Source organism: Nesoenas mayeri (assembly GCF_963082525.1).
Source record: "Nesoenas mayeri genome assembly, chromosome: 13".
NCBI lineage: Eukaryota > Metazoa > Chordata > Aves > Columbiformes > Columbidae > Nesoenas > Nesoenas mayeri.
Genome location: NC_137550.1, coordinates 18,343,502 through 18,459,734, shown reverse-complemented (window position 1 = coordinate 18,459,734; position 116,233 = coordinate 18,343,502). Strand labels below are relative to the sequence as shown.

At 52.5% G+C, this 116,233-nt stretch overlaps 8 protein-coding genes across 10 annotated transcripts; 3 read left to right on the top strand and 5 right to left on the bottom strand.

The window, feature by feature from the left end:
* Nucleotides 1-9,685: 9,685 nt before the first annotated feature.
* On the top strand, nt 9,686-31,429 carry ACSL4 (acyl-CoA synthetase long chain family member 4; the record flags this gene model as incomplete). Of its 2 annotated transcripts, XM_080352853.1 has the most annotated exons (16): nt 9,686-9,744; nt 16,348-16,393; nt 19,306-19,545; nt 19,857-20,034; nt 21,550-21,659; nt 21,749-21,887; nt 23,077-23,227; nt 24,335-24,458; nt 25,247-25,318; nt 26,823-26,962; nt 27,407-27,579; nt 27,781-27,855; nt 28,082-28,273; nt 28,820-28,934; nt 29,501-29,658; nt 31,272-31,429. In XM_080352853.1, the coding sequence occupies 14 exons, from the start codon at nt 19,318-19,320 to the stop codon at nt 31,427-31,429; spliced, it is 2,013 nt and encodes a 670-aa protein (XP_080208979.1). The 2 variants fall into 2 exon arrangements, with proteins under 2 accessions (XP_080208979.1, XP_080208978.1); XM_080352852.1 differs by lacking the exons at nt 9,686-9,744; nt 16,348-16,393 and having other exon boundaries at nt 19,195-19,545.
* Nucleotides 31,430-40,383: 8,954 nt separating this feature from the next.
* TIMM8A (translocase of inner mitochondrial membrane 8A) lies at nt 40,384-41,828 on the bottom strand. The gene is made up of 2 exons (XM_080352887.1): nt 41,626-41,828; nt 40,384-41,269 (listed from the first exon to the last, which is right to left on the bottom strand). The coding sequence occupies exons 1-2, from the start codon at nt 41,746-41,748 to the stop codon at nt 41,108-41,110; spliced, it is 285 nt and encodes a 94-aa protein (XP_080209013.1). The 5' UTR covers nt 41,749-41,828; the 3' UTR covers nt 40,384-41,107.
* Nucleotides 41,829-42,042: 214 nt separating this feature from the next.
* Nucleotides 42,043-50,408, bottom strand: BTK (Bruton tyrosine kinase). Its single transcript, XM_080352831.1, has 18 exons — nt 50,231-50,408; nt 49,970-50,068; nt 49,643-49,708; nt 49,002-49,083; nt 47,311-47,439; nt 47,137-47,204; nt 46,433-46,614; nt 46,052-46,114; nt 45,747-45,801; nt 45,383-45,465; nt 45,147-45,274; nt 44,935-45,009; nt 44,422-44,593; nt 43,931-44,147; nt 43,211-43,275; nt 42,650-42,768; nt 42,360-42,517; nt 42,043-42,227 (listed from the first exon to the last, which is right to left on the bottom strand). The coding sequence occupies exons 1-18, from the start codon at nt 50,369-50,371 to the stop codon at nt 42,156-42,158; spliced, it is 1,974 nt and encodes a 657-aa protein (XP_080208957.1). The 5' UTR covers nt 50,372-50,408; the 3' UTR covers nt 42,043-42,155.
* A 3,506-nt stretch (nt 50,409-53,914) lies between these two features.
* On the top strand, nt 53,915-56,582 carry RPL36A (ribosomal protein L36a). The gene is made up of 5 exons (XM_080352723.1): nt 53,915-53,968; nt 54,271-54,376; nt 54,615-54,682; nt 56,316-56,438; nt 56,516-56,582. The coding sequence occupies exons 1-5, from the start codon at nt 53,966-53,968 to the stop codon at nt 56,534-56,536; spliced, it is 321 nt and encodes a 106-aa protein (XP_080208849.1). The 5' UTR covers nt 53,915-53,965; the 3' UTR covers nt 56,537-56,582.
* A 1,194-nt stretch (nt 56,583-57,776) lies between these two features.
* Nucleotides 57,777-63,473, bottom strand: GLA (galactosidase alpha). The gene is made up of 7 exons (XM_080352645.1): nt 63,294-63,473; nt 62,853-63,027; nt 62,457-62,634; nt 60,902-60,993; nt 59,806-59,967; nt 59,010-59,207; nt 57,777-58,821 (listed from the first exon to the last, which is right to left on the bottom strand). The coding sequence occupies exons 1-7, from the start codon at nt 63,461-63,463 to the stop codon at nt 58,558-58,560; spliced, it is 1,239 nt and encodes a 412-aa protein (XP_080208771.1). The 5' UTR covers nt 63,464-63,473; the 3' UTR covers nt 57,777-58,557.
* Nucleotides 63,474-69,270: 5,797 nt separating this feature from the next.
* On the bottom strand, nt 69,271-78,600 carry LOC308045347 (glycine receptor subunit alpha-4; the record flags this gene model as incomplete). 2 transcript variants are annotated; one of them, XM_080352586.1, is made up of 8 exons in its annotated part: nt 69,271-69,558; nt 72,566-72,715; nt 73,289-73,503; nt 73,587-73,727; nt 73,909-73,991; nt 74,117-74,340; nt 75,541-75,674; nt 78,384-78,600. In XM_080352586.1, 8 exons carry the CDS (start codon nt 78,598-78,600, stop codon nt 69,271-69,273), a joined length of 1,452 nt encoding a protein of 483 aa, XP_080208712.1. The 2 variants fall into 2 exon arrangements, with proteins under 2 accessions (XP_080208712.1, XP_080208713.1); XM_080352587.1 differs by lacking the exon at nt 78,384-78,600 and adding an exon at nt 75,104-75,171 and having other exon boundaries at nt 75,541-75,664.
* A 12,442-nt stretch (nt 78,601-91,042) lies between these two features.
* Nucleotides 91,043-96,216, top strand: PLP1 (proteolipid protein 1; the record flags this gene model as incomplete). The annotated part of the gene is made up of 7 exons (XM_080352750.1): nt 91,043-91,046; nt 93,327-93,513; nt 93,971-94,127; nt 95,093-95,261; nt 95,458-95,531; nt 95,643-95,708; nt 96,145-96,216. 7 exons carry the CDS (start codon nt 91,043-91,045, stop codon nt 96,214-96,216), a joined length of 729 nt encoding a protein of 242 aa, XP_080208876.1.
* A 9,228-nt stretch (nt 96,217-105,444) lies between these two features.
* On the bottom strand, nt 105,445-106,053 carry RAB9B (RAB9B, member RAS oncogene family; the record flags this gene model as incomplete). Its single annotated transcript, XM_080352791.1, has 1 exon — nt 105,445-106,053. The coding sequence occupies exon 1, from the start codon at nt 106,048-106,050 to the stop codon at nt 105,445-105,447; it is 606 nt and encodes a 201-aa protein (XP_080208917.1). The 5' UTR covers nt 106,051-106,053.
* Between the last annotated feature and the right edge of the window lie 10,180 nt (nt 106,054-116,233).

The window sequence follows — 116,233 nt, the reverse complement described above, 5'->3', positions numbered from 1 at the left end:
GCCCGGCGGATGCGCCGGAGCCCGGCACCCCGGCAGGCCTGGGCAGGAGCCGGTGGCGGGCACTGGAAGGGCCGCCTGGAGATGCGGAGCGTGGGGCCGGGCTGGCTGCCGGGAATAAACCTGCGCGGGAGCGGCCGTTATCTGCGCGGAGGCTGCTCCCCGCGCCGGGCGCTCCCTGCCCGCCGGAGCATCTCCGGCAGCTCCCGTGAGCCGGTACCGCGGCCCGGCCGCCTCCTCCCGCTCGTCCCCAGCCTCTTGTCCGCCCCTGGCCGGCAGCAGGATGCTCTGCCCGGCCGGCCGGCCCCGCAGGAGATGCTCGCTCCTTGCCCTGCGTTAGCAGCGGCCCCGGCTGTGCTGTGCTGCGCTGTGCTGCGCTGTGCTGTGCTCCCCGGCCCGCCCAGCGCATCCCCAGCGCATCCCCAGCGCTCTGTCCTCCACGGAGCCCCCCGCCCCCTCCGAGATGCAGAGAAGGAGGTTGGGCTCAGGATATGGTCTGATGCTGATGTAGCACACGCAGGAAAACGTGATTCATTGCTCAACGCTACGCGCAAGGCACATTTTTCTATTTGACGTCATGAGAGCACCAGCTAAAGTAAAGCGAGAAGCTGATAGAATGTTTTTGTTGGCCTAAGACGAGTGTCACTTGGTGGTATTCTAAAATATCTTTGTAGGCTTTGTGGATTTTTTGAGGCTTATTGGAAAAGCAAATGTGTGTGCAGTGCACACCTCCCCGGTGTCAGCTCCTCTAGTGCTGCTCTTGTACCTGATGCTTAAATGAAATACTTGGAGCAACTCTTGAACTATTTTGTAATATAACCCCATTCTAACTTAATTGTTCCATATTTCCTTTTATTTATTTCAATGGAGATGCTCAATAAATATAGATGGAGGCTGCAGAGAAATTTGGTGTTAATTAAGGATTGCTTCATCTAAAGTGAATGGGCAGCTGTAGTCCCTGGTGGTTGTAAAAGATGATTGTCAGGTTAAAGATAATATCTGCCCATATTTCATTGCTCTTTTGATCTTGAACTGCTGTAGCATAAAAATAGAACACATTTTGTAATTTATTGTTATCGACAAACTTGCATTTATAGCCTCCTCAGTTTGAAGTGCAAAAATTAGCAAATAAAGCTACAAATAGGAATTGGAAACATATGACTTCTTTTAATGAAGTTCTGCTTTTTGAATCTTCGGGATTTGTCATCTCAGACCAACCGCAATGATTAAAGACACTTTTTTGTTGTTTTGTTTCTAGGATGTGAAAATCTTAATGTCACAAAAAAATAAATCCTCAAACCAATCTTTTATCCCAAACAAGAGGCACAATTAACAATATTCTACAGGTTCAGAAAGATTTATTTTGTTTTCTTCTGCTCTTCAGGCATGGATACAAAATTTGCATTTTAATGCAGTTCTACAGAAGCCTTAAGTATTTCCACATAAAAGTTATTTTAGAAAATATTGTATTTTTAACTTGCCTCTCATTTCCATTTGCCAGTTCCCCTTCATTGTTGTTTTAAACTACAGAACTGTATGAACTTGCAATAGACAACTTCCTCCCCCTGTGGTAATGGTTTCATGGGGTGTTAATTATTTGGCTGTTTGCATCTCATGCAAACTTTACTCATGTGTTACCTTTAACACTATGTGTAACATATAGTGTGCACGTGCCAGCGTTGGCCACTGTCTGCTGATTGAATAATCTAATGCTTATCAGCAGCTGTTCATTTGCAGCATAATAAATGACCAATGTTCCATGGATGGCGCCTCCTTCTAACATGAGGATTATGCTTCAGTGCTTTTATAAAACTAGAGAAACCATTCTCAAACACATCACTAAGACAAGGCATTAGATACAAATATATTCAAAGTGATGTGAAGATATGTATCTACTAACACAGATGCAGCCTATTAGACTGTTTTAAATGAAGTTAATACCCAAATGAAACATTAAACAGTAGCCTAAGCCTAGTAAACATGGAAAACCTGTTGAAGTTAATGATTAATAATCACAGTTAGGTAGTTAACATGACAAATGCATGAATGCTTGTTTATAAGAAACTGTTCTTAATAAGGAATTACTTAAGCTAAAACGGAGTTGGACCTCAATATTAAAGGAAATCTGCATTGTATACGCAACAAAGCGTGTGGTCATTGTGCTTCAGGACATTGATTTTTCTCAGGAGAGGAGGAGGTGTCATGGAAGAAGAGAAGCCATTTCCCGAGAAACAAATGGTACAGTTTTGTTCCATTTGTTCATGTATTGGATCATTATTTGGATGGTGCAATGTCATGCACCCTTTTTGTGGAAGGCACATCTCTAAAGATGGCCACGCTCTTTAATTTTCCGTCATTCTACAGCGGCCAGGCAGTGAGTGCTTTGGTGTCCCTCTTCCTCTCAGAGTCACCCCTCCCTGGAGCTGGGACCTTTGTCTGTCACCCTTCCATGGGGAAGGTGCTTGGTGGGACAGGCCAGCTGTATGGAGGGGCCCAAGGAGAGCTTAAGAGATTATTTCTCCTGTGCTGGTAGAGCTGTGCTTTGCAGTGGGTAGGCGTTGTTAACACTTTGGTATTGCTTTCACTTTCTTTCCTGCTTTTTTTCAGTTGGAGGTGGGGAAGGGAAGTTAGATTGTCCATAATCTGTTGACACGCATAGTAGCTGCATGTTTCTTCAAACTCTTGAGCTCGGTAGATAGGCACATCCTAGCGCTGTGTTCCGCTTTCATCTTTCTTTATTCCATAGCCACTCGCTCACACTCAAAGCCCAGTCTGGAAGGGGTGTGGGAGGTTTCTGTAAAGGTCTCTGCAGATGCAGCCACCCCGGCCCAAGGCCCCTTCTCACAGGCTGCTCTCTGTGGTGTGTGTTGTGAACAGGGAGGGCCTTCCCTTAATCCCGGATGTGCTGGAACAGCGACAAGTCGTTGCTTGTTCTATACGAACGTGAACTAAAGGATGCTGTATGGAATAAGCCTTGTGCTTGCAGGGAGGAAAGCTTCTGGCCAGTTGCCAGAATAGCTTGGGAGATGTGGTTTCAGTTTTCTTTTCTGCAGCAGGCACCTAGTGCGATCCACATTGAGCTGCTTGGCCGAGGTCAACAAAAAGAGTTGGATAGAACGTAAGTAAACTACAGTAGATCTGCTTGCCCTGCCCCCCTTCTTCTTAGTGCTATCAATTCCTATCTGATACTTCATACAAAGTGTACTTGTAATCAAGATACGGCTTTAATAATGTGCCAGGTGTGCATAACATTTTTTTACCTGACCAAGTGCATGATACAGAGGTTAGGAATGAGAGGCGGGGGTGGAAATTCCGTCTGCTACTGTTGCTGTTCCTAAATAGGAGCCTTGCTACTATTCAGGCTGCCGGGCTGCTTTGGACTCGTAATAACTTCTGAGTCAGGACTAAACTTGGTGCTGGCTTGTAGCTGATCTTTCGTGGAGGTTAGATATGAAGATTTTGAGTGAGCACAGCATGTTTGTACAATAGTCTGGAGAGTTATTTTACATTTTAAGATGATCCCAAATATAGGAGAAAGCTCAGAAGGCACATTGAACCATTTTCAGTAAGGAAATAAATAACAGAAGCAGTCTTGGGAAATGGAGGAGCAGAACGAGTAAGGAGAGGTGTTTGTGGGCATGGGCAGGGAGGGGTGTGAAATGTTTTCCTTTAGCCAACATGTTGCCAGAATGTCAGTTTGTATAATAGATTGTTTTTAAAGTTTGTTGCTGAAGATGGAGGTTGGAGCTAATGCCACAGCATTGGAAAGTCACCATGCATGGTGTTTGCTTTGCTTTTGAATTAATAACTCTGTAACGCAAATAACATGAGGAATTGTTTGTCCCTTTCTTTGCTTCGGATAGAGCCAGGCACCTGGACTTCCCATTGAAATCAGAGTACTGGTCACCTCAGTAAAGTACTTTGCAAGGAATCCTAGGTACTGAGAAAATATTATTCTCCCTATTTAAATTTAGCACATTTTTTGTAGTACAGTTGATGCCAAATCGATGGATATTTTGTGGCTGGGAGTTCACTGGGCTTCAAGGTGAGATATCTTTATCTCCAAGGTAGAGATAAAGTGATCCACCAATTATCACAGGTTTAAGAGTCTCGGATTTAAAGTGATCCAAGGTGGATCCTTGGTAATAGCTTTAAATCCGAGACTTGTAAATCTGCTGTACTTGAGTACCACTGTTCTTCAGTGAAGACAAAACTACTGAACTAGGATTTTCTTCATGTATATTGATGTGACTGTTGATTCCCTAGAGAATGTTACTGCTTCATCAGTTGACTATGTTTTTCTAAAAGCATACTTGTAACTTGCCTTTTAGACGATAGATTTATAGATCTTTTAAAATTCTTATTATAAATTCATTGGTTTTACTTGAAACTGTGTGATGCTGCAGCTCATCTCATGGATTTTGCTTATTACTTTTGTTAGTGTGCAGTGGAAATGCCCATATTCCCATACACTGATAGTTGTGAATGTTTTATAGCATAGGTGTATAACAGCAGTTAGAACGTTAATGTCTATATCGATTTAAAAAATATATAGGTATGCTTGAAAGCCTGTGAAATTAGAAATAAGTTGACATGACAAGGACAGGCTTAAAATAGCACATTACATTCAAGTACCTGTAGTCTTAAAATTTGTGCTAATTAGTCTTTTCAATTATTGTTTTAATCATTCTGAAATGGTGTTCAGTTTTATCTCTCCTTACTATAGAAAATAAGATGGTGAGTAATACCAATACAGTTACAGACGTGCTTGTGTTCTGAGGATTTATTTTTAAAATTGTTTAGATTTATAATAAATGTATAATTAATTTTTAAAATATCTGTTAATGCCATGTTTAGCCTACCTCATTGTGCTTTTGGTCCAGTATAAGCATGGCCATCATGAAGAATGTTTTCTGAACCTCTAGCTGATGGTTGTATTTTGCAAAATGACTTGTTAGATCTGTACAGCAGACCCGTTTGGGGATTTTCTAGCTATTTTTAGATAATGTGCAACCCATTTTAAAATGAAACTAGTATTAGTCCCGTGTGCTCTGATCCTTGTTCTACTTAGGTAGGTGCTTTACCTAACTGTATAACATTTAAAATTTAAATAACGCTTCATAAAGGTGACATATTCTGGGAGACATGACAGTACCTTCAGGTAACATGAAAGAATGGTTACTGAGTTTGGTTTTTTTGTTTGTTTTTTCCTAAACCACTGCTCTGTGCATTGTAAGATACAGGACATGCATTCTGCACCGCATCTTCGCTGAGGTTTTCCTCTCTACGTGCAATTACTCATTTTCAACTCTATAGCTCCTGCAGCGAGGTGTCAGGTTTATAAAACAGCTTATTTGTGTGCTTGCTGTGTAACTTTATGAAAGTAACTTGAGTGATAATAGTCCTTTTAGGTGAGATTCTTACTGAATCTCGTCCTTCCGTGGCAGAGCAGGAGCTGGCGGTGTGCAAGGCCGGGCTCTGCGCAGTGATGCCCATTGGCACACATGCAGTTTTACATCTCCGGGCTGCAACATCGGGGTTATTGGGGACTGAGCCCTGCAGAATTCCTTTGTTTTCATGCAGAAAATGTTGACCCTTAATGCAACTCCAAACAAATATCAAAGCGTGCAAGAGCTGCTGCTTCCTTCCTATTTCCTTCCATTCCCAGATATTCGTATTTTTAGCCATCCCTCTGTACACCAGAGCCCTCACACTTCTGGAACTGTTACATTCCTTACGCACCTTCTGCTCCGCTTCACTGTCAGAAATGGAGAGTAGCCCATAAAATAGCAGAATAACTGTCCTTGGTAGCTGAGCCTTAAGCCTTTTTAAGGGTCTTGTTTGCACAAATCCTGCTCATTGGAACAGAAAAATATTAGCATAGAGGGAACTGAATAAATTATTAAGAATGTCATACCACAAAGAAATTCTGTTCTGTGTTGGTACTTGTTATGTGTTTGCTTTGTATTTCTCAATTCAGTTTCTTGGAAGAGAAATATAAATCAACTTAATGGTTTCTGCAGAGCGCACATGTGCCCTAAGGCACTTCTTTCATAGCTGCCAGAAAATCTTTGTTACGTATCACAGTAAGAACAGACTTAACACCTCTGTTTGGTTTTCTTAAAGTCTGCTACTGAAAGTGACTTTTGCTTAATATCCATCAGTTGCATAAATGCTTTTAGGCACAGAAATGCTGCAGTTCTGAGATATCCCATAGCTTTTCCAGGGATTATTTCCCACGTTTCTTGCTGTGGAACCCCAAGCTGTCGACAGCTGTATGGCCACGGGGCCAAGCTCATGCTTGTTGCATGGGGAGAGCCAGCTCTTCATTCCATTGTGTCTCTGCTCCCACAGCATCAACTGGACACAACTGTTGGTGCCCGTCCTGAAATTGTTCGTATTGTCCACTCTGCTGTAACATATGAACCATGTTCCTTGGCTCAGAGTACCATGTACTTGATGAGCCTGAAACTAAAGTCAACCGCTTGCTGGTCTTTTCAAGAGAAAGCTCAAAGTGTGCTGTGCTTCTGGAAACTGAGCAACCGAGCTGTTCATTCTACATCCAGCTTACTCGGCTCAATAGCAAGCTTTGTATACAATGGCATGTGCAAGAATAAGAAGCTTCCAAAAGAAAAGAATATATTTTTGTGTTTATGTAATGATTACCTATCTGGCTACAAGTCTGGTTTGATATTGTAAATAAATTACTATTTTGTAAATTTTATTATGTGCATTTCTGTACACTAAAAGCCACCAGTACAGCTTGAACCAGAAACGTCTACTAGGAAAGTTGTGTTTGGAGAAACAGACAGCAAACAATGAGGGTTCATCCAATGCTCTGCGCTGTGGGTTTCTCACACTCTGTGAAATATGAAGAGCGCTCATTCTGTGTCAAGTCAGGCTACGGATGAGCAGGTACTGCAAAGCATTCCATCTAACTTCACACAGTGCTGCACATATTTATGGCAGGTGGCACACATACAACTGGATGAGTCTTTTCAGCGTCCGGTGGAGTGAAGCTGGTGGTGAGACCACACAGAGCTTGTGCTGCGGTATCTGCTGATAGGAGGGTGCAAGTATCTTGCTTCAAAGAACAACAAACTGGTGTAGCTGGTCAGATTTACTGAAACACTGCACATTGCATAAGCAATCCATCAGGTACTTTGTTGTTTCCTCTCTAGTAGTTATACATGCAATGATTTTTGAAAATGTCTTACAATGTTCAGTGTATCTAAAGTACATGATAAGTAGAATACACACTGAGTCATTCTCTGCAAATGTTTTGTCTTGGAAGCCAGAGGAGTTGAGCAGCCTGGGAGCTGTCACTGCTCCAAATGTGCTGGTGAAGTCTGAGGAGCTGGAAGCTGCGTATCGCTGCACAGCGCATGTTGGCTCATAGAAACAAAATGATGAATGAGGGCATTCGTTTCATAGCTTAAACTGTTAGCTTGGTAGCCAGCGTCTGTCCCCTGCACCCCACAGGAAGATTACTAACGCCTGACCTTCAATAAATATCAAACTGTGCATAGTAAAGTATTTTGGAATATATAAAATGAATCTGTAATAAAATTTTAATAAGACATTTCAGTGTTTGGGAATGGGGTTGTGGCTTTCAATAAAGATTAGGTTAGTTATGCTGCAGCTACTGGTTGTTTTTTTTCTAATACTGCAGTTCCATGAACACAAAGAGTTCACAAGGGCTGGAGCCAGCCCTGCTCCCTCCGGCTCTGGCACAAGGGAGGGGACGCACTGGGACAGCCACAAATGGGTGGAGGTGACTTCTTTCAGCAGCAGCTCTGTTTTGTGCCTCTTTAAAGTTCTTGCAAAGCTCCAGTGCGGAGGTGCAAGTAATCCCATGTCAGCTGAACTCAGCCGAGGTGACAGCTTCGTCCCCCGTGCTGGCACTTCTGTGACCGAGGGGGGAGCCACGTCAGACAACTGCGACTTAAAGGTTATGGGGAGAGAACAGTCCAGTTGGGGTCACCGCAGTCCGGGTTTGCGTTGAGCTGGCAAACCAGCAGGCTTGTTGCACTGGTTTCACTTCTTTGTTGGCATCTCCATTAAACTGAGTTCACATTTATGTCAATTCAGTAATTTGCTGGATTTGTGTTACACCTTAAAATTTGCTTTAAGTACTAACCCGTCTAACCTCTTTTCTGTTCTTAGTATGACACTCTTTGGTTTTGTGCACAATGAAAATGTACATACTTAAAAAAGAATCACAATACTATATAGGTAAGGTGTAGTTTTACAATATCCTCCATAGCTTTCATTGTTACATAGAGGAGTTGAGGCAGTAAATCTGCAGCTAGTGCTAATGTCAAGTAACAGCAAAGTGATATAGCAATAGAATGGAAAAATCAAGAGAAGCAGGAGATCCTGGTTTGTGATGTCTGTGGTTTTTTGCACTAAAAACAGAGGTGAGGATGGAGTAGTTTCTGTCCGTCCATAGTAGCCCATTAGTTTATCATTGTGTACTTTACTTTCCATGAAGACAGATGTGTGTACAGCTGATTCATACTGTGTATTTACACAGTATAATTTAATACTGAATTTAAGATAGCCTTGGTTTTGTGCCTTTGTGAGGCAGATGTGTTTAATTTTCATAATGAAAATGGATTCTCTGTTTATTTCATCAGCATGCAAATAGTTTTCCATTTTTATGAGCTCCTCTGTTGAAACAGCTTGGTCAAAAGTTCACCATAGTGAAGAGGAAAAACTGGAAGGTGAAACTAAGCTCGTTCTTCAGTAAAAGGCAGGATGAGAAGGGGGGAGATGGAACAGGGGCTGGAGCGAGGTGCTGCCTTGGAAAACCATTAAAGAGCATCCCACTTGTGTGCTACTTTTTGACATTCCAGGATTGCCAGTATTCAGTCTGGCTTGTTCATGGATTAGGCATCATCCTTGCTGTTCGCGTTCATATGAGGAGCTGTATAGGCTTTCAGTATTTCACTGAAGCTTGGTCTTTCAAGCGTATATTCCTTGCATGCCCTTAAATAACAGTATCTATGCAGCGTAGATTACAGTTCTATAAAACCTGGTGGAAAAAGCCTGGCAAATTCAGTCTAAAATAACTGAAGATGAAAACTTGTTCTAGTGGTGAGCCGAGTTCAGGTTATTTGAATGCTCGAAGATGGTTTGATGAACCATAATCACATGCACAGAATGACAGAAATAAGTGCCTGACTCTCCAGATGACATTTCCTAATGGAAGAGATCAGAGGGTGACCACTTCCTCTCCCATTCTCCAGTGTAAAAATATTGCAGTTGATGACCTACACCCACTTAACAAGTTATTGGTGTTTGGAAAGTAATCCTCATTAAACTCTGCACCAAAAAAAGTAGGTTTTAGAACTTTTTTGTCAGGTCTAGTGTTTGGCAGCGTGTTGCATTATTCAAGCACCTGAAGGCACTCAGAACACAGAAATCAGGGGAAAACTGAGAATGATAATGTAATGAGTTTCTAGTGGTATCTCGTGACCTAAAGTCAGGTACATGATCAGCCTGTTCCGTGTTTTCAAGTAGCAGGTAGTATTTTGTAATTGTACAAATGGTGTTGACAACAAACAGCTGACGAAGCTCATGTTACCAATCCAGGAAAATGTTGGATTGAATGGTCTGTTTATATATGTTTATAACCTAAGAGGTGCCTGGAATTTTCACTATTTAATGTTCTTCCTTTTTAGATTTTTCATGAATTTATTGACCTGCTTTCCTGGAAGCATTTGAATTGCAGTTGCGTTAAAGGTGAGTAGTGACTTGGTTTGTTGTGTGCTAGTGGGCACTAAGGTTGGCAATAACTAGGGAGAGGGCATTTAAATAACCTGTACTTAAACCTTCCAGCAGGTGACTTTGTCCTACTGTCACTACAACGATCAGTCCAAATACTGATAGACTCAGAGTGGGGACTGTGTATTTTTAAGGTGAAGATGGAAACGTGTTCGAACGATGTTAGCTTTTTGAGCATCACTGCGTTTGTTAACAAATTAAATGATATAATTTTTCATTACTAACCAGAACTGGTTGTCGTGATGTGCAGTGTCATACTAAGGATTTTTCTGTCGCTTTTTTCAGAGGAAAAAGCTTCCTAAAAATAAGTTGAAATAATGGTCAACAGCGTCAGTTTCCTCTTCATACTTCCTTCCAAATTTAAGTCTAAGACCACTTTAGCGTCTGTTTAGTCTGGTGCTGTACAAACAGTTTCTTTCTCCTGCAGTTGCTACTGTGACTCTTGCTTATTCACATTAAAGGTGATGTAGTTACCTAAGTGTCAAGTCATGCCGTCAAGCCACTTGAGTTTGAGCTGTCTGGTTTGCTGCAAATAGTCACGCATATCGTTTATTTCATGTTTTCTGAGCTAGCAGGGCTTGAACAAATTCCTTTTGGGAAGCAGAGCTGCCATGTGCTAGTAGGTTTTGCTGAGGGGTAGGACATAGAGCACAGGCACAATCGTGTGGTCATTGTAGTTACTCACCTCCTCGGCCAGGGCTGGCTCGCTGGGCCCTGTCCCTGCTCCCAGCTCAGCCTCTGAGCGCCTGGTTGTGCCCCAGTCCTGTAAGTGTATCCTCGGCTGCTTTGCAAAAGCAACTGGGTTATTTTGGACCAAGAACATCAAAAGCTGCCTGCCTCTGAAATCGTACACCTAGCACAGGCATGTCGGTGGCTGTAAAACAAGAAGCGTGATAAATGCGTGTGCGAGTGCGTCGGGAGGCGCTAAAGTTCAAAACCTTGCTGTTCAAAACTGTCTCAGAGGTCTCTTTCCCTCCACCTTTTTAAGAATTTTGCTAATTTCTACCTTGTTCTCCTGTCTTAATATGAATATTTATGTTTGAGCTACTTTGGCACTGTTTCCGTGGTGTTACACTGCTCAGAACATTGAACAAAACAGCGTTTAGAGCTGTTAAATCTCAAAATGTGAATGTGCACTTTGCCTTATCGGGAGCAAATGAACTGAAATTTCTTTGGCCATTCTCACTGCTTCTGCAAAGTGCAGATGAAAATCAAAGAGCTGTTATGATACTGTAAGTCTGTAAATTGCCTTTGCTGGTGGAAAATGCCATCGCCAGCGGTATCTCCCTTGCCGATGGCTAAAATCCCCAATTCTCTGACTAAATTGGTATGCACTGAACTGTTTTATTATTTATGTACAACTCATCCTCACTCTATACCTCCAAGTCTTCCTTATGAAACTTAAAGCTTGATTTGCCAAGTAATGTTATTAAAAGCAATGTACCATAAAGATACCTCCGTCCCTCTTAAAGCACATGAAGGCAGCAGGAAACAAGTTCACTCACAAAAAGGTTGAAGTGAGCAACAAGTTGCAATATAAGTCCTGTCTTAGGTAAATCTTTATCTGGGAATTCCAGATGTGGCTCTAGAAGTGATGGAGATCTAGAAGTGATGGAGATCTAGAAGTGATGGAGATCTAGAGATGAATCTAGGTATGTTTGGCAAGAAAGGTTCACCATGAACCAAGCAATAGGCTGTGCTACAATTTTGCATTAAGACTGCAATCAAACTGAGTTCCTTAAACATACAAAAGGCATAATCACTTTTTCTACTGGAAAATACTGCAATTGTGCAAAAAATTAAAATATTCTTGCTCCCGATGCTCCTGATTTTTGACTCTCAAACCATCTTCCTGCGCAGCTTGAACAGTTACACAATGAAAATGAGAAATAAAGATGACTCATGCTTGAAGTCTCAGGGGCTGCCATCTCAAATGACCGTGGGTGGGAACAGTTTGCTTAAACTTGTATTTTTTTAAGTGTACACCCAGTCGTCTGTATATAAACATCTGCAAGGAGATGATTTCTTCAACTTGCAAATAAGAAAGCCTCATTCTTTTTGCTTCCTTACAAAAAGGGGAGGTATTTTCTCCTAAGAGAAGAGGGAAAGTGTATTTCCCTCAGTACGCGTTTTGGTAGGCGAAAGTCTGCTAATGCAGTATGTGAGGAGGACCGTTTACTTCTCTTGCCCTCCCTCCTCTTTTATTTTTTACCTAAGTTATGACCAGTGTCTGAGAAGAAAGCAACCTAATGCCACTGATGGGAGATAACGGATCTTTTGTAAAGCAATAAAGGTAAATATAAAATTGGTGACAGAATTTCTTAACAGAATGAAATCTGAAGAGACAGTCAGGTTTTCTGAAACCATAGAGAATTACATTTAGAACTTTAGTCTATTAAATTACACAACAGCCGCGGTTGGTGAGACATACAGAAAGAAGTATATAATCTGTCAGGGTAACCACAGCAAAAGGGAGAAGCTGTTGTAGTCGGTGATTTTGTCTGGATTTCAGCAGAACGCAGGAGGTTGATATTAGTGGATTTTCTCAAGGGAGCATTACGGGGGATTACGATGATCTCTGTCATTACATTGCGTGTTGGCTGCCAGGCTGGACTTGCGTTCATGCACTTTGACATTTTACTCTTTGCGTTGCTCCTTTCACAAGAAGGTTATTAGAGAGCAATGCTGCGAGACTTCAGGAAATGTATAAATAAAGGAAGTGGCTTTTAATGACTCGCTCTGCTGTGTTCATGTCACTGAGCGTTGGCCAGATGGATCTGTTAGCTGAATCCTATTTAAAAAAGAACGATTTGGTGTTTACTTTCTCCTGACTTCCGTTGTTATGTAGTAATAGATTCATATTACTATTTTATGATGTATTGGGAAACTACATTTTACTTTTAAGTATTTCTAATGCGTCATCACATGGATACATACAGTTCCTCCTGGGTCACGCTGTACAGATGTTTGGTAACAAACCAGATCTGGGGCCAGGAAATAAGTGTTAATATTTAATCTGTGCACCTAGAGTAATGTCATTCATGAATGTTTTGCCTCGATGAGTAAAAGCTCATTAACATTTGTCCAACCCTAATACAGTGACTTGATCAGAGTGTGAACTCGGATGCGTCCACTCCAGGAATCAGTGACGCAGTTGTATCCAGGAGGCATACACATAAATACATGATCTCTGAGAAAATGTTAGAAAACTTTACCTGTGGAGATGATTTCCTGTACTCCTTCATCTTCACTTGCAAAACAAAAAGCACCTGATATCCTAATTTCTTTACATTGTGAAAGGATGTTGTAGAAATTATTATCCCAAGTATAGGATGATAAGAGGCAAGATGTGTACCTTCATTCTTAAAACAACCTGCTGTCCATGCATGTGCTCCTAATACTGACTATAAATTGAAAATAGATAAAAATATATGTTCAGTAGACCCAGGGAGGCACCTCGCAATTAGAAGGGAAATATTAGTTAGGCAAGTTCCATTCGTACTTTCTGTCTGCAGTACCTTCATCACACATTCATCAATATTACAGAAACAGGAATATCACATCTGACTTTGAAGACTGTAAAAGACCGTACATGAGTTATTTACATTTAATTTGTCCTGAAAATGCAGGAAAAGCAGAGTTCTTAACTTTTCTGTTATGAAAACACCTCCTGTTAAGCAGCCCCGCTCTGGGTAAGTTCCTGCTCTATGTTCTATGTGCTCCAGGTAGGACACAGAACATCCACAGGGTAGATGTTGGAGGAGCTTGGAGGTAATAGGAGTATTTTTCAGTTGCAGATCTTCTCCTTTTCCATCCTCTTTTGAAATACTGTCTGTCCGAGCAGCTGGTCCTAAAATTGACTAAAATGCCCATGAAAGAAAATAACGTCTCTTGCTTATTTTACCACAAAAAAAGTGTTGAACCGGCAGACGTGGGGCCAGAGGAAACGCTTTCCCAATTCAGCATATTCTCAATGGACAGTTTGCTGTTGTGGAATCCTGCCTCTGCCTTTGGGGCACACAAACAGCTCTTACCCTTTCACCAAATATTTGCTTGCCCTTGTGTTCAAAGATTAGGAGAGAGAGTTTCACACCAATCTGTTCGATAATTGAGAAATACCGGGTTAAGTGCGGCTGGTGTGGCTTCCATGACAGTAGTTGTTGCAGCAATAGACGGATGACACCTGACACTCACAAATGGAATATTTTCTTTAATCAGATTGCCATTAAGTGCATTACATGCGCTGAGGTAGTAAACCACAAGTAGTGAATCTAAAGGACAACAATAATACTTTTCTTCAAAGCAAAAATAAAGCTGATCTTTGTTTAGCGGCTAAGCAAAACATTGCATGGTCACAACAACCCCCTGCAGCTCCAGGCTGGGCGCAGAGTGGCTGGAGAGCAGCCAGGCAGAAAGGGACCTGAGGGGACTAATGGACAGGAAGCTCAACATGAGCCATCAGTGTGCCCAGGTGGCCAAGAAGGCCAATGGGATCCTGTCCTGTATCAAAAATAGCGTGGTCAGCAGGCCAAGGGCAGTGATCCTTCCCCTGTGCTCTGCATTGGGGAGGCCACACCTGGAGTATTGTGGTCAGTTCTGGGCCCCTCAGTTCAGGAAAGAGATTGAAGTGCTGGAGCGGGTCCAGAGAAGAGCAACAAGACTGGGGAAGGGACTTGAACACAAGACCTATGGGGAGAGGCTGAGGGAGCTGGGCTTGTTTAGTCTGGAGAACAGGAGGCTCAGAGGTGAGCTCAGCACTCTCTAGAACTACCTGAAGGGCAGTTCTAGCCAGGTGGGGATTGGGCTCTTCTCCCAGGCATCAGCAATAGGACAAGGGGCCATGGGCTTCAACTCTGCCAGGGGAAATTTAGGCTGGAGATTAGAAAGCAATTCTTTACCGAGAGAGTGGTCAGGCATTGGAATGGCTGCCCAGGGAGGTGCTGGACTTGCCGTCCCTGGAGGTTTTTAAACTGAGATTGGACATGGCACTTAGTGCCATGATCTAGTAAACAGACTAGAGTTGGACCAAGGGTTGAACTGGATGATCTCTGAGGTCTTTTCCATCCCAGTCGATTCTGTGATTCTGTGATTGTATTCAGTGCTTTTTAAGCAGCAGTAAGAGAAACAAGATTTCCTAATGCTTCCTGTGTTTTTTGCTATTTCAAGTAGAATGTCCATATTTAAGCAGCGACCCTCAACTTGCATCAGGCTCCAGCAGGATCTGCTGTGTCTGCCTTCCCGTCTCCGCTCAGTTGGGACAGAGGGGCTCTTCGAGAGTCCTCTTGGAAGTTGTAAGGCTCAGAGCTCCTGCTGCACTGCCAGAGCACAGAAACGCTTCCGAAACCTGCGGGCTCAGCAGTTTTCGTTGCCCTTTGACTTCCAGAATTTTGTAAGAGGAAAATATGCAGAAATGTGCGTGTGAGAAAGGAACAAAAATAGCACCTCATGTACTTCTTTCTTCTTTCTTTCTACCATGAGTAACTTGCCATTGATACTGGCAGAGTTTGTTTTCATAAGTACACTGGCATGGTGTAAAAATGGAATAATTTGGCTTAGTTTTGCTTCTTTCAATCTTTCTAATTCCCCAAAAGTTGTAATTAGCCACAATTATGGTATTCCTATTTGATCAGAGTCTTCTCATCTGTAGAAATGTTCTCTTGTTGTTGTGTGTGTCAGGTACAAATCTGGAAAATCAAATTTGTGGAGAGCCCGGTAGCCCACACTGGTTGGTTGTTGATTGCTGATTACATGACCGCTTGCTGTGTCTTCCCAGCAATGTGATATTGCTCAGTCTTTCTGTAATTTATTTTTGAAATCCTAGGCTATTTCAGTTCTAGTACTGGAACAAATTCAGGACTACCGGGTATTGATTAAATTGTCTTCCAAAAAGTGACTGTAACTAATAACCCTCATATTTATTCAAGCCAACTTATGTTTCTTTCAGCGTGTAGAACCACCTTTCCTCTTCCAAGTTATGAACACTTACTGTGGTTTCCAAAGTGTTTAGATAAGCCTGAATGCTAGAGAAATTCCGGAAACGGTTGTTACTTATTCCCGCTGGATTGTTTTGGAGGATTTCGGAGCTTCCTGGAAGGACCTGGCCCTGCGTGCGGCCGCTGGAGCCACAACCGCGTGTCCACGAGCAGTCGGCAGGAGCTCGTTGCAGGGGAACCAGGACTTCCTGGGATGTTGGTTTTAAACTAAACAGCTTCTTGCTTTGCACATTCCAGGTTTTCTTCACAAATTGCCCTTTTCCTGTCTAACCTCGTCTCGCACACTACAAGACTTCTCTAACGCAATGAAAAATGGTTTTGAAAATTGCAAATAATGTTTGAAGTAGATTGAAAAATAAGGTGGTTTGTTTTTTTCTCCTAATCATGCTGTTACATAGTGAACTGGATCCCTGGCAAGATTTTTAACACATGAGAACAACAGTAAACACTGTTATTCATATATAAAGGTTTTTCTTTAGGAGCATTAGGGTAGAAATTCTAAATTCTGCAAAACAAATATATGCCCAACCTCTAATACTTTTGTGGTTTTTTTCCTGTTTTAATATAGAACTGATTGACACTGAAAAAACTCGCTCATCGCCATCAGATACCTTGTAAGTACACGTGTGTGTGGATGTGTCAGGTTTTATTTGAACGTGTTCAAAGGAAAAAGCCGAGTTTGTCTTTTCGGGACTTACTATATTTTTCCAGCTGATGTCTATTTAGAATTACAACTGATTTTTGTTAAGATTAGAAACCTTTTAACTTACTAGAGATGTGTACGAACTAGCTTAGCTAAGTTATCTGTGTTTATAAACACTTCTCAAAGTATTTCAAATGAATGTGAAGTTTCAGACTGAAAGGAACGCAACCTTTAACTTTTGCTAATGTGACCATGAGCGTAACTGCTGGAAAATGAGGTCCGTACATGCACTTAAAATTCAGCTGTTAAAAGTGATTTCAATAGGCTGCCAGGTTTAGGAGAAAACAAACATTCTTCCCCACTAAGACCTTTTTATCATTAATTTATTTCAGACGGTATTTTGAACATTCTGATGAGGTTTTTTAACGTTTTAGAAAGTTGTTCCAATAAAAGGTAAAAGTGCTTAAGTCAGTGTTCAACACTGAACTGAGTTTTATTCCTTAGCTTGAAGATCATCTCACATATAAAGCCACACATTTGGTAGATTATCAGGTGACACCAATAGGATGTATCTTCTTTTTCCGAACACAGTCCTGTCTTCACACATAGTCTTACAATCCATTCTGAACTGAACCTCATTCAGTTTTAAAGATTTAGTGTTGATAATCAGTAATAAAATGTAAAATGGATATTGTAAAATACGCTTTTAAATCACGACGGTACTGTTATAATTCAATATGATATTTGCACCTCCTCAGTGCTCAGGTGGCAGGAGGAGCGGTTCTCCGTATTAGATATGGTAAAAAAGGGACAGCTCGTGTTATTTATCAAATTAATGCAGAGTAGAGTAAATTGAATGGAAAAGTTAAAGTTAATGTCTTTTTGTAGTATCAGTCAGTCCAGACCATCAGCTAAAGAATTTAAGTAAATATGAGCCCCTTCTTCTCCTCCTTTTCTAAATTAGTCAGTTCTTGATGATTAGCAAGTAGTCTTTTACCAGTAGCACTACTTCTGAAAAAGCCTGAATAAACCCATAGCACTGTCTCTTTGCGTTAAATAGTTTCCATTAGTCCAGCAAGTCTGATTTTTATCCAAGTCATTGTTCCTGGTCTCGTGCTTTTAGTTGGAAGGTGGAGAGCAGTGGGACTTCAGGGGGTCCATTTGACCTTGTGGCACGTCCTGAAGTTGTCTTACTGTATTCTTAGCACTGTGACTGGCTTTTCTTTTAAATTCAAACTCAACGGCTGCTTTTGAAGCACTGAATTAACTGGAATGATTTGTAATCTAAACCAGTAAGCCTTTATTTTAGAGAACTGGAGCTTATGGAAGTAAAATGATATCTCTCTTCTGCTGAGGTTTAACTGTTTGCTGAGAAGTTGTTGGTGATGAGCTTGGCTAGAGCAGAATAAGCATATACCTTTTGAAAATAATGTAGCATTCGCTTGTATAAAAATAAATATGCAGAATACTCTTTTTTTCTGAGCAAGTCTGAGCTTAGCTTAATACATTGTGCTGTCATTCAACAGTAATTTTCTTCTATAGATTTAATTAAACAATTAATGGCACAAGCATGTTATTTTAAGTATCTACATTAAATGCTGTTGATACTGGCTACAACACAACTGCAGATGTTGGAGTTCTCATTAAAAGGGACGGGTTTGCGTGTCGCATTTGCCGTCCAGATGGCGATAAGAACCTCTGTCTTTTCCATGCCAGTGCAGAACAGTTCCAGAGCAGTTCCAGAGCAGTTCCCAGCCACAGCTGTGCTTTGCTGTCATGCCTTTGTTTTCCTCCCACTCACCTTTGGTCTTTATTCAGGCCCAGTTCTGCTTAATGAGGAAAGATTTCTGACATGGAGACAAAAATCTTGCCAAATTGTGCTTTATTTGAAATTGGATTAAATCGGTCACATTGGATTCCATTTTCCATACGTGGAGTTCTGAAATGTATATGTTGAAGTAGTTTTTTTGGGGGGGAAAGCAAATCTGTGTAATCCCTTTCCAAGGGTCTGACATTCATAGCTGAAAAGTAGTATATGAAAAATTCAGTTGCTAGGATGAAGTTAATAGAACTATTTTGGAATATGACAGAGTTATAGATTACAATGTGTAGACTTTTGAGGACTGTATCAAGAAACATTTTAATCTGAATAGAAGCTGATATAATATTCTGAAAAGCAGTAAAGAAATGTACTGTATCTTTTCTCTGTAGTACAAATATTTAAGGAGAAAACAACTGTTGACCTTTCCCATGATTATGCAATTGTAGCATTACTCAAGTAGCTTAAAGACAACATTATGATGTGAAGGACAGTCTTCATCTCAACAGCCCTGAACTATTCAAACAGAGGCAGTGGGGAAAAGTCTTTGAAAAGTAAATATTTGTAGGTGCAACAAACAAGTATGGAGAAGATTCATCCTTGGTGTGCAGAGCAGCACATGCTATATTACAGTGTACATGCCTCTTAAACCAGTTACTTCAGTCTCCTTTGTCTTGATGCATTGAAGTGAACTCTTGGAAGGACTAAAACTAATGGACTGACTGTAATATTACTAATTTTAATTCTCTTTTCTTTTTTTTCCCTGCTCTCTGCTTGGCGCTGGTCTTCACCCACAGGTGTCCACTGTTGCCTCTCAAAGGTTACTAAAATTGCTAAGACAGAACTACCGAAGCTTCACTTACTGCTGCTTGTGCCTCCGCCGTCCTGTGCTGCTGCTTTGCTCTTGCCTGCTGCAGAACATTATAAGGGATTTTCTTTTTTAAATACCTGCAATGAAACTTAGGCTAGAAGTATGGACCATTCTCTTGCTGCCTGTGTACTTGTTAATATCTGTGTACAGTATGCTTGTATTTATTCCATGGTATTTTCTTACCAATGCTAAGAAGAAAAAGGCCATGGCAAAACGTTTAAAAGCTAAACCCACCTCGGACAAAGCTGGAAGCCCCTATCGTGCTGTCACTCATCTTGACTCGCTAGCAAACATAAACATTCCTGGAGCAGACACCCTGGACAAGCTGTTTGACCACGCTTTAGCCAAGTTTGGCAAGAAGGACTGTCTGGGGACCAGGGAAATATTGAGCGAAGAAAATGAAATGCAACCCAATGGAAAAGTGTTCAAAAAGGTAAAACTTAGTTTTGTACTTAATTCTGATTTGGTTTTGAGCTGCTTTGCGTCTTACCTGAGCAATGGAGATCTCCTTAGAGGCCTTCCTTAATCATCATCTTATGATGCAAAACACCCATTTTATAGTAAAGAATAACAGAACACAGGATGCACTGCTTATTCTACTGCAAGAAAAATGAAAGCAGGTTCTTTTTCTTCTAATGAATGCCAGTGTCTGTGTTTGTGGTGTTATGCACCAACTCACGTAAGCTTGTAGACCTGTACTGACAGCTGCTTATCATCATAACGTTTTTCTCTCCTCCTCACCAGTTAATTTTAGGAACGTACAGATGGTTATCCTATGAAGAAGTAAACGAGAAAGTGAATCGCCTGGGGAGCGGACTGACCGCCCTGGGGCTGACCCCAAGGAGTACTGTTGTCATATTCTGCGAGACCCGAGCAGAATGGATGATTGCGGCTCTAGCCTGCTTCAAGTACAACTTCCCTCGTGAGTGCTGGACTTACTTACTTCTAGTGTATTTTTAGAACCATTGCTCAGCTCTGGTTTGGCTGTTAAGTATTTTCAATCTGCCAATCCTACCATTGATGGTGTAAGAATTTCATAAGCTTATTGTGCCTATGGTCTCATTCTTAGAAGTTCCCGGTCTATTCTGTGCTTTGTGGAGATCCCTAAAATTAACTCGCTCATACTTATGAGACTGTTTTTTCTGATTTTATTGTGGTAATGTTCTATATGTTAGAATGACAGAATGGCTACTATTCATGTTTTTTTAAATACTCTGAACGTGTCAGTAGTTTTATTTCTCCCTCCAAAATGCAGAACTTATGCATCCAAAATGTGAAATGATTATGAGAAGAGAGAAGAATGGTGGAGTCATCAAAATCACATGCTAGTCCGAGGGGGTTCTGGTGACATTTTTAAGCTGTTCAAGTTCACTATGGTTATGTATATGGGTGGCTGCACAAGCAGAGGTCGGACGGTATCACAGGCAGAGGGGCTGTTAAAGGGCAACAATGGAAGAGCTGACGTTGCTATTAAAGAGGATGGTTAATTTGGTCTTGATCCTCGAGAGGCTGGAAGCGTCAGCTACATAACAGTACTGGTTTTGTCCCTTGGACATGAACCCTTTTCACAGAAATATTGAATTCCTTTAGCAGTCTTTGGAGGTTACAGTTTGAGAGAGCAGACAATACTAAGGGAAGGTATTTCTTTCAATGGAGAGGTGATGGGAAGAGGTGAACTCCTCAGTGCCTGTGAGGCACCAGTAGCATTGCTGTAGCCAGTCAGGGTTAAAAATAACCTAGCAACACGAAAAGCAGCCTGGTTCCTTAGTCTGATCCTCTGCCTTGCCCCCATCCGTAATTTCACGGGAACAAGCAGAGCAGCCGATGCTGCGGGAGGAGCCGCTTGTAGCAGTGAAGAGCTTTGAGCCGTGACCGCTCGCGGTGTTGTCACCTCTCCCCGAGCTCTGGTTCCAAAGAGCTCAAGGGCAGAACACAGTTGCTTAACTGTGTGATTGCTCAGTGTGTTATTGTTGGGGTTTGGTGGATCTCTTTGTTTCCTTATTTCTCTTCTTCTATAGAACAGACTATTTCAGTTGGAAGGGGCCTGTGGGGATCATCCAGTCCGGCTGCCTGAGCAGTTCAGGGCTGACCCACAGCATGTTACCAAGGGCATTGTCCACATGCCTCTTAAACACTGACACACATGGGGCATCAACCACCTCTCTGGGAAGCCCGTTGCAGTGTTTGACCACCCTTGGTAAAGAAATGCTTCCTCTACAACTGTCCTCCTCATTTCAGAGGTCTCTGGTGGCATAAAACTTCACTGTGGAAAAATTAAAAACTGTTTTGTTTTCAAATTAGAAAATTCCTCATTGAGCTAATTCGATGCCCCTGTCCCCTCCTCCCACAATGCTTTTCAGTGAGCTAAAGCAAAAGCTTTTGTATTTAGCGTTTCTTGACCATTTCTTGCATGTTCTCCCTCTCCTTACTGGAACAGTTGTGACACTGTATGCCACCCTGGGTGAAGAGGCCGTAACCTATGGACTCAATGAGTGTGGAGCGTCGTATCTGGTCACTAGTGTAGAACTTCTTGAGAGCAAACTTAAGGTAATGTGGTACCAGCTTCACCTGCTTACAAGCAACTCTATAACTTTACCATGCAGTCAGTGCCAAAAACCTCATTTCTCCTTACACAGACTGCGTTGCCGCAAATCTCCTGCCTCAAACATATCATTTATGTGGACAAGAAGACTATCAATAAATCGGAATACCCTGAAAACGTGGAGATTCATAGTATGCAGACAGTAGAAGAGCTGGGAGCCAAACCAGAAAACGGTAAGTGAATAATTTCATAGAGAACTAATCAAGCAAAATTAACAGTCAGACCCAAGTTAAGAGGGACATGTAGCTGCAAAACCCACCCATGCAGGTCTCTAACACAAAGGCAGTGGCAGGTAGCCGGTTCATCCTCTGGCTTCCTTTAAATAAATGGAAAATTTGATCTCTCCTCATAGCCCTGCACCTTTGTTCAACGTCAAGTATTTGGGGATAAAATTTTATTTTTAACTTTTAAACCATAACCAGAATAATTTTGATTTTTAGACTCCATGTTTGTCTTAGGAAATGAAATAGAATCTAGTGCAGTGTTCCATTTTCTGCTACTCTTACCTTTTATTCCTCTTATTTTCACTATTTTTCCCAAAAAAAGAGAGGAGAAAACACTTGAGGCTTTTTTTTTTTTGCTTCTTACCTTGGAAATGTCTTTTTTTCTCAACCAATCTGTAGCTAAAAAGCACCTTGGGCTGGAGGAATAACCGTGACATCCTTTGCTATACGGGGCAGCCAGGAATAACCATCAACATCTGCTTTAAGGAAAACCTAACTTCTCTTGATCATCTCTTTTCCTTAAATCAGTGGTCTGTGCTTCACCCGATCTCCTCTCTCTCAAAGAAAAGAGGAGATAAACTGGCAAAGCAGCTTTTTGCAGGAAAGCACATGCTCATTACGACTTATCTTAGATCAGCTTGAGGCACAGACACAAACAGTTGCTTTGGGGGGTGTTGTTTCAGGGTTTTTTGTAGTCCTGGCTCCTACAACCTTGGCTTTGAAAGAGTAGCTGACAGAAAAGCTGCCTTGCAGCTTTTTGTGGATTTTTGTTTATTTCTCAGCCTGTTGGTTCTCCCCAGTGCTGTGTTTCTCCCCTTCACTGCCCTTGGCAGGTTTACTTGATTTTCAGAAGGCTTTTTCTATGGAACTTTCAGTCAGGTATAAGACATAATGGCAAAAGTATCACCCAGATTGTGTAGATGCCCAAATACTTGTCTTTCCTTTCAAAATCTGCGCTCCCTCACTCCCTTTTAAAAACAGAGCAGTACTTTTCATCCGCATCCCCACTGACCACGCTGTGCTGAGGTACCTGGTTCACACTGGTTGATTACAGACATATTTGCATTGATTAGTTACAGAAATAACAATTTAGAAAGGAGGTAAGAATCAATAACAATTTTCATCCTGTATTTTGTAGCAAGCATTCTGCCAAGCAGACCTGTTCCTACCGACTTGGCTTTGGTAATGTACACCAGTGGCTCTACTGGGAGACCTAAAGGGGTGATGATGATCCATAAAAACTTAATAGCTGGAATGACGGGACAGTGTGAGAGAATACCTGGACTGGGGTAAGAAATAGATAAAACACAACCTCTAAATGCACAGAAGTCTACAGAGAACCTGTTGCTGGCATCAGCAATTTCTTCACTGTATTTTCAGCCCACTGATCTTTAATTTATAAGAAATGTGTTTGTGAACTTGCCCTGTTGTTTGAAAAGGACACCCTTCTAGCTCTTGTCTCACGTGCTGTTTCTACTCTTGTTTTATTATTACCCTTAGCTTCAGGTCAGCGATAGGTGTTTGTACTTAGTGTGCATCAGAACGTGCCACCAGATAGGGAGATTCCTCCTCTAGTCAAAGTTGGGTATTTTTTTAGGTGTTTTCAGGCAGCTAGAATCACTGTAGGAACCAGAGCCCACCACATACGTTGATCTAGAGATACCACTGTTGGATGGGTAATGCACATACTGTAGAATCCGCTCAAGTATACTTCACCGGAATGAGCACAGAAGTCATACATTGTGCATTGACAATAGTAAAACCAATGGTGAGCTCCATCACACTGATTTTTGAGGAAATTTTTCATGAGTGTTGGTGTATTTGTCACTGCAGTGTTTCGTGCCTGAAATAAGCTACTTTGCTAAATTCCTTTTGTGACAGAATGAAAAAACAGTTCTGATTTGGTGCTGAAATCTTGTGTTTAAGTAGCAGCCCTGAGTTTCTTGCTGAGAAATCTCCAATTATTTCCTGCCGTAAGCCTCAGTGCTTCAGCAATCAGCTCTTTCTACTAAACTATTCTAGAAGGAAATGCTATGCTGATTATCAAGGATTTCTGAGTCATTGGTGATTATTTTAAAATATAGTGACTTCATCCTTAATTTCATACTTGAGATGAAACCTCCCACAAGGAGAGGAAGTAGCAGTGGAGCGCTAAGAAATCTGTGCATTTCCTAGAAAACAGGGCAAATCCCATAATTCCTGCTGATTTCAGTAAGGTAGGAAATCCCCCATTTTGTTCACAAGCTGTAGTTTCAAATCACACCCTTCTCACATGCAGAACAATAAGCCTCACTTGTCATCTAAATCTTCCAAAGAGTAATTAGTAAGCACACAATAAAACCATTACACAGTGGTTTTAGTCCACTTGTTAATTAGCTAATCCTTTCCTTTCCCAGGCCCAAGGACACTTACATTGGGTACTTGCCCCTGGCGCACGTGTTGGAGCTGACAGCAGAAATCTCGTGCATCACTTACGGCTGCAGGATTGGATATTCCTCTCCGCTCACGCTGTCGGATCAGGTGAGGGCTGGGGGGGAAACAGAAGCGAACTTCAGCTCTTGCACTCCGTGTTCTCCTCGCTGAGCTGTCCTGTCCTCCTTCGGTAAATAAATGCTGATGTATATGAAACACTTCCCATTATTTTTTTCCAGAAAATTGTGCAAATTGGTGTTCCTGGTGGATTGTAGCAGCGGGGTCACACTATATCCATTTTATCAAAACCCTTGCTTTTATGATACTTAGGATATCTAAAAGAAAGGCTAATAAATGCATATAGCATTATGCACTGAGTGTCAGGATAAGAGCAGCTATTAATAGATTAGCTGAACATAAGACTGTTTAAAGTGATTTTAAGTTTTTGGTCTCACTTTTATCAGTTCTTTATACAGTTATTGTAGATATTCTGCTTAGCCTTGTTCCATTTAATAATTAAGATACTCTAGGAGCAAATTAAGCTGGAAAAGAATGCTCCTAAATGGTTTGCTGGTATAGAGATTACATCAGGCTAAAGACACTCCTGGAGGAAGATGAAGGAGAAAGCAAGAACTAGAGGGTGGCAGAAAAATATATACAAAGTGGACTTAACCACTTCTAAAAAGTCCAGTATTTCGGTTGGAATTGTTGTTAATTATTATTTTTTCCATCACAGCAGGAAAAAAATAAATACACAGGAACTGTTTTTTGGAGACATGGTGGAAGAGATTTAAACAAATTACATGCTAATGTATCTTCCTCTATTTTTTAGTCCTTTTCTATAGAGCTGCTTGGTTTTCAGCTTCATAAATTGACTTTTTTTTTCCTTATTACAGTCAAGTAAAATTAAGAAGGGAAGCAAAGGAGACTGTACCGTACTTAGGCCTACACTGATGGCAGCCGTGCCTGTAAGTATGCAGAAACAGATACATTTAGCAAAATAAAGATGCTTTCTGTCTTGTTCATGCACAAAAAATCTATTTACTAACATATTTTCTCTTCATGTGTACCTGTCACTAACAAGAAAAAAGCAGAATATAGACATTCCAGTTGTCGCTGCTTGAACTGAGCACCGAAGCTGCAGATGAGCACAATACACGTACGCTGAAGCCAAGGCCCTTTTTGATCCAGAACTGTAAATCATTTTTAATAGCAACGAGTGCTTTAGTGGGCTGCTGACACAACAGTAGGGTACAGAAAGTCTCTGACCTTCACAGTCTAAAGCTCCGTTTCACAGGGAGGACACTTCTAGATAAGAGCGTGTGGCTGAGTTACAGAATGCAGCAGGCGAGGCCACAGCGCCGTAGCGGTTGGGGTGCCCAATCTCAGCGACGTGTCTCCAGGGTAACGTGCTGAGTCTCTCATGCTGTTTTAGGATAAGCAGGCCATGCTTAGTCTCTTATCAGGACAAAAAAGTGATTTGGAGACTATAACTCCTATTGCTTCTGTAGCTTACGTTGGTCTTTGGGTGACCAGGCTTCTGCATTCCACAAAGTCTTCATGCTATCTGAAAAACAGACAAATGTTGGTGTCTTTCTAATGCAAAAACCTTATTCGTATGTCTTGGAATCACATGCGCAGTTTTATGATCATATCACATCAATGGCTCGTAAGAGTGGTAATGGAGGATTTAATCTAATTGAAGAATAGTGAGTTTTGGCAGGATTTGGTTGTTCTGCAGCATCAGGACTCCTAAGCATGATAAATTTTGCATGGCACCTACCAACATTTAGCAAAGAGATTTAGCTAGACTTGAATTCAAACCTTTCTAAATTGGTTTGCCAGTTTTTTAAGTCCAGGTTAAGGTGTTATTGATAACATAAGCAACATAGCACAGCAAGTTTTATTACACCGTGGCATGTTACCCACAATTTGCAGCTGTAGTTGACAGAGAAGACGTCGTCAGGGTGAGGGGTGGAAAGTATTTTGCAGTGAAATCCAAGGTTTAGAAAGCCGTTTGTAGAAACACAAGGGGTACTGTGAAATACTGCAGGATGCCTGAAGACCTGCAATAGGTACTCAATTACTTGCCCATGACTTACCTGTCTGCCTAATATCAGGTGTAAACTGCAGCAGGAGGTTCTTCCTCTCAAACGTTAATGATGTGAGGAGAAAAAAGGTGAACGGAGAAAAGTAACACTAAGACACTGACTTTCTGCTGTATTTTCGATGCTTCATTCCACCCATTTCAAATAGCTCCAAGCTGCGATGGTCTGTAAATTAACCAATTGATCACACATTAAAAGCGTTACAGTTAAGTATTGCCTCATCAATGCAGACATTTTCACTCTTATTGTATTATCCAATGTAAAAATACAGTAGTTTAATTTTATTTTTGACATGGAATTTAATTTACACATGCTGGTCTGTTCTATATGGTGATTTTTCCCTGCTTTTGTTAACACTTTGTAGGAAATAATGGACAGAATTTATAAAAATGTCATGAGTAAAGTTCAAGAGATGAACTATATTCAAAGAACTCTATTCAAGATAGGCTACGACTACAAATTGGAACAAATCAAGAGGGGATATGATGCACCTCTGTGTAATGTGTGAGTATAATTCATGATCCAAGTGTACCTTTCTCCTTGAGGTTTGTTAAGACACTCTAAGAGTCATCTAAGCTACCCAACACGATACAATTCTCATCAACATACAAATACAATGACTAACCGAAATAATCCAAGTTCTTGCTGGGAACAGATATTTAATGGTAGGAATGACTAATTTTCAAAACAGATGACTAGTTAGTCTTCATTGGATTGCTTTTTTTAGTCATAAAATCAGAATTTTTGTTAAGCAACAGGAATTCTGCCATCTTCAAGTGTTACACAAGAGGTAACGATTTTGATTATGCCTGCTGTCCGTTACCATCTGTGAATGATCAAGTTAATTTTTTAAGGTGCTCCAGATAGGATGAAAGAAGAAAGTTCGAGTCTTTTTATAAAAGTGAGCTGAGTGAATGAGTTTTAATGTATTTTTCCCCTTCTTTCAAGACTGTTGTTTAAAAAGGTGAAGGCACTACTGGGCGGGAATGTGCGCATGATGCTTTCTGGAGGAGCTCCGCTCTCGCCGCAGACACAAAGATTCATGAACATCTGTTTTTGCTGTCCTGTTGGTCAAGGCTATGGCCTGACAGAAACATGTGGAGCCGGAACCATTACAGAAGGTAATTAAAATGCTTCTGGAAATAGATAATTTAAGATACAGATACATATGAGGGTTTGGTGGGGTTTTTTTGTAAAGTCAAAATAGCTGTAGTTCTTAACTGCAATAAAGTAACTTGAGATAAGCTACTGCCTTATTTACGGTGTGAGTTTATATTTCAAATGACAAAGATCTTTATATTGTTCCTTGTTCTCTCCCTAAGTTGCTGATTACAGCACCGGCAGAGTTGGAGCTCCACTTATTTGTTGTGAAATAAAGTTGAGAGACTGGCAAGAAGGTGAGAGTATTAAACATTTCGATTTCAGAGTAACTAATTAACCATGGCTTAGCTGGTTTCTTTGCGTATCTGCTTAACTAGGTGTAGCATAAGGAATAATTGTTCTTATCTTATCTAACAATCATCAATTTGTGTGCATTAACTTCAAGCTGAAGTTTCAAAATATTTTCTTGGCAGCAGAGTATATACGTTAAAAATAATTGTGTGGGTGTTTTCTTGGTTTCAGGGGGCTATACTACTAAAGACAAGCCTAACCCTAGAGGAGAAATTGTCATCGGCGGACCTAATGTCTCAATGGGATATTTTAAAAATGAAGAGAAAACAACCGAAGACTTCTCCGTTGATGAGAATGGTCAGAGATGGTTCTGTACAGGAGATATAGGAGAGTTTCATCCGGATGGGTGTCTGCAGATCATAGGTTGGCCTCAATTTTTCATTTCTTAACAGATTACGAGATCATGATTAAACATAATTATAAACATGCTAATAATCCTGTTGGCTTTGCCAGGGCTAATCTACTTAATGTTACCTGCTTGCAAATTCACAGTGTAAAACATATCCCCAAAAGTTCTCACAGCTATAGGATGATTTTGGAAGCGAAGCCATTTCCTGTGACATTATCCCTGTCTAAATTTAGCACAAAGCCTTCAAAAATAAATGTAAGATTAGATTTTGGTATTAATTACAAAGCTTTTAACTCAGAGCCCTCATGACTCTCATACAAGTTGTGTGAACAGAAGTCTAGTGCTATGTAAACCTTTTTACAGAAGCCTTTATAAAGCTGGCAGAATATGTACGTGCTATTAGCAGTTTTCAAATTTTAATAAGATTCTTAATAAACATGAATTAAATTATCTTGCATAGCACTGCACGAAATACATATTTAGTGGATTTGTAAACAAGTCTGTGAAAATGCAAAAGTTTAAATAGAACAAGCTTGTTTTTTCTTCCCTTTAACTCCTAGATCGTAAGAAGGACTTGGTGAAGCTGCAAGCAGGAGAATACGTATCTCTGGGCAAAGTAGAGTCAGCCCTGAAAAACTGTCCATTGATTGACAATATCTGTGCTTACGCCAAAAGGTAAGAGTGGTATTCATTTTGAAACATCGTTTAGGGTAAACGTGAAATATAGGCTGTGAACCGCTTCTTTGACAATATCCGATAGTTTTCCGTGGTTTCCATTAACAATCCCCCCTACCAGAGGGCAAGTTATAAACAGCATCTCTGAAGTAGCACAGGTGCCCAGGTACACCCAAACCTGAAGAAATGACCTCTTGTTTTTCTGTTGGCGTTTCTTCTATCCTATACACTCCAGTTCCATCCCTTCCCCAAACGGGCATCATTCTATTTAGCATGTGTTTTGGCTTTCTGTCAGAATACCAGACAGAAGTTAATCTGAACACTTTGCACTTGATCCAGAGCTCTCCCTTGAGTTTTAGAAATAGTCAATCAAACCTAACTTTGTAAAACAACTTAAGATACCTTTAAGTCAACAGTTGCGAAGACTTAACGTACAGGAAGGATTCTGTATGGGGGAGCAGCTACAGTTCAAAAAGCACTGTGGGTCTCTAACATTTTACGTCCTGAAATGCAAGTCTCAACTGTTTGGAACTGTTTTCCTTCCTTCTCTTGCCACCTTGTGGTAGTGACCAGTCCTACGTGATCAGCTTTGTGGTTCCTAATCAGAAGAAGCTGATGGCATTAGCTGAGCAGAAAGGCATCAGTGGAACCTGGGTGGATATTTGTAACAATGCTACAATGGAAGCTGAAATACTGCGAGAGATTAAAGAAGTGGCAAACAAGAGTAAGTAAAGTCACATATCGTGCCAATCTCATGGTCCTTACTTATCCAGCCAAAGTTTTCAGTTGTCCTCAGTAACTGCTCTTCATTCTTCCTCTTGTCTCTGTATCTGCCAAAACTGAATAGTTTAGTCAGAGGCAAAGACCACATCAAATCATTGCCTGTTCCTACAGGAACTGACATACTTTTTGGTCTATTAACTAGTTTATATTTTTTATTATTTTCTAAAATTTGAGATTTTTTTTTCAACTAAATTCAAGAGACAGGTTGCTTGTCTAATAGTTAAAATAAGGTCCAAAAGAGCTGTCAATTTGGAAGGAAATTTACATTTGGCAATACGAAAACTAGTTAAGCAAGAGATTTCAAAGCTCTTTTTTGCCATGGAGCTTTGTCCCCTACAGCCTTGAGCAGCCAGGATGCTTGTGGTTGTAATGGCTTCAGTTCCTTGCTGTGGTACTAAATGATGAGAAGCCTCCTCAGTCCTTTATGGGGCCAAAAAGTTAACAAACTACCTGGAGAAAAAAGTCTCTAACACACTTGGCACCTCATGCACTGAAGAGTAAACCTGGACTTAAGCAGACCCTAAGCACTGCCTCTCGAGTTTTAGAGAGGAGAATCTGTCTTGTGAAACATAGAACAAGAACGAAAGATGCTATTAAGTCTTACTATTGCCTTTAAAAAAAAAAAAGTCAACCCATAGGTCTCAGACTTGTTTAAATATTTGAATCTCTGGGTTTTTTTCATCATGAACTAGGTAAATTACTGCCCATATAGCTTTGTTTATTCAAAAAGCTTTGCTTAGAAATTCTTTATCCACTAGATAGTAATCTACCACTGAGAGAGAACTAATTGATTTTAAACTATTTTAAAGAGATCATTCCCACTTGTGGCAGAACACGACACACGATCCTGAGCAGCCGTCTGTCTAAAGGTGAAACAGTACATGACCAGACCGGTTTGCAGTTGTCCTGGAAATTCAGCTCCAAGTGTGTGTAGACAGGATCCTGTTATAGACCTGTAAACAGGAGCTGACAGCAAAGTCCATCAAGCGTTGCACACATGCAGCAGCTCCCTGCCCTGTTCCTAATGCCCCTGGAAAACGGGGAAAAAAGTGACTAATGTAACAAAAATACAGGGAAGTCCCTTTGTTTTGAACTCTATACATAGGAGAAAAAAAATTGGGAAAGGATCATTTAACCATGGAAGATGTAGATGTACTTCATTATAATTTAAATATGAAGCACATCCAACTAGTCTGAGTCAATCTAGTTATTACTAGAAGCCTGTGATAAAGATACAGCTCTATATTTCAGTGTATCCTCTTGTGTCAGTACTCTCAGATCTCACACTACACACTCATTTGTTGCAAGTTTTAGATTTTACACTGTCACATCCAATACAAGCTGCAAAACCAGTGCATTATCACAACATTTTCATACTAACCAGCACTCAACAGTTGTACAAGATTAAATTTGCTCGTGGCACTTCTGTGAGGTCACTTCATTAAGAAGGACACCATATTATACAAGCTACTTCAGATTTTTGGGTGGCATGAATTAGTATTTCATTTAGCTATGTAACCATAGTGATGCTTTTGTGTCTTCTTGTCCCTGCAGTGAAATTAGAAAGGTTTGAAATACCCATCAAAGTACGGCTAAGCCCTGAACCCTGGACCCCAGAGACTGGGTTAGTAACAGATGCTTTCAAGCTGAAAAGGAAAGAACTGAAAAACCATTACCTCAACGACATCGAACGAATGTACGGAGGCAAATAAACAAGTTACGTTGACCAGACAGTTGTGCAGATGTTCCTTCCCATGCCTCAATGATGCATATGTCTCTGTATACTGTAGATATCACACATGCGGAAAACATACCAAATAGATGAGTGTTTCCATACTATCTGTTGAGTACAACAGAGAATATCTTAGACTCCAAATTCGTATTTATTAGCCGATTGTACACTAATGGTCTTCATAGAGTGTCATGTGATCATCTCCAGTTTTGAGACAGACATCATTATGTGGAGCAGTACACCAGGTAATACTATGATTGTTGTTTCTCTGGCATATTCAGACCGCTTGCAACTTCTCTTTAATTCACTCTGAAATCTGGCCTGTGTTTCAAAGAGAAAAATCCATGTGACTGTGATGATTGTTGTGTCGTAGCAAGCTGCTTAGCAAGAGGGGAAGAAGTATTTTTGAAGTCTACCCTTCTCCATTTAAAACTAAAAACAACAACATTAGTCAAGAACTTGCTAGAGATCACTAATAATGCACTGCTTGAGGATGGATGGACCCTTCTGCACATCAGGTAGTGTCTTGAATATTTCCAGTGCCTAAAAAAGACTATAAGAGTACACTTACTGAAGTAAAGGTGAACTGAAAAGCTTCCTAAAACCAAGTTATTTGGAATTCCATTCCAGAGTGAATTAACTATTTCAGCTTCCGACTTACCCAATATGCTTTTACTTGCCACTGTGTTTTAATTCAAGCAGACACACGGCATAAAAGGAATGAAAGACTCGTACTGTGGGAGGTGGTGGTGAGAAATCATCACCTGAGAGTGCAAAACTTGCATCTCCAGTGGCAAACCGCAGTGACATCAACGGGCAGTTGTCCCCAACATTTGAAACTCCAAGGAGTTTTGGCTTTTTGTTTTGTTTCATTTGTTTTCTCTGTGGTTGGTTGGGGGTTTTTGGGGGGAGGGGAGTGTTTGGTGTGGTGGTTGTTTTTTGGAGGGTTGGTTTGTTTGTTTGTTTTTAAATGAATGTTTGGTTGTTTTGTTTTTAAGGCACTGATCCTCTGGACCTTCACATCCATGCGAGTGATGGTGCAGGTTACCTGTATGTAATTTAGAGGGTCAGGGTCTAAATGTCTGTATTCAACTATATGGGAAGGTATTTCTGTTCACCTTTTAGAGACGGTAAGCGTAACAAGGCAACCAGAAACCAACAGCAGTTTCCCCATGTAGTCTTGTTTCACCTACAGAAAAGTACTCTGTGGCCAGGGAATCTTCATTTCATGGAACTTGTAAAAAGGGACAAATCACTCTTTGCAGAAAATCGTTACAAAATGTTCTCTTATTAACTGGAAGTCACAGATGTGAAGAAGCGGGAAGATACAGTTTAATAACCGTTCATTTTGTGTGCAGACTCCTGTGCTGTGTCTTCTTCCGAATTGTAACTGAGCTCCTGCATCCCCGCTCGCTCTTCACACTTGAACCATCAATGCTGTAAGCACTGGAGGCTCTCCATACTGTTCTATTTGCACTTTCTTAATTGTTTTATATATGTTGCTTACACTTTGTACAGCTGTGGCCCTCAACTGCTATATATTACAGATTCATTTTAAACTATTTATAGATTTCTATTCATAATATTTGTGTTGTGTATATGATGGTTAAGAAGACAAAATATCTGGTATCATCACTGTACAGAAAGTAAAAGGTTTTGTACAACGCTTGAGCGTGCTGCCTTGCTATTTCAGAGCAAGTTTTGCTTTTATCGCATGTATGTGTATTTTTCTTTTTGCCGGTTCAAACGTGTTTTGGCAAGAACAAACCATGGCTATATATATATACTCATTAACCCAACGCTCCCTTCCCACGTGTAACTGTGGCTGCTCCCAAACCCACGTCCTCCAGGAACCCCAGGGAATGGGAGAATCCGCTCTGTAAAGCTGAGTATCTATTTACATGTGGAACTACAACACTCGCTAAACAGAACAAGGAAATAGCTTTTCTAAAAAAAGAAAAATTCTATTTTTTTGAGACACATACTGTTGCTTTATGACAACGGGAAATACTTCCCATGTATCAACAGCAACTTTTTAACTGACTCAGTCCTGGAGCCACGTTACCAGTTTTTCCATTTTCACTATTAAATAGCCTTTCGTCAGCCTGTTAACATCACAAAAGTTAAATACATGTTAGAAAGCTACTTGAGTCTGTCAGCAGGTTGTATGGTTTGTTTTTTAAACCATTAATGTATTGATATGAAACGCGTTTTATCTAGACCGCAGCTATCTTCTGTGTCTCGGTTGACTGAGGATTGCTATTTTCAATAAATATATGCACATACACAACATTAACGTTTCAAAAGTGGAATACAATTTAAATGGTTCAGCACGTTTGTGTCCTGAAAGGTCTTTATTTACTGCGCATGTGGTCTCTGCTCCCTGTTCAGCGTCTCACGTTCTCTTCTCGAAAGCAGCAGCAACACGTATGTGCTGCAGGTGCTGAGAACAAAGCCTTGGGAGGATGAAATCTAAACATCAGAAATCCTAAAATTACAAATCTTGTGCTTCTTTTGTATACGATGCCACAAAGGCAATGTATAGAATACGAGCAGTGGAACTTGTCCTCCCTGCTTACATGGGATTCTGAAGGATGCACATAGAGTAAACCCCTGGATCCATAAACAAAACACATTCTCGGTTAAATCGGTGCTGCTGGAAAGTCAATTTCTTTCTGTTTTTTAGCAGGATAGGACTGTGAGCCACGGAGAAACAGGGCTCACAATACTAAATGTGCATTAGTTGTTGGCCTTTCATTTCACATAATTGAATTTGAATGAGTTCTGCAGCAATGGGGGTGGTTGCACTACAGCTTTGCTACTGGAAGCTGTAAAATCTAGAATCTTGCTACACCTTTATTGGAGAAGAGACACATTTTGAAGAAAATCAGATCCATTCTATATTGGCAAAGTGTGTTAACGAGCTGATTATCACAGCTAATTTGTCCAAAACTGTCTTTTAATGGGAAGAGTGTAGTCTTGACATTAAATCAGACAAAGATCTCTGGGCACGATGCCTGATCCGACTCCTCATCTGTGCTCTTAAAGCAAAAACCAACCAACCCTATTGTATTTTCCACTTGTTCTCCCATCGCGAAACACCAGTGACCTTGTTAATTATGCACATTAACAGAGATGCCAGAAGTCTGTATTTGTTCCATACGCTCATTTCTGCATTTACTCTCACCTGTGACACCACATCTGTGCTATCCCCGTTATTTCTGCAAACCCAGCCCGGAACACAAACACCTATCAGTCCGTAATATCATTAAAATGCTGAAGCAAAAAGATACAAGTTTTACTTTTGTGGCAGGGAAAGTAATTTAGCAGTTCGTTATTTGAATATGCTGAATTTCTAACAGGCTTCTGCTGAGCCCATTGAAGACTGAGACCAGCCCAGCTCTGGCTTTGGGTAGCGAGTCCACGTTGTTCCAGCACTTAAGTCCCAGCCCTGGGCGGTGTTACTGGGGTCTGTATTTGGTTTAAACACCGTGGTGTCCAGCCCAAACCTTTCCTGTTGGATCCAGATCAGCTTGTTACTGCTGGCGCTCCCCTGGGAGCGAAGATGAACAACACTCACTCTTCCCTGTAGCCATCTGCCCTACTTTACTTTCTGTCTTTCCAGTCTAAGCAAACCCGACCTTTCCCAATGGGCTTGTTTTTATAATATGTGATCAGGGTCATTTAACAAGGGCCACTGGTTCCCTGTGTTCAAACACAATTCTCGCCCCTGTACAGTAATTCCCTCCTGAAGCCCAGAGAGGTTCCAGAACACATTTGCCTCTCCTGTGATAGTGGAACTCTCACCTTGTGGGGTTTTTTCCTTGTTATTTTTCCAGCCCGAATCTCTGTTCCGAGCCCTTGCAGCACCGCAGCCATGGCTGTGAGGGCTGGAAATGGCTGGGGAGCGACAGCAACTTCCTAAGGAGCTCTGCCAACAACCGCTACCCCACAACCCGAGCCGAACTGCTGACAAGGCAGTCTGACTGTTTTAACCCACATACAGCCCGCTCCGAGCACTTACTGACAAGCAGAGTCCTTCCTTGCAGAGGAAAGATGCCCAAAAATCGTTCACGCCAACAAAAAACACACTGGAAAGGCAAATTAAACACTTGTCAGACTGTTCACTGGCTCTCTTGAGATTCTAAATGGATATTCAGCCTTTCTAACTGTGCAAAAAACTACAGCCTATTGTATTTTGGATTTTGTATCTGTTGTGTAAAAGGCACTTTCAATAGGTCACCCGTAGATAATTAAAAGACAAGATGCTGGTAACATTCTTGAGCCAAAACCTTTGCTTATAAGACACGATTTTGTAAAAGGACCCGTAAGAGAGAAAAATCCCACCCACACGCACAACAGACACATTTTAGTGAGCAAGCACTTGTACCTATAGCCTGTACATTCCCCTGATGCTGGATGGAGACTGTGACTATCCCTAAACCAGAGAGTTCCACAGTTACATTTTGCTGATGGAGAAATAATGCTGAACTGCAGCTTAATGACTCAAAGAGAAGCATTACAAGAAAACCAGCTACTGTTCTTTCAAAACAAACCCAGGACGGCACTGTCACCGGCTGCTGCTCACACAGAACAGCCCCGGCCAACACCACACCAACCAGCGGCCCGCACGGGTGAGCTGCTGCTGCTCAAACACAGCCTTGGCCCTGCAAGCAGCCAGAGGACAACGGGATGGAAGGCGATCAGCCCGGCCACATCCGAGAAACAGGCAAAGGAACCACGCGATGTGAAAATCACTCTAAACGCTGATAAGATCGTGAATCTGTGACGCGCAGCTGCCACTTTCACCTTTAAGTGTGATGATGATAAGCCAGGAGCAGGGGAAATCTGATGTCCTCAGAGCATTCATAGGGTTTCCAAACCCCATAACTATCGGGGCAGAGCTTGGGATGGGGCACAGATACGTAGATAAGATAGATAGATAGATAGATAGATAGATAGATAGATAGATACTAAGATAACTCACCTGTCTGCTGCAGCCTCACTCCTTTTCCAGCACAGACACATTCAGAACAGCCCTAAAACCAGCCTGCTACCATTCAGGCCTTCCTGCTTAAGTAACAGATCCTCTTCAGCTAATTACCACTTGCTTTCATTACTCCAATTAATTCTGCCCCTGGGCGTCTGACCCCCACACCTGCTGCTCCTCAAGCTCCTGTGTTCCACCACCTTTCCTTGCAACGCTTCCTCGCTTTTCCCTGTTATGAAGAGGTTTCCAGCCTGGAGTCAATGGCAGAGAAGCTGAAAGATCCAGGTACTTAAATAAAACAGGTCCTGTCAACTTCAGGCTTGGAAATGACAGTAGCAGGTAGGGTACAACTTGGCTGGACTGGGAGGATGGAACTAAAGGGTAGTTGAGCTGTTTCGTGTTCTGCGCACCAATGGAGGAAACGTCCCCCTGTGTCACAATGAGCTTGTGTGTTGCCTTCTGCAGTGGGAAACGTGGGTTTCCACGCGCTAAATGTGAAAGATCGCTGTCAAACATGTGCTTGGAGGATTTACACCTCATCAGCTAGCTCAAAACACAGGGGGACATGTCAGCTTCAAGATGGCTTTTGGGGACTTGCAAGTCCTCTTGACCCCAGATGAAGAAAGCAGATGGGAACCCCACTTCGCAGAGAGGGGCCTGGGTGACTCTCCCAAGTCAGTGGGCTTGTGCTGAAGCAACAACGTGATTTGGGTAATAGTGTGAACGGCAGACGAAGCCACAGGAGATGGAGGAAGGAAGCACGGGGAGAACAACGCAGAGCAACAAGATAGATGCTGCTCTGGCAGGGCCTCGCACTCCGGTGATGTGGCACTTTCCTCTTTATCCCAGCACAGCCTGCAGAGTCCAGCTAGAGCTCCCTGAGCCTTCTGCCACCCTCCCGGGCACCCTGTGTACCCCCTTGGTGAGCAAGCCCCCCACCTCCATTGGCGCTGTGGGACCCAGCTGTGCCGCAGCCCTTCCAGCACAGGCAGCTGTACCCCAACAGGCGGACTCGTGGGCGGTGCAGCAACCAGCACTGGAAGGAGCTGCGCTTGTCTCTGCCGCTTCCCTCCAGCAGGACACCAACTCTGCTCCCCAACCCAGTCCCTACAGGTGGAAGTAAAACGACTGAATGGGCAGTTACCCACCTGTCCTCCATCTCTAATTGCTGCACATGTCACTGGTGCTGTTGTTCTCTGATAGAGCTCTTTAATTCTGCTTTCCCCGAGGATTCATTGTATTCGCTGTGTGCATCCTGGTGACCTCCCTTGTGCTTATCTTTGTGCCTGGACCGCGTTACGGACAGAGTGATGTCCTGGTTTATGTTTTAGTCTGCTCCGCCATCAGCTCGCTTTCAGTGTCCTGTGTAAAAAGCTTGGGGGTTGCCCTGAAAGAACTGTTTCCTGGGAAGCCAGTCCTGAAGGAACCACTGGGCCGGGTGCTCCTCGTGTGCCTGGCGATCTGCACCAGCATCCAGACTGCACAAAGCCTTGGACATCTTCAGCACACCTGCGGTCACACCCGTTTACTCCGTGCTGTCCACCCCAGCAGTCATGATGTGCTCTGCCACCCTCTCCAAGGAGCAGCAGCACGCGGTGCTGGACACCACCACCACCGGCTTCCCCACCATCGCGTCCGGCATCCCCCTGCCCGCAGGGACATGCGCTTCACCCCACGGCTCCTGCAGCGAGGCAGGCGGAGCTGCAGCCCGCACGGACACCAGTCCCATCAGCACCAGCCTCTCTGTCCTCAGAGGACCAAGGCTCTCGGAGCGCAGCGGAGGAAGGTGGGAGCGTGTGAGGAAGCCCCTGCCCCCTGCTCAGCAGCCTCACGGCCAGGCTGAACGTGCTCGGCTGCTGCCAGCGGCTGCGGCGCTGGCAGGAGTCGGCAGTTACCGTCTACCTGCGCCAGGCAGACGTGTGACCTGTCGCTGCCACGGGACACTGCTGTCCCTGTGTCCTGGTTTTGTTATAAAACAAGTTTCTCTTTCAGTGAATTTGCCTGTCAGCTAAAGCTTCATATTAACTGCATTTTCCTGGAGAACCAGACACATGTTTTGGTAAAACCTAGCAATGGAATGCAAACTTATTGATAAGCATGGATGGACATCTCAGGAGAGGGGCGAGGAGAAACAAGTGACCAAGAAACTGACCAACTGTGTATAACATTCCTTTCACGTGAATACTTCATATAAAAGTGGGAGATCACGAGGATCTTGGCCTTTTTCCTTCTCTTGTTCTTATGGCCGACATTAGGAGAGGACCTTGCTAGTCGTCCCTGCAACTGAGGCCAGTGACAGACTGAATCCAGCTCCGGTTGGCTGCAGAGTCCAGTCCAGGACTTTGGGTGCCGGCTCTGCAGTTGCTGAGACTTTCGAGATTGGTTTTGTATGTTTTGTATTATTTTCTCTATTCTTATTAGCAGCATTAGTAAAACATCTTTAATTTTTTCCAACTCTCTTCTCTCTGTTCTTCTTTCCATCCCAATCGCCTGTCCTGAGTGGGAAGGGGGGAGAGGGAGGGGCAAAAGGGGGAAGTGGGGGGGAAGAGGGGGTGAACGATACATCTGCCAGGGTTTGATTGTCACCCCGCAATCTTAACCCTTTACACCCTGTCACCGGAGTGCTGGGCCTGCCCAGTTCCTGCGATCTGGTGCCACTTCACTGTTGAATGAGGAGCCTTCATCAGCATTGGCTGTGCAGAGGCCTGCAGCGCTACCGTGGTGTTAACCCTTACCAATGTGAAGAACAGGCATTTGGACAGGCCTCTCAGCATTTGTTTTTCAATATTTGAAAACTAACAGTTACAAAATAATCTACTGTGGTGCTAAGGTTACATGGAGAGAAGATGGATGTCTGGCTTTAAAGATGACATAACAGTATCACACAGTATCACAGTACGTTTGGGATTGGAAGGGACCTCAAAAGATCATCCAGTTCAATCCCCCTGCTGGAGCAGGAACGCCCAGGTGAGGTCGCATAGGAACATGTCCAGGCGGGTCCAGAGTATTCATTCAAAAATCCCTCTGTCAAGCACTTGTTTTGCTCGCTCTGCTAGAATTTATTTACAGCTGCGCATCCAATAACAGAATACAGCCCAAACCAGAAAACGTCAGTGGTGCTGCCCTGTGTTCCTGTGGCTCTTACAGAGGGACCGACCTCTTCCCGCAGTGCCTGCTGTGCAGTTTGATGAAGCACCTGTATTGCAAACCGATTTGTGGCATTACCAGTGGCTGGTGACACATCTGGGCCAGCGCTGAGGCGTGAAGGCTCATAGGGGCAGAAGAACCTGGATACCTGAGGGACGCTCAAGATGGGAACAGGAGAGGGAATCGCTGCCCGTGGGAACAGGGGAGGCCTAGGACTCCTCAGCTACCACGCTAAGTTTCTGAAAGATCACTAGACAGCTGTGTCCTCACTTACATGGGTTTAGATCTGCGTAGCTGTTTAATGCACCCTGCATTTGTTCCCAGGAGGCTGCTGGCCACAAGCCCCCCACATTGGGAGCTCCCAGGCCCCATCCGGCCACCCACAGCAAACGCACACGTGCAGAACCGCTGGACCAGAGCTCCGAGCCGCTGCCAGCGCATCACCCAGGCTTCCCAGAGCCCTGCTGTACCAAACGCTGCTGACCCACCGCGCTGCCCTTCCAGGAGCTGGCTTTTCCAGTCCGAAGCTCCTCTCTGCGTCCTGGGGGCAGAGCTGCAGGAGACACAGCCACAGTGACCTCCACACCTAAAGGTACATGAGGCTACAAAGTAGCTGGTTACTTATTTCCTACATTTGGTTTCTCTAAATAAACTATTCCTTTAGAGGACAGCAGGACCTGTTAACCCTTTGGGGAAGAGGAGGAAAGGCCACAGGCTCTCCCAGAAACAAATTTGATTCATGGGATCAAATTGATTGAGCAACAAATCAAAATCCAGAGCAGACTTTCTAGCCAGAAGACAATTATGCCCCCTCCCTATTAATTTTGCAATAAACAGGGTCACCGGGTAGGAGGGGGTGGACAAGAAGGCCAGATTTTCAGTGGTCATCTGCCTGAACAAAGGAGAATCTCATGTTAAAAATTGACCCAGTTACTATTTATTATGTTGACCAGGGAAAGCAGTTAATGGAACGAGTCAGTATTGACAGAGTTGTGCTGCAATCTGAAAAACTTATCATTTGACCATATACCTATGGAAGCCTGAAAGTGTTTTCCAGCTGTGACACCACCTGGGATGATCCGTGTGCCCAACGTGGTGCTGTTCACACCACGGGTACCTTTACTGGGCTGCGCAGCGACGGTGCCTGCGGAGCTCGTCAGCGTCCCCACGCAGGGTTTGTTTTGCGCAGCACCGGTCACAGGCCTCGCCCAGAGCTGAGATTTGCATCGGTGCCCGGAGCACCCCCCGAGAGCCGAGCACAGCACCGGTAGCCCCGGAGTCCCAGCACAACGACGGCTGCTGAGCTGTGGGGCCGAGGGCGGCGCGTCACCCCAAAGAGGAGCAACCGTGGCTCTGTCGTGGACTCTCATGTGGCTGCAACTTCCCCAAGACTGGCATTTTAATAAATCCTAAACCGCAGAGCTGCTCCCGGCTCGTTCGGCAGCAGCGACCGGGAGCCGGCGCGGCGGAGGGCCCGGCCTGGCGGGGGCTGGCCGGCGTCCCCCGGGGCGCGGGTCCCGCTCAGTCGGACAGGCTCTCTGAGAAGGACGACTTGGACTTCTGCGTCTGCTCCAGCCGGTTCAGGATGAACTGGCTGGTGTCGATGAAGCGCTCCACGCAGTTCATGAAGCACGTCTCGGCCCGGCTGTCCAGCTTCGGCCCCGGCTTGTCCATGCACTTCTCCTGCACACAGTGGGGGCCGTTGGTCCCGGGGGCACCGCGTCCCGACCCCCCCATGCACAAGGGTCGTCTCTCACGGGTTTCTCCACCCTCGGGAACCGCATCCTCTCGGGTGCGGCCAGACCCCCCTCCCCGGGGCTCTTCCCGTCCCGCTCCCCGGGGCCTCCTGTCCCCCCGGTGTCCCCCAAGGCTCGGCGGGGCTGGGGCTGCTCCCCCAGCGGATCCATTTTGCCCTCATCTCCCTCCTCCCCCTGGGGACAAGGGTCGGCGCGGCGGCCCGGCCCGGCCCGGCCTCCCGCCCACCCCGCTACCGCGAACCCTCCTCCCACCGCGGCCACCAGCGGCCCCGCCGCCCGTACCCAGCAGAGCTCGGTCATCTGGTGCACCAGCTGCTGGAAACGCTGCTTCTGCGTCTCCACCTCAATGAAGCGCTGGAGCTGCGGGTCGGCGCCGCCCAGCCCGGCGTCGGACGCCGCGTCCATCCCGCCGCAGGTCCCGCTCGGGGTCCCGGTCCCGGTGCCGCCGCCGCCCCCGGCACCGCCGCGCCACGACCTTCACGTGCCGCGCCGCGCCCGCCCCTTCCGCGCGCAATCGCGCATGCTCGCCCGCCCGCCAGCGCGCCCCCTGCCGGCGGGGCGGAGCAACGGACGCCTCGGGCTGCGGAACCGTTTATTGCGCTCGGGTCCGGCGCGCCGCCGCCTGCGGGGCCAACCGGCACCCCCGGGGTCCCGCCTCTGTCCTTGGCCGTGAGGGGCCCGCAGGCGGCTGATCGCCCAGAGGTGGCCGGGGCCGTGTCCGTGACAGCGGTGCTGAGGCACCGTCCGGTGCGCAGGTCCGACGGTGGGGCAGCGCCAGCCCCGTAGTTCGCGCCAGCAGCACCGGGCAGGGGTCAGGGCTCCTCGTCCGTGATGTCCAGGATGCTGCCCAGCAGTGCGGTGAAGCTGGGGCGCTCCTCGGCCTTCTGCCGTGCGAGAGAAGGGGGAGCTGTGCCCGAGCCTGCCGGCCGCCCCGGAGCCGCAGAGCCGGGTCAGCCCCGCTGGGTCAGCCCCGCTGGGTCAGCCGGGGGCGATCACCGGGGGCCAGGGGGCCTCACCTCATGCCAGCAGCTGTACATGATGGCGTAGACCCGCTCCGACGCCTGCTGCGGCCGGTACAGCCGCAGGCCTTGGATGACATGCTCCGTTGTCTCGCTGTTATTAAACCTCTCATAAGGCATCTTTCCCAGGGAGTAAACTTCCCACATCAGAACGCCTGTTAGGAGAAATGGCAGGGACAGCTCGTGGCGTGGGAGCACCCGCGCCTGAAGCTGGTTTGCAGAGGTACTCACTGTTGCCGGGGCACCGGCTCTTCCCAACCTCCGAGTCACTAACACCATGCTCTTACCAAAAGCCCAGACGTCAGACTTGCTGCTGAACTTGCTATACAGAAGCACTTCAGGGGGAGACCACCGCACTGGAAACTTTGACCCCATGGAGCTTGTATATTCGTCATCTAGAACGTACCTGCAGCAGATAAATGGATCAGGGCGCCTGTCTCGGATTTCACATTTCACTCCTCCATGCAACTGACCCAGCCCCAAAGGAATTGACACCTCTCGGAGTTACCAGAGGTTGCGCTCAGCATGGGCTTCAACAGACAGACAGGTATGTGTTAGTCAAGATTGGGGAAGGGATCGGGTGATGCAGAAACACACCAAAAATGGGATGTGGAGAGAAACCTGCAGGCAGGAGAAGCAAAAAGGGGGGAAAAGGGACAGGCGCAGTAAGAAAGGGATGGTGGAAAATGGAGAGACAGAAGGTTGAGCCAGGTACATGAAGCGGAAACACAGAAGACGGAGGAAAAGCAGGGCTGGAGGACAGTAGGGAGGAAAACTGAAGTGCAGAAGAGACTGAAGGAAGAAATGGGGCATTGGGACAGAAGGTGACACAGACATATCTACCAGACCTGGAAAGGCCAAAATCTGATACTTTCACAATTCCTTGGTCGTTCACCAAACAGTTGCGAGCAGCCTGTGGATGGAGAGGTTGAGGCAGTTACTCCTACTTGCTCCTGCCGCTCCTACGTGCTTGTACCATCTGGAATTTCATCTCATCCCTCCTGCTTCACACTTTGCCTCACTTTGTCTTGCAGGTTCACCTGGATTGGGGCAAACTACAAAGTACTCAGCAAAGACTGAGAGAGGCCTCCAGGCAACCTGTTTATCTATGGAGGGGGACTTCCCTGGCGGGATTTAGTCTGAACAGAGCAGCACCAGTAGGAGATCAGGAACGGCACCGAGCAGGACTGTGAGCTGGCAATGCCAGCCCAAGGCCTCACAAACTGCAGGCGCAGCTTTCCATGGGTGTCAAAGGTCCCTTTCCATGTCTGAGCCAGTGACAGTGCCTGCGCTGCCTAACACAAACCCTGCCCGAGCCACGTGTGCGCTTCCTGTGCCCTGGAAAACAACCCGCTCCTGCCCTTTCTGCAATCTCTGCTAACTCACTGCAGAGCTGTGACTTCAGAGCATCCCACCCATGCTCAGGTGGGCAGGGAAGCTTGGAGGGATGTTCTGCAGAGAAGGCTTTAGAGCTGCCTCTCCTCATGTTAATGAACTAGATGGACTCTGTCTAGGACATGCTGTGGCTATTGCTGGGCTGGAGACGTGTCCTTCAGCCACAGCCCTACCAGGTCTCGGTGCAGGAATTGGTTGGATTCCAGGTACTCCATAGCTTCACAGACATCCTTGCACATCTCCAGCAGCTCAGCGGGTTGGAAGCGCCGCCGAGTTTCCCTCAGGAAGTTCAGGAGGCAGCCATTGGCCATGTACTCGGTGATAATGAAGATAGGACGCTGCCTAGTACAGACCCCATAGAGCTGCACCAGCTTCTCATGAGAGAGGTTCCTGTGTTGGGGACAAGAAGGGCAATTCTGAGCATCTAGAAGGCCAAGCAGCAGAAGAAGCATCTGTGAATAACGAGAGTTTGGAAAGGGAAGGTGCTCCTGGCCCAGCTAATGGTGGAAGAGCTCATGGGGGAATCAGCACAAAGGCAGTAGCTTCTCAGACGCATTTTGCAGAGTGTGTGGGTGCCTGAGACTGTTTCCTCCACACCACCCAGGAGCACAGCCATTCTGGCAAGGAGTATCCAGCCCCCACCTGCAGCCTGAGCACCACTTACATCATGACTTTGGCTTCGTCGATAAACTCATCCTCTGACATGGAGCCCTCCCTGATCATCTTGATAGCAACGTCGTACTGGCCTCTCCATTTCCCATACTTCACCACGCCAAACTGCCCCGTCCCCAGCTCCTTCAGGAAGGTCAGATCCTTCGGGTCAATCTCCCATGACCCTAGGACAGAGAGTGCGAGTGCAATGTGAGTGCAGGTGACCTCCCTGCAGGGTGCTCCCCATCGTCTGATCTAGTGAGCCCAAGGAGAACTCATGAGCATGTGCTGCCTGGAAAACCATCCCAACAAATCCACAAAATCTGAGACCTGTTCCTCCACAGCATGGAGAACAAAGTAGCTTGTGGCACCTCTTGGTCAGTACTGTCACCAGAGGGCCAGTGAGTGTTGGGAGGTGATTCCTGGGAAGGCTGTGAGCTGTGCTGCCACGGAACAGCCAGGATCTCAGCCCTGGAGAGATGGGCCCTGCAACCAGGGAACCGTGAGGTAGTTCAGGCCAGCTTACCATAGCCCAGGCCAGCTGTTGAAGGAGCATTTTTCCGGTGTTGAGACACAGGGTACTTCAATCGAGATATGAGCCCTGAAACACAAAAAGGTAGATTGCCACACCGCGTTCCAGCAGGGAACACAAAGCCTCCCACCTTCAGCGCAGAAAGGTGAGGATGCTGTCGTGCCAATGCAGACACTGCTGGCCTCGCTCTGTCTCCCCACACTGACCGGCAGAGTTGTGCTGATGGTACGTGATGAGCTCCGGGATGGTGTTGAACAGGTGCTTTTCTGCCAGGTAATACTGATTCTGGGGGGTGCAGCATACAACGTAATGGCGGATCATGCCTTGGGGGTCTCTGGAGAGACAGTACATGGGGTCAGCGGCATGTGGAGACAGGCAGAAGGTGAGGGGTGCCTGGAGGCGCCCTCTGAGGTAGGACCAAGCTGTTCTTAGATCCACTTACCCAGAGGACTTGGCATAGACAGAGACAGTGTATTTCCCTGTCTTGCTGGTGGAGTCTCGGACAATGAAGCCCCCTTCCTTCCCCTAGAACAGAAAGGGGAGAGGAGACTGTCACAGGCAAGGCTTAAAGTGAATGAAAATCACGTTTGGAGATGGTGTGTTAGGTTAGAGGAGTCCTATTGCCAGTCCCTGCCTGGAGGCCACCTCCTGAAGTGGCTGCCAGGAGGAGGTCACATTGGGATAGAGATGGTCCCTGGGGCTGTTGAGGTGACACTCCCCTCCAAGCACAAGCCAGGGTTGGTCCCATGCTGGACACAAAGTTGGGCTGGTGTGTAGAAAGGGCCCAAACTTGGGGTCAAACTTGCCTCCTGTTTCAGCAGTTGCTCCGCTTGGCTCCGAGTGATGTTCTTCGAGTACCACCTGGAACAGGGACACAGCCGTCAGGGAGATCACTGCAGCCACCGCTGTCCCCAGCCTGGTCTGACCTTGGCCCAGCCAGCGCAGGCGGTGCAGGGAGCAGGGCAGGGATGGCTGTCATGAGGCTGGAGGCTCTTGAAGGGTGTGCAAGAAGGAGACTGACCCAGTCAGGCTGGGCTGGTTAACAGAACTCAATGTAAAAAGTCTCCAACCAAGTGGAACTTGCCACATCCCTGCACCTTCTCTTACTCACTCAAAGATCTCCAGGGAATTGCTAGTTTCAGTGACGTAGTTGCTGGGGATGTATCCTTCCCTCCTGCAGGAGAAAAGGGGCTGGTCACACACTGATGGAGGAGTCCAAGAGGAAAGCAGGTTCCTGTCCCAGAAGGGCGAGTAGAAATGGGCTCAAAAAGCTTGACGCAAACCCATTTCTCTTTGTGCTTGAGGAGGACTGATACCACAGCTTGATTCAGTCTTCCTCACCCTCCTCATGTGCCATCCCAGGCAGGAGCCCCCAGGCAGGCAGCCTTCCTCAGCCCCGCCATGCTGGGGAGGTGTGTTTGCCCACCAGTGCCATGGCACCAGGAGAGGACACCCCTGTGGAGCGAGTGCCTTGGGCAGTGGGAGCTCTTACCCGTTCTTGTCACGGGCTTTCCACCAGGGCAGGTGGCTTTCCTCCAGGATGAAGTACTCCTCACCCTTCTGCAGCTGCAGGTCCTGCGCGTTCATCGGCTGGTAGTTGTAGAGGGCCACCACCTTCTTCACCTCGCCTGCTGTGCTGGGGGCTGGCTCAGGGGGCAGGGGCTTCATCACCATCTTCCCCCAAGGGTGGGAGAGCGTGGGACACGGTGAGGCCGGCAGACACACTATTTCCCAGGTGAGACCCTTCCCAGGGCTGGCAGGGCAGTGGGCTCAGGCCAGGCCATCTCAGCTCCCATATGTATGTCCATCAGGAGACCAATCCCCCACCCCACGCTTTTTAGCGCAACCTTTCCTCCTTGGAGAACCATCCTCACAAAATACAAGTGTTTTCTCTCTGCCTTTTTGCTTAACCCATGACTCCTCCACTCCATATCAGGGTTTCCCTATCCTCCCCGCTTCCCCTGGGGAACCTCAGGAGTGAGATCGTTTGACTTTCCTCCAGGCCTTTGGGCTCTGTACACTCACTCAAATTCCTTCTCCCTTAAGACACCATGTTGACACCCCTCTGCAGAGCAGAGCCCTGGCCTGTCCATCTCTGAGCAACAGCCTGTCAGTCATTGAACATGTTGGGTTTTCCCAGGCGGACCTTTCCTTAAACACCTTGGAGCAAACCCACGTGCTGACGCTGGCCCCTACCTGGTCCTCCTCGGGAGTAGGGGGAAGCGGCTTCTTTGTCTTGCGATGTGATCGCCCAGCTTTTAAACCTTCAGAACAGAAAGAAGCCTAAGGTGAGAAGAAATCCCTGGCATCACGCTGCAGTGGTCCCAAGGAGCTGGGGACGGGGCAAGGGGAGGGTGCCTGGTGTCTTACTGCCGTTCCTGCTCTCCAGGATCTTGCAGCCCATGGCGTTCTTGGCTGTCTGGGAGCAGCACAGATACTGTCCGTCGATCCAGAAGCAGGGGTGATACTTCTGTACCAGGTCACTGTTGTACCGGATCACTGTGGCAGAGGAATGGAGATGTGTGTGACCCAGGGCTGCGTCCCCAGCCCGCTGTGCAGAGCTCTCTGCTCCCTGAACGCAGATGATCGGCCCCATTAAATCACTTCACCCTCTGCCGTGCTACTGATAGGCAGTCACACGCGGCCCTGCTGCTCGGGTTTCCCTCAGCTCATGGCTCGTGTTTCAGGGCTGTGGCTGTGCAAACCCTGTGCTACCAAACCCTCAGTTTGGGGAGGGCCAGGCCTTTCCCCTGATTTGATCAAAGCTATTCGGCAGCTCTGCAAAGGGACACGAACATGCTCAGAGGGCCAGGTCCTGCCCTCCTGCCAGCGAAACATCCAGCATCCCCCAGGCTGCTGAGGCCCACCGTTCACAGCTCTTGTGAACCCTTTTTATAGAAGTGGGGAGGGAGGCCAGTGCTGTGCTGGCTTGTCCATAGGGAGAGCAGGGCACTGCCACCATCCCCTGCCTGCTCAGAGAGTTCCCTTGCTGGGACACTGTTCCTTTGCTAGGACATTGTTCCCTTGCTAGGACACTGTTCCCTTGCCAGGTGAGCACTGACCTCATACTTGTCCCCATGCTAAGGGACAACGGGATGTGCCGGAACACCCCTGCAGCACAGTGCTGGTCCACAGCAGCTCCGCGGGCTGCCAAGAGCCCCCTTGCTGGTGAAGCAGGATGAGGGCATGCCGGCAGCAAGAGGCCAGCATTTTCTCTCCCCTTTCCCCTGAGGATCTTCCACCGGCTCCAGCTGCCGCAGCAACTCCCTTCCAGCAGCAGGGAAGGGGGGCAAGGGCTGGTTGCCCGCCGGGGTAGAGCAACGGGGCTCTCGTGAAATAACCGACTTCCTCGTTATCAGCCCACTCTGCTTCCGCTTCGCTAAGGCAAACTTCCCTGTGTCAATTTGAGCAGCTAATCTCACCCCACCAGCACAAAGCCACAGAAAGACACACACGCACCAAGAGACACGTATGGGCAGCTCCAGCAGATTTTGGCCAACTGCAAGTACCACAGCCCCTCTGCGCAGTGCTGCTGCAACACGCTCTCAGCACCCACACAGCTGAGCGTTGGCGACGGGTGGGTTGGGAGAGACGCTCCCTGGCTTACAGCAGGCTTTCTGTCTACATTTCCTAAACACGGGGTGCTCTGCCCTCGCCTTGCGCACTAGAACAGCTGCGTGGCCACATCTGCTATTTCCTCTCGCCCTCAATAACTTCTGAGCCTGCTTGAGCTAATTTGGAGCAGGCTTATGAGAGGGCAAGAAGCCTCAGCTGAGGTGGCTGCAGCACTGCAGATGTCAGAGGGTGACAGAGGTGAGTAACCACCTCCCCTGGGCAGGAGTGGCTGGCGTCACAAGGAAGCGTGAATGTAGGAACATGGCCTTATGAGTACACTTGTCACAGGAGAAGTTTCTGATCAGCACTCTCTCTTCTGTAGAAATGGGATAACGTAACCACGAGATAGCGAGTCCCCGGAAACACAGTGGTCTGGGTCACGGCCACACGCACAGCCAATTGCTTGTGTTTGCTTTCTGAGGGAGCTGCAGAGCCCCCAAACTCACCGCTTTTCAGCTGATGGATCCAGCGTTTGCGCAACTCCTCTGTCGGGGAGAAGACATACAGGGGCCCTTCATCATACACCACCTGCAGGAACACACACCTCAGAGCGCTGGCCGGGGGGCTCCCGGCGAGGACGGGGGAGCTGAAGCTTGTGGCCACCCTGAGCAGCCAGTGCAGAGCACAAGCCATGCCAGCGTGTGCTGGCACCGCATGGTGCTCGCAGGACCATGACGGAGAGGTTATAAATAAGACCCCTCCCCAGAGACTTTGCACTTCCTTCTCTGGCTTTCGGTGTGTGGGGGGCTGTGCTGGGTGTCAGCAGGGGCAGGCAGCTGGGTTAGGGGCTCAGCGGGCAGCCAGCAGCCCTCCAGGGCTGGATGGCCAGGGGATGGAAAGGAGCAGGACAGAGCTCAGGTTTCCATCTAAGCAGCCCCCTTAAATAGAGCTGCCCAGTTTCTTGCCCAGAGGCTCACCTGCTTGCCCCATGCCGTGTGGACAGCAGCAAAGTGTCCCCAAATGGCTGAGCGATACCTGGTACCGACGTACTGATACCATATTTTGTCCCAGGTCCCTGTGCTGTCCCCTCCCAGCACTCCGCACCAAGGCAGAGCGGACCAGCAAACGGGGTGTAGTGAGGACTCACCTGGAAGGGGTAGGGGAACCGTTCGATGATTGAGATCTGCTCCGTGTTGTAATCCTCTCCTTTCCTCTGGAACAGAGAGGCAGAGACAGATGCTGGCATCCTGCTGCTTGGCTACTGGCCTCTCCGCTGAGACCCTTAGCATTTGGTGTACCCCTGCTCCCCTGTCCTGCATCAAGCTGGGCCCCGGCATGATGTAGGCTGTGGGTGCAGAGCCCCCATGCCAAGCAGGGCTGTCCCCACTCCCACCACCCCAGGGCAGGGGAACTGTCCCACCTTCCCAGCGGGGGGACAGGAGGGCACAAGCCGGGACTCCAAGACCTTCCTCACCGGGACCTGCCGCTCGGGGGGAGGGTTGTTTTCAGGCACCACCGTCTCCACACAGGTGATCTTCTCGATGTCCACTGAGCCCTTCTTACTGCCCCGGCGCTGCAGGAGGTGGGGTTGGTTAGAACAATCGCCAACGAGACCCAGGGAGACTCAAGCCACGCACTGTCCCCATCCAGCTGCCCCTTGGGCTGGGTGCTGGCAAGGGACAGCTGGTGACCCACGGACACTGCCATGCCACAGCCCCTGTGGCCGCCAACTCACCCCCCGCTCAAAGTCATACTCGTAGTAGGACAGCTTGCTCTCCGTCAACAGGAACAGCCGCTTCTTGAAGTTGAGGGGAGATGTTTTCTTCTTCTGCTGCGAACGCTTCAAGAAGATGCTCTCCAGGATGACACTGGCCATGTCGGTCCCCCTGGCCTCCTCTGCGCCGTGCTCACGGGGTTGCTGAGGGCAGAACAACACTGACACGGCGCTTGTTCAGCCAAAAACCGTCCCAGTGCTGGATGTCTCTCAGGTGCACTCTGCCCCCTGCCTGAGGGACAGCCAGGGGGGCTGGGACACCCTCGGGGAAAGCAGCTGCAGAGGTGTGTGGGCAGGTCAGCGTGGGCTATTTGTGATGCAACCTCTCTCTCCCATCCCCTCTCTGACACCAGACTGCGGACCAAGCCACCACCCTGACAGCTTCAGCTCCACCCAGAGGCTGGAGGGTCCCCCCGAGTGTGCAGACGGACAGACAGACGCAGACTGCTGAAGAAAGCAGGAGCCAGGGAGGCTGTGAGAAGCGTAGCCCCGGGGAGGAGCACAGAGCAGGAGCAGTGACACCCAGCAGGCTCCCTCCTCCCCTTCAACATGGTGCGTGTGTTTGTGTGTGGGGGCCGTTTCCTCCTGCCCCACCGCAGGCGCTTCGTGCCAGGGACACAGAGTTGGCAGCGTGCAAGGATGGCCACAGGACAACAGTCCCTAAAAAGTTGTGGGTAGGTCCTGGCACCGCATGAACATGGAGCAGCCCTGAAGTCATCCTTCTCCTCTACACCCATGGAGTCTGACGGAGTGCTGGGACGATGCTGAACCCGCTTCCGCCCCTGTGAGCAGGGCTGCAACCACAGGGGTTAAATCCTCCCCCAGCAAATCTCTCCTCTTGAGCCTCTCCAGGGACGTTTTGGGCAGGAAGGGGCTCAGATGAGAGCCCCACATCCCACTGCTGCCCTGTCTTCCCGAGGATGGAAATCCCTCCTGGCCCATCTCTTGGAGCAGCCCCTCAATTGTGCCCTGTGCCCCTCCAAGCTGCACCCAGACAGTTCCAGCACCCACAGAGCCACACGGCTGGAGCTGGGGGCTTTTCCTCTTCGGGGGGCTGTGACCAACACCCAGCTCCAGCCTGGACCCAACGAGGAGCTGATGAGCTATGTGGACCCACTGCTGAACTGTGAACCCCCGGAACCCTCTTGCATTTCTCCTGCTCTGACCACCTACATACCCTGCTCCCCCTTCACCTCCGCCTTGTTCCTTTTTTTCTCCTAAAACACAGCTTTGGAGAGCAACCTGGGAGAAGTTGTTTCCCTCTCCTCCAGCCCACAGACTGTTTCCTCCAGGGAAGGCTCAGAGGTGGTCCAGAGTCAGGGGTCGAGTCCCCATTACCCAACCGGGCAGCACATCCACTCCCCTCACACGGGAGTCACTCGTGACGGACTAGGTGGGGACCAAAGGTGGCAGGAGCTGGTCCCACCTGCTGAGCCCCTCTCCAGGGCATACTGCAGCCTGGGGGCAGCAGCAGGGGCGTCCCCCCCTCTGCTGGCAATGCCCAGACCATCCCAGCACAGATCCTGCTGCTGCAATCCTGACCCTGCTCCACTGCAGTGCCTGTAGCCAGAGAGGCTGGGGACAAGCAGGGTTCCCCCTCCCAGGGTCCCCCCCTTGTGGACCCTCATGGCTCAAGATTTTCCAGCTTGTTTGAATGGTTAAAAAACCAAAACAAAACCAAAAACAACTTCAAAAAGGAGTTGTCAGAGTCTTTTAGAAAAAGCAGCAACCTCCTGTTGCTGATCCAGCCCTGGGGAGGAGGGAACTAGGGTCCCTGCTGGGGACACCGCAGGTGGCTGGGGTGGCCACTGACCTGAAGGCTGGTGGGGTGGTAGGCGAGCCCAGAACAACTTTAGCATCTCCTGCAGCCCCGTGCCTCAGTTTCTCTACCTATGAAATGTGGCTGCCAGTGTCCCAAGAGCAGGAGAGATGCATCCTGTCCTTGCTGTGTCCTCTGGGACGGTGTCACCAGAGAGGAAAAGACTGTGAGTATCTCAGAGGGCTGTTTTGCTCCAGCATGTCACACCACCCTGTCCCTAGCACTGCCAGCATGGCACAGCCTCCCTCTCCCTGCCACCAGCGCCACTCACTCCCTGCCTGTGCTTGGGGTGGTGGGTGCCCCAGCGGCCTCACCCCCACAGCCAGCCATCACTGCTGCGCTGGGACAGCAGAGGTGGCAAGTGGGTGGGTGGAAGCATGTTCTGTGTGTCCCCCCCAGCTACTGTGACTTCCTGACACTGTCACACCTCCTGCTCTGACACCACCAGGCTTGGCACACACCGCTGGCCCTGTGCCACCGGACACGGTGCCCCACCACGGTGCCGGGTCACCTCCCTGCCTGCCACCACCGGTTGATGGGCAAGAAGGGCAATGGGGTGTCTGTGAATGACAAACTCCACAGCTCTTGTGCTTCAGCCTAGTGAGTGACAAAAATGAAGGCGGGGGGGGACAGAGGAGGGAATCTCCCACGTGAGAGAGATTTGGGAACAAACCCAGAGCTGCACCCCAGCAGCCCCCACTGCAAAAAGCACGAGCAAAGAGCGGTCAAAGGCACCTGTCAGCACCCCTAACCCTGCTCTGGAGCACCCTGGGGTTCCAGGCACCCACACACCACCCTGACCCCCTGTCTCCCCCACACCGCCCCACTGCCCTGCTCTGCTGCTCCCCCATGGCCCCTGCACTGCAGCCCCATAGCGGCTGTCCCACCGCCGCTCAGACGCTGCCTGCTCAGAGCTGCAGGACACGGCTGAGCCCCGCCAGCCCGGCTCCCCCGCAGCGTGTGCCTAGGGTGGCTCTGCCGCCCCCAGCACCGCCGAGGAGGTGAGCAGAGGTGCGATGCCACAGGCCGGTGCCGCATGGCGGCTCCCGCCTCCTGCTGCCGCACCTCTCCGCCGGTGATGCTACCAGGGCCGCCCATGGCACCGCCACCCTCGTGCTCCCCGCCGCGCCTCCCCACGCCACGTGGCGCTGGGCGCAGCTCCCCCGGCCCTCCCGGTGCACTCACCAGCCCTCCTGCCGCGCCGGCCAGCCGGGCTCCCGCTGCGCCCGCTGCCCCGAGCGGCCCAGCCGTGGGTCAGGGCGGCTGTACGGCGGGACGCAGGGCCGCACGGCGGGGTCGGCGCAGGGAGGAAGGACAGGGCCGGCCAGCTCCACCCTTTCGCTTCCCCTTTTTTTGGTTTCTGACTCAAAAGCAGCAGCCGTGTTTCCTCCTGGAGGCAGCGGGGCCACCTCTGTGGGGCCACCGGGGCTCCAGCCTTGGCCAGGACCTGGCGTGGACGTGGCGATGGGGTGTGGGGCCCATCCCTGGAGAGGTTTAACAGTCGCAGAGATGCGGCTCTTAGGGACATGGTTTAGTGCCAGAGTTGGGTTATGGTTGCACCCCATGATCTTCATGGTCTCTTCCAACTGATTCTATGGTTCTATGACCGGGGTGCAGGGCTGCGGGGCGTTTGAGTGGCAGCACCATGCTCTTGCTTGCTTGCTTGCTTGCTTACTTGCTTGCTTGCTGTCTGTCTGTCTGTCCCTCGCACATCCCGTAGACCCCCCGCCTGTCACCCCCACACCGCCGCCACGCTCTCCTCCCACCGCAAGGGGGCGCAGCACACCTCCCCGCACGTCTCCTCTCTATGGTTTCCCTCTGTTCCTATCTGTTTCCGCTTCCGGGACTCTCCTTCTCTTCGGGCCGTAGCCGACAAGATGGTGAGCGCTGGCGGCAGCGGGTCCGGCTCCATCTGCTGCCATCCGCCCCGGCGGCGCCCCGCTCCGCCCGCCCGAGGCGCCGGCCGCTGCGGCAGGTGCTTGGCCGGCGGCTGGGCTGGGTCGGGGCGGCAGAGGGAGGCCGTAGGGCCGGGATGGCGGCGCGGGGCCTGCCCGAGGGGAGGGGAGGGGCAGCCGGGCCGCGCTGGGCAGCGGCGGGGCGAGGGGCCCAGCGGAGCGCGGCGTGTCTCCGGCTCTCTGCGCGGCTCCTGATCGTGCTGACCAGCTTCTCCGTGCTCCTCCAGGTGAACGTCCCGAAAACCCGCCGGACCTACTGCAAGAAGTGCGGCAAGCACCAGCCGCACAAAGTCACCCAGTACAAGAAGGGGAAGGACTCGCTCTATGCCCAGGGTAGGGACGGGTGTGCCCCGGGGCCTCTGGGACACGTCCCGGGGATGCGTGGGGCCTGGGGTGGTCGTGGCCTGCACCAGGGTGATGGTTGGGCCGAGCACACAGCTGTGGGAGAAACGGGGTTGATTCTCATGGGTTGTGCAGCTGCAGTCAGAGGTCTGCAAGGGTCTGGTAAGAGTGCTGCTTGGGCTTGTAGCCTGTCTTGAGCACTTGTCTAAAAGGCCATTTTCTCCTGTAGGAAAAAGACGCTACGACAGGAAGCAGAGTGGCTACGGGGGCCAGACAAAGCCCATCTTCCGTAAGAAGGTGAGTCCTGCTCCTGGGAGGAGGACCTGAAGCTTCCTTGGCAATCCGTGTGCCCAGCTGGACTGGGACACTTCGGCCTCCCGCAGCCTTGTGGTCCTGTGCTCGAGCCGTGTTCTGGCAGCTCTGTGTTGGTAGTGCTGTCTGGAGAGCATGAGTTTCCCGTCCACGTTTGCTTATCTTCATTGCTGCTGCTGTCTTGTGTAGATGCTCCTTTTTTTGCGGGAGTGACATAGCATGTGTTTGCACAGCAGGCCCTGCAGGGAGCTGTGATGCTGTATGGGAGCAGGAGCCTATTGGAAGTGATACTTGAAATGAGTGTTTTCCTTGTTGCTTGCCAAAGGGGAAGAGTACAGCGAAGGGAAAAGGAGCCTGCTGTTTGTGTTACTTATGTTCTTGAAGCGTGTTCTGAAAGCTTTTGCCAGGTTTGTGAGGTGTTCTGGGTGGTGAGGCTGCCTTCCCTGACAAGAGTATGGTAGAAGCGAAGCCTGAGCAACTCCTGGGGGAACCGCCTCACACAACTTCATTTTCTTTCGGTCAGCTGTCTGTAGGGAAATCCATATCCCTGAGCCAGTAAATGGGAGCTGCTGTGTTAGGCCTTTCTGGAGAGTCTTAAAGCAGCAGCGGAAGGGCAGCAGCGTGTTGCGTTCCATATGAGTTTCAGAAACCAGCCGCTGTCATTCTTCCTCTTCAGTGTGGGTATCTGGAACCATGGTTTTGCAGTGCGTTTTCCCTCTGTGCCTGTATGTACCTCCTGCCAAGGAGTTGTGGGGGAGCAGGCAAAATCCGTGGGACAGCAGGGAAGCAAAACCCAGTGGGCTGTTTTGTTATCATTTTTGTGTGAACTGTTCAGTTGCAATTATAGAGCTACTTGGTTGGTTTGTTGCCCAAAGGCCCTAGCATTCTCCTGGAGACTTTCAGGAAAGAAGTCTTCCAGCAACAAGAGAAAAATGAGACAGGAGCTGAAAGTTTACCTTCTGCCAGTAAGTGGGGAGACCTTGCAGAAAATGCTTCTGCAAGCAAGGTACACAAAGTAGTTGTACAGCTCTCGCAGTTTGGCACTCTCCACCTGTACTTAAAACTGGTGGTTACAGCTCAGTCCAGCTGCTGCAGTAGCCTTGCACCTTTTGATTCTTCCCTCTGCAGTCTTGGGTTTAATTTAACTTCCCAGTAGCCTCAGGTCTACATTGAACACATTGTGTTGCTGCTCCTTCCAGGGATAGTTTGTCAGTTGTGCTGCTTTCAGGTGTTTCTGCTGCCTGGCTTTCTGCTGAACTTCTGAGCAGCGTTGGTGCGTTCTCCCTTACTGCAGGAGCGCCTGTTCCTTGGTGCCTTCACTGGCACAGACTTTGTTCTGGTGTGACTGTCTCTGCTGGGGACCAGGCCTGCCCCGCTGAATGCTTCTGCCAGTGTCCTTTACTGGGCAGGTGCAGATCCACAGTTTTCCTGTACTGGTCCTTAAAGTGCCTTTTTTTAAATGGGGGGAGCTTAGCTGTGCTGGTAGTCTTTTTCTTTACACTTTGAGAATAAGCTGCTGAATCTTCAGGAGTGGAGATAATGAGGTTTTCCTGAGGGCAGTGATCTGTCTGCTTGTGGGCATTTTGTTTATGGATACACTCTGCTCCCCTCCACCCAGGCTAAGACCACAAAGAAGATTGTGCTGAGGCTGGAGTGCGTGGAGCCCAACTGCAGGTCCAAGAGGATGCTGGCAATTAAGAGGTGCAAACACTTTGAACTGGGAGGAGACAAGAAGAGAAAGGTATGTTTGTGTACTGCAAGGGGCTGAGGAAGGGTGGCAACATCCAGTGAATAAACTCTGTCTTTTCCTCCTTACAGGGCCAGGTGATCCAGTTCTAAGCTCCATCCTACTCATTGTGGACAATATTAAAGTATTTGGATGTGATCTGTTGCTTATTTTTGTGTATCTTCTCTTGGTGGGGTGGGACTTGGAAGTACACCAACATGAAGCTGTTGCTTGCAAAGCTGCTTAGTAAATAGTTTGTAATCTGAAGGCTTTTGAAAAAATGCTGTGAATGGCTGGGATCTCCTCGCTGTGTTACTAAGAGGTGTTTTAGAATATTTGTAAAGCCTGAGGTTCCAGTCTATTTTTGCACCAGTGGCTTCTCTGCACATGTGCTGTGCTGCTGCTTTTCTCCAGGCTTGTTGCTGAGCCGCCATGGTAGAAGGCTGCCTTCAAAAGGGCTTCCTCTGAACTTCTGCAGCTTATTTCAGTTAAAACACTTCACGTTTCTTATAGTGGTTCCATATCAGGAATGCTGTGGTGAATTTGGATTGTGGGTAGATGAAGTAGTGATATGGAGCAGTTGCCCTGCTGTAAGGGGAACGTGTGAGCAAAGGCCCTGGAGCAGCTTGTGGGTTTAGTACCAGGGGCTTCATCTGCTGAAGTGTCACCCACACCATTGGGTGGTTATTCGCCTCTGAGCTGCATGCTGGCAGAGCTGCCTGTCCCCATGGCCAACTGCTGTTGGTGCCTCTCTTCAGATTTCTTCTTAAAGCCCAAGCACAGCATTAGTGTTTCAAGTGTGCAGCCACTGATGTGGTCCATCCACTTGAGGCAGCCGTACGCCTGTGAGTAGGAAGCTCACTGTCAGCAGGTGCTGGGAATGCAATGTGGAGCTCTTTCTTAAGACTGACTTTCCTGTCGTGCAAATCAGACTGGATGATGGAGAAAATGCCTCTTAAAATCTTCATAGGACCTGAGAGCACTCCGTTACCAAACAGTAGCAGAATTTGTATTTTTGCTTATTCAGTACAGGTTGATGTGACTGCTTAAGCTGTTGGCAGCAGCGGCTGTGGCCTCTGCCTGTGAGATGGACTGTGTGGCTGCATCATGTCAACTGTACTGAGCGGTTTGTAGTAGTGACAAATTTTGCAAGAACTTAGCAAACAGGACTGGCCTGTTTTCTAAAACCTGGTTTAAATTTCAGATACCGTGCTGTATTCCTGTACAGTGGAACTAAGAAAAACCTTAAGCCTTTTTAAGGGGCATTTTAATCAAAGTGCTTAATCACAGAAATGAGAACAAATCAAGATATCCCGATTGTGTAGTAATCAGAAAACATACTTGCATGTGATGGTTGCATGATTAAATACCCATCTCCTGTCTCAGAAGGACCCGTCTTACTACTGCCAGCAGTAGAAAACAAGCACAGAGGTTTTTTTCTGGAAGGCAGCTCACTGAGGGGGACTCCACTGACCCCATGAAGGGAGGAGGGGGAATTGTGACCTACAGGCAAGTAGCAGCCACTGGTGAGAGACAGACGACTGGGGTAAGGAGAAACACTCAAAAACCTGAGGTGTCATACTTAAATCACATTTATACTAAGCAGGCAGCTGTCAAGAAAGCAGTTGCTAAGACGTGCAGTGATTTAGGCCAGTCCCTGAGTTGTCAGAACATGGAAGGAGCAGCTTTTCTTGTTCTGGACTGTATGCCCTGGCCTGGCAAAGCAAGAGCGAGGCAGCCAGGCTGTGTTTCCCTGTTGTCCCTGAAATGCTCAAGGAGAGCTGCAGGATGCCATGTGTATCCTTTGCATCTCTTTGGTGTGTAGTGGCAGTGGGCATCACCAGGAGGTGCTGCCCTGTTGAGACCCTGATGGCCCCTTGGAGGTGTTAGGTGAGATGTCAGAGAAAGGGTAAAGAGGGGAGAAGCAGCGGCCCTTCCTCTGTTATCTCTTGGCAATGGAGTGGTGGGTGTTGGTCACCTTAGGGTGAAGGTTCAAAGTCCACTTAGAAGCACTCGAGTAGTGAATAGCTGGGGACAGAACAAAGGCACCCTGCTTGGAGGAAGGAGACAGGCTTCTTGTGACAAGAAGTTTAGGCAGAGTCTGAGGCTTAGGAAAAGATTGTCTTTGTGCCTCCTATAGAACCACTACTTTCAGCAGCACAGTGCCTGTTGGGTTCACCTCCACACTCAGGGAGGAGACCCAGCTGTAAAGCCCCCAGTCCCTGCTGGCTGGCAGGACCTGCTGGATGGAGCAGGCTGGGTTGCAGGCCAGCCCATTGCCGAGGAAGCTGAGGGAGAAGGTGAAGTTCTGGGGTCCCCCAATCTCCTGCTGGTTCAGCACTGCCACGGCATAGGCTCCGCCAGACAGGGGCCGCTCCCACAGCTCAAAGTGCTTGTCCTGCCAAGGAGAAAATAAACCCGGGGCTTACGTTAGGGGAGGCAGAACTGATGATCTTCATACCTGTTTTAAGCAGCCTTCAGGAACAAGTGGAGCCCTGAGCACTCCTTTATACCTCTTGCATCCCCTTTCTGAGGAGGCTGGCTGCCTGTGCCCCACACCACATCCTCAACTGGGTCCTACCGTACCTTGGCGATTTGGTATCCTTGCTTGCCCAGCACGTCCTGGTTGATGGCGATCACGTCTTTGTTCTGGAGCAGCCACTTGGCCTCAGGGCTAATGTGCCGCAGGTCGTTGGACATGAAGAGGGGAGCAGCCATGATAGCCCACATCGCCATCTGAGTCACCGCCTGGTCCCAGCTCAGCCCGAAGTTGCCAATCACCAGCTGTGACAAGAAAACAATGCCTGGTGACGCTGCCTGACAAGGAGAAACTGGGCCACCAACCGGAGCACTGGGAAGTGACAGGATGCTGAGGGTGGGATCCCTATTTGGGAACTGGTTAGATAAGCTGAGTGCCAGGAGCAGGACCAGCTGGTTGGGAAAGGCATGGCATGACTAGCGTGGCAGTTTACGATCAACCACCAGTGGAGGTAAAGAAAGGGTCCTTAGCTGGCTAGGCAGTGTTTAAGAATGTGCTTTTGGATGTAGCTATTCATTCCTTGCACCCAGGCACCCAGGGTTTTCCTTCTCATGGGAGATCAGCGCTTCAGAGACTGTGTCCCACTGCCACACCAGTGTTGTGAACTGGTGATGCTGGTAGAGACTGCGTTACACAGAAATGACACTCCCCTGGTACTGTCCATAGCTGTAGTTCTCTTTCCCTTTCCTGCCAGGGAACCTCTCACCAAGATGCTGGTACCCTAACAGAGCCCTCTCCCTCAGTGTTTCTCCCCAAATTCTCTCCCTCCCCACCCTTCTCAGCCTACAACCAAGGAAAGGATTTTTTGCTGGTGCTGCAAGGGAGGAGCATTGCTCTACTTGCCATGTCTGGATCATTCCAGCCCCCTGGCCCAGCTATCTTCACAATGCTGTCCTGGTGAAGTGCTGTCCAGTCCAAGATACTCTTGATGCTGCTCCAGGAATCATAGACATCAAAAAAGTTCCTCCAGTGATTGCAGTAATGTTTGATCTCCGTGTAATTGGGCTGCCAAAACAATGAGTGTGATTAGCCAGAGAGCCTGACCGTACAAGAACAAGACTGTACACAAGGCTAGACTGGATCAGGGCTAATTTGAGGAAGAACTCTGATAATAACTTCCATCACCAACTACCTGGCTGATCTAGTGCATGCTGGTTCCCTAGGATGCCTTGTGCCCAGTAACTCCAGTCTGCCACACTCCAGACACCACTGTTTCTTCCCTTTGGAGAATAGCTGTGGCCACCTACTTCTGTTAGAAAATTCCATAGCGCTCTATATTACTGAAAGCGTGATAGGGCTAGTGAGATTAAACTCTGATATCTCAGTAGTTACTGCTATTTTATAGGTTTACACCCTTTGGTGACTAATGCATTTAGCTCCCAGTGGGAGGGAATGGCCACGTCCTGTCGTGGCAGCTCAGGGGAAACCAACTATGGGGGAGAGCAACACGTTTGTCAGGGACCCTGGCTGGCAGAAATCTGTTGGTAAATGATCTGGAGAATTCCTATTAAACAGGCTGTCCTGAAGTCTCTTTCCTGGTCCCTAGAGGCGACTGTAAGGCTGAGTCTGCAGCTCCCTGCATCCAGGAGGAGTAATACTGAACTACCTGCTCACTGTGTGTGTTTGCATTGCCTTTGTCTTGTCGTTTGGTTCCTCGGATACAGAAAGCAGACAGATGCTGCTGTGTTCTTTGGCATGCCCCAGCTGGGTGGTGCCTCCTTGCTGCAGGATCCTACTCAATTCTTTTCAGCACAGGAGTAACTCACCTCAGGTATTTCTCAAAGCTCTAAAGGAACAAGTGGTTTTCTTCCACCTTACAGTCTCATTTTTTGTCAGACCAGAGAGCAGCAAGTTTCTCAGAAGGCTGTTTTGCAGTCTTAATCCTTTTCTGTTCTTCCCACTTTGAGCCCCAGGGTAAGCCTTGAGAAACACTCCTTACCTGCTGCACGGGCCTCAAGTAGAAAGGCCACTCACAGGAGTACACAATGCTCCGTCCAGTCTTGTTCAGGGCCAGAGACATACGCCTGTAACCTAAAAGGAGGACAGACAGAGGTTACACAATCTTGGTCAAAGACAGGAACTAATCCAGTGTCACAGGTTCAGGTTTCAGTTCAACCCTTGCAAAACCAAGACAACATATTATTGCATCTGAAACACCGCAGGGAGGACAGCAGAGCTTATCATCTGCAGTCAGTCTCTTGCCTCCCAGGGACAGGTGAGCTTCTTCACAGCTTTGCCACAGGTCACGAGCAGGCTTATTGCTCCAAGACTTCTGATCTCTTTGTACATACAGCCATGGGAGGAGGCTGCAGTTTTGCTGTGTGGCAGTTTTTCCTCTAGATACTTGGGAAATACAAGTTGGGGTCTATCAAGCTGCTGGGTATAGCTTCACTGGGTAATGTTGCAGGACTACATTCTTATGAGACATTTGCACCATGTGGACTGGGCAGGAATGCAAAAGCACTATTTTTTTCCCATCCTTGTCCCTAGACAGCCCTGTTAAGTCCCTTTCAATCAGCAGTAAGGGAATAAAAAGTTTGCTCTCTGCCCTGGAACTGCTTCAATACAACTGGATTGTATGTGGGTTACACATATGATCCAACAAGAGCCCTCAGCTCAGCTGTCACTGATGGTGCTGTGCTGCGGCAGCTGGTGTATGCCCCACGGAGTGGCTTCGATGGGATTGTCACTTGGGCAGGTTCTCCCTGCCAGGCAGAGCCAGGACTGCGTGCAGGACTCCTGCTGCCAAACATCGTGGTGCTGACTGTGACAGAAGTGAGAGGCTGCTCAAGGGAAAACTGCCTTCCCGGTTGCATCGTTCTTCCCACAAATCTGCTCCTGTGGCGCTGGGATTTGCTGGTGTTCACAGAGTATGCAGACAAGCCCCCTCGGCACAGTGAACTACTGAGCTTTCAGCTGCTGACTTGCCAGTCTGCGCGCAATTAACTGGCATGCTTTAAAACAAAACCCACTAGGATTGTCATGCCAGAACTCTCTTCATTTTTTTGTTAAAAGCCCTGATAACTGCCATTTTTACAGTTGATACAAACTGTTCTAGCTTCAAGTTGATCTGTGTGGACACAGCCTCACCAAAGGGTTTAAGTGTGTGAAATGCTTTGCACTTTCCAGTAAAGGCACTGCAGAAGGGCAAAGCCTCTGCTGTGTTAAGAGCTGAAGCAGCAGTCTGTTCAGAACCCCCAGCTGATGTTTCTGTGCTCAGCATGATGTGGTCTCTGGTGTAAGAAACCTGCTTTTTCAAGCTGTGCACACCAGTGAAATCTAAAGGAGGATGAACACATCAAAAACACTTGGACCAGCAACACTCCTCACTGTGGGCTTGGGAATAGAGTCTCACACCTGCTTTTGTAAACAAATCCCTGCAATGAGTATGGTGAGGAAAAAACAACTCCCTGGAGCTCACGCTGCGTCTAGAATTGCTGCTGCCTGTGAAATATTCCCACAGGGGCACAGTGCTGCCTCCAGCCCACACCCACCTTCCGCCAGCAACTCCAGCGTGCCAGAGTTGCAGCCGTCAAACTTCAGCAGGTCCACACCCCAGGAGGCGAACGTTTGGGCGTCCAGGTCGTAGTGGTCATAACTGCCCGGGAAGCCAGCGCACGTCTTGTTCCCGACATCGCTGTAGATTCCCAGCTTCAGCCCCTTGGAGTGGACCTGTGCGTGCAGAAAGAGAACCGGGGATGGGGCAGGTGAGAGGCAGGAGGAAGCGGAGCTGGGCTGCCAAGGGAAGCAAACCCAGCTCTGGCAAGCCAGGCCTTAGCTCAGCAGCTACACGGCCGTTCCCCACCCAGCCATCCCCATCCTCCCCCGCTCCCAGGGCGGCTGTAGTTCGGGTCCCTGGCGGCCCCACCGCCCCGTGCCGCAGCACTCACGTAGTCAGCCAGCTTGCGGATCCCGCTGGGGAAGCGTTTCGGGTCGGGCTGGAGCCGGCCCTGCTGGTCCCGCGTCGGCGCCATCCAGCAGTCGTCAATGCAGACGAACTCGTAGCCCGCGTCCCTCCAGCCCTCGGCAGCCATCACGTCGGCCATCTCCACGAAGAGCCGCTCGCTGGGCACGGGGGCGGCACGACCGGGGGAGAAAGAGCAGAACGTGGCAGCGCGGTTCCTGGCACCGGCACAACAGCCGTGACCCCCTGCCGGGGGCGCGCACGGGGGGACCTCGCCCCGGCACGGGGAAGGCACAGCAGGTGCCAGGGCCGCAGAGAACCGCCCCCGGCCCGGGCATCCGCGGTGCCGGTACCTGCGATCCCCCGAGGCCGGTACCCCCACACCCAACCCCGGAGCCGAGACGCTCCCGCCCGCCGCCAGCGGTACCTGACGCAGCGGTGCGGGTCGGTGGCGCAGTCGGTGCCGCAGAGGAAGCGCTCCCAGTGCAGCCAGCCCATCGGTGGCGTCCGCGCGAGCCCGTTGTCCAGCGCCAGCCCCGCCACGGCCAGCGCGGCCGCCGCCAGGGCCCAGCGCACCCACCGCCGCACCGCCGCCATGGCCGCCGCCGCCGCGATGGGCAGTCCGACCAGCCATTCACCGCGCGGTGCGCACCGCCCCTCCGCCAATCGCGGGCAGCGGGGCGCGCCGCGACCCGCCCACTCGCCGGGCGGTCATGTGGGAGGGGTGGTCACGTGAGCGATCGGGAGCGGCATGTGGCTGCGGGGGAAGGGCCGGGCTGGGCTGGTGCGGGGCCGCCGGCTCGGGGCCGCCTGCTCGGGGCCGCCGGTGGGTGCGGGGTCTGGTGTTCCCCGGGCTGCTGGGACTGTGTAATGCGCCTCCTCCCGGCTGCAGTGCCCGGTCCTGCCTCAGCGCGGCCCGTGCCCGGGCTAAGCGATGCACCCGTTCCTGTGCTTCACAGCCCTTTCTGTGAAGAAACGTTTCCTAATATCCAGTCTGAACCTTCCCTAGTGCAACTCGTGGCCATTTCCCCCTCTTCCACCTGCTCTATTTGCTGTCACCACTACCCTCTTAAGCTGCCCGGGTTTCTTCCCCACTCTGAGACACACCACTGGGCTTGTTTTCCTTGCTCTTTCACCCTGAGTGCTATCGCTCCTTGACCGTGACAGCTTGTCCAGCATGAACAGAGGGGGAGGACTTTGGTGTTACAGCATTTGCCCAGGGAGGTGGTGGGTGTCACATCCTTGGAGACATCCCAGGCCAGGCTGGACGGGGCTCTGAGCACCCTGATGTGGTGAAGATGTCCCTGCTCATGGCAGAGGTGGCACTGGGGAGCTGGGAAGGTCCCTTCAACCCAAGCTATTCTATGATTTTTTTTGTCTGCCCTAGGGCTGGACCAGCTACTGCAGCCCCGCTGGAGCTCTCGTTGTGGGTCCCACCGCAGCAGGACTAGGGGAGCAGGATGTGGCCGCTGCAGGGCTGGGGCTGCGCTGCATTGGGCTCCGGGTGCCGCTGGAGCGTTGGGACATCGAGGCGTTTCGCTAGGTGTCCTCCCATCCCTGCTCTAGCGCATCCAGAGAACAAAAGCTTTTCAGAGCCTGTGGTTTGATAATTGCTCCTTGTTTCAGTGCCGGGATCCTCCCCCTGCTCCTTCAGAGCCTGAAGCGCAAAGGCTTCTCAAAAGTCGGACAAAACAAACCACTTTCGGGGCTGGAAAACCTCATCGCTTTGTTTTTTTTTCTTGTGCAAAGCCACAGCCCGGAGCCGGGCGGTTACCCCATGTTCTCAGGGGCTGGGAGCACTGCAGGGCAGAGCCCTGGTTGCCTGCGGGCTCCAGGCCTCCCTCACTGCCCCTTCCCAGGTGTCCTGCCTGCCTCCGGGAGCACCCGGCTTCCCCTGAGCGGTGCAGGCTGGTCCCAAAGCGATGCTGGGGCAGGGGATGTGGCTGTGGGGGTGTGGGGTTTGGCAGCGCAGCGGCAAAGCGCCTCAGAGCAGGCGGAGGTGATGGGCTGTGGTGTGATGCTGCAGCTGAGGTGGTAGGGACACACTGGGGACCAGAGTGTCCCTTGGCCCCTGGGGCTCCTTTGCCTGGGGGACAGCACTGGCAGAGCTGTGCTGGGGTGGGTGCTGGTACAGCCATGCTGTCTAAGCACGCTGCACCTTCCCTTTGGCAGAGAGATCCTGTTCCCACGGGACTGGGACTGCAGTCCTGTGAGGGCCCCATGCCCTGTGGCACAGCTGGATCTCAGCAGGACACACTGCCAGGCCAGCTCCTGACACTTTTCTTGTGCCTCAGTTTCCTCATCTGTAAGAAGCAGCCCTGGCCCGCTCAGGACTGTCTGACTTTAGAGCTTGGTATTTTATTTACAAAAAAAATCCATGCCCAGGCAACACGTGAAGGGCGCTGAGTGCTCAGAGCCCTGGCAGAGCTGTCACCTGTTCTTGCTGCATTGAACCCACCTGGCTCTGAACCCAGTGTCCCCAGCAGTGTGGGACATGCTGTCCCTGTGGACATCGCTCCATCCGGACAGGGTGGTTTGCTGAACCTCTGGCAGCTGCTGATGTCCCAAGGCAGCTCCAGGCTGTGTGGGTGGGCAGGAGACCCTGGTGCGGGAGCAGGGGAGGAAGGGAAGGTTTGGAACACTGATGCCACCATGTGCCACCAGCTTGGTGCTGGCAGAGTCTCTGTGGCTGGTGGAGGGGGCTGGCGTGCAGCTGCAGTGCCTGGCCAAGGGCACATTTCCTCATACCCACACAGGTACCCCGGGAACCTTTGGGGCTGGCAAGGGGCTGTGCTGCCTCAAACCTGTGCATGCCCGTGGCTGCTGGGCCCTGGCCATGCTGCTGGCAGGCTGTTGGGAAGCTGCCAGTGCCCATGATACTCATTTTAGTGTTTGGGTGTCCCATTAATCTAGTGTAACTCTGCTGACTTCCATTTAAACCAACAATTAACTTGGCCCTGGCTGCTGGTCCCCTGCCTACCGCTGCTTCCCGTGGTGGCTGGGATGTGTCCCCCAATGCACAATGGAAGTGGCAAACCAGCTCTGTCCAAAGCCATGGGCTTTGCTGAGTGTTGGAGCTACCTGGGCTGCCCCTGGCCATGCTGTGTCCTGTGGGAGGGTGCGGAGCTCAGCATTCCCAACCTGGGCACTGCCACTGTCCCCAAGATGTGAGGGACCTGCTGGAGCTGTGCACTGGACGGCAGTGACAGCCCTGCAGCTGCGTGGGTGTCCCAGCAGCTCCCAGTCCAAACTGAGCTGCTGGAAGGATCAAGGGCAGGGGCTGAGTGCTTACCCTGACCCCAAAACTGCACTCAAACCACAAGGGTCTGCAGGGCCATGGGGCAATGCTCGCTCATGCCTTTGCTAGTGCTGTGCCAGCAGCGAGACCGCCCCACCTCACCAAAAACAGTGCCTGGGGCCCACGGGCTTTAGCTCAGGAAGGATGTGTCGGGTTTTTACTGTTTTCATTTTTCCAGGACGTGCCAGGTCCTGCAGCTCGGTGACTTAGGGCTGACTGCAGCATTGATTTCCAAACAGACACTGGATGCCCAGACCTGACATTCAGTGCGGGAGAGAAAGGAGAGCAGGGGTGGAAGAAACCAGGCGAACTGCACTGGTATGAAACAGCTCCCGGCTCTCCCCTTGACTGCGAACTTTCTGGGTTTGGGGTGGGGGCAGGAGCAAGACCGTGGCGGGGGTTTGGTTTCTCCCATCTAAAGAACAACCCCAGCACCAAACTGGTGTCAGTGCACCTCACTTTCTCTCCTCCCAGCCACAGAAGACCCTGATGGGGCCGAGTGGGTGATGGGGCTGCGAGGTACCAACAGAGCCAGTCTGTGAAACTTGGCCGGGAGGACAGAGGGAGATTGATGTTTGCTTGGACGCTTGGCCCTCAGCTGCAGGCTCTGCCTGCCCCTGCGCCAGCTGGGGACAAAAGCGCCGGCCCCGGATGGCACCGCAGGGCTGTCGTAAGCCCCCCGGGACAGCTGGCACCTCTGTAAGGCTGGCGCCCGCCCAGCAAGCCAGCGGGAAGGGCCTGCATAGGGAGGCTCGCCTGTCGGGGTGCTCGCCCCTGTTCGGGTGTCTGGGCTCCACCACAGAGCTGGAGACTCCCCCAGCCCCACATCTGCCCCATCTTGGGTCCTGTCCCATGGCCAAGCTGGGATGGGGTGGAAAGGAGCTGGGTTGACCACGGAGAGCACCCCACCAAGCCTGGGGAGGTAAGGAGAGAGATGAAGTTTGGGGCTGCTGGAATCTCCCACATGGGAGATAAAACCCAACAGTCACCACCGGTTATGTCAGAAAAATCACCCGTGGAGGTAACAACATCTGGGTGTAATTGCAGGTCAGGGGTCCTGTCTCCATAGGGCTGTTGTGCCCTTGTCCCCATGTCCCTCGCACACACATGGAGCTGGAGCTGGTCACAGGGCCCTTGGGAGAGACAAACCTCCCAGCACACCACTGAAAATCCCAGAAAGGCTTTATTTGCGTAGAAGATTGATGCTGTTTAAAAACCCACCACTGCTAGAGGGTGGCTTGTCCGCACAGCGTCTGCGAGTGCTGCCCCGGCACTGGCACCTCCCCGTCCAGGGCTGCCTTGGGGCCAGGTGCCAGGTCAGACCAAGTGCACCCATCCCTCCACCTTCAAACAGGGTCTTCCCAAAAACAAGTCTCAAAAGCCTGTCCTGGGCACATGTCGGGGCCCCGCGGGGACCCGCACAGTGGGGAAGACATGCACGGCAGTAGCAGTGGGATGGAGCTGGCTCAACCCATCCTGATGGGTCCTGGATGTGGCCTGGAGCTGGTTCTCCTCCGCTGGTCCTGTGTGTGAAATGGGTGCGTGCTGCTGAGCACTCTATGGGGCTTGGGGGGCTGGGCAGGGGTGGGGGGTGCGGAGCTTTGCTCCTGGCGAGTCGTGCAAGGGAGAGGATAATGTCTGCCCGGGGAGTGGGGCCAGGGGCCATGGCGGGGTTTTCTGCCTGGGTTTGGCTTCAGCCGGCAGCACTGGCCTCCCATCCATGTCCCCCTGCCCTGCAAGGTCCCTTTTGCCATGACAGGTGGGTCACAGGGGCCCTCGCCGTTCCATGGTGGCACCGACCTCCAAGGAAAGAGGCAAATCCTGTTTCCATCTTACCGTTCCTGGAAGACCCTGCGCCCTCTCCTGTGCCCGGGGCTGTCGGGGGAGCTGGACCCTGTGAGCCCCCCCGGGCTGGCTGTGAGCAGGGGGAAAGGAGAGCATCAACACGTTTCTCTCTGTAGGACCTACATAAATGTCACCTACTGCTTTTATTTCCTGCTAAGCATGGAGGATATCCAGGGCTGGAGGGCTGGAGGCCTTGCTGAGCTTGTCCTGTCAAGGTTTTGGATGCTCTCCTCTCCAGTGGAGGAGCAGCGGAATAAACCCGCCAAGGGGACTCTGTGCCTGGGGAACAGAGTGGTTTTCTGCTGACACTATGGGAACGCAGCAGTCTGGGGATGCCACCACTCGCTCTGCTCCTCCGAAGGGACTGGCCAAGCTGCCCCCACTACTCTGATCCCCAAAAAATCTTCCTTGGAAGATGGGCTGTGAGCCCTACACTGCTGATGGTGCAGTGCTGGCTCCCCGGTGCCAAGCGGCTCCTGTCTGCAGCTGCAATGGCCACCTGTGCCCCTTCACCACCAGCAGGACGGGGCTCGTCTCCTGCCTGCCCCAGGGCTGGCGTTTCTGCAGAGGAAACGGAGTCTTCTGCCCCGTGTCCCAGCCCTGGGCTCTGCAGGGAGGGAAGCATTCATGACCCACTGCTTTGCTGTGCATTGGAGCTGGCTGGGAGCTGGAGGGACCTTGTCCCTTGTTGGGCTGGTGGCTGCAGGGCCACAGCCAGCACCCCACACAGTCCGGGTGCAGACAGGGGTGCTGCCTACTGTTTTCTGCAAGCAAGCTCTGGGCCAGGGGAGCAGAGAGGACTGCAGCCCCTTACCTGACTGCTCGTGGCCCACAGCTCAGTGATACAGTCTGGGGGAGCAGCAGCCTGACAAGGTGCAGAGAGATGGAGGGTGTCTGGATGGAAGGGCACCAGCTGTGCAGCATCCCAAAGTACCAGGGGCTCCCCTGTGCCATGGCAGTGCAGTATCCCTGGGTGCCCAGGGGTGCCCCTAGCAGCACAGCATCCCTGGGTACCTGGGGGTGACACCATGCAGGAGAGGTCCCTCTCTCCATCTGTCCGTGGGGGCCTGGGGTTGCTGATCCCCCCCCTCAGTGCCCCAGCACCTGAAGGGACACAAGCGCTGACACATGTCCAGGCTCTGAGTCCCAGCCCGTCTGTGCCACCGCGCTGGGACAGAGGGAAACACGGTTCTGGCTGAGTTCTTGGCACCCAGGCACACTGAGGGGGTCAGAATGAGAGGCAGTCATGCTTTTCTGGGCCTCAGGGCACCGAGTGGATGTCCTCCATGCGCAGCACTTTGTAGACAACCCAGTAGAAGATATTGAAGACCAGGAAGGTGAAGGGGAAGACGGCTCGCGAGATAGTGTCAATGCGCTTGGCCCGGTCGATGTAGCGCCGGCGGAGGGTCTCCCCTTCCCGCAGCAGCATGCTGGCTGGGGGGGGGCTGTAGATGCTGGGGCCCTCCCCAGCCCCGTCCTTCAGCTGCAGGCAGTGCCCCAGCCCGTAGCCTCGCAGGTAGAAGCGGCTCTCGCGGACAAGCTCTTCCTCCTGGCGAAGGGAAAGGCTGTCAGCTGGGGCACCCCGTGGGTGCCAGTACTGCAGGGCAAGCAGGCGCTTGTGGCTGCATGTCCTGCACACCCCTCCACCAGGCGATACGTTCATGTACGTGCCTGGCGCAAGCTTAGGGGCGTTTTCAGAAAGCCCAAAGTGTGCAGGCAAAAGCACAGGGCCAGCAGGCTGCGGGCAGGGGCAGACAGGGGGGTGCGGGGTGAGCACTGATTGATTGCCTTATCAAGCAGCATGTTTTAAGGGTGCACCCAAGGGCAACCCCAACCCTGGCAGCCCAACACTGACCCCCCTTGGCCTCCTCCCAGCTCTGGCGTGGGGGTTGGGAAGCCCCGCTCTCCGGCAGCTGGGGCGATGGGGTGAACTGGGCAGACGGGGAGGTGGACACATGGGGTGCAGGGGATGCAGGTTGCACGGGGGTGCAGGATGCACTGGGCTGCAGAGCACACAGGGGTGCAGAGTGCATTAGAGTGCAGGGAGCTTGGGGGTGCAGGCACTGCTGTGGCAGCTGTGTTTGCTGCGGGGTGGAAGTGTGCCCATGCCAGTGAATAGGAGGGGGCAGGCAGCTTGCTGGGGCAAATCTGGGCAGGGATGCAGGAGCCTGGCTAGCATCAGGGTTTGCAGGGCCTTCCAGTCCTTCCAAAGGCCCATACTCCTATTTCTCCCCATGGCTGTTTGGCCAATGCAGCAGAGGAGGGAGGCTCAGAGAGCTGGATTCCCTACTGGTCTCTCTGTCCTTGCTCACCCCATCTCCTCCCATGCTGGCAGGGGGCTGCGGAGGGGGCAGCGTGCCCATGGGGCTGCATGCCCATCATCAAGCCTGCAAAAGTGCCATGAGAGCCAGGCACCTGCCCTCACCCACAGGTCACAGACCGCTGCCATCGTTTGTGGCACAGCCCTACTCACCTCGCAGCCCCTCGGGTACCAGCCAGTGGTGCCAGCGCTGCCCATGCTCCTTCCTGCGGACAGCTGGGCATTGTTAGTGACTCCCTTCGTCCCTCTCTTTTGTGCTCAAGGAGGGTGGTGTGTGCAAAGACTTGGCAAAGGACCAGCATGGGCAAGCTCCGGCTGCACATCTGGCTTTTCACTGAACCCCGGGGCAACTCATTTGGTCTCTGAGGCTCATCCTCCGCTCTGCCTCGCCTGTGCCATATCTGGCTGCGGTGGGTCCCTTCTCCCAGGGCGTGCTGCAAGGCAGCCCCTTGCCTTGCTCCATGCCCGCACACAGCCCGGGTGCCAGACCCCAAATGCCATCTCTGACCAGCACTGCCCTCCAAACCACGAAGAGCAGCCTCCTGGCTGAGGTCAGCCTGCACAGGTGCTCAGCCAGCAAGGGGGCTCTCATGCGGAGCGCTCATGCCCCGGCATCTTTATTTAACTCAGCAATCCGCCGGCTAAGCAAGATTTCTCAGTGGGAAGAGCAGCAGCAGCTCAAATTGCTGAGATTAATTCTCATTTGCAGCTGAGTTTTATTCCCCCGCCCCAGGCTGAGCACTGGCGGCTGCCCCGGGGGATGCGGTGGGAGAGGCTGGGGTGCTGTGTCAGGCAGCGCTGGCACGGGAGCTGCAGGCAGCAGGGCTCTGCTGCGGGCTCTGACCCAGCAGCAACGCAGGGTGCTCCTGGCTGCACCCAAGTGCCTTGCCAGCAGCACCCTGGGGTGGTTCTGCAGCCTCCCCCTCAGGACAGCTGCACTGTGTTCTGTTTTAAGCTGGCAGATGGCTCCTGGCTTTGTCAGAGCCTCTCTGTCCATGCCCTGCTTGAATGGGTGTTCATTTCCAGGAGCAGGCGCTCAGGAGATGGGAAAAGCAGGGAGCAAGGGAGGGAGCTGGGAAGCTTCTCCCAGCATCCAAGGGCTGATGGTGATGGAGGGGAGGCTAAAGGCATCCTGTGGGGTGGAGAGGAGAGGATGCACCAGGCTTGATCTCCTCCCTGGAGCTGTGGTTGTCCTCCAGCGTGTCCCCACCAGCCCGGGAGTCTGCCCTGCCCCACTGCTCCTCCCTGCGCCTGGAGCTGCAAAGTGCCCGTGTGCTTTGAGCCAGAGTTACAGCAGCAGCCACGAGTGCCTCAAACCTGCCTGCGCAAGGACAGCCAGGCAGGCAGAGCCCCCACCCTGCCAGAGGTGTGGGTACGGCCTGGGGAGCTGGGCAGCAGTCCAGGAACAGCCGTCGGTCACCCCAGCATCACCCATCCCTTGTCACAGCGGACTGAATTGGTCGTGCTTTATGGAGGGGGAAACTGAGGCACAGAGTGGGCATGTCTCCAGGGAAATCTGCTCCATTCCCACCCCTCTCTTGTATCTCTTCTCAGCCCAGGGAGCGGCAGCTCCATCCTATGGGCACATGCTCTGTGCACATCACTGCCCTGCTTCTTCTGCGGGCCCTTGCTGGACCCCAAGACCAGCTCCTGGGGGGCTTGTTCTGGGGAGGGGAGGTGAGGCTGGCTGGGGGTGCGCTGCACTGCACTGCGTGGAGGGGGCTGCCGGAGGCTCGTGCTTTACCCGGGAGCTGGAGAGCTGCGAGAGTGTCACGTAGGTGTGCTCGCCGCCGTGCCGGCTGCTCAGCTGCCGCAGGGACTCCAGGCTGGCTGTCCCGCTGCTCAGGCCCTTTTGGCATCCGACAGTGCACACCAAACAGAAACAGGACAGTGGGTGATGATGGCTCTGCCTCAGCCCTGGGGACAGCAGCTCTGGGGGCTGGAATGGGGATGGCGGGGGCACAAGGGGGAAAATGTGGGGAGGAGGATAGATGGCATCCTGGGCTTGTTTGTGCTGGCAGAGCCTGGGGCACCCATGGGTGCTGTGCACTGTGCTGCCCAGGAGGGCAGAAGGACTGCAACGCCTGTGGGTCCCTGAGGTGCCAGAGGGGCTGACCCCAAGCCCTGGGCAGTGGGACACAGCCCAGCACTGAGCCCTGTCCTGGCAACCCCAGGGTGTCCCCTCGGCAGCTGAGGACAGGCAGACATTGTGACAGTGGTGGCGGGAGGGACTCACCATCCTCTGCCGCCGCTGGCGCCGCCGCAGGCGCATGAACTCCTTGTGCTGGCGAGAGACAAAGTTGACGGCTGCGTACTCCAACAGGGCAGCAAAGACGAAGAGCAGGCACACAGCCATCCAGATGTCGATGGCCTTCACGTAGGAGACCTGCGAGGACAAGAGGGGGCTCAGGGACCTGCTGCCCCCCACCTCGCTCTTCCCGCCCCCCCGCCAGCTTCGCCCTGCTGCCAAGGGGCACAGGAGTCCTCTCAGCTGGGACACATGGGCCAGAGCTCACAGAATGAATTGCAGAATCACATAATTACAGAATGGTTGGGGTTGGAAGGGACCTCTGGGGATCATCCAGTCCAACACACCTGCTAAAGCAGGTTCACCAGAGCAGATTGCACAGGGATGTGTCCAAGAGGGTTTGGATGTCTGCAGAGAAGGAGACTCCACAGCCTCTCTGGGCAGCCTGGGCCAGGCTCTGCCACCCTCAAAGTAAAGAAGTTTGTCCTCATATTCAGATGGAACCTCCTGTGTTTCAGTCTGTGCCCATTGCCCCTCCTGAACAGCACCACTGAACAGAGTCTGGTCCATCCTCTGACACCCACCCCTGAGATATTTATAAGCATTGATCCCTGACCCAGCTGAGCAGCACTCTTGGCGCACACCGTGTCCAAACCCTTCCCCGGGGACGGCTCCCCCTGCCCTGGGAACCCAGCACAGAGCAGCACTGACCTTGGGCAGCGAGGCCCGGGAGCCGGCGCTCTGCGTGGTCATGGTGAGCACGGTGGTGATGCCCAAGCCCACTCGGGCTGGTGCCGCATCCATGTTGATCCAGAAGGAGACCCAGGAGAGGATGACGATGAGCAGGCTGGGGATGTACATCTGGATCAGATAGTAACCCATCTGCCTCTCCAGGTGGAACTTCACCTCGATGCAGGTGAACTTGCCTGTAAGGAAAGATGGCCCTGATGGGTGAGAGGGACCTGTGGGCCATGGCAGGGGGGTGGCAGCGGGTCCCTGGGGTGCTCACCTGTGTTGTAGTACTTGGTGCAATAGCCCAGGTCCTTCTCATCCCTGAGGATGAACTGCGGCAGCGTCAAGCCTTCTGCCACCTGCACAGCCTCCTGCTCCTCCAGCCATTCGAAGATGAGATCGTTCATGGTGTAGCCGACTGGAGGGGATGAAGTAAGGCGTGGGATGGGGGAGCACAAACACCACGTTCATCCCCACCCTGAGCGACCACTCCTTCCTGCTCACCTCCCTCAGAAGCAGGGAGATGCCAGCAGATGGGATGAGGTGGGATGGGATGGGTTGGGGGGATGAAGCACAGCTTGAACCCCCCAGGTACTCACAGCTCTCCAGCTGCATGGTGCATGTCTGGATGTCCATGGGGAAGTTCTTGAGGTCCATGGGGCAGGATAGGATCAGTGTCAGCCTGGAGGAGGCAGAGGAAAGGAGAAGATTGCTGGGGCAGTCAGGGGGAAAAATCCGCCCCATGGGAGGTAAGACAAAAGCTTCGCCTCCCAACTCAGGCACTGCACCAGAGGAGAAGGGTTCTACCTAATGCTGTAGAGCACATTGCCATTCTTGAAGATGCGCAGCAGCTTGTTGTCGGTGGTGACCTCATGGAAACTGGCCCCTTTCTCGTTGGCGAAGAACAAGTCTGGCTTCCAGATGGAGTCCAGCATGGAGGGGTCGAGGTCGAGGGAATCGTCAGGGTACTCGCGGTAAGCCAGGCGGGGGTCGTTCCACTGCTGCCGCAGGAAGACGTTCACCCGGTAGTCCTGCGGCAGGGGGCACCGTGTCAGCCAGGAGCACCCCGCGGTGCCCAGGGGGGAGGAAAAAGAGGCGGAGGAGGGAGAAGAGATGGAGGAGGAGGTGGAAGGGGATCTCTCAGTCAAGGCTCAGCCCTGCGGGTGCTGCCTGCCTCACACCGACCACACGCAGGCAGGGCAGCTCAGGAGCCTTCCCATGCTGTGGGCAGCCAGGGGAAATTGAGAAACCAAAGGCACAGCAGCCAAAAGGAGGAGGAGGAGAAGGAGGATCAGTAGCTGCTGCCTGCAGCATTCCTCGCAGGGCTCTGTGGCTTTGTGCAGGGTCGATGTGATGTTTGATGGTATTAAGCCTTTGCAGCAGCAAAAATAGGGGATTTTTGGCCCTGAGGCTTCCTCAGAGTTCCTCATGTACTGAAGGAGGCCAGGGATGGTAAGGACACAGAACTCGCATTGTCCAGCACCTGCTGAGCATGTGAACAGCAGGGAGCTACCGCCTTGCTCTGACCCTTCGGGTGTTCATCCCAGCTTAGGCACGGGGACTGTGGCCCACACAGCCAAACTCTGATTAACTGACTCCAGAAAAGCCACAGATGTTTGCTATGGCTCCGCACATTCCCACTGCAGTGTCAGGGCCGGTTCTGGAGCACGGCTCACAGGACTCCCATGAGCACGGCCACAGGCTCGGGCACTGGGACCTGCATGTCCCCCAGCAGAGCCACCACCAGCCCCAAGGTGCTGAGAGAAGAGCCCGTCGTGCTGGCGAAAGCCTCACCATGGTGGTCTCGGTGACAGAGCCGAAGCTGTTGATGAAGATGTTGCACGTCACGTTGACAGGCGGACCTGGAAAACAGTGTGAAGCCTCCTCTCGCTGCTGGCCAGGGAGACACGTGCACCGCACAGGCACACGTGGAGATGCCGCCTCCTGCCTGCGTTGCGTGGATGGACGCACACAAGCATCCCCTGCCCGCTGGGGTCACCCCGCAGTGTGTCAGGGTGAACCCCAGCACAGCGGCACGTGCAGCAGCTGCCCACACTGTCAGGCAAAGCAGGCACATGCAGGGCGGCTGTGAGAGCAGCCAGGACTCTGGGGAGGGTGTTGGGATGAAGGGACATGGGTCAGGGTCCTGTCCCCAAACCCACACCTGCTCATTCCCTGGTTTGGGGCAGTGTGTCACTGCCAGGTTTGGGAGCCTCATGTCTTCCCCTTACCTTTGAAGTTGGGTCGAATCCGGGCGTCATACCCTGACGTTCGTCCCATAAGCTTGTCCAGGAAATCAGAGGGTGACATGGGCTGGGGCGAGCCTCGGGAAGCAGCTTTAATCTCCTCCCGCCCTGAGACCACGCTGTGGGGCAGAGAAGGCAGGTTAGCTGCCTGCCGGCACCCAGGGTCTGCAGGCACAGTTTGGCACCCCGTGGGGATCGCCAGCTGCCTGGGGCAGTGGCTGTGCCCATGCTGCATCCACTCCAGTGCTGTCAGTGTGCTGACCTCAGGACCCCTTCCTCCTTCTGCTGGGATCCCAGCAGCTTCTCCTCTCACCTGCCACAGCCCGAGTGCCCTGTGCCCATGTTTTGCCTGTCCCCCTGCCAGCAAAGCCCTTGCCTGCCATGTCCCCTGGCGTGCTGTCCAGGGCTGCGGTGGGAACGGGAAACAGTGGGCGATGGCCTCATGCACAGCAGCCGGGCTCTGTGCTGGAGGGGGAAAACGGATTGTCCCTCCCGGGTTCAACCGCCAATGTCCATACCCTGCCTGGCACAGACTCACAGCCTTGGGGTGCGTGACACCCACCCCCCAAGCTGTGGGCTGCATGGTGTGAGTGAGGAGGTGCCCAGGAGCGCAGCTGCAGTTGTGACACTTTGCCAGAGGCCAAGACAATGGGGTGAGAGAGGAGCAGCAAAGCCCACCTCCACAGCGGCCATGGCACGGAGCTGACATGAGCTCTCCCACGCAGCGCTCCCAACGATGATGGAGACTTATTTAAACTGACCTTGGAGGGGATATTTTTGTGAACATGTCTTAGCCTGCCAGTTTCTCTCTCTTCCGTCAGTCTATAATGATCATTTCAAGGAACAATGCGAGAGACGTTCGCTCACCACATTGCCAGGCATGTGGCTGTGATGGAGAGGAATTACTCAGAAATCTCCAGACACAAAGAGAGCTTTGAGCATGCTGCTGCTGCTGCTGCACCCTGCCTCGTAACTCCACCAGGTCCATACCCAGGTAGGTCCCACTCCTTGGAGCTACAACCCTGTTATCACAAGTGGATGATGATGATGGGACCTGGAACCTCCTGAGGTCCTTATTCCCCTCTCCTTCCTACCACCACACCTTGTTCCTGCCTCTTCTCAGGGGGCAGGGTTCATCCTGGAGGGGCTTGTGTGCATCCTTGCCAGCTGGAAGTGGCCACAACAGCCAACCAAAAATGATGCAGCTAGGCAGGTTTTCCCTTAATCAGGCAGCAGAGAGCACCTGAGAGTGACCAAGAGCGAGAAGTGGGGAGAAATTCCCCCTCCAGGAGCTGCATTAGAGAGGTGTGACTTTGGGAGGAGGGCTGCAAGAGGCCAGGGTAACAAGGAGTTAAGTCAGACCTCTGCCTGCCACAGAGCTGTGAACCATGTCCTCCTCCTTCTCCTCAGCTGAAGAGGAAGATGGGGGTTCTCCCCTGGAGCATGTGGGAGGAAGGCTCCCCTGGCGCTGCGGCAGCTAGCTCCTTGAAGAGGCTCAGCTAACCTGGCCGAGCAGCAGCAGATCTGCAGCCTCAGCAATTCATGAGCCTTGGGGGCAGCAGGGGCGGCAGAAGTGTCGCAGGTGCAGCCACCTCCAGCATCATCCCTGGCAGGGCCGTTCTGGCACACAGCCTCTGGGCACAGCCCCTGGGTCCTGGCTCTTCTCAAGGTTTAGCTGCAGCTCCCTGTTCAGGCAGTGCCTGCCCCAGGGGACTCTGCCACTATCCTGGCCTGGGCGCTGTGGGGCCCTGGGGCTCAGCACCTCCGCGGAGTGAAGAGATGCTGGGGTTGGAAAACGCTCACCTCTGTCTAAAAATGTCGCCCCAAGAAAAGCAGTTTCTGCATGTGGAGCAATGATATTTTTATATGATTTCCCCCCTCTCGGCCACAAACGCTGCGGTTCCCCCGCACGCTGCTTCAGGCAACCTAGCCAAGTGGTGGTGGGGGGAGTCGGGATAGGGAGTGGGCTCAGGCCAGGGGCACTGCAGCCCCCCAACCCCGCTCTGCCTGGCTTGCTCCCTCCTGCATCCCACCTTGTCCCAGATAGCACCCAAGGTGGTGAGAGAGGGAGAAAGGGACCCAGGGGCTTTGGATTGTCCACCCACGTGAGCCAAGAGTTATTCCTACACCCATAGGACCTGGGTTACCCACTGGTCTGGGTGATGCAAGGGCTGGGTCAGAGACTGTCCTGAGCACCCCCCTCGCAAAAGACCCCAAGCCAGAAATAGGTCTGAGCATCACAGGGGCTTTGCAGCGCTGGAGAAGGAAGCGCCTGGGCAATCACCTGGCTCAGCTCACCCGTTCTGCCACTGTAGCAAGGGTCCCCAGCTGAGCTGGAGTCAGGGGGACCATTGGGGACCCAGCGATGGGGTGGGGGCTCCTTAGAATAGATCCCGGCTGTGTGCGGCTGGGGCTGGAGGGGAAAGGTCTTGTGGGTCCCCAGGGTTCTGATTCAGGGTCCCGGGGGATGGGGGCTGAGGACAGGTTTGGGGAAGCTCCAGTGGCCTGTGGGGAGGTCTGGATCGGGACTTGGAGGGTTCTGGCTGGGGGGAGCAGCCCCTGGAGAGAGGTCCGGAACGGGTGTAGGAGTGCAGGTCCCGGGGCTCCTCCGGGTGTGGGAGGGGATGCCCGGGTCCCGCAGGAATGGATCCATTTCTGAGAGGGGGTGATGCCCGGCTCCCGGTGGGGAAATGTGGCTCCCGGGGGATGAGGGGTCCGGATACAGGAGGAGGGGGTGCCGGGGGAGCGGTGTGGAGATCCGCGGCCCCCGCAGCCGCACGGCCCGCGAGTGGGAGCCGCCCCGCCGAACCCCCGCGCCGTGCGCTCACCTGAGCGGGCCGCGCCGGGGCAGGAGGCAGCCGAGGAGGAGGAAGGCGAGGGCGCCGGCCCGGAGCGCGCCCATCCCGCCGCAGCCCGCAGCCCCGCCGCCCCGGGCGCACGGGCATGACCCGGCCGGTGGCGGCGGCGCCCCCGCTCCCGCTCCCGCCGCACCGGGGCCGCTGCCGCCGCCGCTGCCGCCGCCCCCAGCCCGGTCCCGCTCCTCATAGTCCGGGCGAGCGGGAGCCCGCCGCGGGGTGGGCGCCGGCCGGCTGCGGGCACCGGGAGCCGGGCGGAGCCTCGCCCGCCGCGGCGGGGAGGAGGCGGGCACGGCGGCGGGAGGCTCCCCGCCGCCGTGCCCGCCTCCTCCCCACCGCCTCGGGGACCTCTGTCGTCCCGTTGGGGCTGTCCTGGAGCCTACGTCCCCCATGGGGGCTCCGCGGGTAGCGGGGCGCTGGCCCGGTGCTGGGGAGGGACGCAGCTCCCTGCGGGATTTGCGAGGGTCCAGGGACACACGAGGGTCGGGGGGTGATCCGGGGCTGGGGGATGCGCTGGGATCGAGGGACGCTCCGGGATTTAGGGATGTGGCAGAGCTGATGGCTGTAGTGGGATCGAAGGATGTGCAGGGTTAAGAGATGCTCTGGGACAAGAAATAGACTGGGATCAGAGGATGTGCTGAGCTGAAGGATGGTCCGGGACAAGGGATGTGCTGAGATCGAGGGCTGTGCAGGGGCTGAGGGATGCCCTGGAGGTACTGCCCTTCTGAACAGGCGGGAGCGGCTGGGAACAGCCGGGCTCCTTCCTCCCTCTGCCTGGCCGGGCAGTGCCCCGGGGCTGCAGCTCCGGGCCGGCCTGCAGACAGGCTGGGGCACAGACCCCGCGGGGACTCAGCCCTCCTGCTGAGCCCCCTGTGCTTGCCTTTCCCAGAGTCACAGCGGATGGGCAAACCTGTGCAGGGGCAGGTTTGGAGAAGGCAAGATGAACAGTCATGTCTGCATGATGTGGGGAGCCACAGTGGCTGCCAAGAAGAGGGAAACTGAGGCAGAAGGTGGGGAGTTGCTTGTTAACCAGGGCAACAGGGGCAGGGCTGGGACATGGGCTGCTCGGCTGCCTCTGCCTTGTCCCCTGGGGCCACCTGGTCGAGCTGCAGAGTCATCTCTGGTCATAGGCAATCTATGATTAATTTGTGAGGAAGAGAACAGTATTAAAAAAAAGAGAAAAGCGCAGAATAAATGATTCCCGGCAGATATGTTGTTCAGGTTTCAATTCACCCTACTGTGGCTGGCTCATCTCATTTATTTGTATTCATTACAGTTTGGCAATGGCTAGGAGCTGCTGTACGAAGCCATTGCTGCAGGGGTCCGCAGAGGAGGATCTCAGAGAAGGGGGAGAGCACAGTACCCCCTGCGCCCTGTCTCCCCAGGGCAAGCGGAGGGCTCAGGTCTGCGGTGGCTTCTCCTCGGCAGAAAGCCAGAGAGGGATTTTGAGAGCTGAGTTTGCTGTAGGGAGGCAGTGTGAGTGAGGGATGTCGATGAAGCCAACCCTGGGGCGCCTTCTCCAGCATGGTGGAGAGGACAGGGGGCTGTAGGCAGCAGACAGCTGCAAGGCAACGTGCAGGAGTCCTTGTCCCCACTCAGCATCTCTCACAGCACCAGGAGCTGGGACAAGTCTCCTCCGATTACTGTTGCCATTAATGTTTACGGGGCTGCGATGCTGGGCGGTGCAAGACAGGATCTGGAGCCCTGGGGCATAGAGCAAACACACACGGCACAACAGTTTCTCTTCCAGAGACTGTCCGAGCTGAGTGAACCTGACACTGTCGGGAGGCAGGGAGCCAGCATCATTCTCTCTGCCCTCCGTGGAAACTGAGGCACCCTTGCCTGCATCCATGGAGGGGCCCTGGGATGGCTGGAGTGGTCATGGAGCCAGTTCTGCAGGTGACCATGAGCATGGGTTCTCAAGATTATCAGCTACAAGCCTCGATCGCATGTGCTGCAGTCAGCAGGACGCTGGGTCCGAGCTAACGAGGCCCTTGGAGAGTTTGGCGAAGCCAATGCAGCAACGCAGCTCCCTGACAGGCAGGGCTGTGGAGGATGGTGCAGCCATAGCCCCCCTGCCCGCCTTGCAGCTCTGCAGGCAGCCAGTGCTGCGAGGAGCAAAGCGGTGCTGAAAATAAGCTCAGAAAAAATGAAGGCAATGAGTATCCCATCGGGAAGGCGATGGCAGCTCTGATTTGTTGCTGGCCGGTTTGGGGGGATGGAGCAAGAGCTGCAAAAGCAGAGCCCGGCTGCACCCAGGGGGACCCCAGGCACTGCGCTGCATCCCTGCCAGGGGATTTTTGGGAGTGACAAGAGCAGACTTTGCCTCCATGTTCCTCAAATCAGAGCGTGAGGTGGTTTTTTTCTGTAAACAGCAAAGATGCAGCCAGCAGGCAGCTGCCGGCGCGGGGCTGCCAGAGGCGGGCATCGCCACCAGGCTGCCCGCGGCCGCTGTCCCCGGGGCAGCAAGACTGGGGGACACAAGGACCACGCTGTGACCCGGGGTGTGGGCAGTGGCTGCCAGCCTGATGCAGTCCCCAAGGCTGGCGGTGGCACAGCCCTCTCTGGGGATCCTCCTGTCCCTGCCCTGAAGCCATTCCCGTCACCATACCAGGCGCTGCTAATAGGAGAAATGCAGGCAGCAGAGGCTGGGGCTGCTAAGGCAGGGAGAAAAGCGTGATATCTCTTTTTCCCTTTCCCTCCACTATCTCTGAGCCCTTGTCAGACTCTCCTGGCGTTGGACTCTTACCTGCCACAAACCCGCCTGAATCCAGAGCCTGGAGGAGGCTGTGTCAACCCGCACCGTCTGGAACCCAACCCTTCTCTGCTGCTCAGCCCCCGCATTGCCACGTCTATATATTTAATCCTGCCGGATAAACCTCGTAATGCACTTGCAGAGAACACAATTCTTAAGGGCTGAGTGATTCAACCTCTTGAAAACAGTTGGGTTTTTTGTTGGTTTGGGTTTTGTTTGTTTGTTTTGTTTTGTTTTTTCCCAGATAAAAGGTTGTGAGGTGCTTAAGCTTGTTTCTGGGATGACAAGTTGCATGTCAGATCAGCATTGTGCTGTTGATGCTGGGGAGGAGCTGGAGGGAGGGCAGTGGGTGAAGGAGCACCCTGTGCTCCTCTTGTAGGGCCACAAAGCCCCCTGGGCTCCCCTGCTGGCAGCCCTGCACAGGGGAACAGGATGACGCTGCTCCTCGTTCCGTCATTTGGAGTGAGCTCGGAGCTTCACCTTTGTCCCCAAGCCAGGAGAACCTGCAGCAGCAGGAGGGGCAGAAGCTGCGGGTGGGCACAGGTGCTATGGTGGGCTTTAAGCAGCCTGCTCCAGCTGCCCTACAGCAAACTCAGGTGGTGGGGGACTGCGGGGGGAGGTTGACAGAAGCTTAGAGGCAGTTCTGCTTTGGGGGTGTCGTATATTCTGCGTCTCACAGTCCCAGCGCAGTGAGGGGCTGGCACACAGGCCAGCCTCCCGCCAAAGACAGGATAACAAGCGATTAGTCAAGGACAGAGGCATGCTCTAGGAGATTCTATTTATTTTAATTAGAGAGCAACCACACCCCAGGCACCTCCATCTCCTAATTATGAGAAGTGGTTGAGGGAACTGGGGTTGTTCAGCCTGGATAACATGAGGTTGAGGGGAGACCTTATGCTGTCTACAACTGCCTGAAAGGAGCTTGGAGCATGGAGGGTGTTGGTCTCTTCTCCCAAGTAGCAAGTGACAGGACAAGAGGAAATGGCCTCAAGTTGCACCAGGGGAGGTTCAGCTTGGATACTGGGAAAAAATTCTTCCTGGAAAAGGTTGTTGGGCACTGGAACAGGCTGCCCAGGGCAGTGCTGGAGTCACCATCCCTGGAGGGGTTTAAAAGGTGTTTAGTCGAGGTTCTTAGGGACATGGGTTAGTGCTGGAGTTGGTCAGGTTATGGCTGGACTCGATGATCCTGAGGGTCTCTTCCAAATGAAATGATTCTATGATTCCATCCTATAATTCCCTCCTGCCTGGCTTCCTTCTCCCAGGCTGGCTCTGGACATTGTGCTCTCTCTTTTGTCCCAGGACTGGGATTTTTTAGCAGAACCCAATGTGTGTAACAAGAGATGCTGAGCGCAGAGGGCTCTGCCAGCCAGCGGGCGTGCGAGTGCTGCTGTGTGCCTCTGCTCCCTACCGATTGCTTTAATGCTTAATGCTTAATGAGTGCTGGGGACCAAAGCGTTCCTTGTGAAAGATTCAGGGCCTCTGTGCCTTCAGATTAGGGCCATGACAGCTCCCCTTCCCATTTTTTAATCCTCGGACCAGTGAAAGCAAGGGAAAGCAGAAACAGTCTCATCACTGTTTCTAAGGAAAGCAGCAAAACAAATAGGAAAACCTCTCGCGCCTGCATTATGGAAGAGGACAGCCCCTCTGCCTGGGGTAGACGTGGTGTCAGGCTCCCTCCAAGCAAATGCTTTGAGGTGACTAATTGGGTGTGAAATTAACACCAGAGAAAACACATTCTCGATGGTGGCTGTGCATCACTGCCAGCCTGAAGCTCTCCCTGACCACCCAGGATGCTCTCAGCCTGGGCGCTTCCTTCTAATTTAATAGCATATTCGTCTGATTCCCTAGTGTCGTGCTGGTCCTTGTTTTTCCCCAGAGAAGCCGTAGGATGGGCTGTGGGTGCTTTCCTTTCCCAGCAGAAGCAAAAGTCTTCTCAGGGCAATCAATGCATGGCTGAGGGATGAATAACTGCAGTGGTGCTTTGGCACAAAGACTTGGGCCCCGCTGGTACCAGGGCATGGGCAGAGAGCCTGAACCACCACCACATCTCAGCAGGGCAAGTGGGCACTGGGTTTGGGTGTATCTGCCAGTGGGACAGGGCAGGATGTCCCCTCCAGTGGCCAAGGAAAGTCATGGGCTGCTGGGGGAATTTGGGACTGCTGCAAGGGGAAGGTGCAACAGTGGCATGGGAGAAGGGGACAGGATGGTGGCGGTGCTAGGGAGCCCACTGGGTGCTTGGTGCTTATGCAGTGGTGCCAGCAGGACCTAGTGACTCACCGAACAGGGCAGGGTGACCCAGAGGAGATTGTAAGGTGAATGGAGACATTGGTTCCAACTCCAGCTAATGTCGCCTTATGATTTTGTGGCACTTTTCCAGGCTAAAAATACCCCTGCCACTGGTGTGGTGCCGGACAGCGCTGCGTGCAGTGGCTGCGCAGGGATGCTCCATGCTGCAGGACCGGCCAAGGACAGCTGGCATGAGGCTGGAGTGACCATGGGGCTGGGCCTCCTGCACCCTGATCAGCCAGGCACAAGGATCACCTCTCCAAGGTGACCTGGCAGCTCTCTCCATGGCTGTGCCAGATGCAACCGCTCAGCCAGCAGTCCTCGAAATACCGCGTGGGGAGAGAGCATCCTCAGTGACCTCTCTGAGCCATGTTTCATCCCAGCATTGGGTCCTTCGCTGATCCCAGAAGGTCACACTGTCCACTCTGGATGCTCCTTGGGGTGCATCTGATCCATCTGGGGACCAGCCTAAGGGCTGGATGCTGCAGCAGGGCTCATTTCCCCGGTGAAGGCCAGTGAGGGCTGAGAAGCTCAGCTCATCACTGTGGCTGTGGGGCTGCTGCGTGTGCTAAGGAAATGTGTCCCTAGCCTGACCATACAGATGAGGGACGCAGCATGGAGCTGAGGGACCTCCCCTATCCCTGTGTCCCTGAGCTGCTGGGAAGCTGAGTTTGAGACACAAGAGCAGGTAGCCCAGGGGGACAGGCTTGGCGAGCAGTCCCAGCATGGCAAGATCTGGCTGGTCCATCTGTATCCACCTTCACCATCCTCCTCACCATGGGGATGGCTCAACCTTGCGCCACGCTGCTGTTGCAGGTAGATCGCTTAAAGCTGGGTAAGGAGAAATGCAGGATCTGGCCCTGGCCATCTGTGATGGGACTTTTCAGGGTGATCCATAGGCAGCCTGACCCCTGCTCTGGCTGCCTCCAGCATCTCCAGTTACTCTTGGGAAAATCTAATGGATTTTGACCCTGCAAGACTCCCCAGTCCCTAAATTCTGCCTCTCTTAAGCACCCCCCAGCCCCATAGCCCTTCACTCTGCCTGAGCCTGGGAAGGAGAGGAGCTGCTGTGCAAAACTGATGCCTCAGCTAGTGCTGAGCTAAGGGGGGTAGTACCAGCAAAGGCACATGGGGGATGTGGGATGGGGTCAGCATGGTCCCCCAGTCTCCTTCCCTTTTTGGGGTACCCGGCTCTATGCATCCTTGGCCATGGTTGCCATGGCAATGCGCATCCCTCGCTGCAGCGGTTGCGCTGGCAGGTTTTGATGAGCTCTGTTTGCTGTTCTCGCCTCCGCGGCTCTCCTGCCCTCGGCCCCAGTGGACTCTACGCACAAAAGCAGAAGGAGATCACCAGGAGCAAAACAAGCGGTAGCGTTGCATGGCATTAACCGCAGGCTGCCTGCCTTGGCCTAATTGGATGGTTTGTTGTTTGTTTGTTTGGGGTTTTTTTTCCCACTAGAGACCCCCAGGAGGGACAAGTTTGGAAAACGAAGCATTACACATCTGTGGCGTCAGGAGGCAAGCAGTGGGGAGAAGGAATAAGAAACCAGTGCCCCTGCCCTGTGCCCCCCATCGCTTTCCCTCCCCCAGCATGGCCACTGCAGTTGAGATGAAGGATTTGTTTAATTAGATGGTAAGTCCTCCCGCCGCCGCACAGATGCAAACAGCGGTGGCTCAGGCAGCAGCTGCTTCCAGGGGGAATCTTGGCTGTGGGAGTCGGGGTGCAGGGCCATCCTGATGGCACTGGCATCCCACGGAGCTGGTGGGTGTCACGGTGCCAGCGAAGCTGTGGCTGGGTGCGGACAGCATGCTGGGTGTCACCCCGGTGGTGGTTGTGCGACTGCAGAGGATGGTGTCATGAGGAGCCGAGTGTGATGCCAGGTTCACTTCCCCATTTCATCCTCTGCCTCCGAGGCTGTTATGGGCTCTGGGGTGGCTGTCCTGGCGTCCCTGCTGCAAGTGGCATCCTGGCAAAGGCATCTTATCCGTCCCCATGTCTCATCACCTTACCATCCCCAGGGACTGAGGCAGATTCTCCCTGTTCAGCTGCCAAGCGCAGCGGGGCTGCACAGCGCCATCACCCAAGTAAATGTAACAACTGGAGCAGCAAATGAGTCCCCCATCTGCAGAACCACCCCGGGAGAAGAGCTTGTGTCACATCTGTGGGTTGTTTCTCCCCGGCTCAGCTGCAGGGGGGACGCAGGAGGGTTGTGTGGCCGCTGCTCTCCTGACGACCCTCCAAGAGCCTCCTGCACCTGCGACTCTGCGGAGAGACCGCGGATGCTGAGTAGGAAATCTCCGCACTTCAGGTCCACCTCTTGGTCCTACCATCACGTTTGCTCTCCAGGAAACACTGCGGATTGCTGTCTGTGGCTCGGGAACAGGGTGCTGTGACAGTAATGCCACCTCGGGGGCTGTCACCGCTATCCTTTTGCCACCCGTTCCAGCCATCACCTCTCCAGTGCCCACTTGCTCTTTTCTTGGGAGACGCCCCCACATCTGGTACCTGCTGGCTGTGGGGATGGTCCTGCCAGCCCCGGGACAGGGAGGCCAGGTCAGACCCTGTCCCCTGGTCCCTTGCGGGGACATCACCCCTGGCATGCGTAGGCAAGCTGGGGCTGGCATGGGGTGGGCAGGAGGAGAAGCATCTTCTAGGCTTTGGAGGGAAATACAGGGAAAAGCTCCCTCTCCGGGTAGAAATCCAAGACAAAACACCATGAGCACAACCTGTGCTGTGCAAGGATTGTCCTGGTTAACCCAGGACCTTCCTCAGCATTGCTCTTCCTCCTCTGGGCTCAGGGCAAGTGTGGGGTAAGTCAGCACCTCCTTAGCTGTTTGGAGGCACATGAATTAATCTGAGCCTTTCAAAACGGGTCCCATGGGCAGCAAGAAATAAAGGGAGATACCCCAGAGCTGAGCATGGCCTTGACACTGCCTGCACCCTCCCTTTACAGAACCCACTCCAGCTTCACAGTAGCAAATAGAAACAGAGTGATCCTGGGATGTATTGGCTCTTCTCAGGCACCGTCAGCTTCAAGGAGGCAGAACTACATTTGTCTTTCCCTTCCAGGATTTTCTGAAAGGTAAATCAGAACAGTTCAAGAATGTGACCTCACGAAGGGCAGACAAGAGAGAACATCAGCGTGAGTCGTCTGTTTACCCTCCTTTAGGAGGAAAATCAAGGAGAAAGGCAGTGGACGTGAAAGGCAAATCTGCTGAAAAATCAGCCAGGGAAAAAAAGAATCACTTCATCCTCAACCCCATAATTAACCCGGGGGACTCACTGCACTGGATGAGGAGCTTGGTGAGAATTTGGGGGGAGAAATTGGAAAGCAGAATAAGAAAGCAGTTTGAAACCACTATATTATCCCCAGTTTCTATCATAAATAAGAGAGCTCTTTGGTGGGTATAAGGAGCAGCGAGCAGCCAGCAAGTGCTCCGGTACCTGGGCTGCCTCTCACATGAGCTGGGCTCCAGGTTGTGCTGCCAGCAGCTGCCTGCACCCCTGATACCCCCCCGGGCATCGGCAGCCACCCCACATGTCCCTGCCACCCTGGGCTTCGCACACTGTGAAAGATGTGGGGACATCCCTGGGGACCCAGAGTGGGGGTCCTGCTGCTGCCAACCCCCTCGCCCAAGGCTGGTCCCCCCGCCCAGCCCTCGGCTGAGCCTGGCCAGGGTTTCAGCTTGTTCCCCACCCAAATAGCCTTTGCCCTTCCTCTGTCATCCCCCTACACTGTCCTGTCCATCTGTCCTTCAACGTGCCTCCCCTGTTCTCCCACAGCCTCTGCCAGTTTATTATTACTTTTTTTTAAATTTAATTTTTGTTAGCACATTTTGCAGCCTTGCGGCAGCCCAGGAATACAAATAGGACAGCGAGTGCAGCCAGGCCTGGGCAGCGGCGAGCGGGGCCGGCTGTGTCGGGCGTCCTCGGCATGGCCAGAGGAGGCAGCTGGACAGATGCTGGCAGTGCCACCGCGACCGTCCCTCAGCTGCCCTCTGCTCTCCACTTGGATGGGGCTGCCTGGCAGCGCAGCAATTTTGCACGGCAGGAAAATCCCTGGGCATCCCTGGCTGCCGTGAGCAGCTACCCGGCTCACCCTGGCCACAGAGCTGCCCTGGAGCACTCGGTAGCAGGACGCATCTTGGGCTCTCCAGCTGAGGGGATTTACCCCGCTGATGGGTAAACTGAGGCAGCAAGGCACGTGAAGAAGGACAGTTAAAACCAACAGCAGATAACAAGACGTTCAGCCTGGCTGGGGAAGCGGCAGCCTAAAAATAGCAGCAAGGTTCTCAGCTGTGACAAGATACACCAGGATCTCTCCTGCTGCCCCATGTATAATGGATAAGGGCACTGCATGGATCGTCACCAGCTCCTCTTGGGTGTACCAGCGCTGTGCCTGCGTTTTGGGGGTGCAGGCTGAAAGGGATTTCTGTGTTTTGCAGGGTCAGCACCCGCTGAAGTGTGTGATTTTGCCACTGTGCATCTTTGAAAACCCATCCCTGCGCCCAGGGCAGCACAGAAAACAAACCCACGAGGATGTAAGTGAATAAATCACTTAGGGGCGAAAAAATCATCCCTGAAACAGCGGGACCGCGGCTGCAGGGAGCGAACGGGAAACCATCTTCTCCCAGCCAGCCCCCCGGCTTCCCCCAGGGAGGGCAGCCTGTGTGCCTGGTGTGCCCGGGCTGTGCTGGGGGCCAGGGCAAGCGGGGGCTGTTCTGTGCCATCAGCGTGATGGGGACGGCTGTGACAGGCTGTCTGCGGTGATTATGGGTGAGACGGCCGCATGTGGGGACAGGGAGGATGATTTGGTCGTCTGCCCCATATGCTCCTGCTTGCTTCATCATCTCGCTTCTTTGCCTTCACGTGGTGGAGCGGCGCAGCTCGGCACTGCCTGTGTCTGTGTCTCTCCCTTTGCCATTGCTGTCACCTGCTTGTCCCTCCAGCCCCAAACTCACCTTCCCCACAGCCCAGGGAAAGTCTGAGTCTGAGCCACAGAATGAAGGACTGAGAATGGAAAAGAAAAACCCACAAACATCCCATAGAGGCCTCACCATGCAGAGTGTGTTTTTAGAGATGCACCTGTGTGGTTTTCTACAAATACTTCATTTTGGTACAGCCCGTTTCAGGGGCTTTCTCTGTGTCTAGCTGCCAGCATGCCTCGCAAGGGTCAGAGCTTTATTAATGAGTGCAGGTTGCTAAGCCCTTAATTGCCTTGGGGGGTGGTTTTGGACAAAATTGGCCACTGCCCAAGAGTCAGAACAAATTGCAAGGTGATCCAGATTGATTTATAAGCATGTTTATTTTTACCAGCTTGGCATGGCCCTCTCCTGGCTGGCAAACGGGGATGCGTCTCCCTTTCTCAGCCTGAGAAACAGCAGCATTTTCTCTGGCAGGGACGAGGCGGCAAGGAAACTGTTCGGTGGGCTGGCGGGCTCCCTGTGGCTTCTTGCTGTCCTCAGGGCCTCATCCGGGACGGGGCTGAGCTGCAGGATTTCTCTGGGCATGTGGAAGCGTGTGGCTACACACTGAGGATTTGCAGGAGAGGTTCTCACAACCTGTCCAACTAAAGGAAGAGGATGCAAGAGGCCTTTTCAGCATCCTCATGGCCTCACACACCCCTGGGGCTCTGCTCCCCACCCCGCTGGCCGTGTTTGGGGTGTGCTGTTGGCTGCCCACCCAGCTGCTCGGTGCAGGGTACGTGCTGTGCTGATGGGGAAAAGGCAATCGCAACCACTTTCCTGTATGTTTTCTTCTCCCTCAAGCCCTAGAAATCCAGGGAGGGGATTTTCCCCTTTTCCCCATCTGCCTGTTTTGCAGGTCTGCCCTGGAGCACCCATGGGACGGGCTGGTCTCCACTGCCAGCGGGTGATGCTCATGGCAGTACCGAGGGGTTTCCATCCCAGGAGGGAAACGTTTAGCCGACAAACAAGTGCCCAGTCACCAAGAATTTTAAGCCACGTTGTGCAGAAAGCACAGACCCTTTTAGCTGCCACCCTCCCTGATGGGGTAAAACTGACACTTCCCCACAAGGGCTTCAGAAATTACAGTGCTAGCAAGACTACAATTTCTATAGAAAGAAAAATAAAAATAAAAAGAAGGGCTTTTTTTCCCCTCCAATATAATATTTTATAATTTTTATATTATATTCTATTTTATGTGTTATATTGGGGGGGAAGGGAGGGGGGACATGGAACATCATATGGAGTGCAGACTGGGCTCTGTTGCTTTCCAGTGGCCATAGGGGTCATGGGTTATTTCCATAGGGATGTCAGAAGGGTTGTCACCATTACAAGGTGACCATGGCCAGGCGACATTTCTGCCAGGCCACCTGGAAGGCCAAGGGATGTGCCCAAGGATGTCGCCCACAGTGGTGGCAGAGGCTTCCCCTGCTCTGTTGTATCTCCCCAGCCCTTCCCATCCCATGGCTGGGGAGCAGCCCAATGCCACCCTGCCCTGGAGTGGGAAACTGAGGCAGGGAGTGGGGCCCAGGAGCTGGCTCTCACCAACATGGGGTGCAGCTGGCCAACCTGAATTACTGGCAGCACTTTCACAGCTGCCCCAGTGGTGTTTCCACCCAGCCCATTTGCAGGCAAATCAAGAAGTGGCTGTTTGGGTGGGCAGGGAAGGGGCAGGCGTCCCCACAAAGTGTCTCATGCTGCTCCTGCCCTGCACAGCTCAGGGACCCTGCAGTGTCCCCAGCCCCAGGGACAGCCAGGCCCTGCCACTTTGCTGCCTGGCACAAAGCGGGGCATTGAGGGACACAGCGGGGCTTTGTCCAGCCCGTGCCTGCCGGGAAGGGGCCGGTTGCCCTCTGCAGGCTTCTCCAGCCTCGTGCGGGCTCTGCAGCACCCATGGAAGCTGTGGTACCCATGGGACATGGGGCACCCAAGGGAGCTGGCTCCTTTTGCTGCAGCCCTGGAGCCATATCCATCACTTGGGGACCCCACGGCTGTGCCCACCCGAGCGCCTTTCCCCCACGGGGGTCAAGGGGCTGGGGAAAGTGGTCACAGGATTACCAGTGTAAAGGGGAAACCCCCCGTAGTTTGGAGCACACAGAGTCAAAAGCATGTCCCTGGAATGAAGGACCCCACTGGCAGGTGCTGGGGGGATTGGGAAGGTGACAGAGGGTCACCACTGCTGTCCCATGGGGCTGATGTCCCACACTGCCACAGTGGGCAGCCTGGGGCAAACACAGCCCAGCCAGGGCTGGGGGCTCCCCAGAGCTACCAGCAACGGGACCCCCCATGAATACTCCCCCACCCCCAAGCTGCTCTCTTTCTTTTGCAAGAGCCTTTTCCCCAAAAAGCCCTGAGTGGGGCTGTGGGGCAGCTCTGCCCACGCAGCTGCCGGGCACCCGGGAGCTGGCAGCCAAGGGGTGCAGGGGGAGCCGGCGGGGAGGGGCGGGGGCCTGTCCCTTTAAGGGGGGTGGCTGTCACTCAGAGAGCCCTTTTCTTTGCTGGAGAGCAGGACAGGCACCCACAAGGGGAAACACAGGGCGAGGGACTGCCAGGCAGGAGAGGGCTCCAGCAGACAGCACCAAGGCAGCCGAGCGGGCGGTCGAGGGAGTTGACCAAGTCCAGCGCCATGGGTGAGTATGAGATGAGGGTGGCGGGTACCTAGGGAGATGTCACTGGTGGCTCTGGGGACCCTGTCCCAGAGCAGAGTCCCTTGAAACTTTCCTCTGGCACAGGCCATGTCCCGGTGGCCCTGGCATGGCCATGCCAGCCATGGGGGCTGCCAGGGGAGGATGCCTCAGCATGGCAGGAATGGTGTTTTCTTCCCAAAGTGTTTTTCTGTCCCTGTGTGCTCATGCACTGCCTGTGGGGACAGATGCCATCCTCACAGCTGGTCTGAGCTGAGCCCTGGCCACATGGGTTGGAGAGATGGGAGCTCCTGCCAGGCAGGGGACTGAGACCTGTCACAGCTCGTGCCCGCAGCCTTGGGAAAATGGAGGCACTCCTCGTGCCTCAGTTTCCCTATCGGTACACCAGAGCTAATACTCACCGGCATACCCTGTTCCCAGGGATGCCATGGGCTGCAGGCGCCCTGCCTCCTTCTCCTCCTCTTGTCTGCAGTGCATTGTTTGGCTCCAGCAGCAGCTGAGCCCGGGTACAAGGCGCGGGATTGTGTGGCACAAGGGCTCTTTCTCTCCTCCCTTCCCCACCTCAGCCTTCCCCAAAGCAGCCTCCCAAAGCCCAGGGACCAGAGCTGTCGCAGGGAGACTGCCAGGCCCTGTCTATCCGGGGACCCCCAGCTCCCGGGGAGCAGAGTCATTCACTGGGCACCTTCTGCGCCACTTCCCAGGTGGCCAAAAATAAAAAAGGCATGTTTGGCTCAGCCCCCCGCTGGCTGTGCAGGGCTGTCCCCATAGGTCTCAGTGAGGTTTGGGGAGCAGCGCTGGCCAGGAGGAGAAGGACCCCCCCCAGACTTGCAGCATCCAAGGCAAACAAGCGGGAGGGGTCACAGCACTCCCCCATAGCGCTGCCTTTGTTCCCTGTTTGCTCTCAGCATGGGGCAGGCGCTGGGGTGGCAGTGCCAGGACAATCCTCCATTGTCCTTGGTGTCACTGTGTGACCTTGCTAGCAGTGGGGAGGGAAGAGCACTGCTGGCTAGGACCCCATGGCTTGCTTGTCCTTTGAGGGAGGAGATAAGCAGGTCTGGGAGGAGGGAGCGTGGGTTTGGGAATGCTTCCCACGGGTGCCTTTTTGGCATTCAAGGCACAAATGCTATGCCCAGAGGGGTGTGCCTGGGACAGCGGGGTGCCAGAGCCCACGTCTTGGGGAAGAGGAGCAGGTTCCCTGTGCAGGGTGTCACACAGCCAGGGCAGCAGGCTATGGCAGCTTAGCTGGAGCCAAACTGATGCTCCAGAGCTGCACGCTGGTGGGTGCAAACCCACCCAGCTGCCCACCCCAAATGGGGCAGGACAGTGGCTGGCTGAGCACTTCCAAACCCAGCCCACCAGGAACCTGAGCTGAGGATCCTGCACCTCAGAGCTCTGACACGCAGGAGGAGCAGGTGCCCATGGCACCACTGCTGAAAAAAACCCAGCATTTAGGCGATCCAAGCAGCACACTGACACATGCCCTCATTTCCTCTACCCACACACAGGTACATGTGCCCTCTTGCCAAATATCTGTCCTGGAGGATTAAATCTATTACACAAGCGCTGGTGTTTGGAGAACTAGCGTGGCTCGTCTCCATAAGCACACCTGCCTGCATAACAGGGCTGCTGCAGTCTGAACCGCTCGCAGGGTGCCAGGACAGGGGACAGGTGCGCTCCAGTGTGCCACCCCGAAACACGGGGTGCGTGCCGGCTTCTCCTGTCTGCCTCAAGCCTGGGCCACATCGCTAGTTCTCCATCGGGCTTTGTCTCTGTGGAGGTGCTGGGTTCCCCTGCATCTTTGCTGGCGAAAGAAATACACAGGCAGCTGGCATCGCCGCTGCCCGCAGCTGGGCTGTGCTGGCAGCAGGGAGCCCATTAGCAGCTTGTTTGCTGGGTCCCACTGGCATTACGCTACATTGCCTTGTATTTCTATCTTGTTTAGTGCGGGTCAGCATGGCTGGTTCGCCTCAGCCCCTCGCCTGTCTCACCCCCAGGGGCTGCCTTGTGGCCCCAGTGCCCCACGCTGCTGTCACCCCTTGTCCCTGGGTATGCTTGGGTGCAAGTCTGCACAGCTGCTTAGAGATATTTTGGGGAAGCTGCTGGGTTTGGCTCTGCAGCACCGCAATGAACTATTTCTGGGTTTTCCTTGCTTCCCACCTCCTGCCGGGCACGTTCCTTCTGCCACGCTTGCCCGCCCCTGAGCCGCGGGCTCTGAGCTCTCCCTGTCCCAGCGGCCCCGTCCCACCTCACCTCTCTTCTCCTTAGGTTTGCTCGAGTGCTGTGCCAGGTGTCTCATCGGAGCACCCTTTGCTTCACTGGTTGCCACAGGCTTGTGCTTCTTTGGAGTAGCACTGTTTTGTGGCTGTGGGCACGAAGCCCTCACAGGCACCGAGCAGCTCATTGAGACCTACTTCTCCAAAAACTACCAGGACTATGAGTATCTCATCAACGTGTAAGTACCCTGCTGTTGTGCATTGCCCTCACACTGGGCCCCTCATGTCTCCATCTTGCTCTGTGCTGGGAGGAGGTGACCGGCCGGGCTGGCCAGGGCGATGCTGTCACCCGGGCACCATGGGGACCTCAGGCTGTGTTTGCTGCATGCTGGTGCCATGGCTGCATGGCAGGGTCCAGTGGCCACTTGTTTCCATTTCTGAGCCTCGCTAGATGCCCTGGCTAGTGCTGGACCTCAGCACTGGGTAGGTATGGAGGGCACGGTGGAGCCATCAGCAGCCCATAGCCTTGCTCGCTATGGCTTTGCCCCGGCTTGCTCTTCTTACATTTTCACCCTCTGTTTGGTCCCCCGGGGCGGCGGGGGGTGTTCAGTAGTGGTGGCCATGCTGCATGCAGGGCTGAGCTCCCTGACGCTGCCCCGCTGCCTCAGCATCCCTGCCTGCTCCTCTCCCTGGCAGCATCCACGCTTTTCAGTACGTCATCTATGGCACAGCCTCCTTCTTCTTCCTCTACGGAGCCCTGCTGCTGGCCGAAGGCTTCTACACCACCGGTGCCGTCCGGCAAATCTTCGGGGACTACAAGACCACCATCTGCGGCAGGGGCCTCAGCGCAACGGTAACTGGGGGCCCGAAAGGGAGGGGAGCGCGAGGCCCCCAGCGAGCTCACTCGTTGCAGCGGGTGTGTCAGTGTTTGGGAAAGTGGCTAGGACATCCTGACAAGGTGATCTTAACCGGGGTTTGGCACCCCTTCGCGCGCCCACAGCGGGTTCGCCACGCTCGGCGTGGCCGAAAGGCAGGACACTGCGGTTGGACGGGTTTCGGGGTATCCCAAAGGGAAGCGCAGCCCGGCCGCCCTCCCCCAGGCCTGCCATGGTCCCTGGGGACCAACCCAGCCCAAATCTAATGAAACTGCTTCATGTTTAAGCATTGGCATGGCGAGCCATGAGCATCCCTGTGGTGCTGGCAGCCCAAGACTCTCCGGCACCCGCTGCCCATGGTGCCCTGGGGGTTGTGCTCTCCCCTGTGCTTGAGGACCATGACAAAGTGCTGGTGAGAGGACCCCATGCCCTGGGGGTTGTGCTCTCCCCTGTGCTTGGGGACCATGACAAAGTGCTGGCGAGAGGACCCCGTGGCCTGGGGGAGCGGAAGGGGACGGCTGCGGTTCCCTCGAGGGCCGGTTGGGGTGGCACCACGAAGGGAGGGCAGGAGATGAACATTTGCACACCAAGGCGGGTTTTTCAACTGCTCTCCTGCAGAGATCAAACCCTGCTTGGCTGTGGGTTTTCCCCGTCACACAGGACGTGGCAGCCACCCTGCTGCCATTGCCGGTCACCCCCACACAGGCATAGCCACTCGCACACCTGGGGCTGGTGCAGGTCACCTGGCTCATGCTGCCGCTCCGTGCTGGCCGCATGGGGACACGCCGGGTTTGGCGGGTGGTGTGGAGCCAGATGCAGGAGCATCTCAGTCCCCTGCCTGCCCAACACCCCCTCCTGCCTGGGGACCCTCACGCTCCCCTGTCCGTGTTCCCTGGCTGCTCAGTAATCATGGCTCTGCCCCGGCTTGTCCTGCCCCTTGCAGTTTGTGGGCATTACCTACGTCCTGACCATCGTCTGGCTCCTAGTCTTCGCCTGCTCTGCAGTGCCCGTTTATATCTACTTCAACACTTGGACCACCTGCCAGTCCATTGCCAACCCCAGCAAGACCTCGGCCAGCATTGGCACCCTGTGTGCAGACGCCAGGATGTACGGTGAGTGCCGGGTTTGCAGGGCTCAGGGAGGAGGTGAGGGGACGGAGGAGAGGGTCCAGGTGGATAAGGCTGGGATAAAGCAGGGCAAGTGCTGAAGAGCCCTGAAAAACCCGTGTGTGTGTGACACACGTGGCTGTGGGAGCCTGAACAAGCTGGCGGCCGTGCCTGGCTCAGCTGGCTCCTCACGTCTCACCAGGTGTCCTGCCCTGGAACGCTTTCCCTGGCAAAGTGTGCGGCTCCAACCTGCTCTCCATCTGTAAGACCAGTGAGGTGAGCACCCCCCGTCACCCCACGTGTGCTCCCTTCCATGGGTAGCCTCAGCACTGGCCTCCCCAGCTGGCACGTGGGACCCCGGCAGCTCACCCCGCTCTTGCCTTGCAGTTCCAGATGACTTTCCACCTCTTCATTGCGGCCTTCGTGGGGGCAGCTGCCACGCTGGTCTCACTGGTAAGTCCATGTGCCCCTGCCCAGCCGGTCTTCCCTGCTTAGCGAGGATGTGGGGTCAGAGGACAGCAGAGCTGGTGGGCATGGACATGACAGAGCCTGTGCTCGTGTCTTTTTCTGGCACATAAGTGCAGATAGTGAATTCAGGCCATAAGAAGGTAGAGGTGGCTGCTGTAGGGGATCTGAAGAGGCTTCAGGAGACCACCAGGGGGAGGTCCTGCTGCCCACGCACTGAGTCCTCTTCCTTTACACCAGTGATGAGACACTGCAGTGTCCCACCAGTGCCGTGGGGCTACAGGTCTCTGTGGGGCAAGTGCTGGGCTGGGAGATGCCACCTCGGCAATACTCCAGCGAGGAGACGCACCCCGCTTGCCCTCCTCGCCCGTGGGAGCTTTGTTTCTCCTCCTTCTCCTCTCGCTCACTCTCTTCCCACCCACAGCTCACCTTCATCATCGCCGCCACCTACAACTTTGCCGTCCTCAAGCTGATGGGCCGAGGCACCAAGTTCTAGGACGCGTGGTGGAGCCCAGCCAGACCAAACGCCCTTCTTTTCTCTAACCCCGAGGCTTTAACACTGCAGCCACCCGACACCAGGTCTCCTGCGTTAACTCTGCCTTCGCTGCTGACTCCCCTCCTCTTCCTCCCTCGCATCCATCGTGCTGAGCGTGACCAGGAAGGAGAGCTTCCCACCAATGGACACCTCTTCATGCACTTTTCTCTCTCTGCTCATCCATAACTGGTTCGCTCTAGGGCCAAGCCCATCAAAACCAGCCAGAGAAGAGGAGGGACTACTCCAGTGTCCCGATGTTGCCTAGGGATGAGCAAAGGCCTTCATGCTCCTGGGAGGAGGAAATCCATGTAGGTTGCTCCATGAGTAGCAAGAGGCTACCTAGAGAGAAAAGGAAGTTGGCCCAGTCCTGGTACCATTGCTAGAGACTCTCCTGGAGCTGTCTGCTGTCACCACCCATGGATGGAGAATAAGAGAAGGATTATTTTTTTTTCCCTTTAGCAAAGAAAAACAAATTTACCCCAAATTGCCTGCTACAGCCAAGGCAAAGGGAGTTCAGGGCAAGGATCTTCCCATTGTGGAGAAGAGAGTGCTGACCCCAATGCTGATAAAGCCCTAACCCAGCTGCCCCTATTAAAGCCTAAAGGAGTTTGGTGTCTCTGTAGACAAGGGGAACTCTTGCCTTTACCCTCCAGGCAGCAGATAGGTTTGGCCAAGAGGAGACAGCTCTGTGCCATGCCCTGCGAGCGTAAAGCCAGAGCCACCCCCGTGGGCAGGGGATGAGCCTCTGGACCACCACCCGCCCTGCTCTGCCCGCGCCGCGCTCGCTCGCATCCCTTCACAATGGTGCTCTTCTCCGGGGTGACGTCTGCTTCTCTAACCTCCGCCGTGGCGGAGAGCTTGATTTGTTTCTCACCCATGTCAAATGTTACCTTTCCCTCCCTCTGTCCCTCTCTAGTCCCCTCAGGATTTTTTTCCCCAGCGTTTCCTGCAAGTCAGGACAACTGTCTTGTGTCTGCTGGGGCGGGAGGGACTGGCAGCATCTCGCTTCCAGCTGAAACCCATGAAGGAGCTGAGGAGGGAGGGAGGGAAAGGCGGTGGCTGGGGGTCACAGGGCAGAAACACAGCCTGTCTCTGCAAACCAGATCCTTTCTGGTGCCAGTTCAGTCTTTTCCCACGGAGGGGGCAGCAGGGCAAGGGGTTTGGTGGAGATGACCTCTCTCTCCCCCACAATTGCTTTCCGGGGGCCTCTGGCTGGGTAGCATGGGTCCAACCACACCTGCCAAAATGCTGCTTCCAGTCCTCCCCGCCAACTGGTATTTTGTTTCGCTCTTCCCTGTCTCTCCTTAACGCTAATCCTAGTGTTTATTTATTGGAGAAACTACTTTCAGTGGCAGACTGTAGCTCCATCTTGCATGGATTTTTTTTTTCCTTTGTTTGTATTACTATTGTATATTTTTGTTAAGTGCCAGTTTCAGCAGGGGCAAGGATAAAGGAGCAGATCTGCTGAGCAGAGCGTTCAAAGGATCCTTGCCACCAGGAGTGCTGAAATAGGTTGGCCAGGCTACCAACGCACATGGGCTGGGGAGGTGGGAGATGCCAGGAGGGACGGCAGGGTGGGGAGAAACCGGCCAAGAGCTGGGAATCCACATCCATGTGATCTCTCTTGGGGGTTTGCTGGGGTTTTTTTTGGTATACGTTTAACAACAAATAACCAGATCCTCCTTCCCACCCTTGTCCCCAGACCCCAAACACACACACACGCACACACGTGTGCGCACACACACACACACACGCAAAAAGAGAGTTAATCAACTGAAAGTGTTTCCTTCATTTCTGATCTAGAATTTCAACTCGTTAACAAGCAATAAAAAGGAGCAAGTTTTTAGAGACTTATCTTACAAGATGTATTTTATAAAAATTAAAGAAAATAAATTAAAATTAAGAACATTCTGAAGACACACATCTGTCTGTCCATTTGTTGTGCTGGCTTTCCCACCTCTGCCCCTGACCCAGCCAAAAAACAGCAGGGAAGGGGAGGCTGCAGAGGAGAAGGTCCCAGAAGAGCTCTTGCCAGCCCCATGCGTGGGCCAGCATCCCCACAGGACTCTGCCCACCCCTCCTTCCCACCTCAGCCACCAGCTTCATAACCCTGACTTCAAAACCTTTGCTCCCAGCCAAGGAGCCCTTAAAAACCTCTATTTCTCCTCCAGCCACCCAGAGCAAAGCTGGGGCCTTGCAGGAGCTGCTGGCTTGTTTTTGGTGATGTGCTGCTGTCCTTTAATGCTCAGCCTGCACAGTGACAGCCTCTGCCTCATGTAGCACCTACAGCACGACCACAGCAAAGCTGATCAGCCCATCTCGAGCAAAGCTCTCCAGCTTGCACCAGGCCATGCATGTGGTAAAAGCACGTCCAAAGCCACGCAGGGTATGTGATTGTCTCACTTGCAGAGAGCCCTGTGTGAAATAAGACGGTCTTGTTTAGGCGCGAGGGCGGACTTGACTATCCCATGGCACTCCATGTCCTGTCCACACGCTGCGTGGGTGGCTGCGTGCCTTTTGCCACAGGGTCATTACCAGTTTGCACAGTGCTGGTGCGTGCGGAGGTCAATGGCTGGTGTCTTTCTACCCCCAATCACATGAATGCTGCCCTTAAATGCACTTTTCCACAGCAGCTGCTTAAAAATTGATTCAAATGCTGCTTCTCTTGGAAATTCCCTCTGTGAGCTGCGCTCAGGTACCTCCAGGGAGTGAGGCCGTGGAGGGGTGCACCCAGTACCACGCTCAAACTCTGGCATGGCTCTTATTTGCAGCAGATCTGCTTGAGAGGCAGATTTCAGGCATGGCTGGGTGCCTGTGAGCGGCAGGGTGTTGTCTACCTGTGCCCAGGATCCTCGCCACTCTTCCTCAAATGAGACTCCAGCCTAAATCCCACTCTCCCATCTCTCCCTCAGGCAGGCAGCGAAGTTTCCCATGCAGCCCATCTGGGGGAGGTTTAGCTCATGCATTGCTGCTGCCCCAGCTCAGTGCACAGCTGTGCCTGCACCCCAGCCTTGCCCCGGCTCACAGAAACCCGTGGGGCTGCAGGCAGCATCAATAGAACCTTTTGTTCCTTGCATTCCCAGATGCCACCACCCTCCTCTCCCCATGCTGAAAGGGCCTTGTGTGTGCATGATCAGCCACTGGGCCAGAGTGAGCTGGGGAACAAAACACCATCTCTTTCCCCTGGCAGCAACTGGTGCCCCCCGCCCAGGGTGAGGGTTGGGGACAGCAGCACGAGGTAGCATGTGAAAGTGGCCAGCATGGCCAGTGTGCTGGGCAAGTCCAAGGGCTGAAGGACATATGTTGGGTGTGCCCTTGGCTGTGTCCTGCTGCCACCCCACCTGGGGACATGGGACCTGTGCTCACAGCTCCCTTGCTGGGCACAGAGCGACCTCCAGGATCTGGCTGAGAAAACACATGGAATAAACCCTCTCTTGTGCCAAAACACCTCTCTGTAAACTGGCCCATCAGGAGACCTCCAAGGAGCTGCAATCAGCCCCCTGGTCTAGCAGCTGAAATGTGGTTGCAGTTCGGTCCCGCAAAGGCTGGACCAGAAGGGACCCGGGAGCAGGTCCCATGGGGTGCCTTGCTGGCCAGCAGGCAAAGCGACTCCTGCATCCCATGCCCTGCCACTGCAGGGGACAGCTCTGTGCCGCTGCTAGCAAGGGACACTGAGCCAGCCAGCCCTTGGGACAGCAAAGACAGAAACCTCCCCAGGGTAGGCAAAGGAGAGGGGATGGCAGCACTCAAGGCTGTTCGTGTAGGGATGGCCAAGGGTCTGCTCCGCTGATGTGGTTTCCAAGGGCGCAGCACCCCCGGACGATGCTCCCGGGGCCGCCTGCCCTGGCCAAACGGGCCCCGGTCCCCCATCCCCGCTCCTCCGGCTCCCCGACCCCCGCTCCTCCAGCTCCCCCCATCCCCACTCCTCCATCTCTGCTCCTCCGGCTCCCCCCATCCCCGCTCCTCCGGCTCCCCCCCGCGGCCGCCGCAGCGGCAGCTGCCCAGAGCGTTACTCCGATGCCTTAATTTACAGCGGGCTCTGTCCTACACAATCCAGCAAGGAAATGGCAAGTAAAAACTCCCCTAAAACATCCAGATGCTGCCATTCAAAGCCTGTTTGAAAGCCCCTAACTATATAGCAAATTCTTCTGAATCCCCACAGGCAGGCACTGTCCCTTGTTCTCTTAGCAAGAGATAGGGCTCAGCCCCAGGGAAAGGCTGTGCAGGATGAGCAGGAAGGCTCAGGGAAGGGAGGCCGTGCTGCAGGCAAACCCAAGGGCTGCCCTGGCTGAGCCCTCCATCCCTCCGCCTGCACCAGTCATGGCAGGGCACGCTCCTGCCGCTCCTCACGCAGCTCCCCCAGCCCTGGCTCCAGTTCGGGCAGGGAAAGGGCTGCGAGTGGCAAGGGATGCCCTGGCACGGGCCGTAGCTGGCGAGCAGCCCTGCCTGCAGGGTCATGGCACGGTACTGCCGCTCATTGTCCCAGAGGAAGGTCTCACCTGCTGCCTCTCAGGCACCCAGCTGGTTTCTCTCCATTTCTGTGCACTGTTTGGCTCTGCTAGGGAGATGCCCAGGGACAAGGAGGTAATAGCAAGTGGGAAGTCCTCATGGAAAGGGCTGACAAAGGCAATGAAAAGGACTAAGATTGACAATACCACAGGCAGATGCTGTACTTGGCTGCCTATGAAGACAGGAGTCCTGCATCTGCATGGGGTGCCTAAAAGACCTCTTGAAGCCACCAGGAAAGAGCTGCTCCACTACCCATGCAAGCACTAGGGTCAAGGGGTATCTCCTTCCGTCTGCAATTGCTTTTGCCCCAGCAAACACCTCAGCATGGAACCCATAATTTCATCGACTTCACAGATTGTCCTAAGCCTCAGTCTCAAGAATCTGATTCCCTGAGGCCTTCGGGCATCTGTTGTTGGAGCTGCCATCGCATCCCACCTCAGCAGAGCAGGGACGGCTCCTTACCCCAGAGCAGAGCGTGCCAGTGCCCCTGCAACTGACTCCCTGTTAAGAACTGCAGCCTGAAGTGAGGTTCAGATTCTCACAAAATGGCATTTTTAGATTCTCTCTCTATTTTTGCTCATCCCCAAACAGGTGCAAGAACATGTGGTCCCCAGAGATTGTGTTCCCGTAAACTCCTGTTCCTGTACTGCTGTGAGGAGCCAGAGAGGAGCTGCACTCAGGAAACACACGGTGCACGAGCAGCCTCCGTCACCCAGAGCACAACCCCAGGGCACCTGCATCCACATAGGGGTCCTCAGCTGTTCCAGAGAAGATTTCAGTATCCTCAGCCCACCAAACAGCTGCACAGCCTTACATCTGCACTAACTGACCCAGGGTAGCAAAATCCTCAAGAGGGCTGAGGAAGAGAGGGATGGATGGGACCAGGAGACTCCCCACTGCTCCTCCTCGTCTGCAAGCACACAGGGATACGCTGCAGCTTTTGTTTCACACAGAAGCATCTCACTGCTTTCCTTTGGAGACACTTCTTTGCCCTCCAGGGATTCATCCACTCTACAACCCATGACAAAACCCACCGAGCCCTCTGCTATTGCTTGCGGCAGCAAATTGGGGAATGAGGGAACAGTCTCATTACCGCTTCTGCCCCGCATTTTCTTACAAGCATCTCACACCGGAGGAGTCAGTGGTTTCGATGGTTTTAGACAGACAGACCCTCACTGACACGAGACAGCCTCACCCAACACCCACGACTCTTCCAAGGCTGGGACTATCGCCCACCAAGTCATGCTGGCTGCTGGATTTCAGCTGTGTTTGGCTGAAATAAGATGCTGGAGGACCCCAGATACTCCAGCCCACATTTAAAATGCAGAATTTCCAAGGACTTGAAACCCTACACCGCTTCTGGAAGTGTGGATAGGCAAGCAGACGTGGGAGCAAAATAAACTAAAAGGTTCTGCCAACAGAAACAGCAGGCGCGGACTCCGCAAACCCAGAGAAAGTCTCCCAAAATAAGCAGCCATCCTGGCAGGACAGCGGAAGAGAAGATTCCCCATCTGCCAGTTTCTGTCTCAGCATCCTGTGGAAATCACGCCTGGTTACAACCCCCTGGAGCCCAAGGGACCCGTTCCAAGGCTGCAGGAAGAAATCAAAGGAAAGTGGCTGGCTCGCTGCTGAGAGCCCAGGCTGGAAATTAAAATGTAGTGACAGAGGGAAGCAAGGTGGAATATTTCTGTTATGAAAGTGTTTTCTGATACATTCTTGAAAAGACAATTACCAGCAGAATCCAGCGAGCAGGTTAAAGTTATATTCCTTCAACTACTCATCTAGCTAGGTACATTCAGGGATGACCAACCTCTTCGATCCTTCAGTGACTTCTCTGCCAGATGCTGTAACCAACCCAGTTCCACATCCCTCAGGAGAACAGGAGCAGATTTGAACTGTGATAAACCCAGAAAGGCAGAGCCACTTCCTGAATTCAGGTGAATACATCCATGTTTTATTTGCTTAAACAAAGGTAGAATCTTGGTTTTACAATTCCAGTTCTGCAGCAATAGCAACAACCGCAGCAGCATGAGTGGACACAAGTAAGGGATGGCTGTTCGCATGGAACTTTGCAACAAAGAGCTGAAAATCTTGGTTCCTTTGGAAATTGTGCGTATAATTTTAAATAAATTAAACAATTTAAATATATTATACTATACTTCGTTAATGGATTTTTGAAACACACAAGCCTAACAAAATAGGTTTTTCTTAAAAAAAGTCAATGAACCGATGTCTGTTAGGAATGAAAGATGCTCTGTAACACCCCCTGGCAATATACACTGTCTGCACAGCCTGTGCACAATGACACCAAGCTTCAGCTATCAGCGTCAACACACACCTGGGGTACCGTGAACAGCGTGCTGCACTCCCGACTCCTACACCGTGGCTTGTTCAGCCTCTGCCCGCCCCCACAGGACGTACCAGTTCGCACACAGATCCCATGAGATCCACGCTGGGCAAGTAGCAGTTTTGCTGCCCTCTGACAGGGCTGCGCAGCTCACAAGGGCCTGGGCCTGTTCTGACTCTGGGCTTCTGCACAAATCGGGTCCGGGGAAACGTGTCTGTTTGGAGATGTAAATCAGAACACAGGTCACAGCATCTGGGATCTTGAAATATCAAGCAATATTAAACTGAAGAAAAATCTAGAGTCCTGGAGAGGTCAGACATCGATAAACAGTAACAATAATATCCTGTAAAAATCCGTTGTACCTACAGAGGCACAGCTTTCTCTTACACCTCAAGGGACCTGGTTTTCCAGAGACTGCGAGCACTCCCTATCTACCCCTGTGAACATGAGTCTTCAGCCCTGTTTGGAAATCAGACCCCTCTAAAGCATTTTGCATTAAAGCTTCAGTCCCTTCCACACACGGCTGCCCTGCAGAGGACAGGATCACCCTGAGGTCCCCCAGGAGACTCCCTGTGTGCTCAGAGCCTGCTTGGCAACGGGGATCAGCTGCTGCCAGCCAGCACGAGGGCAGAGCATGCCCTGCTCTACAGCGCAGCATGAGGCTGCTCAATTTGAGCTACAGAATTGACCATCCAGTAGCCCATCACAGTGGGAATGGCATGCAGCAGCTAGCTGATACGTACTCAGGGAAGCTCCACCCATGGCAGGCTCCTGTGTGCTGATGGGCAAAGTCATCCTTTTGGACAAACGCTTGCACGGGAGGTTGCAGGACATGAGGTTATAATGGTAAAGACAGCAGTGAGCAAGCACTCTTCTCTTTGCTACACAGATAGCTTGGGACCAACACCTAGCAGGGGGCTGGGATCAGCAAAGCCTTGTGTCCTTTTCTGGAAGGTTCCTTGCCCCCTTCAATGCCATTTTTCAGACACTTTGAGCAGAGGTGGAACAAGTGGGGCTCTCTCTCCAGTGGACTGAGCACAGCTGTCATTAACAAAGGCCAGTTAATTGAGTGGACATCCTCTACCAGTAAAACCTGTCATATGAATTACAGGCAAAACGTACCACATTCCCCATCAGGCAGTAAGGACCAGGACAATGGCCTGAGCCAACTGTGCTCAGCAGCACTGCATCTGACACAACAGGGAATAATGGGAATGGTTCTATCTTGCAGCATCCAGATGGGAACGTCATTGCTGAAGCAACTGAAGACACTGATCCGCCAGCTAATGAAGCACAGTGGTCACCAGCCTCGCAAACTGAGTGGATTTAACAGCTGACCACGCGTGACTCCTCTAGCCACACGCACACCTGGGAGACATCCCACCAACCTACCATCCGGTCTGCTGGAGCACATCGTCTGGACACGGCAATTACTTGTGACAGAAACAAGCTGAAGCTTCATGCTCCAGATCTCCTGAAATCCTGAGTAACCCTAAACCCTTTGACAGGGCCCAGCAAGTGTCCACATAATAGTTTCCATCCAGGTCTTCAAAGTATGAGTGAGATTCGGCGTTGAGCCTCCACAAGAGACAAGGAAACATACTGAACAAGAAGCAGACAGTCCCTCCACATAGTAACACTCATACAAGATGAAGTTAGAAAACTAGACCAGAGATAGGCAGCTACAGAGAAGTGATGCTGTCACATTCAAACAGTGGTCCACCCCTCCTTCATATGTTGCTTCAGGTCAGAGCTCTAACAATTCTCAGCACCACTCAGTCTCAGGGAACAGTGCACATATCCCAAACGACAGATACGTACATCTCAGCCACTCAGGTATTTAGCACTCTCACAGTCGCATGGGCTAAAGTCTCTACAACAGGTTTTGTTCAGTATGCTGGGCAGACTTTCCTTTGGCAGTAAGGTCATGAGTTTAGTGGGTCTAGTATCTTTTTTTTGAGTTCAGGACTAAAATACTTCAAAGAATGTCTAGAGCACTCTCAGCTTTGTTCTGCAGGCAGTTCTTGGTACAGATTAGATCACTACTGTCTTTAGAGAATTTAAAGGACTTTAACCCAGTCCTTTAAACCTGCTAAAATAGGCAGAGATGGAAGCAGGACTATGCTCACATGCTCTTTTAACAGCTCCCTCCTGCAGGTACATGCTCTGTGCCCAAAAACTCCAGCCAGAATTCAGATGGTGCAGCTGCAATTCCCCAGGTGAGCAAAGCACCTATTGTCCTTGTGGTCACTCCTCAGAAAGCCCCAGAGCTGCCCATGCTTGTTCAGATCCAGCTGCTAGCTCGAGTGACATTCCCAAAGCAGAAGCCACTCTTAACAACATGAAGACCCCGATTTGGAGCTGGAGTGCAGGTCAATGGTGTGGCCCAGCATGCAGTGCTCCAGCTGCTCCTCCACTGCCAGCACCTGTCGCACGGCCTCCTCGAAGGCCACGGCCACATTGGTGTCATCCTTGGCACTAGTCTCCAGGTACGGATAGTTACCATTTTCAATGCACCAGGCCTGGGCCTCCTCCGTGCTCACTTGTCTCTCAAGTTTGTCAATCTTGTTGCCCAGGACTACGAATGGGAAGTGTTCAGGGTCCTTCACGTCAGCATAATGGATGAACTCCTTCTGCCAGTTACTGAGGTTCTCAAAGCTCTGCCGGTCATCCACGCTGAAGGTCAGCAGGCAGCAGTCCGCTCCCCTGTAAAAGGGTGTTCGCAGGCTCTTGAATCTCTCCTGTCCTGCAGTGTCCCAAATCTGGAGGGTCACGAAACGTCCATCCACCTCCAGGTCCCGGTTTAAGAACTCCACACCGATCGTGTGAAAAGCCTGCGAGTCAAACTTGTTGGTGACGTACCGGTTCATGAGGGAACTCTTCCCAACTCCACCATCCCCAAGGAGAATGACCTTTAAGAGCAAGGACTTCCCACTCATTGCAGCAGGACAGGTGCAGTACTAAGGCAATCTGCAGGGTTCAGAAATAGTACAAAACAGCTAATTGACTCAAGGATTCTGCAGAAAATTGCACACAAAAGAACAGAATCTGGTATTTCCATTCCTATTTGTGAACAAATTTGGTATGTAGGAGATAATCTGTCTTATTAGAGAGAGACATTCCCTAAGCAAATCTAAAGGCCTGACATGGAGTAAGAGGTTTGGCTGCTGTCTGTACCGTACCTGCTCTAGAAATTAGTGCTTCTGTCTCCAGGACTGTCCAGGGAACACCTTCCTCCAGCATAACAGTCACTAAAAAACAAACATCAATCAGCAAGGTTGCCAGAGCTGCACTCAGTGCACTGCTTTTCAATTTATCATGCTGACCCAGGCTGGAAGAGTAACAGCAGACCTCTAGGAAGCTGAAAGTGCAGTACTGACATTTGGAACAAAACAGGAAAGGACAAGGTGCTGAGGAGAGAATTTCCCTTGCCCTAAGTAAAATGGAACACAGCCCATTTCTGAGCAGGGCAGAGCCAGTACATTATGGATGCTAAACCCAAAATAAGAAAAGAATAAATCGAAGGAGCTCTGGCATGAGCACACAGGCTGTGTAACCCATGACTCTCCTCAATCCAGGGGATGTCGATAGCTTTGATCTGCTTGGCTTGCCTACCCACACACTCTGGGATCTGATCTGAGGATTGAACACGTGCCTGAATCTGCCAACCAGAAGAGTGAGCCAGCTGGCGAGAGCCTGGTATGAAAAGAGACAGGATCTGGCTTGTTTACACCTGCAACCACCATTCCTGGGAAGGGTGTGGGCACGGAGTGATGACACCACCCGACCAACCTCCATCCAACCCCAACCAGGAGCATTCAGCACTCCTACTCCTTCCAGGCCAAAAAAACACCTGCTGCGCTACCTGTGGGGGATCCTGTTTGACTTAGTTCCTGCTGTTTTTCTCAGCTCTTTCGACAGTGCTCACCACAAAGCCAAAATCAGAAACTTCCGCTTCACGTTAGTTTCTGTGGAAAGTACAGAAGCTAACTAAAGGCTCACCAATTTCACTTCCCCTGCACAGATACACCCCAATCAAGCAGGGCTGAGCCAACTTGATGTGCCGTGAGACAGCTGGAAGAGACCTGCAGGATCATCACATCCAGCCATAACCTAACTCTAGCATTAAACCATGTCCCTAAGAACCTCATCTAAATGCTTTTTAAACCCCTCCAGGGATGGTGACTCCACCACATCTGAGAAGCATCCGCCCAACCCAGTGGTTCTAAACCAAAGAGCAATATCCAAACGCCACAAGAGACAAACAGGAATTGGGCTGATGGCTCTGGGAAACTCTCCTCCAAGCAGGTGAGCTCCTCCTCTCCCAAAGCCTTGCTGAGGGGGGTTTCAGGCGGTCCCTGCCCCCCAACACGCACCATCAGCCCTGACGAGCGTTTCCATTTGGAAATGGTTTGTCAGCAAGCGACTTGCGGACAGTTTAAAAACGACTAACGGTTTGTGCCAGGCTGCTCCGGAGCCCGGCAGGCCAGCAGGCGACTGGCAAAACATGACACAGCCATGACAGCCACATCACCGACGCTGTTCGCGACCTGCCTCCACCGACCAGCCCTTGCGAGCTCTCTCGGAGGGCGCCCCGGCCTGGCAGCTGGACCGAAGCCCGTCCCGCAGGCGCGGTGGGAGCCGCACGCTGGGCCCGGCTCTCCCCGACACCCAAGGCCGGAGGGATGCGCGGGGCCTCCCGCAGCGGGTACCGGGGACAAAGGGCAGCGCGGCAGCCCCAAGCGGGGGGGGGTGTGTGCGTGGGTCGGGGGACGCGGCGCCGGGTCCTCCCGCCCTTACCGCCCGCCCGCCCTTACCTCCCTCCGCGCCGCCGCCCACCTGCCCGCAGGTGCCGCCTCGGCCCGCGCCGGCGCAGCGCACGCGCCCTGGCGGCGGCGGCCGCGCGAGGCCCCGCCCCGCCCCGCCCCGCCCCATCGCCCCCTGCGGGAGCGGGCGGGCGCTGCCGCAGCTGCCGCCGGTGTGCCGGCTCTGCCGCCCCCTGCCCGCCGCTTGCCACCCCTCACTGCCGCTTCCAGCCCGCCGCTTGCCGCCCCTCACTGCCGCCCCCTGCCCGCCCCTTGTCGCCCCTCACTGCCGCCCCCCCCCGCCGCTTGTCGCCCCTCACTGCCGCCTCCAGCCCGCCGCTTGTCGCCCCTCACTGCCGCCCCCCGCCCGCCGCTTGTCGCCCCTCACTGCGGCCCCCCCCCGCCGCTTGTCGCCCCTCACTGCCGCCCCCTGCCCGCCCCTTGTCGCCCCTCACTGCCGCTTCCAGCCCGCCGCTTGTCGCCCCTCACTGCCGCCCCCTGCCCGCCGCTTGCCGCCCCGCCTGGCGCCGCCGTGCCCTCACAGTCCCCTCCTGTCCCACTTCTACAGTCAGAGTTTCGGTTGGAAGAGACCCTCAGGATCGAGTCCAACCATAACCTGACCAACTCCAGCACTAACCCATGTCCCTGAGAACCTCTCTAAACGCCTTTAAGCCCCTCCCGGGATGGTGACTCCAGCGCTGCTCTGGGCAGCCTGTTCCAATGCCTGACAGCCCTTTCCATGAAGAATTTTTTCCCACTATCCAATCTAAACCTCCCCTGGCGCAACTTGAGGCCATTTCCTCTTGTCCTGTCACTTGCTACTTGGGAGAAGAGCCCAACACCCTCCATGCTCCAAACTCCTTTCAGGCAGCTGTAGACAGCATAAGGTCTCCCCTCAGTCTCCTGTTCTCCAGGCTGAACAGCCCCAGCTCCCTCAGCTGCTCCATCACACTTGTGCTCCAGACCCCCCACCAGCTCCATCACGCTCCTCTACACTCTCTCTAGTACCTCAATACCTAGATCCCTAGTACCTCACTTTTGTCACTGCATTCCCTGCTGTCCCCACGCCACCTCCCCGCTGCCACCCCACTGCCGGGAGGGCAGGCACAGCGGGACCCCCATCCCGGGGGTGCCACTCACAGCGGAGGCCACGGCACCATCACCACAAAAGGCCATTTACTTCCCACAGAACGCGGTCCCCTACACAGTGTCACCGCAGCCAGCAGCGGTGGCTGTCCCCAGCCCCACATGTCCCCCCACGCCTGTCCCTCACCCTGTCTGCGGGAGCCCAGCTGCCCTGCAAGCAGGACATGCAGAGATACATTAACAAATACCACAAATAGCTTCTCCCCGATCCCCCATTTAGTACTGAGGGTGGCAAATGGCTGGCAGCTGCCTGAAGGAGTGTGACTCCCCCCCACCATCACCGTGGGACCAGGAGGGAGAATGTCTTATAGGAGGTTTCTGTGGAAAAACAGCAAATAAAAATATTTCAGATGGTTGAAAGGAAAAATAGTGGTGAGGTCACCCCAGCCTAGGGCAGATGTAGAGGAGAGAGGGAAGGGAGAGCACAAGCCTGTGTGGCTGCAGAGGCTTTTGGGGATCAGGAGCCACATTGCCCCCCACCCAGGCATTGTCAGCTCTTCTTCTCACCAGTGCCTGGTGCCCTCCCAGAAACAGCTCCAAAACAGCTCCAGAACTTGGGAACACCTCTCGCTGAGGGCTGCAAGATGCCCTGGGCACCTTCCCTGTGGGGGAAAGAGCAGGGACCCCCCACATGGACACCGGGTCTTTTTGTCTGTCTGAACCCAACACCAGTCCCAGTGCTGAGGGGGTGACACAAAAGTGTATCAATTCTCTCCTCCCTGCCAGAAAACATGAGAGGGGACAAGGATTTTAATTAAAATGGAGATTACAGTAATATCAGCCTCAGTGATTTGTTGGAAGAGGTGGAGAACAGAGAAGCATAGGGGGGTGAGGAAGGGGTGGCAGGGGAGCCTGGGGAATATGAGGATGCTCCTTGGGCAGGTGTTTGAGGCATCAATGTGTGTGCCCGCACCAGGGGCAGAAGCACAGGGTTCTACTGGTACAGGCGGCAGACCCAGCCCACACCGCAGCGGGGGTTCACCCTGAACCGGCCTGGGTCCCCACACCAGCCCCGCCAGGGCCACGCACCGCCAGAGCCTCCAAGCACAGCTCCCTTTGCCTGGCAGCTGCCTAATCCTATTATTTGTCATTACTTATTTATTAGAGATCTAATTTAGCATGTAAGAATACTGAGGACAGGAGGGGTGAGAGACCTCCTGAGTGAGACAGAGCCGCCAAGACACATCCTGCTAAGGCAAGAGGGGCACAGTGCTCTGCAGCAGCACCCTGCTGTGCCCTGATGCCCTGGACCACCCCAAGTAGGGCTGGCCAGCTCCAAAGCCCCTGGGGATGCTGTTTGCAGGGCTCAGCATGTCCCTGAAGTGTGGCCAAGGACACCACAGGGCCAGTGGCCCCAGCTGAGAGTGTCAGTGGTCAAGGGCCCCCATGTTCCCCCGGGCTGAGCCGCTGAGAGCTGTTGGGGTGTCACCTGCCTGTCTGAGCAGGGATGCGCTGGGGCAGGTTTGGCCACTGGCGGCTGTGTTGCTTGGCTGCCTTGCTGAGCGCCGCGACAACCTGTTTGGCATCTGCTGCGGGCTGACCTTGGCCAGACACCGGGTGCCCACCAAGCTACTCAGTCACTGCCTCAGCAGGATGGGGTGGGAGAAAATAAGATGGAAGAGAACTCATGGACCAAGATAAAGGCAGTTTAACAAAGCAAAAGCAAAAGCCGTGCGCAGAAGCAAAGGAAAATGAACTATTTATTCTGTTTCCCACCAGCAGGTGATGTCCAGCCACTTCCCAGGAAGCAGGGCTTCAGTAGGCATAGCAGTTGCTCAGGAAGATAAAAGTCATCATAACGAGTGCCCCCTCCCCTCCTCCTTTCTCTTAGCTGTTTTTGCTGAGCAGATGTTGTATGGTATGGAATATCCCTTTGGTCAGCTTGCGTCAGCTGTCCTGGCTCTGTCCCCTCCCAAGATCTTGCCCACTCCCAGCCTACCAATGAGGGGGGAATGTTGGAGAGCCTTGATGCTGTGAGATACTGCTCAACAGAAGCCAAAACCCTGGTGTGTTATCAACACTATTCAGCCACTAAAACAGGGCACAATGCTATTAGGACTACTAGGGGGTAATTAACTCCATCTCAGCCAGACTAAATACAGTATCTTGGGGAAAAATGTATTTTATAAGTGAAAGGAGACCTTTGAGGAGAGTAACTGTGGCCTGATGGGTTGCAAGGAGCATCACAGCCACCGCCACCTTGGTGCAGTGATACAGCCTGGCTGCACAACCTGGCACAGCTTGTGTGGCCGTGCAGCGGGGAGGTGTCCTGAACCCTCTCCTGAGAAGGTCTGTCAGGGACAAGAGGAAAACCTGATAGGAGGCAAATTGCCTTGCAGCCCCGTGAGGTCCCTCCCTGCTGAGCTGGGAGTGCCGTGGGAGAGGCGGCGCGGAGAGGAACGTGCTCGGGCTGCTGAGCTGTGTCTCTCAGACAGAACACTGCAAGCGGGGGCTTGTCCCAGCTCCCCTGCAGCCCCAGGGCTGGCAGCGGCTGAGCTGCGTGCCGCCGCCACAGCCTTCATCCTCACCCATCCCCAGCTTGTCCCTGGAGCCCCTTGCCCGGTTATCAGCAACGTGTTGGGTGACAGGCTGGCAGAGCAGGTAGCACCATAGGAGGAAGCAACCAGCCGTCATTTTACCCTGATGTGGGTAGGGGTTTTTTGAGACAGCAGGAGGCATCTATTGCAACACACTTATCTGCCGCCCATCACTCCTGTGCTGGTTCCTGGAAAGCCACGTAGGCGGCTGGCAGGCGCCAGCTCGTGGCCTTCCCGGGGGGGATCGTCGCCCCCGCTGCAGCAGGCTCTGCTCAGGGACTCGCAGCAAGGGCAGCAGGGACAGAGGAGCGGGACAGAAGGGCTCATGGCATTCCGGCTGCCTCTTGGCAAGGAAAGCGCCTGGGCAGACGGCTGCAGGGAAGCCGCTCCTGCTGCTGCTTCGGAGGTGCCTCCACCCTGCCCACAGGTGATTTTGGGGGAAGCGGCAAAAGGACGTATTCCTGTGCTGTCCCCCAGCCCGTGTCCTGTACTGCGCCCCTCGTGCCCGGCTCGTACCCTGCACCACGCTCTCTGCACCCAGCCTGGCTCCTGTTCCCCGCAGGCACCTGGATGGATCCCCACAGACTCATCCAGGCAGGTTTGGAGCTGTGACACCACAGTTCTGCCAGCACCTGGGACTGGGGACAGCAGTGTACCTGGGGAGAGGACATTGACCTCTGCCTTGTCCAGATGAAGCGAAGTGACATCATGGGTGACACACACCAAAGAAAGGCTTTGATTTTGTTTTTCCAGCCCTCAAGGTTTCTTCACATCATGCAGGCACACATGCAGTCAATAGCAGTTCTGGGCACCTCTGGCAAGCCCCGGCCAGCCATGCTGTGTCTTGGTGCCTGAATACGTCCCTGCTGCCATCACTGCTGTGGGTTTGAGCCCTTACCTTGTCTCTCCCCAGCTCCCCGGGGTGCCAAACCCCAGCTGCTGCCTATGGAGAGTAATAAATCACAGCGTGTGGGCTATGCACTGGGAGCAGGGGAACAAAATGGCTTTTCATGCCATAATCCTTTGTAATAAAGCACCAGGGGGAAGAAAGATGATGAACAATGTCTTCTGTGTGAGCCAGCTGCTTCCTAAAATAAAGCATTCCTCTCCTCCATCAGCTGCCCCGCTCAGGCACAAGTGCGGGCGCTGCTGCACGACACCGGAGCCGCGTCCCCCACGGGAGCACGTGCTCCTGCAGCTCCCGGCACAGCCCCGCAGGCCTGCGAGAATCTGCAGAATGCGACTGGGGGGGCCAGACACGAGTGTTTAATTCTGGCTGCTCTGGGGAGCGGGCTGTGAGCCACCAAAGGGCTCAGCGCCCCAGGCACCAGCACCACGCGTGGCTCTTGGCAAAGCTGCTCCCACATGCACCCTGCGCTGACAACAACCTGAGCAAACACAGGGGATGTTGCGGGGTGCAGGGTGGCTCAGTGCATAACTCCCCAGCTTTATGTATACCTGGGTGCTGGCAGGAGCTCGGTCCTCGCTGGGACTCTGGAGGAGAAAGGAGGAAGCTCTGAGTGCTCCTGGTTCATCGTTAATTACTAGGGCTGAGCCCTGGCTGGCGGGGGATGAGTAAGCTCCTGCTGGTAAACCTGACCTGCAGGACATTATTTCCAGAGCTGCAATAACCTCTGCTGCTGGGGAAGGAGTCGGGGTGTATGAGTGCGGCAGCCCGCAGGTGAGTTTACTGGTGTGGGTGTCCAGGGGTGCTGGGCTCGCTGTGCCGGTGCCTTTGCACCTACTGCTCAGGGACAGTGGCGTTCCTGCCCCATGGTGATGAGGAACCCCCAGCACAGGGCTGCTCCCTGTCACGGGGTGCGGACAGCTTGCCTGTTAATCCCCCTCATGGGTCGCTGGGGATCCCCTGGGGACATTCTGACCTTCAGTGCCACATTGCACACACTCTCACATGCCTGGTGACCTCCCATCAGCTCCGTTCCCAACGGGCCGTGGTTGCAAGCTTGCACGACACTTTCATTTCCCATTACTGCTCAGTTTCTTCTGCTTTCCCCTTTACAGGCAAACACAGAACTACCTCTGTGCACCCACAGACACACGTATCCTCCCCAACAGCTCCCAGCAGAGGTTTTCCCTGGCAGCTCGTCCCTTCTGTCCCCGCTCTGGCACCAGGAGTTTGGGCTCTGTGTTTGGCAGCGTGTCCACCCGAGCAGGGATGACCTGGCCGGGAAAGGCTGATCCCAGTGACACTGAGTTGGTGACACGTTTTCCCCAGGGGTGCAGGGAGTGGAGCATCTGCCAGGCTGCTCAGCTTGGCTTTGCCTTACCCCATTTGCTCTGGTGATAAACCCACGCCTTCCAAGGAGGCGTTTGCTTCGACCGACCATGGTTCTGGCTGGGGATGGTGATTTTCTGCCATCCAAACCCAGGAGCTGCCCCAGGCGCTGGTCACCACCACCTCTTGGATTTCACCGCTTTCTGCCACAGCTCCAGGGACTGCTAGATGGAGAGCAGCCGAGGGAAATCCCGGCTGCCGGTGTGCAGAAGCCTCTCTTGCTCTGGGCAATCCATACTGCAAACCAGCATGGTGCTGTGGGATGCACGGAGGGTCCAGGAGGAGGACACCAGGGTGCCCAGAGCAGGGCCATGCATGGGCTGACACACATCTCCTGCAAGAAATGCAATTATGATCCTCCACACAAGCATACATGGGGCCAAATCCCCGCCTGATTGAGTCAGAGGCGATGGAGCAGCAGTGGGGGCAGAAAGCCTTCCCAACCACAAGCCCCGATCTGAATTCACCCCACGCTGCTGATCACCAGGTATTTGCCCAAATTCCTCCTGCCATGACTCAGCCTCCTCCTCCCTCCTCCCCAGCATCCACCACAGCTCACCACCCCATCATCGATGGGAGGAAACGGCCCTGGGAGCAGCAGGATGGGCCCTGGCCGGGGAGAGATACAGATTTCACCAGGAGGAGCTGACATATATAACTTACCTGGTTCTCGGTGAGGGAAGGTGGCATCAAGCCCTGCCAGGAAGGTCCAGCTCCCGGGGCAGCATCCTCCACGCCTGGGTGGCTGCCGGGGCAGCCTATGCTGCCAAAGCCACCGCGTTTCCAGGGGACATCAGCCTGGTGGGCATCCCAGCCTCCCACACCGCTGGCAGCCTTGCCCATGAGTGCTGGGGTGAAATAGTGAAGGTCCACGGCAGGGAGGAAAGGAAACTGTTGATATAAAGGGCTTTTCTGTAATGGTTCTCCCCTTACTCACTAATTGTCTGGCAACAGGGGCATTTTGAGCACTGGGTTGCAAAACAGCATTCTCTTTATCCTCAGACCTGAGGACAGAGAGTTTGGCCAATGTATTTGGTACTTCCCTGTGCAACATTCTGGCAAGGGTGTGAGTGGAGTTCCTGGGATGCCCTCACTTTGGGTGGACACAGCCACATCAGCCATATCACCCCCCAAGATGGGTTTGCTAGGGCTGGGTAGCTGCCCCTAGTGCCAACCCGATGTCGCCAGGGCCAAGACAGGGCTGCCAGCCCCTGCAGTGGCTTCCTTGAGGCACAGACCCGGCTGTGCCAGTGTCCCAGGATGGCCACCCAGGTGCATCAGCACCTCTGTCCTCACCTCGCAGCTCCTGGGGATGCAGCCAGGTGGTCTCACGGGCCAGTTCCACAGGCTTGGAGTGGATGCTGGAGTGTCGCTAGCTCCTGGCACCAGCAACCCTGACATTTGGGGCAACCACAGCAGAGCTGCAGCCCTCACCCTGGCTGGTGAACCAGTCGGCAGGCACCTGGGGTACTCGGCACCCCTGGGCGAATTCTCTGCTGCCCGTGTGTGCAACGCAAGGTGAGGGGGAGGTTTTTGTGAGGCAGCGGGGACGAGACACTCCAGCCGTGACCTTGCAGAAGTGTGAGTGACTCATGGAGAGATAAGTCGACTGGTGGTTTTCCATGCCCGCAGAGCAGCCCCTTGTAGCATGAGTAAGAGTGTACAGGAGGGAGAGACGCTGGGGCAGTAGGGAGCAGCCACGTAGGGAGCAGCCACCGAGACCTCCCTGTCCCCAGAATCCCCACTGAGGAGAAAGGATCAGCTCTGCCACTTTGTGTTTCCATTGCAAAAGCTTCACTTGGTTCAGCTCACGCTCTGGCTTTCGGGGACAGGGAAAGGGCTCAGGCTGGCTTTACCTCTGGGTTTCACCCAACTCCCAGCCTGGGTGCACCAAAGTGGCCAAGGGATTGCAAAGCATCTCTGCAGGAAGGGGAAATGCTGAAGCAGCAAGAAGGTGCTACAGCCTTTAGAGGTCTGCAAGCCCTGCCTGCTGCTCCTGAGCTCAGCTCTCACTGATGTGACCTTTTCTACCTTCTGCTTTCACAGAAGGGTCTGAAGAGGCTTCCTGCTCCCTCCCCAGCACAGGACAGAGCACACCCCTGCCTGGCAAGAGACGCCACCACCGAGAGGGGACAAGCCCTGCTGGGGCGATGAGTGGCCCTGGGGTCAGTTGAGTGGCCCAGCTGCTACCCTGGCACTGGGAAAAGGATTCCTGTGTCCAGGATGGGCTGCTGCCCTGGGGACTTCAGGGTGCTGAGGCGCCACAGCCACCCTGGTGTGTGCTGAGCTTCCCAGTGCTCAGCCCAGTGTAGCAGCAGCCCCAGCTGGGCCTCAGCAT

Coding starts and splice junctions, on each gene's coding strand:
- GLA (XM_080352645.1), bottom strand. CDS start 63,463: ATGGCGGCGGTGCGGCGGTGGGTGCGCTGGGCCCTGGCGGCGGCCGCG. Junction 62,635..62,852: donor TCCGCAAGCTGGCTGACTAC/GTGAGTGCTGCG, acceptor CTGCACGCACAG/GTCCACTCCAAGGGGCTGAA. Junction 59,208..59,805: donor GCTGGAATGATCCAGACATG/GCAAGTAGAGCA, acceptor TTCTTGTCACAG/CTGGTGATTGGCAACTTCGG.
- TIMM8A (XM_080352887.1), bottom strand. CDS start 41,748: ATGGACGCGGCGTCCGACGCCGGGCTGGGCGGCGCCGACCCGCAGCTC. Junction 41,270..41,625: donor AGATGACCGAGCTCTGCTGG/GTACGGGCGGCG, acceptor CACTGTGTGCAG/GAGAAGTGCATGGACAAGCC.
- RPL36A (XM_080352723.1), top strand. Junction 54,683..56,315: donor AGCCCATCTTCCGTAAGAAG/GTGAGTCCTGCT, acceptor CCCTCCACCCAG/GCTAAGACCACAAAGAAGAT. Junction 56,439..56,515: donor GAGGAGACAAGAAGAGAAAG/GTATGTTTGTGT, acceptor TCCTCCTTACAG/GGCCAGGTGATCCAGTTCTA.
- BTK (XM_080352831.1), bottom strand. CDS start 50,371: ATGGCCAGTGTCATCCTGGAGAGCATCTTCTTGAAGCGTTCGCAGCAG. Junction 50,069..50,230: donor AGTATGACTTTGAGCGGGGG/GTGAGTTGGCGG, acceptor CACCTCCTGCAG/CGCCGGGGCAGTAAGAAGGG. Junction 45,466..45,746: donor AGCAACTGCTGAAACAGGAG/GCAAGTTTGACC, acceptor TTTCTGTTCTAG/GGGAAGGAAGGGGGCTTCAT.